This window comes from Rhopalosiphum maidis, chromosome 2, assembly GCF_003676215.2.
Source record: "Rhopalosiphum maidis isolate BTI-1 chromosome 2, ASM367621v3, whole genome shotgun sequence".
In the NCBI taxonomy this organism is placed as follows: domain Eukaryota; kingdom Metazoa; phylum Arthropoda; class Insecta; order Hemiptera; family Aphididae; genus Rhopalosiphum; species Rhopalosiphum maidis.
This window is the reverse complement of record NC_040878.1, coordinates 70,326,961-70,449,649: the sequence shown is the minus strand read 5'-3', so window position 1 is coordinate 70,449,649 and position 122,689 is coordinate 70,326,961. Positions and strand designations below refer to the sequence as shown.

The window sequence follows — 122,689 nt, the reverse complement described above, 5'->3', positions numbered from 1 at the left end:
TATATTTTTAACTCGTATAATAAGTGATGTCAATATCTGACATATTTTAGCGGGATTATGAATTTCATCACATTCATCACAGATTATTATAGGTGATTCTGTGCTATCACCTTTTATTATCAACAATATAATATCATATATATTTATTAATATACAAATTATATTTTGTGGTTTATAATACTCTAAATCCAACATATATGGCAACAAATTATGGATTAATTAATTTCAATAATATGCATACTACAGTTGGAAATCTAGGCATTTTTATATTAAGCTAATATATCAATGGATTGGCTCAGGTGCCCTGCGCGGCGGAAACGATAAAAATAATTTAATTTTAGTGAATGGAATCGAATAGAATAAAAACGAATGTAGTGGATTCACGATTAGTGGTGGCAATTAACAACCCTCATCGTCTCTGTCAAGTGATTTTATCTGCCATTATAATAGTCTTTAATCATTTTAACATAATATTATTATTTAATGTACGGGTGTATATTATTGTGCAGCGTGCTAGAAATTAGCAGAGTGAATTTACCTTTGCCTTTATCTTACAGGTTATACATTCATATATTACCAGAATCTGCATAATAATAATATGTCCTAATACTACTACACACTGTCGCAAAGTAAGAGTGGGACAGTATTTAATATTACTACAGTTCATTGCACCGCGCATATAATAATAATATAACCGACTAGAATATTTCGCAAAACTATAATATGTAAATAAACTCTATATTTTACAATAATTTATTAATATTATAATAATATTACATATCTTAACTCGAATTTTTTTTTACCAAAACGTTACGAGACGCGCAAAAACATTATATATTTACATTTATAATATATAGGTGAAACATATATTATAATATTTAGGTGAAAATATACAACCGGAAACGATTACTTGTCGTGACAGCACTGCAGGCTCGTACACGAAATGATTATTACCTATACATGCGAATACGTAACTCAAATTTTACGTAAGATGCGTTTCGAGGCTGCGAGTCAAACAGTTATACTATTATACTAAATATATTATACGAATTGATACATAATATTATAGTCATATTAAAAAACGTGAAGTATATAGTTGAACGATCGCTTAAATTTATATAATATTATACTATGTTATGCAAGCCAATAGCTGAGCACGATTTAAACAAATTTTGGACTATGAATATATTTTCTCAAATTCCAAAAATATTAAACAAAAAAAAGTTAAATACATTTAAATACGTTTAAAATTTTAAACACAAATGAGATTATGTACTCGTATAGTGTTATCCAATGTATTTTCAAAATACAATATATCATAATATACGACTTTGGCGTTTTATAAAAATAAATAACAAACCAATACAAATTATATCGTTTCACAATAAATTAATTTAATTATTAACTCAAACAAATTATAGAATAATATTGTTTAATAAGTATTTATCACATATAACATTAAAACAACTGTAACACTAATATATTCCTGTAAATTTAATCTTTGTTTGTTATCAAATTTGTTCATTGTAATTTATTTGTTTGTACAACTTGTACATTTTCTTTTTTTAAAAAAAAAAAAAAACTTATATAATGTCGATGTTGCATTTTACTGACCTATACAGCAGTGCGATAATATTTACATTTTTCAGCAAATAAACATTAATTAGTAACCTAATTATTAGATTCATGTTATTATATTACGATGTAACTATAATCACCAAATTACCATATGATTACTCCGTACTCGCACCTATATAGTATACTTTTTCAAGTTTTTCGGATAAAAAAACTTCTTCAACATAGCACACAAAATTCATCGGTAAACATTATAGTACCTAGGAGGCAAAATAATGCTGTTAGTTGTAACCACGGGTAGCCAATTTTAGGAGCAATTATTATTTTTTTTATTTTCTTTGTTTTAAATTTTTAATCCTCTCCTAATTCCATTTTATATAGATAGAACCAAACGAAAATAGTTAGCAACAAATCTCGCAAGCCTATTATTCTACTCATTATAATAGAATACATGCAGAAACTTGCAGGAATCTTGCACGTTATTAGAAAGCAAATAAAACCAATACAGTTATACAAAAAAAATTCTATAACTTTAAAATTCGATAAAAAATAAATTTATTGCATAATTATTAATTATTTTAAATGATACACAAGTGTTATTTTGTTTTGACAAATCAGTATTATTTTTTTATTATTCGGTACAATATAGAAAAATGTTGACCACCACATCACCCTATTATATACTGCGTTTAATGACTAGTGGGTACCTATATAATATATATACTGTATGTTATTGTGTAGATCGTTGTTCTATAAAATGAGTTGGCTGTTGAGAATATCGCAGTTTGAAAATAGTCTGTGAAAGAATGTTGATATAATAACGTAACGTTGTAACAAAATTACTCCGTTCTCGCGAACCCATTTTTGCAAAAATCGTTCAACCAAAATAATGATTACATTTTTAACAATTAACCATTATTAAAATAGATTATATCATAGACCTTATCCTAATAAAATTTCACGTAGCCTATTAAGCGTTAAAGTTGCAATGACAACCAAACATAATCATAAACGAATAAATAAATTGGATTTTGCGTTACGTGATAAGCCATATTTTTTTAAAATATTAAAATTTATTTTAAGTTATAAAGTCAAATTAGAACAGCAACTAAAAAAACATAAATAAAAGTATGATTCAATATTTTTTCTGTACAACGGAAAAAATATCAAATGCTTTATTATATCAGTTCTACGTATACGCGTTTTACAGTATATAAACTGTCTAATATCCTGTTGACGATTCTTTTAGAGGTTGTTTGTAATATTATCAAAGTATTTTATATCGGTGTTGTTTATCTCGACCGGAGATAGTCGAAACTCTGGTAGGTCACACACTAAACATTATCATTTTTAAAAGGTCGGTACATAATATATTTTATTCGGCTAGGTCATCATGCGATAAGTCGGTACAGTTATTATTAGTACGTTATAGAATTTTTTTTTTTTATTTATTAAAATTTTGTTTCATACGCGTGCGCGTATTCAAAAACAACCACGAATTACACGAGGAGTAGTCGATCACGTAAGTGTCGTTATATTATTATTACAATAAAATATTTATCGTACATCTTTCGACCACGATGTTTATGCGCATTTATTATTATTATTTTTATTATTACTATTAATGTCACGCGTGTTTACGTGTAAAATTTACCGAACTATCAGTTACATATTATTATGTTTATAATAATAGGAATTATTGCGTAAAGTCTGTTTAGCTATTGAGTTTTTTGCTTTGTACACGGCTTGTGCGTTACGCGTTTTATCTGTAATACGTCATAGACCTTATACCACATTTAGGTACCTTAAGAGTATAAAGTCTATGATGGTGCACATCTCTGTTTTTGATACTTAAGGGAGGGAGGGTTACTTGATAGAAATAAAAACGTTACTTCAACTTATTTAATAATAACGGTGTGTTCACGTTTTAAGATCATCGATTTTATCTATTTATACGAATTTAGTGTAGCGCGCAATGAAATAATTATAAGGAAAAAAAATATTTCGATTGAAAATTATATATTTTTAAAAATATAAAAATATTTTGTTCAACGTCAGTTAAAACAATACTAATTAAAACTTCGATATGACGCGAATGAGTAGGTCTGATAAGAGAAGACTTCAACAGCGATTAAATGCGATAAAAATAATATATGTACGTACAAGTGTATAATTCCAATAAATATTAATATCCCCGCGATGAGTAGTACATCTATTGTCAATTTGATATTTTAAACGACTAAACGAGTTTATCGTATCTATTATAAGTTATACTGCAGGCAGGTACTCATACGATATCTTCAGACAATAATATATGCATATATATATTATAAATAGATACTAAATAGAAGTTTAAGTACTCGATAATAATATATACTCATTACTCAATATATTTAAGTGTACGATATTACATTTTTATCAAATAATGATATGTTACAAGCTACAGGCTGTTTGATTTACCGAACCGAATTCCGGGAGTCCAACACAGACTAAAATTTTATATTAATAGTTTTAACAATGTATATTATATTTTATTATGAATTTAATTTTTTTTTGAGATCTTCCAGTCAGTCAAACCCTCCTCATGGATACCACTGAAAGGTAACACTAATATACTGGATTATGAACAGTGAGAGACTTTTATTAATAGTATACCTGCTGTCATCTGGAGTCCGGACCAAATTAATTCGAGCTGTAATAAATTAAGTAAAAATTATTTAGTGAAAATTATTGATATATGCTTACCATACGGGCCATTTAGGTCATCTCTTAAAAACAGACTTGAAAATCAAAATGTTTATTTAATTTTAAGAATATAATCTTTAACCTTGCATTAATTATTATAAATCAAACTGAACCCAATTCTCCAATATAAGCTTTAACTTATAAAAGAAATGGGCGAATGTAATTTCTTACACGAGACCTGGCAGGTAAAAAAATACATATTATGTTAGTTCCTACACGATAGAATAAGTAACGTATGTATGTTCCTACACAATAAAAATAGGTACATATATGTAAGTTTCTACACTGTGTATATTATTATATATAATTTATAAGTTATCAATATTAGTTATATCCTTATATCATATATGATACTGTCATACATTTTAATATGATGAAAAAAATATATTTTATGTGGTTTATTTCTGAAACTTAAATGTTAAACATAATCGTATTGATTAATTTTTTTGTTGAGTACTCTACTATTTTTTGATTTATAAAATTTTCTTTTTTAGCATGTTTTTGACTAATTTTTGTTTTTGTGTTACTATCATTAGTTCTTATTTTTATGTACTTATATATTAACGTGAAATAATTTTAAAAATGTGTGGATTTTTATGATACAAATTTGAGTTAAAATCTGAATGAAAACGTTCACATGCATTTGTCGTATGTATTCTGTCAAAAGATTGTTATATTATATGTCATATTTTTTTTACAAATGTACCTGTCTTCTGCCGTGTACATTTATCACTATATGTAGGAAATAACATATGTAACTCTTTACATGTTACTCTCGTGTAGGAACTTACGATTCGGTGCATCCGAATTGCATGCAAAAAAAAATAAACATAAATTGAAATGTCCAAATTACATGCCAACTCGCTTAGTGGGGTCCATCCGAATTGCATGCCGTATACCTACAAGTTTATCTTTATTTATCATGCACTTACGTGCACGACTCAAACTTGATTTTTGATTTTTTTTCTATTTAAAAAAAAAACGCTTTAATAGAAACTGATTAGTTTCCTGATTAAAATATTTTTATATTCGAGTAAACATTTTACCAAATTGGAGAAGATTACTCTGCAAATATTAAATAAAACGATTGTAGTTTAAGGTAATTCAGTGAATGTATTTTATATTTTTACATGATATTTCAAATAAATAATAATAATATAATATATTTTAAGAACGACATTCCAATAATATTTTTTCAGATTAATAAAATAATACTTATAAATTGAAATTTGATTAAAAAATTAGAAAAAAATAAAGTTTAAGCTGTGCACATTGAAATGCACAGTAAATGCATCGTACATAATATATAAGCGTGTGGATACACGGCGTGTAATTTGGACATACCCCTCTAAGAGGTGGCATGTAATTCCGATGCAGTCTTACGATGTCCCAAAAAAATACTTGGAAAAAATAACCTTCTACTTACAATTTAAAATATAAATCATCACTTTAAATTGCAATATTTTATATTATACTACGTTAAGATTTAATCCTAATAAGTATATTGCAGTCGTGTTTAACTAATTATTAAATCGTTAACCGTGTGTAATGTGTATAGCCTTAATAATTTAATTTCACATTATAATACATTTTGTAGAACATTTTGTCCGTTTAAGATGTGAAATCGATTCAATCAGGCAATACAAGTAATACAACACATTTACATACATTATTAATATCATGTAATTAGTATTATCGATTAGACGATAGTAGTTAAGCTCAATACGTTATCGTGCAATTTATAATTAATCGCTATTCGTCTGAGCTGCAGTTTTTAGGTTAATAAATAAATTATTTTTTTCAACGTACTTAATTGAGATTGTTTTTATTTTCAATTTTTAAAACAGTTTAAGTGATTTAATAAATTAATATATAAAACTTATAAATAGACGATTTACTTTTTGCCATTTAGCAAGTGAAATCTTGTGTGAGTATACATAAAAAATATTAAACGTGCGTCTTAAACATAATACATAATATTATCATGATCGACATTGCCAGTCGTCACACACGTGATATAATATATTTTAACTATAATATTATTATATTATAGCATTGTCATAATATATTCAGAGCCGTTACGCGTCGAGGAACTTGTTCAACTTGGTGCCGGATGGGTCGTAGATCTTGACGAGTCTTGACCATTCCGTCGGCTTTTTCGTCCTCAGGAAGTTCAGCGACTTCTTGATGGAGGTCATTTGCTTTTCAGTGCATCCGTTACAACCGTTGTTGGCGATCACTGGGATGACTCCTATATAAAAGCACCGGAAAAGAAAAAACAATCAGTCAATAAAATATAACTAGCAAATGAGCATAGGTAAACATAATATCATAATATAAACATAATATTTTACGTGGGTAACGAAAGTTTTTTATATTTTTATTATTACTCCGTAGGGAAACTTTGTCATTTGTATTCATCGATCGTTCTTCGATTGCACGCACTAGGTACATAATTATTAATTTTGCGAGAACCAACGGATAATAACATTAATGTCTAGAATAACAATCTCGCACGTAATTTTCGTACGATAACGCGTTTGCGAAATAATATTAACGTCATTATACTGCATTAATGTATATGTACGGCGACGGTGATTGTTAAATTAATAATACCTACCGCAATAATATTATTATGCTTCGACTGACCGATTGGGCGCAGGGTGATAATATTAAAACGATGTTACGCAATAGGCATATCGTATGTCAATTTCAGAACATAGTTAATTAGCAATGATAATCTATGCGAAAACAAACTATGCATGTGAAGAATGATAATACTTTAACGTAACATTATACACGACTGTACGAGAGTTTAATATAAAGAATATTATGTTGACGATAATACGAACGATACTGATTAATTGTCCATCTGGTAATTATTAATGTTCCTAATAGAATAAAAAATGAATAATTTCTCTTTCAAAGTGATCGAGAACGATCTAAAAAATACGTAGTGAATTGTTCGCTTCTATACGAAAAAAGGAACCGCCGCGTTAAAGTCACTCCTTTTAAAATATCTTGTATAAGTACATATTCAAAAAACACCTCGACGCCACGAAATAGGTAAAGTTTTATTTTAAAGTATCTTTTGGATATTGAAGAAAAGAATAAGATATCGTTCGGAAATATATAGACTTAAAATCGTAAATATATAATCGTAACGAAAAAAAAAATGTGTTTTCGAGTAATTTAAATTGTATACGTTGAATAACAATATAATAATAATGTTTGTTTATGGAATATTGTACGAAAATGTCAGTTTAAACGTTATCCAATACATCGATACATATTATATGATATTGCAGTTTAGCGACTTTGACCTCGACTTAAATAGATACGTTTTATTATTATTATTATTAAGGTAATAGTAGATGTAATTATATTTAGTATAACAAATTATGTCGTTTGGCGCACTCACTCTTCAAGTCTCTGGCTTGTTGGACGCATGGGCCCTCGTTAAGGAAACACTTGAGATGGCTGGCCAAGACGCGGTCGTTGTTCAACACCTGTTCAACGTTGAGCTTTTCGAACCGCTTCATGTAGGCTGGGAAATCTTTGATCTCTTCGTCGGCGGAAGCAGCAGCAGCAGCAGTACCAGCGGGATTAGCCTGCGCGGCGTACACGGCCACGCAGCACAGAGCGATCAAAACTTTGCAGTGCATTGTTACTACGGCGCGGGTGTTGTTACGGGTATTGTCGCGAACGGTGACTTATGTCGGCGATGCGGAGGAGCGTATTGCGTTATTCTTACTGTGTACGCGACTGAATGTGGCGAACAAGTGTTGATGACCACAGTGGACCGGCCGGCTTTATATAGCGACGCTTGGTACGTGCCACGGTCCGGCAGCGGCGGCGGCGTCGGCGGTGGCGGTATAGGTATAGGTATAGGTATACCGCGGTTACCGAGTCCGGTATGGGCAAACGGACGAAAGCGGTGTTGTTTTCTCCCGTGCACCGGTGCTCCAGTACAGGTAGACAGGTAGGTAGATAGTAGATACATATAATAAAAATAATATTAAATTGTGGTTTATCGTATTACACATGTACACGTATAAACGTATACTATTGTAGCTAAGACCAAAGTCAAGGTCGCCGAGTTTTAAACATCTACCACGGCAAGTGGCAACTACCGGAACGCGATTTTGGTATTATATTAATATTATATATATATATATATACCTACATGATATTATTTAAGATTATATTATACGGATTACCTGAAAAGATATATGCACTGCACGTAATAAAATATTATCTAGTATGATAATATTGTTACATGAGTCTAGTTATTATTATCGATCAAGTATAATATAATAGTCATATTATTGTATAATATTATATTTAATCAACATTATGATATTATATTCCGAAGATAAGTTGTATTGTTCAACATTTGTACGGGGAGAAAAGGGAAATAGTAGCTAGATCTTTTTTTTTTTTAAAAAAACTACAAGAATCATAAACATGTATAATAATTGCATGACCATTTTCAGAATTTGCTCTGCCTTTTTTACGAGTTACTTTCGAAAAGCTATTGGTAGAATGACGTTAAAATTCTAATAATGATCGTGCAATCTCACATTATTTATTTGTATAGTCTTAAAAAAATAAAAATCCAATGAGTTTGGTGGCCGTGGCCCAACTATAACGATATCATTTAAATATTTAATATTTATTCTGTTAACAGGATCCCAGCCCGACCACCAAAAACAGCCTATTTGTATTGTCGATCACAAATTTCACAATTTAAATAATTTTAATACATTTTAAACTTGGTACTTCAACGGTAAGATTAAAAAAAGCAATATAACTCAGGATCTCTTATTACAACTAATATTGGGGTTTCCATTAGGCCTAGTTGTGCTATTGGAAAAGATTCCCAAAATTATAAATTATAATAATATTATTACTTATATACTGTTTAATGTTTATAGATATAAAATATTTATAGTATATTATTTACATATATATCGAAAACATACTTCGTTCGAACTGTGTAATATCATGACGATGCTAAGAATGATATTTTTTTAAGATGGTTTTAAAGTGCTGCCTGACATTAGAAAATTCCTTATTTTTTTTTACAAACACATGGTACTTTCCACGTGATCAGATTACCCCGACGAAAAAAAAATTAATGAAACATGCGTTTCCTTCTAATTACGATATATATACCTAGTAAGTACTGGAGATTAATATGTTAATATGTTATAGGTAAAATAATATGTTTTTTATTTTTATTTTTTATAACCAATTAATATAGGTACATAAGATTATTCAAATCAATAACGAGTTCAAACATTTAATAAACATAATACTAAACATTTAATTCATATAATACAGTTTATAAAATTAAACATATTTATGTGAAATATTTCTAAAAAAAAAATGTATAAGTTAACAGAAAAACTAATTTAGTACCTACACAGATACACAGAATAATAGGTACCTACTACCTATGTATGATCATTTATGATAATTAACTATTTGATGAATTACAATATTTGCATTACAATAAAAAACATTGATATATTTTAGTAAAATTTAAACTTAAAATATTAACATTAAGCTTAATACAAGTTTAAATTCTTATTAGTTAGATATTATTAAAGGATTTATTTACACAAATATGATGTTGCTTTTATATTTTGTCAAATTAATACTAGTGTATATATACTATTGTATATATTTTGTAGAGTAACTACGATTACAACGATTAAGAATATTATGCTTAAACTGATAAAGAAGTAAACATTTTTCTTTTAAAATTTGATAATATCTTAAGTTTTAAGAGTAGGCGTAGCCGCGTAGGTATAATATCGTCGAGATCGTTTCCATCACCCGCACGCCATCAAATTCGAATAATTATTTATTTTAGAAATTGCATCGTTCACCGCGCATAATATAAATCACGGGTACGTGCGCAAATAACTATTATAATATGTGGTGACGCAACAGGTGCGTTTATAAAATATAAATAATATACCATAATATTATACCTACAACCACTATTCGCGAGGCGGGCGACCGTGCGACGAATAATGATTATATTATTAATTCGATAATAATACCAACGTGCACATAGTACCAAATATATACGCACGATTTCTGTCTCGGGTCTCAATTATTTGATGTGGGCATATTATAAGACCTATACGCGCGTAACGCAGTAGCAGCATAATACGCAATTCGTTTTCGATATACACGCGTCATACGCACACAACAATAATAATATTATATTATTTATATTATTGTAATTATTGTATGACTGTTTATTATCATTTTAAAATATGTTACATATCGTAATATATTTATGACTAGCAAAATACAGTCTACAACAATCGCGTTTCTATCGAACAATAATAATAACGATTTTACTATTATTATTACATTTGTCACCTTGACTATATAATATATTACGGCACGCACGCGTTCGTGATTCTTAGCACAAATGTATTAGTGATTTTCGTAACACCTTATTATCTGTATCAAACGACCGTCAGACGAATTTCGTTTATATAATAATATTGTTATAATCGACGATGGATCGCTTCCAGCTTTAGGCGTGAATGTGTGATAACTCGGATTTTCGAACGGTTTTCATGGTTTAGCGTCCTTACGCTGCTCTAGACGCGGAAATACTACCCTATACTCTTAAATCCTGTGTGTGTTGACGTTGTTTTTGATTTTTGAAATTTGGTTGGTGCGATGTTACACCACGACTCACGAGTTATCATTATGTACACGAAATGCATTCTATAATTTTTAAACATAATAATAGTACTCACAACAATAATTTTTTATTATTATTATTATCATTGGCATTAAGCTTTGGTCATCCAAGATATCCTATGATAATTTTTTACTTTTTTATAGTAAAATAATTATAACAAACAATAGTAATCAATAATAAAATGATATGGTCGAACATAATATTTACTGTTATTATATAAATACTTATTTTTTTTTTTTTATGGGTTTTACTGGTTTCACTGTTTTTAGTAATTTTCTTGTTGATCGCCCTAGGATTTATCAATTTGTGGATGTTATATTTTGATTTATGGAAGCCATTGCTTGTTGATATTCAACAACGAGATAATAATGATTATTGATAAAATTGTACTCCACTCGCTGAGCATTGAATCTCGGATCAACACGAGGTAGTTTTGTGTGTGTGTGTGTGTGTTATGCCTTATCTCAGATGCATTAGGACGACAATATTATATTTTTAATTTAAATAAATTACTAATAATAATTATTATTATATTTTTATTATCGTTGTATACATAATACATACAAAAACTTTTATCTTATTTCTAAACCTTAATGATAATGATTACATTATGTGTCTTATCTGCTACAGACTTGCAGTATTTACAGTTTTTTGCAGTAACTGCTGCTGTTATAAGATTACGATTTAAAAATTCTTTAAATTTATTAACGGTTATACTTTCCAGATGAATATAAAGTTTATGTTGTTTAAACACCAGCAAGGCATTAAGGCAACATCTACTCATGTAGGTATATTGTATAATAAATATGCATTATTGTATGCTTGTATAAATTGTTTTATGTAAAATAACAAATTTTTTTTTTATCTATTACCGACCTACTTATTATAGCATTAATTTAACAACAACAATATACTTATGTCTGTATAAATGTATTTCAATAAAAACGAATGGTAATCGACGGAATTATGTCCATTGTAAATGAATTAATTGTCCTGGAAAATCAATTACGACTTAGTAATAATATTATTTTATATATCATAATTAATCAACCATTACAATTTACAATTGATTTAATAATGCCATTCATTTTATCATTAATGACTAAAGAGAAACCTAATGATGCGATTTTATATAAATTCTATATTATTTTAGAATTAAACAATATTATATATTATTAAATTAAGCGGCTCAAATGATAATATGAAATATATAATATATTAACTATATAGATATTATAACATTTTCAATCATTTTAACATGATATAATTTAAACTAAAATAAATTGTATTCGATAGGATTTTAAGTAAATGTTATTATAGTGAAAAATGTTGGATTGCTGTTCATTTATTTTGTATTTTTGCAATCTAACATAATATTATGGTATAATATGATACACATACATTTGAGCATATAACAAGCGTTTTAAATATCTTATACAAAATTAAATAATTGATTTTTTTCTTTAAACTTAATAAGACTTTATTTCTATTATACGTAAATATTGTTTATCTTTCCTTCATAAAATATTAACGTCTTAATTATATATTATGTTATATTATTATATTAATGTGTTTTACTTGCTGTAATTTTTTAGTTACCTTTTGTTTTTGAATTAATTTCTAGATTTTCATGGACAAACAAGTCTTGTTCCTGATAACGAATATCATTTATCTTAATACCTTTTTTAGCTTAGTTACTGATATTTCAATAAAAAAATACTTTTTTTACAAGGTTATCGTTTTGTGTAGATATATATTTATTTAATTAATTATTTTTATATGATTAGCGTCTCTATCAAATATATCTATGCATTTTTAATTTTAAACATAGATATAAAAATAAAAAATCGGTGATTGTGAACTTTTAATTTACAATTAACAATTAGTTCAATTAAAAAAAAAAATAACGTCAACTAGATACCTTTATAATAATATAATTTTTATATACTAACAATTTTCTTATTAAAAAAAAAGCGTTAAAAATAGATTTTTCATTGATAAACAAGCAATTACGTTAAGTAATGGATAATTTAAAATTACTAAAAAAAATGTAGGAAATTCTTAATAGTTTATAGTATTTTATTGTTATAATTTATATTAGGTAATTTAAAAAATAGTGTATAGTTTACTTTCACAATCTCACACGATTTCTATAAAAATAAATTTAGAATTTAAATCTATAATCTTTCGCGGATGATGTTTTAATATGAATTTAACTATGCTTTTAACGTATACAATAATAATATAATATAGGTACTTATATAATAGTGCCTAATGTGATTTCGTGTTCTAGACAAACGCACATTGTGTACGGTAATAACAGTGATTGACCTTCGGGTTTTTAATATCGTCTGGAAATACATTATATTCGGTTCATAGCGTTGACACGCTTTACACACACTTCCGAGGTCTTCTACTCTTCAACGCATCCGATTCCAATGTGTATATTTTACATATAATAAACAAATAAATATGCGTTAAGTATAAGCATATACTTATGTATCTATTAAAGAAGTTCTGATAGATTATCAGATTGCCCAGGAAACTAGGAAGTGGTCGGTTTATAAGGTGTTTTACCTTAGAGATTATTGTATTTTTCTATACCTACCAACGTTAATACGTATATTTATAAGAAACGCGATTGTATATTTAGCAAACATGAAGAGTATTAGATTTAAGTACATTTGTAATTTGTACGATAAACTGTGAACTTATAATATGTATAATATTAAACAGGGTGATTCAATGAGCAAGTTCGACCCTCTTTTCAGAAAATATTGTTGAACATAAAATGAAATTTCAATAAGTAACTTCATCACGGTTAACTTACCATGTTCAAACAAAGTCTTCGGTCATTAATGTGTAACTCACACAAAAAAAATATTGACAGTACAGTGTATATACAGTATTATCATACAATATATTGTTGAAAAATATTCAACCTATGCAAGCTTTTTATTTTTTCAAATCTTTTTATAAAAGCTGATATAATTTTTTCAAGTTATACAGAACCAAAAATTGTGTAAATAATAATTCAAAATTAATTTATAGTATTACACGTGAAACATGTACCAGTATACTGTGTTCGTGCGTAATGAAAATTCCTAGTCAGATTATATCACTACTCAGTAGATATTCACTATTCACTATAATCACTATTCATAAAATGATCGAAATTGAAAACACTTCCAGAGCGTATAATTTCACGCGAGTATTTTTTTCTCGAGCGAGTCAACGTTATCAAATAATTTAGGTTTTTTTTTCAGATCGAACTCGTTTAAGAAATCCAATAATATTTATGTAACCATGCGCTGTGGCAATAGATCACATAAAACATTACATTTGGTGGACTGCATGCTTAATATAATAATATATAACATAGATATATTTTCAGAGTAGAAATCAAAAACCAAATCGATTTAATACGTCAAACCGTATTAAGACGCATTTTTCTTCCGATGAAATTTAATTCAGCAACAGTTCCGGGATCAAAATACTGTATTATTTTCTTTTCGTTAAATGGACTGTCGTGGAGATGACAGATACTACGCACTTGTTTATCGAACGGAAATCCAACACTCCGTAAAATATATATTTGCATAATAATCCACGGTCTAAATAATAAAAATACTAATATTATTTATTATTACTGCATGATAATTTAGTTATTATATTTCCCACAACGAATTATTATATTATTATTAACTTATTCATTATAATATTATAATTACATATTATTTAAAATCGAAAACGGGAGCATGAGTATTTTATATTGACTACCATTTTTATTGCACCCAACAGGTTCATAATATATTATACTCGTTTAATGTAATCACATCATTACTGTTATTTTAAATTGTTTATCTTTCCCGAGAATATAAGTAAGATAAATTTTAATTAATATAATATAATATAATATAGAATTTAAGACGCAAAATGAACCTGATTTCGTTAATCTGGTGAAATCGAAATGAAATGATGTTTATTTACGATTATATACGTCATCCAACTTGAAAGCATTTACCTTGCAATATGACAATATTTAAAAAAAATAATAACTAATCTCTGGATTAGCGTCTTTAATATGTTTATATACTTTTGTGTTTCAGGATTTATATATTTTTAACACAATGCCTATGGCCTAAGTATATGACTGTACGTCTGTACATATCCAAAGCGGAGATATTATTTAAGTGTTTAGGTCCACGGCCGAATTGATAAATAATGTTAAGGCGCGTGAAACTATGTTTTTGACAATTTGCGTTTCCTAGTCAGCCAGAGTTTTTTAGACGTCTAACGATCTGAAAACGTATACAAGTGTAACTATAGAGTAAGTCTTTTATTCTTATTTTATTATTATTACTTCTATTATAATAGCTGCATAGTGTGCGTGTAATTAATGATTGTGCACTTATTTTCTTCAAAAGGTACTAAGTTCTATGTAAACATCTGCACACTTTCATCTCTTGACCGTGAGCAAACTTATATTTTTGTTTCCTATTACATACTCACTGTTCTTATAAACGATTGAATTTATTTATACTTCGGAATCTAACTAGAACGAGGAAGCTGTTCACCGATGTTACGCAATTGTGGTTATTTATTATTATAATTAATATTATTTTTGTTGTTAGACGCTGTGCAAAACTATATTGATGTTTTTAAACTTTCAAATGGAAATCGACACCACAATCGATCGGAAGGGCAACAAACCGGTTATTTTTCGATTTTTCTTGGTTATTTTGATCGAATTCAGAAAATAATAATCTCGATGATTTAATGACAGCCGCACGAAAGAAATATCATACTAAAATCGCACTGATATTTACAAAAACATTTTCAAATAGTAGAATGGGCTAGTATCCTAGTAAAATGGTTGACCGTAATTTATTTATTTGAATACATATTTATAAGTATGAGATATAATAATTATTTAGCATTTTATTTTAATGTTAAGTCAATTTTGTTTTTTCAAAGCAGAGTGATAGCGCAGTATTCCTGTTTTCATCGTATTCAATTTGCAATTTTAATTCGATATACATATTAATATAATTCAAGGTTAATAATGTCACACAGTAAGGTTTTAAATTTTATGAAAATAACATAAACATATTATTTTTAAATTTTTATTATTGAATATTTTTATTCAATATGGTTTATGATAACCTATTTTGTTTTTGCTCATCAAACAAATGTTCCTCCCTCCTAAATGTCAATCACCAGAAACGACTTAAAATTTCGAATGTAACTCACTTGTTTAAAGGCTGGCGACTCCTGCAATAAGCCATTAATGGATCGATGACACATATATGGTACGCACAAGATAATTGAAAACATGGTAGATAAAAATTAGTACATTGCTTTAGAATTTTTTAATTTTTATGAATATTATCGACTGTGTTATAGTGGAGATTTTTAGATGAGTTCTAATACTTATAAATCGCACATCGCTCATGCCATTAGTGTTAATTATTAATAAATGGCTCTATTGGCCCTACATTTATGGTTTTATATACATAACATATATTATATTATTATGTTTAAACATACAACTTTGAATTTTTTATTTACGGTATTAAAAAAAAATACCATACCTTTAATTAATAACATCGTTACAACGTGGTAAGTAAAATTAAAACGTTTTTTATCTCTAATACGGTGGCAGTAACACAATTTATATTTAATTAAAAAATAATAATTAATTTCGACTAGGGTCTGTGGGAATGTGTCGTAATATAAAAATTGTATTATATTAAATGCATTAATGCATTATGCAATATAACTGCAGATGATTCAATTTATAAATATAAGTACAAATAGCAGTCAAAATTAAAATGATATTTTTGAAATAACCAACGTAAATATTTAAAGATTTTCGAATAGATGTCATGCTAAGTTTTGTGATCAAATCGGGATCGTAAAATGTACCAATTTTCGTTTTTCACTAAACGTCCCGTTTTTCAGCAAATTACATTTTCCTTTCCCTCCATAATACTGTTTATTTTATAATAAAATATTGATTACACTGTACTTAAATATATTATTTAATTTAACTACTATATGTTTTATTTAGAGATGTGAGCGCAATAAATTTACCAGTTAAATTTTACCAACTTTTTTACTAGTAAATTTATACAAAATAAATAAAATGTGTGGTCCATCTAATCAAATGCAATCAAAAACGCCTTTACAGAATTGTAAAATGATAATCAACTGATAATAATAAAATAATTATTGTACTAACTACTAGTCATATTTTCTATGTGTAGCTAAACCGTAATAAAAATTTACTGTGATATTATTATTTGTTATATTAATTCAATTACTATAGTCTATATACTTTATTATTATTATTATATATTATTTTAACAAAAATAAAAAATAAAGAAAATGCTGTGTTAATTTTGATAATTTAATTTATTAATTTATTATATTTTGAATAATTAAATACATTTTTTTTATTATACCAATACAGAACAATCTTTAACTTTTATTGTTATTGTAAGAAAAAACTAAAATTGACAAGTATACAAAAATAGAAATGAAAAAACGCACTGACTAATAAAAACAACAACTCTAAGATTTAGCTATTTTATTATTTTTATTACTAAATTGGTAAATTTTTCAATATTTTTTTACGTAAATTCTTCAGTTCTAGTTTTATTATTATATTTATTCCACTATTATATATTATAAAATCAAAACATATTATTATTTTGTTTCGAATAATGCGTCCCCTTGATTAAACTTGTAATGATTTGCCATTGTCAACTCATCAACTATATAATATAGATTGCTGCAAGTACCTATTAAAATAAAAATCCAATTTATTTTGACGATCGGGTGACCTTTATAATGTATAAAATATTTTGTTCGGTTTTCACAGGATTTTTATCAGATTATTATTCGCTATTTATAAATACACACACATATATATATATATATCTGACTTTTATCGAGTGCTGAAACTTATTGACTAATATTTTTCAATATTATCTCTTACCCCGGAATTATCTAGTTTTCATTTTAATAGAAAATGAAGACGCTCAAACGACTTTCCATCAACCGAGCAAGCACACCGAGTTAATGTTTAAAAAATCGTTTATTTCCGTTATTGTAGTGTTCGTGGTATAACTATATACATATCTAAATTAAATTATATTTATACACATGGGACAATAAACACTCGATTATTTAAGCACTACCGCTGCATAGTCAAACAAGGTTAATGATACAACTTTATAATTTATAATATATAATTATTGCGTTTACTTTTACTACACAGTAGATGTATTATAAGTTATAAAAGTTTTCATCATGAAATATTGTTATACATTTATAATAGTTATGATAATACAACGTTTAACGTTTTCATTAAATGTTAATAATACTGCTAATACACTGATATCTGAATATCTAGTAAGACATTTTAAATAATTTATATTGAATTCTATATACGAGTATTTACGTGTTTGCTAAACAACACGACTGATTTAAAAACATTAAGTCGTCTGGGAATTTTTAAAATCTTGTTTAAGGTTACCATTGTTATTTATACCTATCGTATGTATTGAAGCTGCAGTATAGGTATAATAAATATTATTAGCAGAAGGATAACAATATTCTGAAATGTATCAGATACTTACTTATATCTTTATTTTTCATTCTAAAACAAATATTATGTTGTGCAGTTTCTCAATTGATCATGTTATTTTAAATGCAGTTAAATAATTTTCTGGTAGAATTGTTTTTCGAAAAATTATTTTTCAAAAATAATACCATTATATAATATTGTTTATATAAACGCAGCGCGTGCCACAAAAAAATAAGACGCGTACCTACTAATCGTAATGAATTCCGCGCACATGTTGGTATAATCTTAATTCTAATTAAGTATACTTATATACAATAAAATACTTGTTTATAACGTACCTACTAACACTTAAATTATTATGCACGTCGCACGAATATTTTCACTACGAAATTGACCTGTAGATATAATATTAATATTATTATTATTATTATTATTATGCTTACTGTTGGACCACGTTCTATGTGAAGTATAATCTAATAAATTAATAATATATAGTATGGGTAGTATGACTAAAGAATATTTTACAACATAATACGTATATAATTATTTTATTGCCGGACACCTACAATTCCTATCTTAATTAAAACTTAGAAATTAGAAATTTTATATTTTTTTATGATTTATACTATTCATTAATCTCTGGAATCTAGATATATAGTGTTATTTAATACCAGCTGCATAGGTGCAAATAGTAAGACACTAGTGCTACGTTCCCTTGAATGATGTACCTATAGGCTATAACCCAAAAACCCTCAAAAAATAAAGATTCTACACATTTATCTAATCATTTTTTTATGAGTTTTATAATACCAGAAAAGCATCGTAGGAGATTAGTATATATCTAAGCTTCAGCCGCCCTACTAAAAAAATATCTCAAATACTAATTGTATAAACCAAATTCGATCGGAAAAAAAATAAAAATCAATAAATATAAAATACAGCGTGAAATCGGTCTACCTCGCTGTGAACTAATTCAATCGAAATGAGTAATCCACCTGCTACTTGCTTGAATATTAGCAGTTCAAGATACACTTAAAGATATGTTTAAACTACTCTCTAAATATTTCCAATATAGCTAAAAAGAATCTCTGAACTTTCTTCAGAATTGGTAAAGTAGTTTTTGAGTCCATATTATTAGCTACAAACATATCATATTATCATAACATATCATAAATAAACCATTTTTCTAGTCTTTTTTTTGACAAATAGTTGCTTTTTACGAACTTTTCAGATACGAGTAGGTATATATCTATGGGTACGTGATGATGATTCAATCCAAGTGTTATGTCACGTGTATGACGATGTGGTAACGGATTATAAATGTAGGTATACATATAATATATATTATGTATTATTATGTACGGTTTGATGATATGGGAAAATTGATTTCATGACACAAATTTATGTCACAAGCAATCGATTGTATTTGAGTAAATATATTTATGTATAAATATTATAGTTATAATGATATATAATAGCTGGTATGTATAATATTATAAATATAAAGTGTAAACTATTAGGTATAAAAAGTATTTTAAATATATATTCCTGATTAATAACTATGACTAACCGAAGAAAAGGGAGAAGATTAAAAAAAAATAGACTTTCCGATTCGTCGGGTTAAAATCGGCAGTAGTTATTACATAATATTATAGCTAGTAGTCTCGTGGTAGATGTTAATGTTGAAGGGTGTAACGAATGATGGTGATAAGGTAAAACACAGTATAGCATTACATGTATCATTACCTAATGTTTTACAATAGAATAATAATGCAGCCGAATATTATGGGTGAACTATTGGTTCATGAAAGCGAGTATCTCGTTTCTCTTGCCATCCGTGTCGTAAATCTGCATGATTTTATCGAAATCTGCTCGCCTGTACGTGTAAATGTGTCTCAGTACCATCCGGGCCATGTCTTTTTGCCTTGGTGTGCACTTTCCACACACAGTGCGTATGATCTCGGGCAACAAGTACGCTGTAAATCAAACAACGAATATATTATATAATATATATATATGTATGTGTATTAAACTTCGCAAATTAAAATCCGACGCGGTCCGAGAACCATACTGTAGTGTCTGTACTCTAAACAGCGAAGGAAATACTATTTGTGGAGTATGGACATCGGACAATATACATATATTGCGGAGGCTAAAGGTCAAGTATTGGTCTTTTGGTTTACAACACAAATGTGGCCTGTGGGAGTGAAATAGAAAGAATCGAGATACGAGAAGGTGACAAGTTAATTTAGAAGAAATAAAAGTACATGAAATATTAGCTCAAATTCATTATTTTAGCATTTGGTTGTAGAATATTATATTTTATAATATCAATTGTAAAATGACTTGATATTTTATATAAATAAAAATTACCATATTTTAAATTATCAACAACATTATACTTGGAGAATACCATTCAAAACGAAGCTTTTCCTAACTTGTATGAGTTATTATAGTTCATATTTATATTAAAATAATGTCAGCAAGTTTTATAACTCGCGAGTGCAGATTTCCAGCACGTAGTAAAGTAATAAATCAAAAACTACTTAAGGAAGAGTATGTTACAACAATGATTCACTAATTTATCGTTTTTAAATATTTAACTAGATATTACAAATAACTTCAAATTAGTTAGTTTTAGGTAAGTATAGTATAAAAGTAAAAAAAATAAATAAATAATTATCAAAACCTATACATAATGTGTTTACTTTTAATTTGTATTTTTATAAAATACATTATATTATATATTTTAGTATTTATAATACAAGGGAAATATATACACCAAAAAATTACTTATATAAAAAAATATATATATTATAGTTACTTGATTTAATCTCTAATTTAAACATTTATTAAAGGAGCCTGGAAATAAGGACGGATGTCGTTGGCTAAATTTCAGTTGATAAAAATGTTAGCACCCCCTAAAATGTAGGTTTGTTTACGTCCATGATAGGCTATTTTGGCTATAACGTAAAAATGTGTGTGTGCTTACGATAAAAGAATAACCAAACACAAGTCTGTGACCTTGGTGGAATAACTGCATTCGATCGATTATTGTTTACAAACTTTTTTTGTTATTGTTTTTTTTAATATTCCCATAATAATTTATAATAATTATTATTATTAGGTATGTGTATTATCTATATAAACGTACGCAGTTGTCATAAATTCGTATCCTTGTTCGACGATCAAAGACAAAACAGAACAAATCATAATTGAATTGAATACCTAAATTTTATAATATCGTCATAATAAATTGGCACGAAAAATTAATCTCGGCTTGTACGAAAATATTAGTCACAATCAACATCAGATTTCCTACGAACGACCTACGACGTGGTAAGTATGCGCGTTTCGTGTTTTTTTTTTTTTACACAGCTATAATAACTACTTAGTACGAGTATAATATATAGTAATATATTTTCGTATATTAATTCACGTTGACTATTAATCACGTTTGACCTTTTGTTCAATATCGACAACAATTTAAAGGTCGATACATGTTGGTTCACATGTTTATGGAAAAAAATTGACCACTTACGTTTTAAATGTTAGGAACAATAAATAAAGCAAACATCGTGAGTATATTTCAGATTTACGTCAAATTGTTGTATTAATATTTCTTTAAATATTATTTGTATACAATAAAAACATCATAATGGATCATGAGTACAACTGTAAACAATCATTTGCGTGTTAATGTGAGATATTAAACTTAATTGTAATATTTTGATTTTATATTAATATATTATTACTCGTATTCATTATCGAAATCGAAAAACGATTTAACTTTATTAATATATATAGATTTTGTAGTATTAATACCAAAAAACCTCCATTAAAACGGTTAGAAATCAATTAATATAAATACGATAACTACAGTTTCACGACTTATAAAGTTGGTATAAAAGTTAAAATGTAATATAAACCCCCTCATCCAAAACCTCTCTTCCCGAACAATCCCAGGTGACCTTGGCCGACGTTTAAAGCATAGCTAGTGTCGCGACTTACTAGTCGACTAGTCGACTAACCACTCCCACCTTTACCATGGAGATGTAGTATTATTATTGAATAGTTCCTTCAACAAGCCAATCAAGCCTTTCTTTCTTTTTCTTTCATATATATATATATATATATATATGTTACGGTCAAAGTGTATAATTCGGGTATTGTGCACAATGCTCATCATATTTGGGCAAAGCTGAATCTGCTTTTAATTTGGGTACATTGCCTAGCCATTCTTATACAATAGCCGGGAATTGTGTACCGTGCTTAATTGTTTGTGGGCAATGTAAGTTTATCGCGATTTCGCGTCTGCATGTATAGTGTATACCAATAACATCTTCGATATCATTAAGAGAAGCGGCTAGACAATTTTCAAATCTTGGCGGTCAATTATATAACCATAAGCGCAATTTGAGGGGGGCTCAAATTCATAAGCCTCCTCATAATCAATTATAGCCCTCCCAAAAAATGGTTTGTATATTCCTTTCCACCTTTATATATCTCAGGGAATATACACACAGTACATACATGCAAATTATAATAGCTCCCCCAAATTTAAAACTCAAATTGCGCCTATGGGTGTAATTGTAATCAGCAATGCAAGACAAATAAATGTAAGTGTAGGGCTGCAGGTAAACTATGTACTTCTAAATGTCATGATAATTAGATATAAATGTATTATTAGTTGTAAAAATAAATAAAAAAATTTGTTAATATTCATAAAATAAATTGTTGTAAATTATTAAGATAACAAAAATTGTTTTATGTATTTTTAATTAACTAATTGTAATTACCCACTGTGCTCTAGTCATTCTGTACAATGCCTGGGCAAAGTGTATAATTGTCCACATTGTCCAATGAAATTGGGCATTGTATACATTGTCCGGACATTGTACTACAACGCCCGATTATACACTTTGACCGTAACATATAAATAATATAACTATCACCTATTGAGCTTATTATAAAAAATTTTTATACGGATTGTACAAAAATAAAAAAATAAAAATTAACGATAAAAGATGTAATATAATTTCAAAACGACGCATAAATGTATGATTGATCGTTTATTCAAAATTTCATCACATTAGTGAGTTAAATATGTTTTATAACACCTATTTCTCGGTGTCAAGAAAAAAAATAGTAAACATTTTCAAAACACAACTCCCTTAGATTTTAACAACTCATATACATATTAAATTCGTTTAATTTTTATTGGTTTTTTATTTGACGATAAAATAATCAGTATTTTACTTTAAAACAAAAACGTGTATACTAGAATTGTTGTCTGAATTTATAGTCTATTCGATTTAAGTTTACTTCTACCGACCGACAAAAACTTTTTGTGTCTGTGCTTCTCCTCCCGTAAATGTATGTGCTCCACTTTTATCTATAAGTTTTATGTCTTGTGGTGTCGCGATATTCGACACCAACGTATAGTCAGTAAAATTTAAAGGGGAGGGGGGAGTGCGATCGCAACAAATTTTCATCGGTCGACTGGTAGACTCAACTTTAATGGAATATTATTATATCATAATAGAATATATTATTTATCAAAAATTTAAATGAATTTATTATAATGCTTATGATATAATCATAGACCTTATACTCAGTATAAGAGTATAAGGTCTATGGGTATAGTTATATTACAATTAATAATTAAATATTATAGTTTTATATTCTAATAGGTAGTATAATTCATAATATTATAATTAAAGGTATTTTTTTTTTTTTGTAATATAAAACATCAGCTATTTAAAAAAATTGAAAATGAAATATTTTTTTTTATGATTGAAAGTCATAAAAATTCAATTTTTGTACTTGTATCGTTATACAGTAAACTCCGTAGTCTCTAATATGTATTGATATATGTACATATATAACATATATCACAATAACAACAATAATTATGTGTAACGTAGAATTTTAAATCAATAAATTTTGAATTTGTATAAATACATAAGGTGTTTTTTGAAAAATATTTATTAGTAAGTTAAAAAAAACGTCATTCTGTTTAATCCGGATTGATTCCGGTACCATTTAGTCCGGATTATCGAGAATCTACTGTATTTATTTTATTTTTATTTAAGTTTTCCATTATTTTGAACGATAGCATATATTTTTAATTTCATATTCTTAGGCTGAATATTTTGAAATATAAAAACTGAATTCCAAATAAGTAGGGTTTAGTAAATTAAAGTTTAAACGAGCGGAATAATGTATAATGATTTTTCTTGTTACCCAATTCCTCCGATTCTGTTCATATAAACTTTAAATATTTATATAACTCATAGTCATGAGCTACTCGTCAATTTTTAAAAGCCAAAGTTACAATAAACTCTAAAAAATATTATATATGTCATAATTTAAAGGGGTAAAAAAATTATGTTAAAAATGACAAAGGTAAAGAATATTATTATATAGATAAAACGTGAGCTTTTCTAAAAAGTTGATTTTTTTATTGATTAAATTAATAAATAATAAAAGTATTTTCAAAAAATGTTTATAGCTTTTGGAACAACGCATTTAGTACTTTTTAGATTAAAAAATTGATGATGGTTATGCAGTTGATTGCCTTTTTATTTTATTAATGCAATTATTCAAAGCATTATACAAATTATATAATATAATTATTAATTAATATTAATGTATTAACGTATAAATTTTATAAAAAGGTCCAAGTATAATAAACACTAAATTCAATATTGGGTGCATATATCTTATGTTTTTGTAAAAATCATTTTTAAGAGCTATTATTCTTAAAATAAATATTTCAATAACTGAAAAATTAATCGCTCAAAGTTTGAATTAGATACATAACATTTTTCAAAAAAAAATATTCACTAAATAATTTAAAAAATAAAAACTGTGTTTAAAAACATATTTTTGAGTTTCCGCGGTATACTCCAAGAAGTAGAACAAAAAAATGTAATTATTTAATTATTTGATCTTTATAAGTATGTTTAAAATTTTCAAAAATCGGAATTTCGATATATTTGTTATTAAATAATAAATAGGTGAGCATGCTTTATTAACTACACATTGCTATTTTCAATCGAACAATTAAAAATGTAAAGCCTTGTAGATAGAATTTTTATTGCACAAATAATAAATTAAAGATCAGACCCTTGGTGAACGTATATAACGGTAATCGCTATTTCATATGCGAGTTAGATACTGGACTTCATGTACTTAACTAAAAACTACAAAATACCTAGAGTTGAGTACATATATTTCCTTATTTTATTATTTTGTCATTTTATTTTTCAAAAATATCAAACAAAGGTCGTATCAATCATTAATTTCTATTTGAATAAAATTAGGTTACGTAATACTAATACGTAGATTACTAATATTTATCAATTATCTACTATTAAAAAGATTTTGAGTGATTAAACGTTTTTATATGTATTATAAACTATTATTGGTTTTTTTCAAATAAAAACAATTTTAGTTGCATATTTCCAAGCATAATATTTTAATAATTTGAATTTGCGTACTTTAAATATTTCTGTGCAATAAATCCCGAATTCTACTTATTATACTCTGTCGCACGACTCTCGTTTCAACATACCTTTGGCTAATTTGCCGTCAGGCGTGCAAGGTCCCTCGTTGACGAAACATTTGACGTAGCCCGAAACCACCTTGTTGTTTCGCAGCAATCGGCCGACGTCTATATGATCGTACGTGGACACGTAGTAGCCCGATGGCGCGGTGAACTCCATCGTGTGCAGTTGCTTTTGTTGCGGAGATATAATTTCGCCATCGGCGCAGCGGACAGTTGCGGGCTGATGGGCGAGCACGGTTGCAGCGATCGCGACAGCTAGCAACGAAAAGATTCCGCTACGGCTCCTCGGATTGTTCAAATTATTATTCGTCATCGTCGTCGGAATGGAAACGAAATCCCGTATACCTGATTTTATATTAATATAACGTTTAACCAGTGGCGAGAAGATATTATAGACTTTTCTGGCGGTTTCTGTGACTCGAGTGATGTCGTACGCCCGTTTATATTTATAATATATGTATCATACGTATCTGCGGGGACGCGTGTGAAAATGCAATCGGTTTTTCTGTCTTAACAATAACACAAAACACTAAAATACAATATTATACTATTATAACGTATTGTACGCATGCGTCTCGGCAGTCGGCGATTATCTTTTTTTTTTATCGGCACGCGTCTTTTAAGCTTCGTGTCCAATTCACGGCCAAGCCGGAACGCGTATATTATAATGTACAATATGATAATATGTTATATGAGGTGTGTGAGCGATTTAATCGGTGACAAAATAAAAACGAAAAAATGCCACACGTTTCGAGCGAAATGACCGCATAGCACTCGTATTCGTATATACGAAATGGGCATAAAACAATATACCTACTAGGATAAAATAGTTTTAATAATATGTCAGGTATACGCTGCCGAGCAATTAAATATGTGCAGACAACTTCTTACGACTTATAAGGAACCTATTGTATTACATCTTCTAGCTTTTAATATAAACAAAAAAATGTTATCACATATTATATTGTATATGAAAAAGTCGACAATTTCAAATGTCTATAAATAACTTAAATAAAGTGTAAATATTTAGACGATTGCGTTTTGTAACTATACGCGTATAGAAAGTGATAACATAAATTATAGTGGAATGTGTTAAGTTTCTACAGTTATTATTTTTTAATTACAATAAAATAACTAAAATTATTAATTTATGTACGAACAATTTTGTCAACGTTTGTATTTTAATGCTCATCAAAAGAATAAAATCGTGGTAATACTCGTATATTTTAGATTTGGAGTAAAAAAAACTTACTGCTAAGTAAGTTCTCAACCCTTAGGTTATAAAATAGAAATAATTTTGTAATTTAAAAAAATTACTTCAAAAATTATGAACAAAATTTATTTTGCCACCAGAATTTATACCCAAAGTTAAAATTGAAAATCCAATACATTCAGCGCTCCAATCTAAGTCTATAGTATTAAATAATTTCATTGTGTCTAAAATTTGGATTATTATTTTTATTGTACGCTCCTTTAATATTAACTAAATACTATCTATTATCATTTACTATGGTTATGTAATAATTATCCATTTTTTATTTTATTTTTTTATACCTTCAATGTGTAATTTTTACATAATTTTATCAGTTTTAATAAATTATTTAAAAGAAAGTATTTAATTACATTGACGTGGTAAACACCAAACGGTTAACTATGATAATATAAAAATTGACATACATTTTTGGTAGCATAAATTATCATACTAAAATATTTGCATTATATAATTATACTGGCATGATTCCATTATAGTTTTTAGCAAATTCAGTCATTATATGTATGTTTAAAAAATGTTATTATACAGCCAAATTACTAGAATTTTCTTGGTCCATTGTTGTTTTAAGATACATTTTCGGGCACTTTAATCATAAAAAAAGCACTGAGTTAGTGAGTTAGTGTAAATCATTATATCGTAAAAGTTTTAAAAATTCATAAGAAACTATAATTTTATTTGAGTATTCTTATAGTATCCTATTCGCTTTATTTTAAAGTGATGTTCTTTACGCCAAATGTTAATGTTCTTCTATAAGTAGTAACTTTATAAATATATTAATATTATCCAAAGGTTAGAATTTTTGTTTGAAAAACATAAACAACAGTATACAATTTATGTCAAATTTTAAATTTTGAACTTTATCATATTATGTATAATACTCTATTACCCGTTATGTATGGTTTACAATGTTTACATTGTTAAAGTTAGTACTCGCCGTCGCTTTTTATTTGAATTTATTTTCATTAAATATTATTTTTAACTCATAAACTTATATACAGTGTGATCACGATTTAATAAGGTACCTCTAAATATCTCAGCTGGGCGACACTGTATTGAAGTGAATATTTTGTAGAACCTAGGGGTCCTAAATACATGTTTACTTATGATTTTCAAATTGTCAACACTTGGTGTGCACATGTGCAATACGACTTTTTTAAAAATGGAAACACTATCTTTTTCCACATTCGGATAGGTTATTTTTTTTAAACATTATTTGTATAAACAGTTTTTTTCTATTTAAAAAACTGACCAAGTTAGAGAAGTCAACATTTGAGTTAATGCATAATTCGTGTTTAACGAAATTTTCACTTATAACCACTAGAAATAATAAAATAAGTATCAAATAAATATACGACCATCGACCCCTGACCTTAAAACAACACTCTCATTGTGTATGGAAGCATACCCGGAGGCGGTTGTGGTCATGCGTAATGATTTATGTAATATATTTTCAATATAATATTTATTGTATCTTTAAATAATAAAAGTATTCTTTCAAGTATGTCCATTGTATTAGTTTTGTTTTTGATTAATATTAGATTATAAATAAATAAATATTAAACTTATTTCTTCTTCCTTCGTTCATTTAATATATGACAATTCTGCAGTTGAATTAGGTTAATTTAATTTATTATATATACGTAATAATAATATAAGATACTAAACTAGAATGTGTACGTAATGTTTATAAATAATGAATTATAAATGATTAAAACAGGTAAATACATGTATACATATTAGGTTATTATTACAGATCATAGATTATAGTATATACATATACATGGGTATTAGATATAAATACGCCATGTTATTGTATTCTCTAGACTTATATTAAACTACGCTAAAAAAGTATACATTAATAGTATAATTACCAGAGTAGCTAAATGCAATAATTAAGGTATTCTCAGTTCTCACCAGTCACCAATCACCAAAACACAATATGATAAATTTTAGTTATAGTGATTACAATAATAACAATAAAAATATTGAATTCTAAAATTAACATATAGGTATATAGCGGGTTGATAAAATTGTTTTCCTTATCATAAGCCAATAACTGCAACCCCATAAAAGTTGTAAAAATTACGGTAGGTAACTGGTAGACTCTTCTAACTAAGCCTAACTCTGAACATTTTTCCGGTAGAACTTGGTTAATAAATTTTATAAAAGTCAATTAGAATAAGATTAAAAAAAAACACATGACACGATAGACGACCATACAGATTAATTACGCGCCGAAGGAAGACATAGACTCCGGTTAAGTTTAATTTAGTAAATATTGACTTGTATTATAATAAGATTTTAGGACAGGTTGTATGTTTGGCGCTTTTAAATGAATGTATTATTTTATTTCTTTCTTATATCGTGTTATGGAACTATTGTGTCAATTATATAGTTGTTTGTAGATAACGTTTTTTGGTTGACCTACAAACACGGAGTAGTTTTCATAAACGCGTTGACCATGAGATGCAAATTCAAACGCAATCATTATGCGTATTCAACTTTTCTAAAAATGTTAATATACGCAATGAATAAACATTTTTCAATAATATTCCAGGTGAAGGAAGAAGAAATTAGTGATTTCTATACACACACATAAACCGTCACTGATACGTTTATATAATAATGTTTATTAATTACAGTAGTGTTTTTAATAGCACAGCGAGCGCAACGGAAAATACAGTGAGTAATGGGTATATTATAATAATATTATAAATATTATTATAAAACATTTTGTAGTTAACCAAGGCCGAAAGAATGACAAAAGGTTATCTGTTGGTATAGGTGTGGGTGCATTCGATTACAGAACGATTATAGGTCGGTAATTATTAATTATTATAAATTGTATACATCAATAAAAAGTACCATGTCAAATTACAGATAGATAACATAATATAGTACACGAAAAGAAAATAATACACAATTAAGTTTAGAGGACGTCGCACCCGCAAGTGTCGTCTCCGTCTTACACACGTACGACATAGGCAAAACGCGTTAGGCGTCTGGGAATTGGCCACAATTCACTTTTTAAAAAAAGGTATACGGTAATTGGGCTACTAAAATTTTACATTTATAATAGGTAGACCCGGAGATGGGGCCACTATTAAATTTTAAATTTTATAGTTATAATTTCTATATGTCACATCCAAATATATATAATTTGTTAAATGTTTTATTGCAACTTCAATCAGAAGTTTATATTAAAATTAGAACTTAGAAGTGTAGCAACAATTAAAACAAGAAAACGAACTTAAGTTCGGCAAAATTTTGTTCATAATGAAATTAAAAATATGAAGAAGGGGAAATGACCCGATTTGAATATGTACAATCTGTATCATATTATTAAAAAAAAGAACTATATTTTTATGTTTAAGAAAAAAATTTTTTGTTTTATATTAAATTTGTTGACTCTGAATGGAAGTATTTGAAAAAAAATATTTATTATTTGACGAATTGTATTTATATTTGTTAGACAAAAAATAATAATTTATTTTATTTTATTTTATTTATTTATAACAGTATATTTGTGTGCTATACTTTTATAGCCCAACCTCCGAGTATACTTTAAAAATACAGATTTAATTTGTGACCCAATCTCCAAGTAGTAAAATGTAAACAAATATTTTATACGAAGCTGGTAGTTAAAATATAGCCCAATTCCCGAGCGCTAAACGCGTTTATGCAGTCTGAGTTATAACTAGCTCAATTTTGGTTCTAGAGTAAATAAACCTATTATAAAATTAAAAGATAACAATATTTTGGCAAAACGATGAGTTTTTTTAGAAATTTAAAAAGTTAAAGGTCATTTAAACATTTTCAAATTTTCATTAATTCTAAACGGTTATAATGAACGTTATATTAGAAATAATGGAAAAAACTCATCGTCTTGCCCTCTGAAATATTACTATATTTTAATTTTATAATAGGTATATTTACTCTAGAATCAAAATTGAGCGAGCTTTACTCAGACTGCGTAAACGAATTTTACCTATATCATACGTATGTAAAACAGAAACAACACATTCGTCCCCACATAAATACACTTTTGAGAGGTCAACATTGATCATTTCTAGTATATTTCAAAATAATCAGGAAATATAAACAAAAGAAAAATAGGAAAAAGAGAAACTTTTAGGAAAAACTAACCTAAAAGTTAAGTTAGGTTAGGTCTAACTTAATCTAACTCAAAAACAAATAACCCTAGAAAGGTACTTGATATTTTGACAAAATATTTATATTAGCATTTACTGTATTAATAAAAATCTGCTCGATCAAAAAGTTAGAAAATTTAATGGAGAGTTTCTCATTAGTTAAAAAAAAAGTAAGCAAGTATGTACATCTCCGATTGAGATGTCGAGTAGATCACTGTTTTAAACGTGTTAAATTTAAATTCGGCGATCAATTTTTGTATATGTGTACGAAAAACAATTCTGAGTGGAGACGATTTGTCAGTTTACAAAACTTCAAGGTGTTTCAAAGTATTCATTGGATTACAAATTTATATAACTCGGCAGTCGTTAACCGCAGGTAAGCCAAGTTTATTTTAAGTTATTCAGCTGATAAATTTGGCATCGTAATGATTAGTGTACTGGTTGCATTCAAAGATCACACAATTTTGATTTTGACCCTAAAAAAGGTCGATAGACATAAACCGCACAGCTCATCAGACATTTTATAACAAATTACCGCACATTTAGAGTAGGTTAAAACCGCACACTATTTTTAGTGAACATAGTGAAAAGATAAGATTATAAGATAAGCACTATACAATAATCAAGTCTTTATTTCCCACTAAAATTGCCCATTTATTTTTAGGAGCATTCGTTTCAATTTTGGGAAGAATTTTTACGTGACCGAGGTCGTATAAAGTTTTTAATTAACGTCGGCAGTCGGTTTCAGCTAATCAAACTTTGAAAGTTTTAAATATTTTAAAATTAATGTCTTAAATTTTTGAATATATACATTTTTAGTTTTACATTTTCTTAAATTTTTGAATATATAATTTATTTGATGAAATATGAGAATAATGAAAATAAATAATTAATTATACATATACATATGCGTTTTTGTTTATCGACTTTTTTGGTGTCGAAATCATAACTGTGCGGTTTTTGGATACGATAATTTTTAAAATTGTGCGGTTTTAACCTACCAAAATTGTATTTTATCAAAAGTGTGTGGTTTTTGGAGTCAACGAGTGAACTAGCTAGGTACTGTTATATACATTTTTGAAATCGGATGAAGACTTTGACTATCTTATTACTTTTTTGCCTTGTTTTATTGTATAGGCCACGTTAACTGTAAAGCATTAATTAGCAGGAAGAAAAAAAATCACAAAATACATTAGTACAATATGTATTCGTTAAATTACTTTTCCCTTTCCCAGAATAATTGTATTATTATTTTTCCAAAAGCAAAAAATAATTGTAATTTGTATAAGACGTTACAAACTAATGATAATGAATATTAAATAAAATGATTTACAATAACAACTAGACAGTAGACACAGTATGAGTATTTATGGGCATATACATAATTGGTGAATATTAAAAATTTCCTGTTAACGGATTTGTTTTGGTTTATATGCAACAGCTGTGACGATGGTCTACTGAGGATTGACGGCGGCATAACGTACGACATTAACGACCTTGAATAAAACATATGTGGTATGTGTCTCCAACGCGACGGCGACCACTGCGATCGAACGGGGTGTGTGCACTGTGCAGACGGGGTGTCTGCGTTCGACGATGATGATCACCACTGTAATCTCTCACGGAGACAAAGAATGACAACGCCCGAGGCCCGACGGTCCGCTGTACAGCGTTTACGACGATAACGACGCTACTATATGTAGGTATGTGTTTGTATATATGTTCTCGTATTACGAGGCGCGTACGAATACACAAAAAATGTTTTAAGTTTTGAAATTTACACTTATTTAAATTGTAATTATTTGTTAGTTGTTACGACTATTTACTGTATAATTTTTATGCACGTTATAAATGTTATAAATTAATAACAATTATTAATTAAATGCCTAAATGTGTATTTAATAAAATATGCAAACATATTTTTGAAAAAATATAATATAAAATTATTTTAGTAAGGGCAATAAACCCTCCCAGATCTCCCTAATAGGTCTGAATGACTCGGTGGCCAATTAAAAATGTTACTACAGAGCCCCAAATTTTTAAGTTACCATCAGTATATTTATTGTATTGCAAGCATCAGTGCCGGATTAAGAGATTTGACGTCCCTAGACCCATATAACATAGCGTCCTTAAAAAAACATTTTTGCTTATCAACAAGTAACAAGTAAATTTTGCTCTAATATACTTATAAAAAAATTTCTTGTATAATTTGTTTGCAAAATTTATTTTTTTTTAAACATAATTTAGTTAAATTAAAAATTATATAAAATTCAGAAGAACAATTGTAATTAGATATTTAGAATTGTATTTAAAAAAAAAAAAATGATCAATGACTAAAAATTTAAAAAAGTTGTTGGCTTTCTGGACTTCTTGTGAGCAAATTCAGCTATATTATATTAGAATAATCCAAAGTTCAAAGTAGTTCATTTTCTATGTTTAAAAGAGATAATACATTTAATTTGGTTTATGTAGTTGTTGATCTTTAATTGGTTTTTATCTGTTTGTGAGCCAAAAAATAACGTTCTTTTGAACAATTTGTGAGTATTTTAAATAAATAAATCTTCAAAACCATAGTTAGGTTACGAAAAATGTAATAGTCAATTTCGTATTTTTGCCACTTGTACTGGATGTTGTAGATAGCGCCCTTTATATGATTTAAAATAAAGGTGCCCCTAGACCTGGGCCTGCTTGGCCTATGCGTTAATCCACCACTGATTGCAGGATTACAAAAAATATGTCCCATAATATTATAGTTATAGTATTAATTTATACTTCATTACACGAAATATCGGTAATAGATTCTCGACGTTGGTGTAGCTAAATAGCCTATTCGTAACGCCGTCTTTACTGATATAAAAATTACACATAATATTATTAAGGCGTTAGGCTGTTAGAAATAACGTACTTATTTTATGATTTAAATAAATGATAGAATGATAATTATAAATAATGATTATTTAAATCCTGGAAAAATTACACACTTGTTATATATTGCGTAGAACCGTAGACCATTTACGAAAGTTATACTTGATATCAGCCAATAAGTTACAGCAGTTCATTGATCATATATTCATATGAAGATTATAGAAATTACCCATAAACTTTACCTAATTTTAAAAATTCTTCAGAAGCAGAAAACATTATTTGTCTGTCTTTGCTGTCTTGTCTATGTTTTCTTTTCAGTGAATTTGTCAAGTTCATTTAATATACATCAATTTAAATTATCGTGTGCATATTAAAAGTAAGTAGTGCTCATATATTATTATCGGCCTAAAACGATCGTTACATTATTACTAACTTATATTTTATAAACATAATATATACAATAGGTCATAATATATAAAAATATTAATTCTATATCTTATAAGTAGGGTTGTGAATTTAATACACTAAAAAACCTTAAAAATGCATTTAAAGTGTCAAAAAAATGCAATAAAATATGCACTTTAAATGCAAAAATGTATAGTATAAAATGCACTTAAAGTGAATTTTAGTTTAATTTTTTTATTTATATTGATATTAGTTTATTATAAGTATAAAATGTATTTATTTAATAAAAAAAAAAAAAAATTATAAAAAGATTGATTACATTTGAATTTTGAATTTGAATGATTCTTTTAATAATGCTATTCACCATAAAAGGTTTTTAAAAATGTTAATTGACAGAATTCATTAAAAAATATCGAAAAATGAACTAAAAAAGGAAAATATAACTTAAAAAGGCAAAAGAATTCAAAATAAAAGTTTCATAAATTGATTTGTTGTTACATATAATTTATAATGATATATATAATCATTGCTATAATAACATTGTGTTTATTAGGATATCTAATTGATTGTCTCTTAAGAGGACGCTATGTGTTGGTTCTGTCTTATACACGCTAACATAGCTAAACCTTGTTTTGCGCGGAACAACTTTACTCCCTCGATATTTTAATCAAAACAATCAAAATTATAAAACCCATTGGGAAGAACTTTACCTGTGACGTAGCGTTTTAATTTTTTTGGTAACATGAATGCAATTGAAGTTATCGGTTGGAGAACTTTAGGTTATTTCCATTTAATTATTAAAAATTATTGGTTGCCATTATTAAAAAAATTAAAACGCTACGTCACAGGTAAAGTTCTTCCCAATGAGGTTTATAATTTTGGTAATTTTGATATAAATATCGAGGGAGTAAAGTTGTCCCGCGCAAAACAGTTGTTAACTATGTTACGCGTGTATAAGACAGAGACAACACATGCGGGTATAGCGTCCTCTTAATGATGAATACCGGGACGATTACCTGTATCGTGGAGCACACAATTACTACGCGTACATGTTTTAGCGAAGAGCAAAATATAGTGGCTTACTAATTAACAATAATATTATTAATTATAATTATCAAATTATTATCATTACCATTCGATATATATTAGGTTTTGAAGGTAAAATAAATAGTAGTCATGGCCAAAAAAAAACAATCGAAAATTCGATCTTTTTTTCAAAACCTCTCTATTTTCCCTTCCTAATTCTTAAATTAACTCACAATACCTTTATCCTATATATTATTTTATTTTTAACTCATTACAAACCTAATAACTATTGTCTTATTTCCTTAATATTTAATATTGCTAAAATTTTTAAAATGTACATTTATACAAAACTAATTAACTTTTTTTAAATTAAAAGGTGGTAAACTAGAAGTGGTATACTTATACTACTTATTCATATAAATATTCCATAAGTAATAGAAAACTCAAGCCAACAATTTGAAGCTGTTGAAATGAATAATGAATTGATATGCCTCGTAACGATTTAAAAAAAAAAAAGTTTTTAAAAGAATTAAAAGTAACTGATGACGAGAGGATAGAGATTGAACGAAGAACAGTTGGTAAATTAGACAATGAAGATTGGATAATTTATAGAAGATCAAGACTCACTGCATCCAACTTTGGAAGAGTTTGTAAATTAAAACCTACGACTTCCCGTACAAACTTAGTGAAAGAAATATTGTATTATTCATTAACTAAAGGAAACAAACACACAAGTCATGTATAAATGCTGTAATGTGTAATGAGCATACTATACAATATAATATATTGTTCATAAATTTATAATTTAAATGTAGTACCTAACTTGTAATAATATAATAAGCCACTTTAAAAATGAATACCTAAATCAAATTGTATTGAAAAACAGTATTTCACATGAAGAAAAAGCAATATTTATATGTTTATAATGTTTAATGTTTTAAAATATGAAAAATAAACTTAACCAACAAACTCTTAAAATTATTATATTAACTATAATGTGTGACTGTATAGAATTATAATATGGACTCGCAAGTGAGAAACCTGCAAGAAAATCCATTCAAACAAGACTAAAGAAAACGATAAGTTTATCAGGTTTATTTATTCATAGAACCCTACATTATTTGGCTGCTAGTCCAGACGGGTTAATATGTGAAGACTCGATTTTAGAAGTAACATGTCCGTCGAGTATTAAAAAATACACATCGAAGGAAGCGTTTAACCTTGGAAAATTAAGCTATATAGAGGTCGGTGATAAAAGAGGAGAATTTGTTTTAAAATGGAATCATGTATTTTATTACCAAGTACAAGGACAACTTAATAGTTCCGAAAATAAATATTATTATTTTGTTGTTTGGACTCCCAAAGGTAAATAATGTAAAAACCGGTTGAAATTCCGACAGATAAAATATAAAAAAGAAAAAAAATATCGATGAACAAAAGTTTATTATTAATTAAAAATAGTTTGTTATAAAGTAAATATTGATGAATTAAAATTAATGTATAAAATAAATTTAATTAAAAATATAGATGATTTATATACCTACTATATTATATAGATATGCAATTCCACGTAAAAAATCCTAAACAGTTACATATTCACAATTTCAAATAACAAATTTTAATTCATTGGTCACTACTAATTTTTTGTTCCGATTTCAATCGAAGTAAAACCTTATACCTATATAATTTCCTTACTTTTTTTGTTCTTTATGAAGTTCTTGAAGAAGCCAAAAATATAAATAAAAAAATATTAAATATGTGAAACACCAAAATGACATTCCAAGTTAAAATATGCATATTAAATGTCAAATGTTAACTCTTTTACCTTCTCAATATGACACTTGCCTTTAAAATTGTAAATTAATTCCAAGTTTAAACACATGATTAACTGTATACTGTGGTATATTTTCAGTTTCGACCGTTTTTTCTGGCTAATGGCTCCCAAATAAAAGATAGAAAATCCGACCAGATCTTTATTAATACGTGACGTGCTAATTTTATCTTAACCGTTTATTGTACAATACACCTATTTGTATTGTATAAAGTGACTATAGTGAGATACTGAGATAATAATATTGCTTTACAGTTTATATTATTAAAAAAATACAACAAATAATATATTTAATACACTATACACTTCAACATTTGTTTTTTTGACGGTCGATATTTTGACTGTCGGCGTTCCGTATCACAGTCACACTAAAAAATGTATATTTTCTTTTAAAAGTTGAAACAATTTAAAAATGTTGTTGTTGTTACTCATTTTTAACTTGTTTATTATTAAATGATTATGTTATTGGCAGATTTTATAATAGACAAAATACTTAGAAATATATCATTTTGGAACAAAAAAATTAAACCTTTTATTACTAAATTTTACATGAAGTCATTACTCCCAGAAATTATTAATCCAAGATTTAAACGAAATTTACCAATAAATACAGGCATTTCGAATGAAGTAGTTTAATACAATATTATTCATATAATAAACTAAAAAGCTTATTTATGCTTGTATAAATTATAGCTATATACTATTATTATACAGGTATTATTATTATAATTAACCATAATTTATATTTTAAAATATTTAACTATTTTCTTATTCAAAAATAATAGCACACATATTTATAATAATTGTATGCACATAAATATAATATTATTTAATTATTCAGCACTATTTCTTATTTTTATTTAATGTTTTTAACTTTTGGACTGGTAGGCAAATACATATATTGCATATACCATGAATGGTAATGAAAAATAGCTATTATTTTAGCATGTTTTTATATAATTTACAACTATATTGTTCAAAAATAATAGTTTAAGAACTTTAAGACATTTTTATTATAACTGTATACACATAAAAAAAATATATATTTAACATAGTCTGAACTATAATATCATATTCAATATTTTCATTTTTTTGACCGCCAATCAATAAACTCGTCCATATCTGAACCATCAGATTCTTCGGCTTCATCTGATTCATTTTTAATTTCCATGATATTCATATTTTCTGTAGCTAAAGCAATTTTTTCTCTTTTCTTCTCCAGTTCGATAACTCTATAACATAAACAATATAATATAATTAAATTAAATGAAAATACCAATAATTACTTGTTAGTAAATTTAAATAATGAATATGAACAATGTTACAAGGCCAAAGGATAAACACTTCTTATAGTATTAATAAAGGATAACAGCTATCAATGACGCCAATCTATATTTCATGTTATGGGGAAAAATGCTGGTGTTAGACCCACCTGCTAAAAAAATATTTAGTTAGTTACGTTCGAATAGTACTATATTTACATAGATACATACAAAATACTGCATAACAAACTATTTTTAATTAACACCCATCCACCCATAAATAGTTATAGGAAATTTTCCTCAGTTCATACTTGTATTCAGCGCCACTGACAGCTATCGTTATAACCAAAAAATCATTAGTTTTGATCACTATCCTGTTCAAAAGATGCATATTAATAATAATAGACAAAGAAATGCCGTGTATGATCATCTAGTCTGTATAATATACAGAAAAAAAATATATAATATATTATATTTAACTATAGACTGTAGTTTTCAATAACTAAATCTTTTGCTAAAAATATTTTTATAAATTCAAATGTTTAGTACATAGGTACTTTTAAAAATACTAATTTAAAACTAACCAACTACATATTAGGAATTTATACTACACATTATGTAGATCAAATATCCATAGCTAACTTATTGCCCATATTTTTAAACTTTAACCAATATACTTTTAAAACATGAAATATCCTAAAATATTATCACAATTGTGACTATAATAATTTATAGTTTATACAATTTAATTATTTATACATTTTCAATATTAACTATCGTGTTAAGGGGATTCGATACCGTGATTTTCTGTTTTTGTCTAATGCACGCGCGACATATGATTTTAGATGGATCCTTTGCCAATCATACTAATTGATCCAATGAATCGATAAGAATTCTGAAAACAGATTTGAATTTGTCATCAAATCTATTTGAAAATGACTTTCTCACAGCTTTGATATTTTCCACCAAATTCCTAAAAAAATTATGTTAAAAAAAATTAAAAATTACGTATTTCAATTTTTGGAGAAGTTAAAATCAAAAAGTCAAAAATCTGGGAAAGTCAATTTCAAGTAGACACAACAACAAATTCAAATCTGTTTTAAGAATTCTTATCGCTTCATTGATACAAATGGTATGATTGGCAAATGATCCGTCTAAAATCCTACGTCATGCGTGCATTAGACAAAAACAGAAAATCACAGTATTGAATCCCTTTAATAATTAGAATTAAACACACTTTGACCAATGTTTGATTTGTTCATCAATTTCTTCTACTTGTCGCCCATAAGTAGTTTCATCTTCATTATCTGCCATTATTTGTTCAGATAACATGTTCTCTTCTTTAATTTCTTTTTGAAATTTTATAAATTCTTCATCAATTGAGCTGACATACTCCTCATTTCGAATCTAATTAAACATAAAAAACAACATCACGTTTACCAATGATTTAGGTAATAAAATTATTAATTAACCAATGTAGACCCACCTTAGCATCTAACATAGGATCATCAAAAAATCCTTTTGGAAGTTCACCTTTATCAAGATTTATATCATCAATATTCTCTGTTTGTTCATCCATTTTTTCGTCAGTTTCTTGATTAACATTTCTATTTTCTGATGAAGTTGGAGTTGGGCTTTGGAAGAAATCATTAGGAACTCTTTCTGGTGGAGCTTTATAATTTTTTAAAATACCTAAGCAAATGTATTAAAAAAATATATTGTTTATTTGAAATTAAATGCCTATTAATATACCTAGATAAGGAACTTTAATTTACCTTTTAATTTTTTTGGTGGAACAAAACTTTCTTGTTTAGGTAGAGTACGTTTTAAACTTTCCGTAGTCACTGCTAACCTTTCAGTCATTTTTGATGACTCTGGTTTACGTTTGGAAATGTTTTCCTTGTGAACCTTGGAAGAGATATGAACACTCCATAAAGAATCATCTTTTATGTTTAATTTGCACACAATACAAGACAGTTGACCATTTATGCTATATGTTTATACTAATAATTAAGGATTTTAATTCAACATTATATAATCCTACACTATTAACTATAACATTGATTATAAATACCAGTATTCATTTTTTTTTTTTATCAATGATTTTAATAAATTAGGTATATAAAAATTAAATTAATATTGATAAACTATTATACCTATAACTAATATCTTTACTTTTAAATAAAATGTACTAGTTATTTAGCTCATTGTAAAAGTAAAAAAAATAAAATGTTAATTCATAATTCATATCTTGAGAAACAACTAATTGAGTGATTATGAAAAGTACTTTTACTTATTTAATTCTATTTCATTATTTTACTAAGCTTAGAAATTGTTTTTTTTTGCTATAAGAAAGAAATGGGTTGATCTGTTGTTTTTTTATATAATTATTATAAATTTAAACATCAATAAGAATAAATTCATTAAATTATCAATAAACAGTTCAATAATCCCTATTTCTTTCTCAAAAAAAATTTCTAAGTTTAGTAAAATAATGAAATAAAATAAAATAAGTAATAAATTAATAATTTTATTCTACATTAAACATTGATTTGTAAAATGTAATATAGTATCTATATAATTTCACATACTTAATTATTATATAAATAAAGAATGAGCACAAGATAATATTTCTAATTTTGTAATAAATGGGCAGACTACACATTCATTAAAATAAAATTTGAAACTGCAACAATGTACTGTATTTAAAAATTACATTTTAATATTCCTGTACAATTAGTAATATGGTAGGAAGTTAACATAAAAGACAATCAGATGATAATATTTGATTACACAATTAAAAGGATATTTTGCCAATGGTGACTCGATTTTCTTTTTCACCCTTTGAGTCTGAAGTTTTTGCTTGAGCATTAATAAACGCAGCTCATTTTGAGACACTTGTTTCTTTTTCGCAGCACTCATTGATGCCATACTTTGCACAATTTATGAAAAACTCACGAATCAATTAACGACAACAATACGAAAAAACTATCGTTGTATATTTAAACTTAACATACGGAAGGTAACTCATACACGAAATAAACATAGCATACTTGTCTATGGATATTATATTACAATAATATTATTATTATAACTAAACAGTAAACAGTAAAAATTCAAGTTTTAACAACAGAAATACAAGATATAAAGTTTAATCAAAATGGAATGAGATAAGGAAATTCATGACCACGGCCAGGCAGTTAGCAAATAGTACAGCCCACGGTATTGTATCTTGAACCATGGTAACTGTTATTTTGTCTACAACGTGGTAAGATTGTTTTATGGATATACAATATAATATATATATCATGATATATATATTGTCATAACCTTGTAGTCATAGACTTATAATATATAATATATATATGTTTATAGGTCTATGCTTGTGGTACAACATCAAAGAGCACTCCCAATTGCTATATTTTCTATAATAATGATTTTCTTTTTGGCGGTATTTTAATATCAAATATTGATAGCATCAAATATTAAAACTGTAAAGTCGCATTTATAGTTTGTACTAAAGTTTACAAGCAAACTAGATAGTTTGCTTGTCAACTATCGTGACTAAATTTAAAATCTAAAAAATTCTTCAACAAAATAGGTTTATATCGTCACAGGATACTCAAGTAGTCTAATAAGGTATAGAAAATCTGTTTTTAAAAATGTTAAATTATATATTGTATTATTTAGAAAATATTTTAAATACTGTCTGGAACAGTATGCTTTTCTATGTTAAAGTAAAATAACATTTTATATCTTTTATCTTAATATAGCACTGAGTACAACATTAAACACTATAATCATCACTAGGATTTTTGTTACAACATACTGGGTAGGTACTTATTGAATAGGAGTATAGCCGTATTATAGGACAGCAATATCAAGTTCATCATTAACATGATTTTCAACATGTTCTTGTCATAACTTAAAATAATGATGGACGATGGTATAGTGTCTGGTTTAAGCCAGTTAATCTGTTATTTTCTTAATATGCTATTTAATTATTTAACATAATTTAAAAGTGATAAATGAGCACTGACAATCCAAACTTCACATCTTTAAAATTAAAATAATAACAGGTATAAATAATGAAAAATCTGTTATAACTTAATATATTAATTAACTATATACATTGATTATAAATAGTATTTATTATTTTTAATTCTATACATTGTGTAATTGTGAATTTATTAATAAAAAAAAAGAAAAATCTTTTGGAAAAGGAAAATTATATAATGAAAAAATCTCCGTTTTTTATGCAGCAATTCGCCATTCTGCGATCTTAATTTACAAAATCCATAATGAATGAGTAACTTATTATGGTCAAAACAAAAAAAAAATGTAACTAACAAATTCGGAATTTCAAAAAAATAATAAAGAATAAAACGACTCGTTTAGTCTTGAGTGTGGTCGTTTGGACCACGATTAAAGAATTTTAGCTTTATCGTGGTGTAACTTTAGGCGATGATAAAAACCATGAATTAAAATTAATTTAGTGATATTAGGTAGCGCTCGTGCGCAGTTTAGAGCACAGCTTTTTAAAATTATTAATTTTTCATTTATCCACACATGTAGGTACCTAATTATTTCTATTTAACTTTGCACTCGTGGCAGATTTGGATTATTCACACAGTCACCCTCCACTCCACCAATTCATTACATTATACTCCCTTCAAACTGTGGCCGTTTCTGTGTCGTGTCACTATATAATATAGTTCATTCCATTGATAATAATATTATATTAGTCCCGCCGTGATATCACAGTCCAATATTAATGTTAATCACAATATCATGATAATATATTGTAATGTTTCATACTAAAACATTTTAATATCAATGATAAATACTAAATAGTAATAGAAAAGTTCAACTACCTATGATTGTATATTAGTAAAAGTGAATTTCGTTTTATAATTTTAATGTTTGTGAGTTAATAGAAAAATGTCTAGCATTTACGCCGAAAAGAAACCAAGTGATCGGTCCAGGTAAATTAGTCTATCGATTCGGCCTGTTTCTGTAGATTGACACTATTAACCGATGTTGTTTTCATAATTATGCAGGTGGATATGCATATACCCAGCGTATTTGAATAATAAAAAAACGTTGGCCGAGGGACGTATCGTACCGAAAAAATTTGCAGTGGAAAATCCTACTTACCAAGAAATTCTCGAAGTGGTTAAGGCATCTGGTTTCAACGCTGAAGTTGAAAACAAGCAGTATTCCCGTGAATGTAGCAAGGAATGGCACTTTCGTGGTCGGATACGTGTGCAACTTAAAAATGATGACGGAACACCTTTCAACCAAATGTTTCCTTCGAGTGAGTTTGAAAAAATTTATAAAAATGTAAATACTAATTTCAAAAACAATACCAGAATTTCAAGTAATCTCTTTTAAATCCATAATTTATTAAAGTATACAATCATTCACAATGTAAGTATTAAAGTATATCAATATATGTAGGGTATACAATAATAGTAAATCATAATAAAATTAACTATATAGTGCGACCAAATTAAGACGATGACCTGATCTTAACTTGGTTGTGCTGTAATCACATTATTGATATTTTTAATCATTTCAATAATATGGTTTGGTTTTTGTTTGAAAACCATTCAATGATTTCATTGTTGTTCATAGTCTTTGTTAGTTGACTCAGTATTTAATAAGAAGAGTATGTTAAATTGTTAATACTGAAATATTAAAGTTCTTAACCAGTTACTACGCACTTCAAAGCTGATAAGCTCCATTTACATGTAGCAGAGATTAAAGGAAGAGTTAAGGTCACTTGTATTCATTTATATAAATTCGAATAGACAGTTTTTGAAATGTAAAATTTCAAGTCTTTTTGTGCAATTTTAGTTTTACTTCTAATACCAGCTAATTGTATACCTATAGTTCTTTTCAATAGACAGTGCTGATACCAAAAACATATAAGTAATAACCAATCCAAAATAATTTTTAATAGAAATATATAACATTAATGATGATAATACCTAATGTATTTGGGGCTAAGCTCCCACAGTCATCCCCCACTGATCTACCCATGTACAATTAGTTTTATTTATAAAATTTAAATATAATATTAGATATGTATATACAATAGAATCCGCTTATTTGGGACACCACATAAAGGGGACAACCACTTAATAGGACAGATTGCATAGTCCCGAACGAATGTATTGGTTTATTAGTTATTGGGTTAATCGGGACAGTCGGATAATGGGGACAAATAGGTCCCAATTAATTAGATTCTACTGTATTATTAAAAAATATAGGTTTATTTCTTATTTTTATAATAAATTATTTATAAAGTAATAAAGACCCTTTTCATATAAATTATAGTGATTCAATTTCAATATACATTTCTGTATACTAACTTTAAACTGAATTCAATATGATATTTATAATCTTTTAATTTACCTTTCTCCTCAAAGTTTAGAGATGTTTTGTAATTAGTCATAGGACTCTCCCAATAGCAATAATATACATGATACTTTTCATTATTGATATCACATTTATTATTTAGTTTATCCTTATATTACGTAGTTGAATTAATAATTCGCCTCGTGATTTACCATTAGACAATAATTTATGTATACTTTAAACCATTTTAGGAGAGAGTTTGATGAAACATTGTGGTGTACAAATACCAAAACTAAAAAGTCGTGTTATGAAAGTAGCTGGCCCTGAACAACATCAAAACAAAAATGAACCAAGTGGAAGCAAAAAGAAAAAAGGTCGTAAATAAAATGCTGCTGAGAAAATGGTTTTATTTAAGCTCTTTTATATTATATTTTTTGTCGTCTTTTTGTTATGAATCAAGTTGTGAAAATTGATTATAATAAATAAATACAATATTAAAATTGATGTTTTATTTTTATTTATTTTTTTTTTTATAATCTATAAATGTATTTAATTATAACATGGACATTTAGGTAAATGTAAAAAAAAAATTTCATTTAAACAATAAAAGTGTTTTTAGAGTTTAATATTTTACTAACAAAGGTTTACGTTAAAATTAAACACTAATTTACAAATTATCCAAGTAAGGTGTAGTTGCTACATTACCATAACCAGCCAATGATAACTTGCTACCTGCTACTTTGCCGGCTGCTTTCTTCACATCCTCAACAGTAACTGCTTCAATGGTAGCGATTAACTTTTCAAATGGTATTACTTGTCCAGTGGTAACAGCTTGGTGAGTAATATTTTCTAGAACTCCAGCACTAGACTCTGATGCTGATACAAGAGAGTGAATCAATTGTTTCTTGGCTCTGTTTACTTCGGTTTCAGTAACTGTAGGACTCCTTAAACTATTTACCGCAGCCTTTAGCACACTACTGACATCTTTACCATTGTATGCTAACAAGAAACCAAAGAGACCAGAATCTGAATAATTATAGTTTATGGCGGATACAGCAAAATTATCCGAACTGTTTGCTTTTAGGATATTTTGTTCCAAGACTCCTTGTCCGACTCCCCATTTCACCGATGATCCTTTGCCGAGTAAATATTGAAGAACAGCATATGAGGCACTCTGAGAATCTTTATAGCTTACCCCTTCACCGACAACGGCCAAGTATGTAGAGTCCAATGCCTTAGACTTTCTCACGTCACCACCAAAATATTTGGCTTTTGGCGCACGGTTAGCATCTCCATTGGGTAAATTCAAGTCTTCTGAAATGTGCACCAATGTGTCTACATCAACGCCAACACTAGATATAATAGTATTCTGATTATTGAAGTTTTTCTTGACATAGTATAAGAGATGTTCCGATCCCAATTTCTTGATGTTGTATTTGGGCAAAAACACTGTGTTACCAAGAGCGTTTCTGTACGCAGCTTTATGAGCCAAATCCAAAACCCTGAGTTCGGGCGATATTGTCAGCAGATCGTATTGTACGCGTTTCAAATTGTCAGAGAGTTCCCAGGGCTTGAACGTCTGGTTCGAAATGGATTCAATGTAATATTTCAAACTGCTGACAAGATTGTCCTTGTGAGCTTCGATGGTGTACGTAATCGTCTCGCGATCGGAAGTCACATAGTAATTGGTGCCCAAGTGACCTAAGTTTCGTATGATCGAAAACGTGGACGACGATTCGGTGCTGAGTCCGGCAGAGCTGCGAACGAGATGAGCGATACCTGCGTTTTCAGGGTCTTCGTACCGGGATCCGGCTAAAAAAGTCACCGACACCCGTCCGATCTTGGTCGGGTAATCGGGGACGGCTACGACCAGAGAGTTATTGGGCAATTGTTTCGTTTGCACCTGTGGACCTTTGATGGATAACGCCGCAGCCTTGCTGGCGTAACAGCGTTTGGCGATGTTGTTCATCACGGGAGTCTTCAACGTTGACATCGACATTTTATACGAATTTGTTGGTGAAACGATTAATTTTGATCTTGAGCACAAATGCGCGATTCAGAATTAGAAAAAAATCGCGTTAGGGCAAACTAGTAGAGAACGAAAACCAATGATTGAAAAACAGCTGAATTGATAACAAGACACCCATTTGTTTACACTCTTTGGAATAATTTTATTAAAATTCGTAATTATAAAAAAAAGCAATAATAATGGATTATAAATTCTCACGAAAAATACAAAAAATTAATTATTTATTTCCATTTCCATTATTCTATGCCATAATAATACAAAAGTTGTAGTTTCTCTGTGGTTTCTCTATACCTGACCGGAGTATAGTAAGTTAGTAAAAATTGAACTATCTGTATTATCTTTGTTATTTAAGGTTAGGTTATCATCACAAACAACGAATTTACGACAATGATAGTAAAATTAAACCTAAGCCGCTTTTGCAAGTCATACGATTGAATTTTCCATAATAGTGTAGTGAAATTTTGTATTTAAATTACATTAGTGTTAAAAAAATTCTATTTGTTTATTTAAATTTCAGAAATTTTCTCAAACTCATAATCATGTTTTTAACACGTTCTGAATATGACAGAGGAGTAAACACATTCTCTCCAGAAGGCAGACTCTTTCAGGTACAAATTTAATTATTTTTTATTTAATATTCTTGAGTTAAATAATGTTGAATAAAATATTATCTTGTTTTCTAAATTATCTTTATTATTCAAATTTATTAGGTGGAATATGCAATCGAAGCAATGAAATTGGGTTCTACAGCCATTGGCATTTGTACATCTGAAGGTGTAGTATTAGGTGTAGAGAAACGAATCACTTCACCACTAATGATTACTAGCAAGATAGAAAAAATCTTTGAAGTTGATAAGCACATTGGTATGTAGAAAACTAAAAGAATTACTTACAGATTCTTTAACTATAATACAAATACTGGATAACTTTCAGGTTGCGCATTTAGTGGGCTAATTGCAGACTCTCGTACAATGGTTGAAAGGGCTAGAGCTGAGTCACAAAACCATTGGTTTACATACAATGAACAAATGAGTGTTGAATCTGTGGCACAAGCTGTCTCTAATCTAGCCATACAATTCAGCGGAGATCATGATAGCAAAGAACCTGCGATGGTAAAATATAAATTATCGACATTATTTAAATAAAATTATTATTTTTAAATTTTTATGATTTATTTATTTTTTAGTTATGTTATTATAAATTATACCATTTTATTTTTAGAGTCGTCCATTTGGTGTTGCAATAATATTTGCAGGTATTGACAATAATGGTCCCCAACTGTTTCATTTGGATCCATCAGGCACATATGTTCAGTATAATGCTAAAGCTATTGGGTCGGGTAGTGAAGGTGCCCAACAGATATTGCAAGATAAATATCACAAAGTACATATTATCATGAATTTAAAAAGAAAATAAATTAATGTTATCGTTTATAATTTTTAATCATAGTCTATGGGATTAAATGAAGCAATTAATGTTATTTTGAACATTTTGAAACAAGTTATGGAGGATAAACTCAGTCCTACAAACATCGAAATTGCTACTGTGACACCTGATAAACTTTACCACATGTTGGATAAAGAAGAACTTCAAGAGGTTAGTAGTCAATTATTATAAACAATTTATATTTTTAAATATATTAAATAATTTTATATTTTAGGTGTTTGATAAGCTTGTACCTTTCCCTGAAGAAACTAAGGCTAGTTCATCAACTGCTGTTTCTGGAACTGTCGCCTAAAATACATTTTGATTATAAGACAAAAAATTTAAAAAATAAAATCATATTTCATTGGTGTATGTATGTCACTGGAGAAAAATTATACATTTAATATTTTTCATGATATGTTTTAAAAATTCTTGATTTTTCCTACAAGAGTAACTAAATAATATTAAAATTTACATTTTTCTATATGATAATACTTAATAAGTAATTTTTAGGGTTGATACGTTTAGAAATTAATTTAAAAAAATAGCAGTTATTTTGTCCATCAAAATAACTGTTTATTTATAAAAAAATAATAATAATAATTTTTCAATCAATATTTTTTATTACACGATTAATTAGCTTATATAATACTTAAGTTTACAGAAATTAATTCAAAGAAATTAAATTAGATACTTTTTTATAAGACAAATTTTCTATTTTGGTTATGTAACATGAAATGGAAAAAATTTATAATACTGGATTTTTTTTTTTACTTTATTAATCCTCATTCATAGAAAAACTATTCCTTCATTACATCAATATTTATACTTTATAAGATAGTTACGAGAAATAATTTTTGGAAAATAATACCTGAATTTTGATTACTAGTTTGGATATGGTTTTAAATTACAATTAAATATATATTTATATACTATGTTTATTTCAAACTAGTCAACTAAGTCATATATTTTGTTAACCTTGTATATGATATACCTTTTGGCTTTTTTGGTATAAATGAAAGATTGTAAGATTTATTTATTGGAACTACAATTTATTTGATAATACAAACTTAAGGTAAAATACCATATTTTGTATCTTAAATTCAAATCTTTTAAACCTATACAAATTTTTAATTGGATTTATTCATTGTAAACCTCGAGAATTTCAAAAAATGTATAAATAAGCCATTGGTACAACGACTTATAATTTTTATGAACTGGACTTAAATTTATTTTAACTTTAAGAATCTAGGAAAATAAATTAACAAAAAATATCAACATTTACTAATTAGTAGTTATAAAAATTAATCACTTTATGAGCTGAATTCAGTATGATTATGAAAAAAAAACATACTTGAAATGTACTTACCAAGAGAGGGTCTGATTTATATTAAACTTAGTTTTTTTAAATGTTGAACTAAAGTTTTCATTTGTAATGTGAAAATTATTAATCATTTTCCTATTTTATTGATTAGAAAAGTTTCATATAATATAAGAACTAATCAGAACAACAAAAACAACACATAACTATCATAAGTAATGAGTATAGTATTTTATTTTTTATCTAGTAAAATCAGTTATAATAACATAGTTCACAAATAAAGGTATAAAAGTATAAATATATAATAGTTATAACTGGACGGACTTCATAAGTTATCAAAATAATATTCAATGTTTACTTATTAAGTATTAATTTAAATAACCAAACAAATGAAAATATTGAGATTCATAGTAATACTTAAAAATATTGGATAACTTTAAAAATAAATTGCAAGCAATTTGTTCAAGTAATACTAACAGGTTTTAAATATAAATAAAATAAAAATTCTTTATGTTCAAATAACCCCAAATTTTTTAAAATGATAATGACATTTAAAAAATAATTACATTTATAATACTTTAAAAAAACTATATAATCAATAATGAAAATAATTTCACTTCAACATTCCAATTATAATATTAATTTAATTTAATGGCTAAATCTTTCAAACTAATAATTTAATATACATAAAAATATGTAATAATGATTATACCCTGTCTTATCTTCATTAGCTATTACTAAAAGAAGAAAACTTAAAAAGTATCATAGTTTTCTCTAGAAATTCATTAGAGTTGAAAATTATGAATACTAGATGAAGCATACTCTGGTCTGTACATGGCACCTTTATGAGAGCGACCCGTCCTGTTAGAAAATTCAGAAAATCGATCTTGATCCATCATTGGCTGTGGCATCAACATAACTGGTTGCAAATTCAATGACTTTCTAGAACCAGCCATTGATGCACTACTGTCACCCAAATATCCACTATTGAGCTCACCTAAGGAAAATAAAATGTTTTTTTTAATGTTGTATTTTATTTATGTGTATTATTAAAATATTAATAAATTACCTTTACGCAAAGTAGATGCATATAAGGGCTCCGGTTGAAGTTTTATATGCCTAGTAGCTAAAATAAACGCCAACGCTGATAAAATAAGTGCATCCACACTAGCAATGACTGCTAATAAATATGCCCAACGAAAAGTACAGTCGCCAAGACTATAACTTTTAGCCTCAGGACCACAAGTCTTCTGAATATGTGGTGAATCCCAGCCCATTGGAAAAACAACAATGGACGAAATCAGACATCCAGCTAAGTATAAAATATCATGTCAATATCATAAAAATTAGGTCAGTAATTATTATGAAAAAATTTACATACCAGATAAAACGTGTAGCCATGCACAAATAAGGTACACTGTTGTAGATTGAAAAAAGAAAAACAACAACAACATCAGCACAATAATTATGGAAATGCACACCGATACACTACCAAAAATTGCAGACACTCTTATGGCTACACTAGGTATATTGGATAGATCTTCCAGCTTTCCCTGGCAGTCCTCGACAGCAGCCGAAACACCATTACCAAAGTAACAGCTGCTCCATAGCCCGAAACGAGCAGGATTTTCAGATGTTGTGGTGTCACCAATCCATTCTGGAGTGATGAAGGCCACTGCTACGATTATTGAATAGCAAACTGTGAATATACCCCACAAAACGCCTACCGCTTTGGCATTACGCACATAGTTTGTGGCGTACATTTGCGACGAGTCCACATATTCTATTTTGGAACCCATTTCTCGGATTCCAATCGAATGAAAATCACGCGACGTAATGTACGTAGCGTTACTGAAACCAACACATATTATTGCCAAGTCGGACTCACCGTTATCAAAAACGATTCAAGCAGAAATTTAATGGTCCAGCTGGCGTCTCGATTCGGTGAATTTCAATAATTGTCTCAGTAAGAATGGACAGCGATGTTTGACGCTCAGAGAGGAGACCCACTTATTTTCGCATAATAAACACAATATCGTTACACATTATGACGGTGGGGACGAACATCACGAACTAGCGGAGTATGGTCTAATTGTCTACAGCATTGAGCATACTACAATTCTACTAGAGTTGGGAATTTGATTTGGACGAACTACGAAGACATGGCAAAACATAGATAGTAGTTTTGATAAGAAATTTCATGGAAGAAGCGCTTCAAATATTATTCATATTAAAACGATACATGGAATATATTATAACAATAATTAATAGATAATAATCTATAAATGGCGGAAATATCTCGATGGAAGGAAACCAATCTAGAACTATAACTTAAAATTTAAGTGTAAAAATACGAAATACCTACAACTTTAAACTATATACAAAGGAATCCACAGCGAGTTTCTAGATTCATATACAAAATCATATTGTATTTTTAAGACATATACAAACAAGGTAAATATGTGTTGTATACCTACAATTTTGAATTTTTTGTTTATACTACAGTTTGAAATAGTGTTTTGTTTGTTAATAAATAACAAATATCTGGTTAAATTGTGTACGTGTTATATTATGCGTTAGATATATCATATCCTATCTATGTCTAGCCATATAGGTTGTATGATGGATGATCCAATAATAACGCAAGACACTCATTATTTCAATAACTATTAACGCTTATGTAAACATGTTTTTACATAAGTAATGTTTATTGGTTAAAAATACAACACTTTTAAAAAACAAAATGATCTGTTTTACTATTTTTTACTGTTATAATTATGACAACATGCATTTTTTTTTTCATTCCTTATTCCAAAGCAAAATATGTTTTGTAGATATAGAGGTAATAGACGGAATTTCATTTTGAAATTCCATGTTACATCAAAATCCAAATTGTTTATCACTTAGCTAGAACATTTATTATAACACTGTAATTGGAATTAAGCACTGAAAAATGTTGGCTATTACAGATAGCAATGAAATTTGTATCAGGAACAAAAAATAAATTACCTGACCTACAAATGAATAGTATGATATTTATGCACGATTAAATGGTTTAAGATATCTTAAACCATGTATTTATGTACATTTTTTTTAAAAATGCGTTCACGCCTGGTCGGCAGGCAACATACATGCAGTAGCGACGGCTCGCATGAGTAGAAACGTGTCACAGTCATGAGGAGTAACCATTAACCTCAGACAGACCATAGACGACCGTCTTTTTGCAGTGGTCGTCTAGTTTGTGTAATGAAGCGATGAACCTTAAGACTGTCTTGGCGGTAACTCATCTCGTTGTGGATACACAAACAGAACTTCTCACCGGCGTCATAAGCGTCATCACCAATAAGACTGCAGAACTCACACAAGCTTTCAGGTTATTATTGTTGGACCTTGGATACACCACATGCAGTCTCATCACCTCCATCACTGTCTGTTGCCGCTGTGTCTTCGTAACCTGCTTGGGGAGAACCTTTGCGTCCGGTTGCCGCTACTTCGCCGAGCCTTGTTGTCAAGTCAACCTCGCGAACTGTTTCCGCTGTGGGTGGCTTTGCAACTAGTTAACACATTACTACATCAAGGCCAGTTTTCGATTCGCCTTCTTGGCTTTTTGATGATGCGAGTGACTTGTTGACGCGTTTATCGTACAAGGAACGTTTTTACTGAGACAAAAGGTTATGACAAGCGCAAAAAAATACATAGGTACACATAATTGTTTAAAAATAAAAGCAATACATTATTTATTGCTATCCGGTCAGAAACTAAAAACCTAAATCTTTTTTTTCTTAAACATTTCAAGTGATAAAATCTAATATTTAAGCGAAATATATTATTTGTAGGTAATTGAAACTTGTTACTATTATACGTATACATAATATATTCACATTGATTTACAGTTCATCGGTAATGAATTATATGTTAGTAATAGTTAATACATAATATATTGTATACTTAATAGTTAATATTATATACTTAGGTACTTGTAATATTATGTTATATTAAATATTAATAACAATGTTGTATATTATAAATGTATAAACTATATATACACTATACAGCCATACAGAAATAATAAAAATATACTTATGCTAAAGGATTATTGTTTATTTGTATATGAATATAATATGAGCAAGTACTGTGCAGTCTATAATGTACTTATAACCTATAGTTATATACATTATATATTGATATATATTTATATAATCTGTACGATTCGTAAGTATATTACGTTGATACCTAATGGTGGGAACATTTTGCAGTCCCAAAAACCAATAATATATAAAAAATATTAATATATATAGGAACATATAAGAGTATAGGTATAATAATCATATGGTAAATATAAATATATATAATATTATAAATCATAATATAGGTTATAAGTGTGTAACAATAGTACAAATTATCACACGCAAACGCACCGTAATCATTTCGGTTATGCCGTTTTTGCCGCCGTGTCCTTCCGCCACGCAATAAAAATACTACTTGGGTAAAAGAATATAATGTCTTCCCATTTCTATTTTTTGTTCAATGTTTTTCAACCCTATACATGCAGTACAATTATATGACCGTTATTATTTCATCTGACGGGCTCGAAAAAAAAAATAAAAACAGGGTAAAATTATGTACAAGGGACTAATCCGTGTCCGAATTGTCGCCGCCGCCTATGCCGCCACCGTATTTTATTACGGCAATTATTATTAATTTTTTTTTTAAACATCCATAGGTAATTGTACCCGAATTAAGTACATAACGTGCGCGGTGCACAGAGATCGGGAGACGATCTCGTTAACCCTTTGCCACCGGTTTTTATGACCTATATATACCCATGTATATGTATATGAACCGCTGGCGCTATTGCAGTGACACTGCTGCAAGTACGTATTATATGAATGTACATATATATATATATATATACATACATGTCATATATTATATAATAAAGACTGCGCAGAACCTCGAAATGATCAGGTGTGTGTTTCTCGCATAGAAATCTCTTCTCAACAGTATAATATACTTCTATATGTCTACGGTCTACCCCGTTTATATAGCCCGGAGCAGGACAGTTGTTTAGCCCGTTCATCCCTTATTATCTTTATTGTTGTTATGCGCGCTCACACCCAATTAAAATACCACCGATATTATATACTATATTTATAATATATTATATCAAGTTTATCATTGTGTAGTTGTTGGACGAATTAAATGAATAGTTTGCCACCGAAATAGGGTTGTCAGAACTTGGTGCCGTTTTATACGTAGATGCAATTAATTGTCGAGGTATCTCTACCTATAATATGCATAATGTATCCGATAGAAAGTATGAAAGTCCTTATCTTATTTTATGTATTAAAATAGTATAACAAATACACAGATTTGAGATTTGATTGAATAACGTTTTTTGTCAATATAAAAATGTATCTCTAATTTAACATTTTAAAAAATATGCTGTGAAAAATACGTAACACACCACAACTAAAAATATTACAAAAACCAAATTTTTAGGTCAAATAGAATTCAACATTAGGAATTTCAGATTACACTACCTATTATATAATATCTAATGTCTTACTATAATAATTTCACTATAATTTTTCTTAAATTTATTATCAGGCATAACCCATATTTTTCTTTATGATTCTGATAGAATAATTTTTGAATGTAATTCTCTTTTAACGGTGGGATTTAATGAACATATATATTCATATAAATTGGTGTGAAATATTAAGGTATGCTAATACTGCTAATTTTATTATTTTATTTATAGTTCATATTATATTTATTCAAATCAATAATAAACGACAGTAGTTTACAAATTATTGGTGAAATAAATTACTTATAGGAAAATCGGAGGTGTTAATTTGGAGCCAGAGGGTACTAAGCACATATGATTGGGAGAATCATCCCCTAAGTGCACCTATGATATTTAGTAACTACAACCAAAAATATAATATATTTTGCATAAGTAAGTTGTTTTGTTTGGTTATTTTAACAAATTAATTATGGTTAGCCTAGCCTAGTGTTCTATGTATTTAACATAAGAATCTTGTAATCATACAAAAATAATTAGTTAATTCCAAAACACAAGAAATATTCTCTTAACAATAATGGGAAATAACATTTGCTAGGTTTATAAAAACATTCTTATCTATCCACAAACATTGTAATATTTTCTGTTATGATAACAAAGTGGTATTTTGTTGAGAGTATATAATTTCTGTATGCATTACAATTAAAGTTTAGTTACAACAACAAACAATATTACTATTACAACTAGTAACGGCCAACCAGAATTCATTCGTACGTACAATTAAAATGCTGCTGTCCCTGAGCCAGCTACTTTTAACAATCAAAGCTCGCTGCACACGACGCTTGTTTTTCTGCTGGTTCTCGTATTGGGAGTTGTGATGGCAACAATGATGGTTTCGGTGATTGATAATGACGCATTGCTAGCTCGGTTGCGTGAATCTACACTGAATTTTAATGATAGATTATGCGCTATTTTTCTTGCTTGATAATTTGGTAAATTTGTTCATAAACCAATCAAAAAATAGAATATATCCATATTTTTGTTAGTAGAACTAATTTTTTTTCAGTGTAGGTAATAGGTATACATAATAATAAATATAAGCCGTATATTCAATGAAGTAGTAAAATTCATAATCAAAATTCCACTAAAATTTATCGATCCATTTTACAGTCCTCTCATTCTTAAAAGGGGATCAGAATCCTTTAATTCTTGGACCTACCTAAACTTTCAAGATATGTGGCACCTACGAAAAAAAATTATGAATAAACAATACTATTTGCACATAATTATGAAAAAATTATACATAATATATAATTAATTTAATAAATATTAGTACAAATTAAATCATATAATATGTCTATATCACAATTTACAATTAGGCATCACTGTGGCGAATTTAGTATTCGTTTATCTTTAACACACAATAATCTTTACTATCGCACAAGATTATAACTAAAAATAAAAATAATATTTTTAATCATTAATTAATAAGTAGGTATTAGTTATAATATCTTCAATAAACAGAAAATTATAAAGTTATCTATAGTACACAATATGTAGAGCTCTTAAATTTATTTTCATAATGTTTTTAAGTTGAAAATTTCAAAATTAATTAAAAATAAAAACATATATATTGTATAAATTAATGACTATTAAGGATATAATTATAATATATACTTTTATTAATATAATTTATAGTTGGATTTAAAGGAAGCGCGGTTTAATTGTATATTAATATGAATACGAAACATAGTCTTCATTATGTCAACTATTAATTTTATGTAACGATAAAAAATATGTAAGAAATGTATTTTTTTCATTAATATCTTAAGATACATTTTATTTCAGTGTATTAGTTATTAATTATTAAAGGAGCTGGAGCAATATACTGTTTTTCATGTGTATAGATCAATAAGCGGAAGAAAAATAAACATTTTTCCACCAGTTTGATTAATTTTGTAAATTATGTTTTGTCCATATTCCCTTTTTCTAAGTTTTTTCGGAAATTAATTTAAATTTAAATTGACTGCTTAAAATAAAAGACAAGTATATATACTAATTTATTTTGAGAAAATAATTAAATTACTATAGGTACATTATACTACACTGTCACACTGACTAAAAAAAAAAATAACTAATTCCAAAACAAACCTAGAGTCCTAGACAAATGGCAAACGAATAAATTTATTTTTTTTCTACATAATATTAATCAGATGAAACAATATGAATTTTTCTTCATCTTTTGCTATTAGGTAATGTTTACATTAAATTTGTATTACGTTAAAATATTATAAAGAATTTAAGGAGTAAGGAGTAAGGATCATAAGCAATTATTTTTCTATCCGGTATATTCTTATTGCTAAAATTGTAGTTTATAACGTCATGATACGTATCATATCATTGTACGTATCAACGATACACATTATATATGGACAGGCATTACACAGTTTGCGTGACACATCATGTCATTGGCTCACAATTATTATTATATACAGCCCGTCGGATCACACTGGGAAATTACACGGTCGGCGGGCTGGTCTCTTTGATGACCGACGGTAATAGATTACATCGGACAATTACACATTGCACGCATGCCCCACACGGGCACACGCACATATAATACATACATTTATAAATGTATTTATGTGTGTGTGTGTTAGCTGTACGATCTGTACTTAGACACTCACAAATATAATATGTAATATGTATGCGACAAATTGAATTCCGTGTGTACCGAAAAATTGGACGCTCTTCCTGCCCGACTGGTTTAACCTTTGAAAACTCTTTCGGGACTAATCGTTTACGATCACATGGCGCCGCGGAGTTGGTTTGTAATAATAACTAGGTATAGTTACTTTTGTTGTTGATTTTTTTTTACATTTATTGTTATTGGCGAACCTATTACCAGTTACCATTATAGTATTGTATTGCTTATGCGGTTAGTGATATAAATCTATTTAATATAGATTCAATTTTTAACTTCAGATTTTGTATAAAAAGAAATATTTTCATATTATTATTATTAGAGAACGCACTCAAGTAGTTATATAGATACGATGTATAGAAGAGAAAGTTTACTTTTAGTTTATTTTTAGTAGACACCTATTTAAAAAGTATTAAAAAATAACAAGTTTCAAAAAATGTAGATAACCCACAGCTATAATATATACGCTTATTAACCTACCCGAATTTATATATGAATGAGCGCGGTCAAACATAAATGTTTATCAACATTTTAAATCTCATAGTGAATAATAATTATAATTTAGTCTGTAATTTTTGTCTATTTTTGAGACGATATTTTATTTTTAATAAAATAGTTTTATATTTAATACTATTTAATTAATAATTATTGCAGTTATTTTATAGTTCAAAATATAAAAAATATATAAAGGAACCTGTATCAAAATATTACGGAAATGTTTACTGCAGAGAATTTTTTTCAAAGACGGTTTTGGGTATAATACTTTTCCTGAAATTACATACTACTGTGAAACTAGATAAAAGAGACATATTGTAGAAAAACTTTTTTAAGAAAGGCGGAGCGTAGTGTCATCTCAACTACCCTGTATAAGCCACTGTAAATACGCAGTTCTCTGCTAGTCAAACAAATATTTAAATATTTAAGTATGAGTAATTGGTTTATACACTACGTAGGTACTATAAACGTTAGATATCTAGAGTTATTGTATGTATTTATAATTAATATTTATATAGGTAGGCCCCTAAACAAAATGTATCAAGATTCAAGATGAATTCACTTTTATTTCTATAGCGCCAAAATGAATTTATATAATATTTACAAACACGCTGCACACAAATATATAGTAACTATATTTATGAATAGGTACAACACTGGTTCAATAACAATCATGTATATTATAACTTAAAATAATTTAAAAGATTATTTTTTCGATTTTGTCATAGATATATTATACAATATTAAAATTAAAGTAATAATAAATAATAATAATAAAAGAGAAAAAAAATTAAAAAGAAAAATAAACAAAATAGGTAGGTGTATACAAGTTGTTTCAGTAACGATGTGGTTGACTGCATATAAATTGCTGCTGCTGCAAGTCGACGTAATACGCCGCTGAAACAGAGGCGTTGCCTGCAGTGAGGCCGCACGTGCACACGCCGTCCACGAGTAGGCCACACGGCGATGGTGGCCGTGGCCGCGGGGCCGTGGGTTTCAATATCTCTTCGATGGTGTATGGCGTATGCGGTTTCTTCGGACCTGGCGGGGCTGGATGGCCGTTGGATGGTTCGCCTGCGACGCTCACGGATCCATTTTCGTGAATGTGCTGATGGATTCGTTCGTAGTACAAATCTGTAAATTTAATAGCATACATTATATTATGATAAATATATCATCTATCATAATAGACTTAAACAGTTAGACTTCGGATCTATATGTACCAATATTTGTAGAATTTACACGCGGACCACGTGGTAAAACAATGTGTATTTATTATTTATTCATTTATTATAGTATATATCTAAATATAATTTGCGAAAAAAAAAATTATAACAAATAAATGCAGGAAAAAAATTAACATGATGTTTAAATTATAATTTGGTACAATTATAATCTATTGAATATCTATAGTCTTTATTAAAATTTATGTATTTATTTTTCTATTCTTTATTATACCTCTAAGTTACAAAACAATGAAATATTCCAAAAAAATATTAAATATAACCTTACATTTTTAAAATATATATGCTGTAAAATAATTTAAAACTGTAGTTTCAAAAACAGAACATACCGCGCGTTATTGAGTTAACAACAGAATATTAAAATCAAATGATTGACGTTTTTAGAATATTATAAACTAAATTTAATAAATTACGTATTAATAACTAAATTAAAATAATTTACATGGTTAAATGTTTTACCTAGAGGATGCATCCAAGGGAGATTACGTATCGGAGAAGGTGTAGTTAGAGATCCGGCCATTCTGTTTGATACATCTTGTTTACATCTGGTACTTTTCTTTGAAAAATGTCCTTGTGTAGTCTAAATAATAAAAGGATTTTGATTAATTAGGTAATAATTAACAGTATAATGTATACATTGTTAATAAATTAAATGTTACTTAAATTTTTTGAACATATTTTGTGATGTTAGCTTTAATATTAGAGTAAATTTACCTATGATCAGATTTAAAGCTAAAAATTTTATCTATAGAAAATGTTACATGATTTTATTAGTGATATGATTTAAAAGTGAATTATGATTTATGAAAATTTTAAAGTTGTAGTACTTTAAAACCATATAATATCAATAAAAGCATATAACCATTTTCTAGATGATATTCTTAGCTTTAAATTTTTTAATATGTAATAAGTAAATATATTCTAATATTAAAGCTAACATCACAAAACGTATTCTGCAGAACGCAAATTTGCTATGATGTATGTTAGCAAGACAGACAACACATGCAAGTATAACGTCCTCTTAAGACCGAGGTTCAAAGTTACGTCTCTTATCGTGTATTTATGTATCGTATTGGATCCAAAAGTTGAGCCTAATTCCCAGTAGATTGTGGTTATAGTGAATGATAACAGTATCTATTATAACTATATGGTTTTAAAAATTTTTTTTAAAACAAAATTAAATTAAATACATAAAATTAATGAAATAATTATTAATTTTTGTTTTAAATTCCTTAAAAATACAATTTACAATATAGGTACATAGAATTAGATAATCAAATATATATATATATATAATAATGCAAATTATTGATTTTACAAATTTAAATCTGTTTTTTTCCAATTTCATTAAAAATATGATTATTTTGAATTTAAAGTTTATTTACTGGCTTTTAATGTTCCTACGTTTCTGAATTGTTGCCCAATCACTGGACTGGGTTTACCTGATAAAAATGACAAATTTTCGTAGCCTAATTATAATATTATCGTATAATTTTTTAAAAAAGGATTATTGTGGCCCAATTCTCTGCAGGCACCCAATTACAGTAGTTGTTAGACATAATATGGTAAAAGACACTCACGATATGAACTCTTATAGAGTATACCTGAGTATAGATATTTATCAAAGTCCTTAATTATTAATAAATAAAAACACGTAGTTTTATGGAGACTACGTATGCACCATGATTTAACAAAAAATATTATTTATATTTTGTTTTTATTTAAAATTGATTTTTTAAATTAATTGGAACTATAATATATAATAATATATAACTATATGTATACATATTACTTGGTTATTAATTTGTACGTATACAATTAATCAACTCGATTAACATTTAAAATGTTAATTTAAATTTGATTTTTTAACTATGGTTTTAGTACTGATTATTATAAAAAACTTTGTTTCTACTCTATAAGCCATCTATTACTTATATATACGTAAGTATAGTAGATATAAATCTTTTGTACTCTTAGCTGTTACAATTTACGATGTTTTTAACTAGAACCAATATCACGCAAAACTACGTAACTTAGCTATCGTGTGTATGTAGGTACCTTATTTTTTTGCAATCCAGCACCACCGATGGAGCCTGGCCGTATTGAGCCGGTTTCATAAAATCTAGTTAAGATTTTTGATACGCATCCATGTGAAACCAGAAGTTGTCGAGATATATCACATGGGCGGACACCTAACAGAGCTAGCTGTACTATACGCCTTCTAACATAGTCGGGCAGTGGGCGACCGTTGACAAATACCCCGCCTAATTGGTTAACGCCAGCTTGTCCTGTAATGTGAATCAATAAATGACATCATTATCAAATTATCAATTTAAGGGACTATTTTATAGACTAGGTGAATTTTGAGAAATGCAATTTACCTATTATATATTATAATAATAATTAAAAAATGATTTAACTTTTATCAAAAAATAAAAGTTGCATGCGACAAAATATGTCCTAATCTACTATTTGAATTTATACAATATATATCTGCTAATATGTGTGTAGTATTATAATTTATAAGTACTTGCTACTTGGCCTACTTATAAGTTGCAACTGATACATTTATATAATGTCTACTTTTAGATACTATTGGTTAGGATAGATTTGAAGTATAAAAAATGTAATAAAAAATATGTACGTGTACTTAAATATAATAAAACGATATGGAAAAAAACGATTTTGCAAGGAATAAATTCATAATTAGCTATTATATAATTGCGTGTTTTAATTTTAACAGAATATATAAAACTCAATTATTATAAAATTACTTATCGTTATTCATCATAATAGACTGTAATTTAATTATTCGTATGCAGCTAGCCTAGGTTATCTTATTATATATTATTTGAAATATTATAATATAATAATATACTATATAATAATAATAATAATATTTATTTGATCACCGTGAAAAATACGTTTAATTTATATTATTAAAGGATTAAAGTCAATTTTGTTTTTATTATTTTCTATTAAAAAATAAAAAAAACAATATCTAGTAGCAAAAATAAAATCTATTAAATGCATAAAGTTTGAAATAAAATAATTTCGGATAATATGAATAGGTACTGGGTAGCTATGATGACATTGTAAACGTGTTAAATTTACACAGCGATCAAAAATATAATAAACAGTTAACACGACATGTTATAAGTGGTGATGAATTATTTTGTGCTCAAGACATTTGTGTTAAAAAATAAAAATATTACAATACTTCTTGGTCCTCATTATTTTTGGATATTTTCAGGGAATCAAGAGAATCCTCCAGTAAAATGGAATATAATTTCGGTATATAGCGTGCAATGTGCATAATATATGGTATAATGCATCGAGTCAGGTCGATTGGAAGACCTTCTGGCGGTTTGGGGCGGATCCGAGCCGGTGAAAACGACGTGTCTCTGTAATTTCGTAAAACTACCGCCCATTAACACCTAGGTAGAAGTAAGCAGATGTACCGACTCGGCTCCCGGTATTTATATCATCATTCAATTCTTTGAAAGACGTCTTGCGAGACGTATATATTATATGCAGTGTAAGATGATGTGCACATAATTGATTTATTTGTGCAGACAACTGAACAAAATGTAATACATGTTGCACAACCAGTTTATTTTTTTGTACAACTACGTACACACACAATTATAATTATTTGATATAATTATTATGCGTGCGTATATGTAAGTATTTAAGAATTGTTGCCTTATTAGTGTTGCGTTTAATATTCAGGTGCACGTGCCTCGTTTATTACTTTCAGCATTTAATGCCGCAAGTGGACTGCAGATGACTGCAGGTTGTAAAATAATTAAGTCTAAACATTAAACTGATCACAAAAAATAAAATAAACTATACAATTTTAGCCGAAAACATCGTTTTTAGAAATTTCAAATAATAATATAAATGCGCAATAACTAGCAGTGATGAGTTAATAATACAATTACAAATTAAGTTATTAATATGCTTACATGAGTACATGACTACATGCTTTTACGAAGTTTTATTGGAATAATGAAAAATAGGTAGATATACATCATGAATAACGAGATGTCACCATTATAATTTTTATATTTTATTGGGCAAGACGGGCCAGTGAAGGTAATAATAACTTATATAATAATTTAATTATATTAAATATTTAATTAAAATTAAAATTATATTATAATATGGAACTAATTCTTACCAGTATGTGGCATAATCTTCTTTAGGTAATGACGTACTGGAAATAAATCAGAAAATATATTCAAGCACGTCTCCTTTTAGTTGTTGACGCGACTCTCTTGTTGAATGTTTTATTCTAAAATAACCTCATTCATAGTATTCCAATAATTCATCTAGAAACAAGAGTTTATCCATTTATCGTTACTGGTCACATTTAAAAAATAAATGATAATTAAATAAATAATTCTAATAAAATATTTAAAACTAAAGGTCATTATTTTATGAAATTATTATTATATTTTTATATACTTAGGTATAACTTTAAGCTTTTAGTCAATACATTAAGAAATTGTTTATTTGTATCCTCATAACTTCATACTCCATAAAATATGAATAAACAATAAGCATAATACTTATAGAATTATGTTTTGTGTGTATAGAATATTTTAAACACTATAAATCAGCGCATCTCAAAGTGTGGTCCACGGAAGCTCAATTGGTGATTCCAGCCTGTTCACATAACATGAAATACTTTACAATAAAAAAGGTTTTAGAAAAAAAGTTGATATGGGGAGAGGGGTCTCTTTCTTTCATCGGGGGTTCGTGTTTTACATAAGTTTAAAAACCGCTATTATAAATTATGTCGCATTTATATTATAGTACAATCAAATTTTTCAAGAAATAATTATAAATATTCTTAAATTTAAATCATAAGATGTAATTGTTTTTAGATTCATAGACACATATTCTATCTATTTTGTGTAATAGCAACCATATTTTTATACTTTGTGTAATTTATTTTTTACGTGAAATGGTTATTAGAAAATTCAAAATAGCATTGAATGATTCTAACAAATAAATATACGTACTATTATTAAAATGTCAATGTTATATTTATATGTATAAAAGAATATTACACATAACCGCTAAAGTACATTTATGACATAATTAGCTCAATACTATTTTTAACATTAATAAACTACACACGTTTAAATTGTATTGTTAGTATTATAAAAAAGTAAAAAAAAATATTTTATCATATACCTATTATAATAAATTACATAAGTACTTAACTCATAACTCATAACATATTGATAGTATTATTATTTTATATTAAAGTAATACGCCTAACCTTTTTTTGAAAATTCATCAACAATAACCTGAGTGTCGATTATATTAGCAATGTCTCTTTCTATACATAAAATAGATAAATTATTAAATCTTTCTTGTCCCATACTACTTCTTAACCAATTTTTTATACGCCTCTTTGAGGAAAATGAGCGTTCGCGTGTAGCTGAACTTACAGGTATTGTTACTGCGATTTGTAACAGCTTAAATAAATTTGGATAGATATGGTTTTCAACAACTTTTTTTAAATCATTAAAATCAAAATCATTTTTTGAGACTTTTAAACAATTATGTGCAACTACCACTTCGGACCTTAAACTGTCAATTTCCTATTGGAAATTATAACTAATAAGCTGCAATAGAGATTTTAAATAATATAAACGTCAATAAATATTAAATTACTTTGTTATTTGTATATAAATGGTTTCAATAATTTTAATAAGCTTCAAGTAAAATCGTTTAAAAACTGGAGGGGGGCTATGGATAAAACTTGAGGAGCTAAGCCCCCTCCCCCTAATTGCGCCTATGATTAGGTCATAGTTACAATATTATTATAATACTAACAATATTATGGTATTCGATACAAAAATATATTTGTTGACAATAAATATTAGATATGTGCAGTTGCCATAGTTTATACGCATAAACAAAATTGTAGATTACGTTGCGGCGAGGAAATAAGGGCTCTGAGAGATACATTTTTTTTTTTTAATAACCATTAAAATCGAAATCAATTCCCCGCGGACTTATAAACGCGCGTACACACACACATATATATATATATAAATAATATATCGTAGGTCTCTTTATTGAAGGCGGACATAAATATGTCACATGTTGTACGATACACACGATAAATTATATCATATACACGGCATAGTGTAATGAGCATGTGACGATCTGCCGACAAATCGCACATTCATTCGTATATAATATATATATATATATTGAAGTGTTATACGTATAACACGTTTCCATAGGCGGCGTTAAGTACGCGTGAAGAACGCGCCAGTGCGTCCGCATCGGCGGCCACGGTCCGGTTGACCCGGGAGAATCCCCCGCCGGCGAGCGTGCGGTGCGGTGCGATGCGATGTGCCCCGGACCGTGTCATTGGCGTCCTCCTCCGGGCGGTGCGCGGCGGCCGAGTCTCCCGAGAGAGGCGCCTTTATCACGTCGGTCGGTCGGCGCGTCGACTTTTCGAGATCATCGCGGCGGCACACACGCGCAACCACACACGCGAACGCATACGCATAATAAACGTTTTAATCATAACAGTATAACAATATTATATACAATAGTGCCGCCGCAGTGTTGTTTTATTGTTATAATATTATCGTCGTCGCCGCCGCCGCCGCCGCCGTAATCCCGTGTTAAACGCGCGTCCCGTGCGTCACACACGCGCGTGCGCGGCCCTCGCAGTCGTCCCGTTCGCACGGATGAATTGTTTACAATAATAATACGTATAAACGGTGGCGGTGTCTCCCACAAAAGGACTTGTGCGCGTAATGTGCGCGTGTATGTGTGTGTGTGTGTGTGTGTGTGTCACGTATACTTATCGTCGTTTCGAAGCCGCCAACGTCGTCGTTGCCGTCGTTCGGTGACTTTAATAATTGGTTTTGCCCCGCGTCGCCGACGGTTTATCGACACGGCTATAACGCCTTATGCTTCATAATGTTATCGTTATAATTTATAATACATCCCGTCGTTACCACGTATTACTATAGTCGCGGTACTTCTGTACTATAATATCCATCCACAGACCAGCAACCACCAGTCACCACTACGGCATCGACACCTGAGTTCTGCACCGCCTATTATCGTCCGTCTTCTGGGATACACACGTTATTTAATTTCACAAACTATCGTAACTTCACTAAGCACTCGAGAATCCTATACGAACTGCACGACTCTGCACGGCGTTTCCCGTGACAAATTAAGTGCTTGTACGTTTATCCCGTTGTAAGGTCGTCATTTTACAGTAAAAAAAGTTGATTTTTGCCGTGAACAAGCGTTTTGTATGGCTACAGAATATGCATAAAATAGTTTAAAAAATCTAAGTACTAATGGAATGTGATACTTAAGTAAACTTAACAAAACTATGATATCCAGGGAGCAGCACAGGTTTGAACAATCTTTTTTTTTAATTGTGGTGTATAAATTATTACTTTATTAGTACATGTATTAGAATAAAGATAGTCGTATTATTATTTCATTGAGAAAATGGTAGGCAATAAAAACATAATAATACGTCTTAAATTTAGAAAATATAGAAAAACTATATTTATCACTATAATAACGCAGGTAAAATGTAATTTATATTTTACGGATCTCGATTGATAATTATCCAAAGAGCCGCAGGTTGCATGTTAAAGAGACGCACGCGGCTCCGGAGCCGCAGGTTCCCGACCCCTACTATATACCTATTTTTTTGATCCAGTGCCCGCATATATTTTGATTAAAAGAATTTTAAATTTACTTTTTTAAAACTTTTTAGGGTTCTAATGAATATAATTTTCTGTAGGTTATTTTAACTTATAATTTATTTAGTTCAAACCGAATAGCACATTTTTTTAATCGAACTCAAACCAATTAAAATGTTCAAATATAAATTTAATCCAAAACTAGAATTAACTGGAAAAATTACCAAAATGTTTAAATAAATTTTACATTATTCAAAAATTTGCCTGACTATTATTAATTTATAATAAAATAATCAATTTAATTTCTTTTGTCATTTTTCAACAAACTGTGTTCAAATTTAATTTTATTATGTAAATAATAAAACTTAGTTAGGTTCAAACATTTTCAATTTTTAATTATAAATTGTAGTATATTATTTTTATATTAATTGTAATATTTTTTTTTAAATGTTTTAGGTATATTTTTATACTGCTATTATCTAATTACATTTACTATATCTGCATGAAAATAATTGTTCATTGTTCTTAAATTTTAAAAGAACATAAATTATATTTATATTTTATATTATTAATATTTTCATACTACAATATCTAATATCTATGTATAATTAAATACATTATAAGCACCACCTTGAACTCTCGCGTGCCACATATAGAAGTATATATATTATATAATATACGTATCTATATACAAATAAAATTAGTATCTACATATTAGTTATTAAGTCGAAGTAAATCATTTTCATTTTGTATACTCAACTCATGTTTACGTTAAAAGTCCAACATAACTTCTGTCTACAAATAACACATATATTATAGACACAACATAATATTATCAATTTGGAGTCAACTTTGACAAAAAAACTATAGGTTACACTATATACTGAACAATATTTTATTATTTTATTTATTAAATTCAACTCCTTTCTTAATTTAAAGTCTAAACTAATACAAAAATATTCCTAAAAAAATGCAATCCTTACAAACTTCTTCCTAAAACCTATCTCGACGTATTATTATATCAATAAAATTAAAATTACGCAAAACAAAATATATTGATCAATCATTAATGCACTATTTTATGTCACAACTTAAACTTTATACACGTAAACTTAAAAATGAAGACTATTGTAGAAACAGGAATAAAATCACATACCGGTTTATGGTAGTTTTTAAATGACCACCCAACATCATTATTCATTACAAACAATTTATCTAAACCAATTCCTGGCAAACTCTAAGATGTTGAAAAGAAACTGGTTCATGACCTATTCATCAACGAATCCTTTTAATATAAAACACTTTAAGTGTCGTCAATGGGTGGTTCCTAATAAATGATTTTAATAGAACCTAATAATGAAGAAATTCACAAATGTACATGCAGATTATAATAAGTAAGTATATGTTGTTTTTAGTTATCCTAATATTTGTCTAACGAATGGAATATGCTAATACTTAAAAAATACTGTAAAATACTGTGATAAAGGTTTGATTTAATATAAATAATTTTTTAAAGTGTGTTTTTTGATTGGAAAAAATATTCATTCAATAACTTTTATAAATATCTATAATACAATAAAATGTAATTTAAATAACTATAATATACTTAATCAGAGGTGGCCAGAAAGAAAAAATTTGCGAGCTACGCAATATAATGAAAAATATGTTTAAGAATGTAATGAACTATAATATATATTATGTGGAAGTAAACCAACAAAGGAAAAAAAATATTCTATCTATCGTAAAATACGAAATTATATTGTGCTGCTTAATTGTCCCGATCGCTATTGTTTATACATTATAATAAATAGAAAATGCTAGAAATACATATACTTGTATTAGTAAAAATGTTTTGCGGGTTATGTCTTACGGTAAGACACAATAATCGCATAAGTCTGTGACAAGAGCCGCAGTTTGACCATTCCTGAACTATACCTATAATACTATATAATATTATGTACATAAGTAGTCTGCGTATTAAAATACAAATAATAATACTTTTTAATTTCATAGTAAATGATTAATTACATATTGATAACAATTAAGAATATATAAATTGTTATTTACTATTTTAATTTTAATACATATGTTGAGTAGTACAGGCAGTACAACAAACACAAAAACTTATAGAAATCGCGGACTACATTAGCAATTTTATCTCGAATATAACTTTTATACGTTTTGTACATTATGTGTCCAATCTCCATACCCGAAACTACCTATACGCCGTGAATTATCAACATGAGTTTTGATGACCCTCACATTTTAAGAACTGAGTTTAAGAATGGACTTGACTACTTGAGTATAAGAACCGCTGATGTAATACATTGCATTATTAAGTAGATTGATGTGTGTATAGTAGTTTATACGTCTTGTTATATTAATAGATTGGTGGTACCTTTTTATCGGCAATTCGCATTTCTGTATCCTGTGGGTATTTAATATTTAACCTTTTATACAGTGTATACAACTCTGGAAGTTCATAACTAATTAATAATTATAAATGCACATTATCATCTGTTATAGACAATTCTTACTAATAAAATTTGAAACTATAATTCACTATAATAGGTATACCTAATTTAATACTACACAGACTTTGCATATTTTATTTTTTCTGATGTCAAATTCTAATGATAGATAATCATCAAATACTACTATAATGCATTATTATAATTAAAAACAATATTCATGTTTTGGTAAGTTATTACCATAGAACCAGTATACCACTACTAGTCTACAAATGTATAATTAAAATCCACACAAATTAAATATATAGCTTTGTTATTAAACAATGGTACCCAGATTATATTATTTTAAATAATTTTAAGACAATATTGAAAATTTGATAATCTCTACGCATATATTCATATTTGTATGCACTTACCTATACATTAAAAGAATTTAAAATTAATAAATGGTTTTAACATGAATATTATAATATAGCTGTATTTTAAAATCTAAAAATTCAACAAATGTAGCTACTTATTTTACTTAACGGCATGTGATTATTTTAACTTTTGTTTGAATATGATTATTTTTGTACGGTGACTTTATTACACGTTATATAGATACTGAATATTGAATATAATAATTATAGTAAATATGTCATTAAGTTTATATAAAAATGAAAAAATGTATAAACTATAAAGTTACGATGAATTTAAACCTGATTTATTAATACTTAATAATACATAAAAATTCAGTATGAAGTAACGACAAATGATAATTATGTCTCGGATAGTTTTTTGTTTATTTTTTATTTTTCGATAATTTATAAATGTACTCATTAGTCTTATGAATTTAATTTCAAATTATACTACTTAGGTATATATAGTTTTATAAATAATATAATATCTAATCTGCCTAAGGTACATTATAAATATATTTACAAGTAATATAATAAATTAATATGTATCCAGTATTTACTTACTTGGTTATGTAGTTACCTAATAGTCTTATTAAAATATGAGATGGGATGTTCGGGCACTGCAATACTAAGTTAATCTATGCGTAGCAGCGACTGATCGTGAACCGTAAAGGATAACAGCTGCCTGAACATTCACTACGCTTTCGATGGTTACACGGATACGGTAGCGCCAACCCAAACCCCGCCTACCAAAAGGGGGGTACACGAGCGGCCAATCCGTGTCTAAGCACTTGGCACGCGTCACCTTGACGACCACCGAACAATTTCTGGCGCCCTTTAAACGAAAATTCCGGGTTTATTACATTTATTGCCTTCAAAATTCTCTTTAAATATTATAAATCATTTAGTACAATATAATTATTTTTTTGTATCCAATAAAATGTATACCTATATCAAATACCTATATAAAATAATAAAGTTAATATAGATAAAGATAATTAAATACAATTTTTCGATAATTTTTTGTCTACTTATTTAAATAATATTATGATTAATAAAATGTTAAATGTAATACACACAGTTACACAGTTACAAGCTACATTGTTAATTAACAATAATACATGTTACATAATATTTAGCCAAACTATTTCTAAAAAGTGTAAATTAACAAAAATGTTAATACAATTTAGACTAAAAACTATTTATAAACAAATAGATAGCAAAATTTAATAATTTGATAATCTATAAAATATTTTACTCGTTTTTTTTTAACAACCTACATAACAAATCTCAATTCTATAAAATGTAAAGTAAAATCTAAAAAGTAAATATATTTTGAATTCAATTTTTTTTTTTTTATATTATACATAATTAACTATTAATGTTAATACGTTATATACCACACATAAAATATAAGTAAAGGAGAGAGTTTATATAATATTGTATTGTACAATAACATTAGATAAAATATAATAATTACCTATACAGTAAAATTTACTTTTGAAAATTTAAAAAGGTACAATTATAATAATTAATAGGTTGGTACTTAGTATACATGTTAGCCGCAGTTATGTGTATGTAATATTGGTATTTTATAAAATGTCTAGGAATTTTATATAATAACAAATACAGCCGGTAATCTATACAATTGTTTAAATTACCTAAGCATTAAATTAAATGCCAAATAATGTATTTGAACCCCTCCCTGTAAACGTGCTTGACCTAAGATAATGTTATATGGTTAATAGTTGAGTACCTATTTATTGTTTAAACAGTTCATAGATTAAACTACGGATCAGGCCATGTCAAGCCATTTACAAATTTACAGATTTCTCTTACCGAATTGGGGTTTGCTTAGAAAATATGGATATATTTAATCAATATATACATAAGTAAATAAATTGCAACTTGCAAGATATCGATTAGGAAAATATCAGATGTTAATACATAATACTAAAATTAATTAGGTAAATAATCTATTTTCAGTTACCTAGCACAATTTATAAAAACTGTAGATCAGTCAAATGTAAACAAAAAATGTACATATACGAGTACTTACACATTTTTAACAAAACATATTTGTATTTTTTGTAAGTGTTATTTAATTGTGTTTTTCTATTATTTAATATAGTATGGTTTTTTTCGTGCTTACACGAATTAAGATTTATTATAGTAAAACAATGTTCATATTGCATTAATATTAAATTAAAATATTAATATTAATATTACTCTATTCCTATTTTAACTTTGTTATGATTACAAAAAAAAAAAAATTAATAATATAATAAGTGGAGAAATATACATACATATTGGCCATAGGGTTAAAGTGATGCCCAATCGGTCACGAATAGGTTGTTAGATGACCTGGGCAATTCAATATCTATATCGTGATCGTCACTTATTACCTATACACCCCTTCACACAAGATAAACATCTGTCACATTCTAAATTTTCCCTAGTAATATATATAAATAAACATAATTACTACCTTTCGATGTTGTCCCCTCCTCTCTGAATATATATAAGCATTCATCCACCATTTTTTGTAACTGTTATACCCACCTTTCCCAAAACATTGTTAAAATAATAACACAGAAAACGGCCAAACAATATATAATATAGTATATATATATATACATGTAAATTTTACATACATTACACATGCGTAGTGCACTGTACAGGGTTTTCTGAACAAGGATGTCATAGTGATAATTGCCACTTGTCCACAGTATTATTATATTTGTTTCACTGTATTTATACGATGTGTGTAATAATAATAAAAATAAAATACCATCCCCTTCTTTGGATAATAGTGACTGACACGCGCTATTTTCGTGATGTCCTGCATACTACACCGTCAACACGTGTATGTCATAATTATTATTTCACAAGATGAAACTTCAGATAAATACCACATGTTTAATTTATTATAAAAAAAAAATAATAATAACGAATATTGTATAATCTTACGCATTTTTCTAGTTGTATATTTTCTATTTATTATTTGTAAAAAATAATACCTGAGCAGTACAAACCAGCAATTATATAATATCTATACTAATACATATATATTCTTAAATACAATAAATTATATTGATAATAACACCTAATAGTGCCTATTGGCTATTAAGTAGGTAGTAGTTGTAAAGGTAAAAGTAAAAACTAATTTAAAAAGCGTTGAAATTGTTTATAAAGTTATAATAATATTATTAAATATCCATATCTTATAAGCTTGGCTGAATATAAACAAAATTAAGCAATTAAAATATGTACTTGATAATTTTAAATTTGTCAATTTTTATATATTTTAGTACACTTTTAGGCTTCAACAGTTAATAAGATTATCATACTTTTATGAATCACTTTAACGTAATTTTTTAAAATATAATAATACAATTTGTTAACCAACTCATACTCAATGCATATGGATCAAGTTGCCTTCACTTGGTTATTGTATTATATTACCTATCTTCTTGTTTTCACCAAACGTAACTAATTCGTTTGGTCCGTATATATAATTGTAGTGTTTTTAAATTCCCGCACGAGTCTGAATGAAATATTATAGATGCTATCTACGCCTAAATGATAAAATAAAAAATTGATGGTTATAAGGCTAGATATATAAACCGCATATTATCTACCGCCTATAAATTAATTCTACTTACCGAAGTAAATCTATTGAAATTCAGTAGATACCATAATATTATTATAGTAATATATAATATTCAACAGGTCTATAATTATATTATATACTTACCATTCCATTTAACGTACTTTCAAATATTATACGTATTAGTATATGAATAATATGGTGTTCTAACTTCTAAAAACGGTTAAATTATACACACGTTTAGGTATAAATTACGTGCAAATCGAATGTGATATGATACCTATATGATATTATTATGTTATTCTTATTATGATATCAATCCATGTTATAATAATGTTATAAGTTATATATTAAATATCGGTAGTCTTAAATCATTCAATTATTTAAATGTGTATATTTAATAGGCATACTTATAGTTTGTACTAATTGTTATACATGTTTAAGCTTAAGTATAAAAACCATAATATTATTAGTTATAAAATGAATAAAAAAATATTACATTAATTAACATCATTTTTTATAGCGTTTATAAAAATTGTAAAAATAATTTTTTTATTTTTTCAGAATAACCTCGTATTTAATTTTCAAGTTTTTTAATAAAGCAAAAAAATGTATATTAACTTCTATAAAAAAAAAAATTAAGAAAAATAATAGAAAATTTAACTTTTCTATAATAATAGTTCAAAAAATGATGACAGACATAAAAAACACACACAACATATATCATTGTAAAATCAATACTTTCATCACTCCGTCCAAAAAATAATTTATATAAACATTTTTAAATTATCTGATAATTTGAAAAGTTATCAATATTTAAATATTAATAAAAATAAATCACACTCAAGATATGTATATTGTAATATTTAAGAAAACATTTGAGTTTGACAGCACTAAACATATTTTTTTTAAATATATTTTTTGATTTTATTAGATAGAAGTGCCTAAAAAATTCACAAAAAATAAAAGGAGTAACCGAATTGGTTCCCATTTGAAAAAGATATATTATTAAGTTGAGCCGAATTAGTTCCCGTTTAAAAAATATATTTTACTAGGTTTAGTTGAATTGGTTCCCGTTTGTGTTTGGGCTAGATTTGACAAAAATATTGATAGGACTACAAATTGTTGCGAATCGTTCCATTCAAAGCTGAATAAAGAATTCACAACTGCCCATACTAATATATTTTATTTCATGGAAACTTCAAACAGCAATCAGACATTAAATTATATTAAATTTCGAAGTAATAATATTAGGAAACTTACTAGAAAACAGGAAAGAAATAACAAATACTTAGAAAATTGTACGACTGAGTACATTAATGAGAAGCTTACGCGAATTAAATACTTAAAGAAAGTTTGCTTCAAATTTGCAAATCAACGATTTTAAATAATTGTATTACATTATTACAATTTTATTATTTGTATTTTGTACACCTAAATTAAGTGATGACTAGTTGACTTTCAAATCAACGATTTCAAATTTTATATATTATATCATTTACTTATAATACACATTAACGCACATTTTTAACCAAGTCTACTTTTAAGTTGACAGTCCTGAGCCTGTAAAATCGAGAAGGAAAATGTGTGTAATTAAACGGGAATCAATTCGGCTCAACTTAATAAAATACCTTTTTTAAAGGGGAACCAATTCGGCACGTGGGGTTGGAGCTCGGGAACCAATCAGTACCAGCCAAAATAGAACCATATTGAACATATATTATAATTACAAATAGTAATAAAAATAATCAATGAAAATTTCTTCGACAATCAAAATATATTGGATGAATATTTCCTGTAGAAGCCGGTATGTTGTATAATATATATTCATAGTTTATTACAAGGTTGAGCAATATAGTTTATCTTATTAAAATGTAATTAAATTATATCTTTAATTAAACAATCTATTGTAACAATACTTACATACAATACTTACTTTCCAGTTAATTTGAAAAATAATTGGTAGGTATTTTATCATATTTCTAAATACCTATAGGCTATAACTGTATTTATAACAAAAAAATAAATTATTGTTATTTTTGTTTAATCACTTTATAAAAAATGATTTTAAATAAATACTAATTTTTCTTGATTTAATAATTTAGTTGACACAAACTTGTAGTTGCCTAAACCACTATATAACTATAAAGTGTAATAAAAATAAATAGAGTAGACTAGATGAATTTTGAACAAAATATTTTGTTATTACTTAAAATTTTAAAGTTGCTCAGTCTTTATAAATATGTAATGAATTCGGTAATTATGAAAAATAAATAATTGATTACATATAACTAAATCAAGTTAATACTTTTCTCTAAGTTGCCTTTTAGCGTTTACAGTTAATATGTTTTTTGTTAGCTATATTAACGAACAGAGTTCATAATGGTGACTTAACTAATTAGAGTTCATTTTTTTTATCAACTTGTCCACATTTATATATATTTGCGTATTTCTACAGTATATATGTATATTCTCTATACATACATATAATATTATGTTTAGGTATACATGTATATAAACTCGCCCATATATAATGTATATTTATATATATATAGAAAATAGTCTACATCGACTACAGCACTACATTATATTATTTCGTAATTTATTCTGTCATTGTTTTTGATTTCTTTTCGTGATTTGGCGCTTTAAGCTTTCCTTTACAGTGCATTGCAATGAGCGTTTTATGTTGTACCTTTATATTTACTTTATAGTATATAATATTGTGCTAAACTCGAATAAAGCTTAACTAGAAACTCGGGGAAACGGAGAGCGGTAAAAATATTTAGTTGGTCGGTCCGATTGCGTCAAAAAAGGTGTTGCAGATAACGCATATATATATATATTCACGCCGTAAACGTACTGCGCGTGGAGAGTGCAGCAGGGCGCTCGATTTTGGATTTAACGCACGTAAGTACTGACAAAAGGTTCAGGAGGATAATATATATAATATAAAGGCTTAACCTTCGGTGAGACGGGAGGAAGGTCTACGACACCCACACCCGCCCCGCTTATATATATATATAAATACGCACGCCGACCACTCGCCCGTCTGTTGATTAAATATATATATACGTGTAATATATAATGTATATATGACGTGCATGCAATATACCGGAATAGAGTTATGGTGGGTGGATGGATGATTCGGGCGGTGAGAAGTCCTGCAGGACGCGGGTGATGCGTCGGCGGTGGCGGAGAGGGCGCGTGAACGTCCGATATGGCGCACCGGATCCCCCTGGGGGCGTTGCGCGTTGCGCTGCTCCGGTGTCGATAACACACGGCTCGCTTCGCTTTCAGACTTTAATTGGCAGTTTTGGCAACGCGCACGCCTGTATACATAACCCGACGTGCGCGTTTCACGATAATCGCTATGGGATTGGAAATCCACTCTGCACGGGAACGCGGAGACGAGTCGACGATGACGACGACGACAACGACGTCGACGATAGGCAGCAAGAGAGGGGGCGTCCAAGTTACTGACAAAAGCTGTGCTTTGGTGAATGGGGTGCGAGGAGGTGGGAAACTGTTTGTCTACTGTATACGTATATATATATTATACAGGATGATCACTCCCATTTTTTTGTCCCTTCAAATTTTTATATAACTACAGAATACGCCTATTCCATAAGAACTTATTAGCTAGGTACTTAATAGAAAAAATAATATATATTTTCAAATATTTAGATTTCTCTACCATTTAAGATATTATACATTTATAATGTTTTCTGTAATGATACAATTTTCTTTTTTTTTCAAACGAAAACCGCGTACTTTTATTATAAATAGTTAAAAATGGGTGATTTTTTTTTTGACAATGACACTAATATAATATATATTCTTATGTTACTTATATTTATTATAAATTGAAATTCGAATGAGTATAATTTCTGAATAATTAAACTTTATTTGTACTGTATAATATATATGGATAATATAGTCTATGATACAATAGATTTAAAAATTATATAGGAGACTTAAAAGCTTGATTATTTAAAAATTAAAGCAATATCAGTATTTTAAGAGTATATAATTTGTAACAAAATATATTTTTTCTTGGATATAATGAATTATAGACTAAATTTACATATTTACTACATTATATTTTATATTTTATGTAAAACCATTTTTAATAAGGGCTATAATTCTATAATTTCAGACATTATATCCATTCGAAATTTGATTTAGATCGTGTTTATAAAATTTTACATTCAATAATTTACAGTAAAAAAGAAAGTATCTTAACCTAATCCTTGTTTTCTGCATTTAAAAATAAAATAAAGTGTATACCACTACGTGATACTCCTTAAATAGTTTAAAAATAATTCAAGTAGGTATTTAAAAAATAATCATTTTTTAGTAAATTTAAAAGTCAGAATATTACATTTAATGGATCTTATTAAAGAATTGAAAGACGTAAGAAGTGTGTTCAGTGAATCACTCTGTATATAGTATTCGTATACACGCTCACATATTATAAAGCTGTATTGTATGTACGCAGCTGCGGTAGTTTATCAGTGAAGAGACACTGTATAATATATCATATAAACTAATGGTATTTTGGTATACATAATAGTATCAGACATCTATATATATATGTATATATATTATATAATATTAATAATATATCATAATATTGTATTATATAGGTAGGTTATAGGTAGGTTTATGGATTTTGGTATATCAAATCCTAATTACTCACTTACCGGTCTTACATAAGAACATGTACTTATATATATATATACATATTTTTTTTAAATATATAAAAGGTGATTCAGTGATTCACCAAGTATGCTTACTTTTGTTTATCCTTTGATAATTATTTTAACCAAATTTTAACTTTTGGAATTTTTAGATATATTTGTCAGTTAAAAACAATTATATTTTAGAATATCTTTCTTTTTTTATACTATCTAAGGAGTGTTCTGTATTTGTGTAACTATACAAATTTATTTTTTTCAAATGATGATCAACCTTTTTTATTATAAATATTATGAAGTAAATGATTTTTATAAAAATGTTGATGAATTTAATTCAAAATTTTTCAGGGTTATTTAAATGTATATAATATACGCACTAAGGATAATCTGTAATCCTTAAAAATTGTTTTATAAGACTAATCTCTCATAAAATATTTCAAATCTATTATCCTTAGACTTTAGTACACAACGTTAAATAACTAAAAAAACTACTGATTAAAATTTTGAAAAAAAATATATCAACAGGACAAAATTTTTGATGGCATAAAAAAATTTAACTATTTTAAAATATAATGTTTAGGTTTCCGAGGTAAGTATACTCTGCGAATTACCCTGTAAATTCACGTGGTACTACCGCTGTGTGGAAGTAGAGGAGTATATATAGGTAAGCAGACCCTGCAACATATTATCGCGTCAATCATTAATAAACGAAAAACAATGACGCAAAGGGTTGGTAACTATATATTCTGTAAAAAAATAAATAAAACAATAACGTTAGGATTATGTTTTTGTCGATACAAAATACAATATTATATAATATTTAGGTAGTTGTGTTCATCCAAAAACTAAAAAGTTATACATTATATGTGTATATACGACATCGGATCAACGTTTATAAAAAAGGTGAGCAAGTGAGTACCGTTTTGCTGTATGGAGTGATTTAGAGACATTATTATGAATGTTAGGATGTTGGATCATTTTGCATATTTTTTTGACAAGTCCAATTAGTTAGTCCAGTTAGTTAAGATAGAAATTCGTTTCATTTACTGAAGATATGCTGTTTTTATTTTTCAAATTTTTACAAATTCTAGAGCTTGTGAAAATTACTGCATATTTCATTATTTATATTGTTCACATCATTGAGTTTATTTGCAAAATTCCATTATACTTAAATTTATTTTATATTATTTTTTGTTATTAATTCTAAGTTTTATTTTTTGTAAACGAAAAGATTTTATTTTATTTTTTGGTTATTATCTACTGATTTTTGCGATCACGTTTTATGTTCTGTAAATCTTTTTCATAAATGCATATTTTAATTTTTTTTTTTTTATAACAAATATTGATATATATAACATACTGTGCTAGTGATATAGAGTTTATTTTTATATTTTTGTAGTATATTAACATATTACGTAATTTTTTAAAACATATGTAAATCCTAAACCCAAATGTATTATCCTAATAGGTAATACCTATACAAAAAAGAATTGATACTTAAGCCTAATGATAAGACACAATAACATAATATAAACGTTTTAATTAAAAATGGCTACGTGTATATTATATACAAATATAATACATTTTAATAAAATAATAAGGATCATTTAGACTTTTTGCAGACCACAAGTTGTGTAATACTTTCATTGATGCAGTAATCAATTGTATCCCATATTCCATTATTTGTTTTATAAAGAGTATATTCAACAATAAAATTATTTAATTGACTACCTATGTATTATACGTGTAATGTGTAAAATGTAAATACATTAGCTATAGACCTGATATATTATCAGGTCTATAACATTAGCACTTTAGTATAATTACTAAAGTCATTATCATTATATTATTCATTTTTCTATATATCTATAGTCATTTAAGATTCTAATATTATTTTTAAAATAGTGCTTGATCTGTAATACAAAGTAGACGAAATTGATATTGTAACTTTTAACAAAACAATTTATTGTGACGAGTATACCTTATCTAGTGGTAATTTATTTTACATTTTTTTTATTTAAATATTTATGAATAATTATGTAAATATTTATTTTAAAAATATATTTATTATAAAAGAACGCACATCTGCTCGTGTTGCTCTGTCTTACAAAGGTTCGACAGTAAATTTTATATTTAGTAAAACCGATTTCGTGATGTAGCTTTAAGATTAGAATAAATTAATTTTTTGCAGTAACCTTTTATAAACAATAGAGTGAAATGACCTATTATCGAACTTAAAGATAAGAATATTATCTGTGTTATATGCCCTATTTTAATTTTTAAGCAAGTTATTAAAGCATATACAATTTGTTACGCATAATATTATAATAATAAGTTCATTATAAAGTGTCGGTTATTCGACAAAACAACCTTGAACAAATAAACAGTTTGCAGATCATTTATTTTATATTTGTCTATAAAGTGTGTCGTTTCTTGATTTAACGATATATCGTGTTTATAATAATTTTTAAACATTATTAATCATAGATTGTCTATTTCATTATCTGTCAATTTATTTTTTATATACTGTCTTATAATATTATACACTTACGTATTGCTATAAATTGTATTTACGTTTCTTACTGTATTTCTATATGTATGTTACGATTTACTTTTTACTCAATTTGAATAATCACCTGTGCGTTCACGTATGAGTTGGGAGTCTCCTCACTTCTCAGTGAGACCCAGTATTTTTGTATGAAATCTAATTAAATAAATAATTATTGTAATGTGCGGATTTGAACAAACGACGATTGATTATTTTTTTTTTTTTTAAGAGTACAGTTACGACAAACGCCAATGCAAAACCAACAGGGAATTCTAGTTTGAGGACATATATGTTTTATTACGATTTGTCGTACAACATACGCGATCTAGGAGCATTAGTTGACTGTATGGGTGGTATTTGTTATCGTACGGGAACAGTATTATTGCACCAAGGTAAATTTATAAATCCGCCTTGACTTATACATTGTTTCGGTCATTACAAAACATTGTTGTCATGAAGTTGGTTGTATTCTTATATTTTAATGTTATTATCGTCTGAAACTATGAAGATGATGATTTAGAGTATAATTTTCTAGTTATCAGACATCTGCTGTAAAAATCGATACCTAGCTGAAATGCTTTATTATAAATTATAATATATTAAAATTAATAATATTACTATTAATTAAATAGTATTTACTATTTTAAATTGTTTTACATTTTAATTATATTTTTTGTATCTATATGCCTGTTTACTACAATTTTCTAGGTAGGTGATATATATTTTTTAAATCGATAATAATTTTTTGAAACTCATCTAATTTTAAAACTTTTTGAAAAATAGTATTGTATCCTATATTTCTGTGACAGCCAAAAAATCTATGAACTAAATAATATGATTATTATATTAAAGTTATTATACCTTCAAACTTTCCAAGTAATATTTTACTGAGAATAAAACATATTTCTGCCAGCACTAGGTAAAAAAATAATTTAAAAAAAATAAAATAAGAATAATTGTGTAACTGAGCATTTAATAATGTTAATTTATTTATAAAAAATAATCATTTTTAGGATATTATAAGTAATAGAAAAATTATAATTGTATAACTATAAGCTACATTTTAGGAACCTACAACTTATAATAATTTGCAATTTCAGGCTCTTATTACTCGTAAGAAAATATAAGAAGGTATCATACCCATGTAACTATGTAAGATTCAATAGATATGCACCTATAGGAATTTATTACATAAAATATTATGTATTAATTTATTATAATATATATTATATACAATTAAAGCTTAGACGTCTACTATAAAATAGAGCGATACTCACTTTTCCGCCTACTTAGAATTTTAAGAATAAAATATACTCCTAATAATGAAATGCATATTAAATATGCATAAAAAAATCAAAAAAGAATTAAATCTGATAAAGGTGTATAAACATTGTAATAAATATAACACCAAATTATTTTCAAATACAATTCTTATTATTAAAAATAGTACAGGAAGATGTAATTTTAAACATGTATCAAAATGGTAAGTTACCTAAATTTTTAAAATTGTAAATATTATTTGTTTTAAGTCTAATTGAATATATCCATAAGACTATAATGAATATATAATTTATTGTTAACTGCGTTGCAGTAAAAATAATTAGTTTTTTGTATATAGGTACAAGTATTTATACTCGAAGTTAAAATGGCTAGACAGTTACTCAGATTTTGGTTTAAAATTATACAAATACTTTAGGCTGTTCTTGTAAATAATTTTAATAATGGTATAGCACACAAACAAAATTATCAAACTTAAAATTAATATTGCAGCAATCACGTCTAAAAGAAAGTATTGGTACCACGTTAAATTAAGTGCATGTGATTTCAAGTGTGATGCTCCTTTGTGACGATGTATATACTCAGTCCAATAAACAATCAATTTTTCTGGCGACATCGGTCGATCCTTAAATCGTTCAGATGTGATTTTAGCATTTATAGAGTATCTATAAAATTATATATAATTGTCCATTAAATACATATTACATATATTATTATTTATTATTATATAATTATATAATATTATAATGTATTTATGTAAATCAGATTCGACGATTAATAATTATAATTTATAATATTTACTCTATGTATGTATAGATATAGACGGTATAGTATTTACTTTTCATTGTTAATCAGTTCCAAAATAGAATTTAAAACAATATCTGTAGATACAGATAATAGTTCCATAGAAATCGCCATTCCAGCATCAACTAAATTGGCAATATTTCTGTGTTGATCATAAAATAACGGAAATCCGAGAACTGGAACGCCAGCGTCCACAGTTTCATAAACTCCAGATATACCTCCATGGCTGATAAATAATTTTACTTTAGGGTGCACTAGAAAAAAAAATTAATATTTTTTGAGTTCTTAAGCCGAAATTATACAGAATATTATATAAATATTAATCAAAAATCTTACAAAGTATGTCACGTTGAGGAAACCATTTTTTTATCATCACGTTCGGTGGTACATCTTCCATTTCACCTTCATATTTCCACAAAACTCTTTGAGGGACTTGAGCTAATGCATCTTTAAATGATTTTTGAATATAATCCGGCATTGTTGACATTTTCACGACCGAACCAAAAGTAAAGTAAATTACTCCATTAGATGACTCGTTGATGAATTCTAATATATCCTATAAAAAAAAATGAGTAAATATAGTGATACAATACCATAACTATACTTGTATATATAAAACCTTTTAGACGGACGAATAAAACTTTAATACAATTAATACATGAAACTAGTTTGTGCCGTTTATGGATGAACTTCAATAATTATCAATTATCATAATTTAATGTTGTGGTACATACAAATATACTTTTTAATGTTATTATTTTATAAAACCCATTATAATATAGTTCATGATAAATTCAGAGATATCATGAGATTTTAAAATCAATAATTATTTACTATTCTATAAAGCAACGGACATGATGATACTTAGTTTGTATTTTTGTTTTTGTATCAATATACATGAATATGACTCTAGCATCCTAGAGAAGGGTGTTGATGACCTTAAAAAGCTACTTAAACAAATGAAGAAACTTAATTTAAAAATAATAATTATTATTATAGATGTGGACGCGTGATAATAGATATCAGAGCAAAAAAAAAATAGTTATAAAATGAATAAACAATAATATACATTTATATTTTAAGTTTAATCTACTGTAAAAAATATATATAATTATTAAAAATAAATTATAATTTAGTTAAAATTTTTTTAAAGATACAATTAATTTTCTTTGAATCTAAGATTTGATAAAATGTCTCGTGTATAAACTTCAAACACTATAAAAAAATTAATTTGATATACCTAAAAAAATGACTTTAAAGAACAGAAAAATGCAAAATTAAATTAGTATACTCTAAATAAAAGAAGCATGAAACGAATTTTTAGCTAAGATCATAGCATATTATAGGATCATAGAAAAAAAATGCTTAGATCATCAACATACTATATTTTTAATCATAACTATCAACGTATAAATATTTTATATATAAAACGTTGTACTCGTCGTCTGGAAGGCATCGGGCGAAACCAGAATTTAGTTCATTTGCAATTCAGAGTTCAAACGTCAAACACCACACAAGAGTAAATGGCTGCAGTCTACGGATCAGTCGACATCAATGAAATCGAATACACCGACTCACTGTTATTATTAACGAAATCATCGGTAATCGACCATCGTATATTATCATTATCGCAATACAACGGATTTCGTGGATTGAAGATACAGCAGTTGACGAACCGACGACGTACGTAAAATTGCAGTTCTTAGTTGAAACCGTCGGATAGGACGACAGTGAGTAGGTACCCCCGACAAAGAGGAGGCACGGAGTCTGGCGATAAGTCACCAACGCGCGTTGTCCATTGAGTGACGAGTTCACGGGTGTCGCATGCTCGGTTATGTACGCGTTAGACCCACTGTGCATGGCGGCCAGCCGAACGGCGCCCGCCTTTTACAATCGCGCGGCCCGACGGCTGTATTCTAAGCGGTACCGGAGTGGACAACGGTGCTACCTTATTAACGGCACCAATAACAGTTATAGCAATCGTTACTAGTTTACAAGAGATCGACAATCAACCGTTATGTAACAATGCGACCGATTGCTCGATGGACACGAAACGTCATGGATAACGGTATGGTTAGAGCGAGAATGTACTGCATCGCGCGTAAAGGTATGTAACGACAAGCGGCATAAAAGTTGACGGCCGGCGAAGAAGCCGGACGACGACCATACAAACGTTAAAAACGTACTAAAGCGTCGTACTAACGTCGAGTAGGTTGCCACGAAGCGGTGGCGCACTAGGACGCGTGTCAAAACAAAAACGTCCCGGTGTACGGCGTTTGTCTGTCACGGCACGGCCGACGGAGGCTGACGAACCGCTGAACGCAATCGAAGGCGCATAAAAATGATACGGTGATCGATAAAGCAGCCGATCAAAATCGCAAAAATGGTATTTTGCGATCGTACAAAAATACGATGTCGGTGTCGGAGACGTCTCAACAACATGTTAAGAGTGAAAAAAAAAAACAAATCTCGTGTGCCATAACGGATTGCGGGAAGATACAACCAATGGTCAACATGTCTTTGAATGTAGTGACAATGTCTAATTGCAGTGACACGGCGGTACTGAACGAGATCCACTTATACATAATATCCTCCTGACTGCAGCCGTGATGGTGACGATATATATATTAATTATGTATCAAAATACTGTGGTAACATCGCTGACATCGGGTCACGGACTACACGTGATATTAACGTCAATACTTCATTGATAACAATAATAATAAGCACAACGGAACAATTACGAGGTGACCGGCCGGCGTTTGCATCACCGGCGAAGACGCGCGATTTCGATGTGATGCGTCGTCCGGTATTAGTGAATTTGACGGGCCGTAGGTATTCCTAACGAAGCTGATACGCCGCCAATAACACACGAAGCTGACTCACATATGTATTATATATGTGATGGCAATGCAAATTACATACCAAGACGTTAGACGAATTGTGACTCGTCGGGCGGCCGTACATTTTACGCACCAAAACGATACAATATGGTTTTGAGTATACCAAACACTCGTCACTCGATTTACACTAATTAATTTTTGATCGTATGTATATCATTAATTTTTTTCAATATATATGATAAAACTTTTAAACGATTATAGTCTTCGAAAGACTTAACATTCTTAATGAAGATGTTCTTAACATAATGGCTAAGACTTCGCGAAAATAAGATTTAGTATTGTAATTTTCCTTTATATCAATGTTTATACTAAAAAAAGTAGACATTGTTCTTAGGCAAGTATAGCTAGTTTTCATAAAAAAATTTCGTATGTTTATTAAAAAAAAGTTCTACTTTTTCTATAACTGATTTTCAAAAATACCCACCAAAACTTTTTTCTGCGTACGTGCCTGTGCTGATTATAGATATTAAGTCGTATTAGTGTGGGCTTTGTCCTACATTTATTATTGTAAGGCTACAGCCGAATTTCAATATATAAGAGAACGCCAGTTCTCTGCGATCACCTATCATAAATGCTGACCTGTAGAATTCCGAGACAGCCCCGCATTTGGTAAACTGTGACACTGCGTTTGTAAGTAGGAATAAACTTTTATCTATTGATAATTATTACACCAATCTACACTTATTTGTAAAATTAAAATCCTGAATACCCATCATGATCCCGAATTACGGTTATAAATTTATAATATATTCAAAAGAAACTATAATTTCTTCCCTGAATATTCTATGTTTAACAGGTCATTCCCGAGCTAAGCAATACATACTCATTACACCAATACAATGCTAAAACCTGTACTTTAAACTTCTTGGGGGGGGGGGGTTTAGTTCCCTCAAGCCCACCCGATTTCTGCCTATGTCCTATACGGCTGTACTTTTATAACGCAGCTATACGTCGCTTGTAACGCGCTTTCTGCGGCTACATCACTGATTTCAGTCCCCATAATTTTCAATCCTTTAATTATAATAATACAAACATTTTCCCGGGTCTTAAACGATTTTCGCCATTTTAGATCATATAAATCTGTATGATGTATTTTGTATTATATTTCTATTGAGTAAATATATTTATACTCGTATTAGCATCGGATATAGACAGTATAAATTATAATGTATTATTTACCTGATTATATTTTGTCGAATTTCAAATTTTTTTGTTGCGATACGTACATTTTATATAATGAGCTATTTATTACAGGCATAACACGAGCTACTGACATTTTATTATTGATTTTATGGAACACGACACGGTGCATTGGAAATCCTCGTTCTATACTGTCTATAAACAATGGTATATATAAGTTAACGCGCACTGTATCGGTGACGCCCAAAAAAATAAATCTCTATTGGAAAAAATCGGCATTTTAAAAACAAAGTAAAATTATAAAGAATAATATATCGTATAACTAATTAATGATGTTATATATATATATAAAACGATATGTTTCTTTTTAAACGCAGGTAATACGAAATATTTTGCTCCTGAATTCGGATTGAAATGGGGTTTCGGAAATACAGCTAGGAGGGACATGTTATATTAATATGTTAATATTAATTGGACTATAATAAAACGAACTTGATAATCTCAAAACGTTTAACTTTTCTTTAAGTTTTTCTATTTTTTTCAAGAAGGGAGGGGGGGGTAAGACTGAATATTTTTTAGATCACGCATAATGTGTCATGTGTAGGATCACGTACGTGCGGCAAGCTCTTAGGCTTTTCCAAGTGCAGTCCTCCGACGTGCACGAAGTTCGGCGGTGTGGGCCTGGAGGCTTCGGTGGCGAAATGGCTGTTGACGAACACCGCGGACGGGTGGACGGGTGCCAGTACATCGTACGGTCTCGGCGCTGTGGCGGCGTCGCGCTTTTGCGACCACTCAGTGTACCGGACTGCGAACACGCTGTACGCCAACAGGATAGCATTGCCGAACCGTTGAACGAACGATCGGGGCACCGCGTGGTCGGCCATAAAGTGGGACACGACGGCCGGGTTCGGGACGTGTCCCAGGAACGCGCCCTCGAAGTGGCTGATCATCGGCGACGGGACGACGAACACCAGCGGCAGCCCCATAACGGTGGCCGCGTGCGAGACGCACTCCGAACCCATGGGTTCGACGATGACCACGTCGTAGTCGCCGCCGCCGTCCGCGCCGTCGGCGCGCGGTCGCATCGCGGCCTTCATCCGGTCGTCCTGGAATATGGCGTCGCACAGCGACCGGCTGACGGTGACGATCAGCGGCAGTATAGACGACGGCCGGACGAACTTCTCCAGCACCTCGGCCAGGTCCACGTCGAGCTTCATGCGGAACGCCGCGGACGTGTCCACCTCCGTGTAGTTGTCCCGCTCGCCGTCCGGGAACGGCGTGAACACGGTGACCGCGTGCCCGGCGTCCGTGAGCGATCTGAGCACGGCCCGCATGAAGTTCCAGTGGCTCTTGCCCGCGATCGTTTCCACGGCCAACACCCTCACGCCGTCGACTGGCCGCGGCGCCAACGGGCCGGCCACCGACGACAGCAAGCAGCAGACCGCCACGGCGGCGAACGGCCGGCCAGCTGCGGTGCTGTCGTTGCGGTAGCTGCGGACGTTCCACATGTCGCTATGTCGCAATGCGTACAAATGTAATGATTCCGCCGGCGACGCGGTGTATTGCGACGACGTCGGACGTGCTGTAAAACGGTTCGCCCGCGAATCGGCATCGCCGTCAGAAGACTTCTTATGTCGGCCTCGGGACAGTCGTACTTATGTCGTATTTCCCATATATGATTACTTATAATAATTGTTGCTGCTTAATACTGCACACAACGTATTGTGTACGGAGTGGCCGACATTCAGCCGTCGACCTTTTGAAACTATTTAATTATTGTTGTATACCCATGCGTGGCCATATAATAATATTAATAACACGATCGAAGTTTCTTAACGTTTACATAGCTGATTATGTGTTGTATTACAATTACGCGCGTTGAACATTGTGTAATCGTCGCGTAATTATAATTTAGAAATCGGTCACGGGTGTATAGACGCACGAAGAATAGAATTATATTCGCAAAATATAATATTAATATTATATGTATGTACATAATGGAGGTAATGTAGGTACCTATACGTACCACGTACGATATATAAATAAATTATTATAGCATATAAAGTGTACATAGGTAATGACTTATTAATGACGATGGATCTCGTAAAAAAAAAAAACAAGAACACCGGTTAATTACTTATAATATTATATTATTAATGTTTTTTGTACGCGACGGGGTCACCACATACTCATATGTTTGGAATAAACAGTAAGATTTTTTTACCGAAATATTATACTCATCGATATTCAGAAGTATTGACTTTTTCAAAAAATTTTCGTGATTTTAAATACAAGGAATTTTATATTGTTTTTGTAAATTGCGTCACGTGCAGACTCTATACTAACCATAATATATAGATCTTTTATTTTTTTACATACCTAGCTATGTATAAATACAATTACAAATCAAATTAACATCGACAATGGTTGACAATTTACTGATCGTTCAGATAAATAATTAAATAATTTACAATATTTAAACAGCGCGATTCAGATATAACTGCTATGCTATTCCAAAAATCTATTCTATTGAGAATGAAAACATTGATAGTGCAGTTCCTATTCATTTTTTACAAAGAACTGTCACCCACAGGCAATAGCTAATGGAGTAAAAGTTTATTAACGTACAATAGTACGTTAGTATCTGATACAATTAGCATCACGAAATAGAATAAATAAAACAAATACAATGCAATTAAACCTAAAACACAATCATAGTGGAAACTTGAAAGTATGGGAAATAGAACGACGGATAAACGCTAAAGTTTTGCCGAAACTTGAACGTCTGAGTCAAGGGAGCCCGCAAGGGTGGCAGGGGGAGAACTCCCCCCCAAGCTTTCCTGCTAATTAAAATAATTATATCCAAATTAAATATTCTAAAATCCAAAAAATCATTATTGGTACCAAGGTGTATTGATATTTGATACGATGATTGTAAATTTTATCCTACTTTGAAGAGAAGTATTATTTTATATATATATATATGACTATTCCACCAACAACGTGTAGTATGAAAAGGACATTCAGCGCATTACGTCGTGTTAAAACCTGGTTGCGTTCAACAATGTATGAGAATCATTTATCCGGATTATGTAGGTCAGTGGCGGCTCGTGCTATAGGGCACACGGGCACGTGCCCCACCTAAGAAATTGAGAAGAAAGAAGAAAAATGTATATTCAATTATTAAAATTAATATTGAATAAGTATTTCTTCCATCATGATATAAGTTGGTACTTGGTAGTTTGAATATTATCGAAAACAATGTTTTATCAAATACGGGTGCTCCTAGATACGGTACGTGTATACTATATATACATAATAATAATATAAAATAATATAATAATAATATAATATAATATAATATCGCATTGATAATCCGATCAACAGTACTAGATTTCCCCCACTTTTCGACACGAATTAATACGGCATTGCCGGGCACAATCCGATTGTGCCCGAATTCTATTTTTATTACAATTTATAATATTTTGTCGGTTCTATTGCCTTCGTATTGTTATTGTCGACCGTCGCCGGTTTTGAAAACATGATAAGATAACAATTAATTATTATTTGTTCATTCTAATAATTCTGTTAAGTGTGTTTTGTTTATTTTATTAAACGTTTAGTACTTTTGTACTGTCATTTATTTGCAAGATACTTTATAAGAGTATAAGGTTTAAAATTTTTATTTCATTTAAAAAATCAACAGGAATTGATGGTAAGTTCAAAGTTCTCATAGTGGAAAAAGAAGGAAATATTTGTGCCCCACCTTCAACGAACCCCACGAGCCGCCACTGATGTAGGTTAAGTTTAAATAGAAAAAAATCGAAGAACTCAATTTATCTGAAAAAGTTATAAATTCGGAAAAATAAAATCAATTTTATAATTCGTGTTCAATTAGTTAACAGTTACTAGATAAGTGTAAACTGTGAAATATAATATTAATTATTATATTACCTTTAATCATTTTTTTAAAACAAACTTAATACATGAATAGAAATTAGAAGTGTTTGATTATTAATAAAAATTAAGACTATCCCCCCCCCCCTTGAGATTTTACCTGCGGGCGCCCTTATTGGTCTGAGTTCTACGGACGTGTAATACGTACACCGTTCTCCAGTCCTGTACCAAAAGTTTTTTTACGGTTTTTCGGTACGCCGCGCGCGATCTAGGAGCGTCAGTCGGCTACACCGGCGGTATTCGACGGCTGTCGAACGGCAACAACATGTTATTAATATTAATTTTTTACGCTGTGGCGGTCGTCACAAGAAATCGTTGTCACGGAGGTGGTAACGTTGACGTTATCATCGTCCGAGACACTGGAGACGATCCATTGGCTATGGTAATGCACTGTAATATCGGTGTTCCAGTCTTCCCACGCAAGCTCCGCGGCTGAATCCGCTGCCGCCTACTCTCAACGCTCGTAACTCGCGACCGTCCGTGCACTCCGCTGGTCCGCTGCCGCCGCAGTCACCGTACACACGTCGCACGCGCACGGCGTTCGTTTTTTTTTTCTCTCTCATCGCCGTGTTATTACTTTCATTGCCGTTGTTACGTTCTTCCGTTGTGTTATTGGCGCGGTGACCGCGACCGGAAAATCGGCCGTCCGACGTCAACCGCCACGCATTAGCCGTACGCGGCGTATCGTCGTCGCAGCGATTTTCACAGCACACGGTTTCGCGTTCAAATAGCATCGCACGCAGACAGTAAGTAACGATGAAAAGGCGTCATTTCGCCCTTTTCCGGATACCGGACGTCCGCCGAACCGCCGGACGGCTGGTCGGACGCCCTGGATCCCGTCGGCGGGTACCGTGTCGGCCAGTTGTTCGCGCCCCCGTGTGTGGGTGTGCGGCGAGTTTTATCACGTCCCCCCCCCTACCCAGTGCCCCGTCGGACCATCTGTCGCGCCTGCTATCCACTGCCCACGCACACAACTGGCCGACCCGTTGCTTTTTTGTTGTCTCACCATGTTTTTCACGTTCGTTTATGTAACCGACGCTCTGTGTTTGTTTCCAGTGTCCAAATGAAGGGTCTCGCAGCTGTTGCGTTTCTGCTGTGTCTGGCGTCCGCACACAAGTCCGGCGACGTCAAACACAAATGGTGGAGCATCCCGGAGCCCGTGGCCACTGTCGGCAAGTTGTTCTACTTCAAAATACCTCATGACTCGGTCATCGACAACACCGGTCCCGTTGACGTAAGTCCGTTTTTACTAGGCCGTAAAATATATATCGAACAAACTCAAACAATATGACTAAATAGTGTGTCCAAAAACCAACCAAATGCAATATGATTCGGTACTTATTTGTCTCTAATTCATTTTTGTGTTTCGACTTATTTATTATGTCGATTTGTTCAAATTAGAAATTAAAAATTATCATCTTTAAATACTAGTTAGTCTTTAAAATAAGACTTATTGGCATGCCCAAACGCAATTTTTGGTGACATAAATCATTAATATATATAAAATATACATGTATATCACTACTGTTTTAAATAAATATGTGTTGTCAACACTTATTATGAACAAATAATAAATTACAAATCATTATTTGCTAGATATTAAAATAATAATAATAAATATTCTAAGAAGTACTCTATACAATAAATAAACCAAATTGTTAAACTGTAATTAAATTACAATTACTTGATTATTATAAAATGAATTTAATTACAAATTAAAATATAATCTCAAATAAGCAATTTTTAATCTTTTTTCAATATAACAACTTTGTATTGCAACACATTCATGTCCAACTGATTTTAATTTGTCTTACTAAAAGTTATCAGTTTTAAGCAACCAATTTTTAGACACCTAAACAAATTCTTAGATTAAAAAATACCTAAATAAATCATTTACAAAGAAATTCTGCATACCTAGTGTTTAATCTGTTTTATTAGTACTTATGTGTATTGAACTAGGCTATCTAATATCTAATAAAAAATAGTTAAATATTTTATTTGCTTGTTACAATATTGTCTTCTCTTCCTGTAATTACAAATTATTGAATTTAGATAATCATTTTTGTTTTTATGATTTTACAATGCTATGTATAGCATTAGTTTACAGACTTAAAAAAGTATTATTTGTTTAAATGTTGATAATATTATGACTCCAAATAATTCTTGATCTGTAATTTACAACATATTATATTCTGAAATAGTTATGTTTTAACGTTTAGTATAATATATTTAATAATTGTATACAAAAACGTTAAGAACAAATTTCAAATTGAATTCTTTATTAAGGAGATGATTTATTTTATGAAATTGTGACATAAATACATTTATATCATACAAATTTCAACATAACATTTTTAAATATTAATTAATATAAAAAAATTGACAAGCCATATTTACATTTTATTATTGAAAATAGTTTCTCCAGTATTTGTCTCATATAGCATATGTAAATCAATCAAATTGTAATAAATAATGTTAATATTTGTTATTCTCAGTGGCGTATCAACTTAATATAAAAAAGAACTGTTATTGTTAATTTTTGATTATGTTTATTTATTATTTTGGGTTTAGCCCCCCCTCCCCCATTTTAAAATCCTGGCTAGCCACTGGTTATTTTCTAGTTGTTTTATATCATATTATTTTATTGATAGTGATAAAACTACTTAATTACAAATCATTTTTTTTTTTTTACCGAAATGTCTGAAATTAATTGTTTATAATATATGAATAACTAATATTATATTTAAAATATAAGTTTAATATTTTTTTTCTTAGTTTGTGGGTCAAGATGGTGGTGGTCTTCCAAGTTGGTTAGTTCAAGGTAAAGGTGAGCTTGAAGGAATACCTGGACCCGAAGATGTCCGTGATCATTTGTTAGTAAGAGCAGGAGATAAAAGTCGCCGAATAGTTTCTGATGTAGCTTCTATCAGAGTTGCGCCTCTAAAATGGAAAAATGTTCGAAATAATGTTAGTATGATTTTATACATTTTACTATGAATTATAAATGATTTGTCAAATAAACACTTGGACCTTTTTATAGAAACGATGTAAAAATTCTGAAGATTCTATTTTGCTATGCCTTGTTATTGGTATGAATTTTAAGAGCATACAACCTTTACAAAGGCTTATCGCACTGAAAAATTTGGCAGGATTTTTAAGTCTTCCTCAAGTAAGAATAATTTTGTTCAACTATTCAATTGTTACTAATACAATATTGTCTTAGGATGCTGTGCTATTAGTGCCTCAAGAAAGTGTATCTTCTTGGTTAATTGACTATTTAGTAACATCTGAACGCCAGTCCCATAAAAAACATCAATTCAATGATACATCTTTTGTCCTTTGGGAGGTAAGAAATTATGCTGTCCAATTTTACATTATACTGTTATAGTATAATAAACTAAGTGCTGAAAATAACACCAATTACTTTTAGGTTGGCTGTGGAGGTGATATTTCGCCAGAACATATTGATCATGTACGTCAAATGCAGAGTAATACTGTTGATGGAACATTATCTGAAGTATTGCAGTTACCAGTTACCAGTTGGAGATTAGTTAACTCATTGAATCCTTTGCGAGGCCGACGTCAAGTAATATTTATATAAACATTTAAATGATATTGAAATTATATTTAATTGTAATTTTTTAGGTGGCAGGTGCGAAACAAGATACAATTTCAGGAAATGTCAAATTAGATGACTATGATGATACCAAAAATGTTAATACTCAATCTTATAATGATGATGATGAAGAAGAAGAAGAAATTATTCCTGATACTAGACAACTCATTATTGAACCATCTCCATCTTATATAAATCATCAATATGATACCGACCATTATCATAGACATCACCGTAGAGATGAATCTGTATTGAACATTCCAAAAGATATTATTAACTCTACACCTGTTCAAGTAATTAATTCTTATATTCATGCTTTATACTGGATTTATTTATTATAAAAAAAAAATATATTTACAATTATAGAACATGAAATTACCTTCAACTCTTGATTTAAGTGGAGCTATTGAATCTTTTGCAATTCAGCCAACACCTTCATTCTACGAATCAAAATCTTCTACTCCTACTACCGAACAATTATCTGTATGTGACATATTCGATTGTTTGAAGATCCGCACACACTGCAGCGGTTGCGGTTGAATTCTATTATTTTTTACCGTGGCATTAAATTGTGTCCAGCTATATTTTAATGCTGTACTGCTGTAGTGTGTGTTGACCTTAATACATTTTTTTCAATCCATCTTTATAATTAATTTTAATTGTAGGAATCTGTGGTTATGGGTGATTCATATGATACAACAATCATACCAGATGAAAGTATGTCTACTGAAACTCCTAATTTAGGAACAGACAAATTAAAGGATCTAGCCAATGAGAATTCTGTTAGTACTTCAACTACTACTACTACTACTACAAATGGAGAAAATCCTAATACGTCACCAATAATTAAACATAAGTTACCCAAACTTGCTATTACAGCTGGAAAACCATTTAAGTAAGAGATTTTTATAAAAATATATAATAAGATATTTTAAATCTTAATTATGATATTAGATATCCAATTCCCAACAATATATTCTATGATGCTGAAGATGGAGATGTAAAACACTTAAAGTTGGCACTATTGAATGCAGATCCAACACTGTTATCATGGGTTGAGTTTGATGCTGAAAAACAAATCTTACTTGCTTTGTATGTTACTAAAAAAATATTTGATATTATTATGTTATTATTTATTTTAATACTTAATAAACTCTTTAATAGACCTTTGGAGGATCATGTATCAAAATGGGAAGTAGTAATTGAAGCAAAAGATTCTGGGAATCTGACTGTTAACAATACATTAGAACTGGTTGTTCAACAGTTACCTCACTTACGTGCTATTAACCATCAATTAACTTTACAATTGCGCTTAAAACAAGACTCATTAGCGTGGACTCATCCAGTTAACTGGAGCTTAGATATCATTGATAGAATCAGTACAATTTACTCAACTAATGTTAAAGACATCACAGTCTTAGATTGGCCAAGAATCTCTGTATTAGCTGCCAATAAAGATAAACATAGCTTTCAGTTTACCTGGACCAACGATACACTGCCACGTGAAGTCTGTCCCAATGAACAAATAACTCAAATTTTAGGAGTATGTTTGTTATGATTAATTTTTAATTGATTATGTTAAAATTATTAATTCATATATTATAGGTCTTAAAACCAGAAAAAGGTAATAAAATGAAATCTGGAAAACAATTTGGCCCTTCAGTTGTTTTGGAAGATTTTAGTTGGCAAGGATTGGGTAATTGTGCCTCAACATCATTTATTTCAAGTCAAAATTATCAACCTGTGTTGCGCAATCCAGTTGATCTCATTAATGCCACTTATGGACAATTATTATCTTATGTCGTACCAGTGGTAAATAATTTCTTTGTTAATACAGTTTTTGTATACATCATGCTTGTATTACTTTACTATAAATATATATATTTTATTTATAAAACAACTAAATTTTTGTTTTTAGGATACATTTTATGATCCTGAAGATGGTTCTTCGCGTAGATTGAAATTATCATTAATGACTATTGATCGTACACAAGTTCCAGAAAATAATTGGTTACAATTTGACACTAAAAATCAAGAATTCTATGGAATTCCATTGTGGGGTGAAAAAATCCTTTCTGAATATCAACTTGTGAGTTTAATTTAATTTTTAGTTTAAATCCAATTGTACTAACTTTACCAAATATTAAAAGTAGAATTTTGAACTTTTTCAATAAATTTGTTTTAAGATAAAAATATTATGTTTGTTTTGTGGTTTAGATTTGTACTGATAGAGAAGGTAGATCAAATCACGATAGTTTAGTAGTATCTATACCCAATACAACTAAGCCTTTGCCATCAGCTGAATTTGATATGATATTCAAAACTCCAGAGTTCAAAGAATTCAATAATTCAGCAAAATTAAAAAAATTATTTGTTGAACGTGTAGCTAATCTTTTTAAAGATAAAGATACAGCCAATATTGTTGTTCTTGGAATCAGCTCAGTAAATGGTATGACAATGGTGACATGGTACAATAAAACATTGGAAATGAATCGGTGTGAAGAAGAAAAAGTTCTACAATTGCGACAAGTAAATTATTTTTACTATACAATAGTGTGGAGTAAATCCTGTAGACCTTCAATTCTTAGTAATTGTTGACTGATGATATCCTTAATATAACTGAAAATTAAAATTTGTTTAATTTATTGTGCTAATTATAGTTTAATTTTTTTTCACATTTAGGTCTTATTAAACGAAGATGAAAAGTTATCTGAAAATGTAACAAAAAATATGAAACCATCATTTAATGTAGTTGGAGCGCATGTTATACCTTCTGGTATATGTGAAGGTGGATTTACCGTAGTTCGCCCACCAAAACCGCCCAACAATGTTACACCTCGTGATGACAATATTTTGCTTTTATTCGATACTTCAGACCAGTATTTTTCGACATTTATTATTCCAGCAATCATAATTTTAGCTATGATGCTGTTTGCTGGATTACTGGCTTGTTTATTGTATCGACGACGACCATCATCAAAGTTAAGAATTGGTGATGATGAAAGACAAAGCTTCCGAAGCCGTGGTATTCCAGTTATATTCCAAGTAAGAATTATCCTCATAATTTTTTTAGATTATGTTATGTAGAATAATATGTGATTAACCATATAATATTTTTCATGTAAAAACTATTTCTTACATTATGTAGAACTGGATTAAGAACTCCGGCACCTTAGACTATTATTATTACTTATGACTTTAATTTCAATCTAATTTGACTTAAATTAATATTTTTGCATTATTTCATATCTATTGGTATAATTTAATGTTGTTAATAATTTTTTTATATAACCAAGAAAGCTAGCATCCTTGTTTTAATTCATTCTTAATATTGTGCACCATGAAATAGTCTAGAAATATACTTTTTATTAAATTTATTTTTTAAATGATACACATTTTTTTTTTTATATATAAAATAGGATGAGTTGGATGAAAGACTTGAGCCTACAAATAAAACACCAATAATCATGAGAGAAGAAAAGCCACCTCTACCACCACCTGAATATCAAAGATCGCCACCAATGGCCACCACAGCTTTACTTGCCGATACAGAGGATTCACCATATCAACCTCCACCACCGCCTTTCTCAAATGTTGGCTCTAATCATAGGTCAAAACCATCATCAACTCCGTCATATCGCAAACCCCCACCCTACGTTCCTCCTTAACAAGTCTGATTCTAAATTAGTTTTTAAATTGGTCTTTTACATCAATTTTTGACTGATCAATTCCTTTTAGTCATTAATTAAAATTTTTTAATACATTATTATTTAAGTATTAATTAACAAACAAAATAGTGTTCACAATAACATTATTATTAATTTTTTATTTATTTTCGTAGTAATCAGTATATTTTTTCTATAATTGTAAGTATTTTATTAAATGGTTTTTTGCAAGTGTTAGAGTAATATAATATTACATGAAGTAGGTATTTATTATTTACTTTACCGTTCATCATTTCTCCAAACCCTCGCTTATTGTTCTATGTATAGACATGAGTTTGTTTAATAATTACTCATAAATAATTAATATTATACAACTGAATATACTACATAGTTAATGTATTATTATTTTTTTACATGTTCACAATGTTTTTTTTTATAATCAAATTTTTTTTTATTCAATTCATTGATTATTATTGATATTTATTACTATTATGACAAATGACATAATCGTTCTGCCTAATTTATCATATTTGTAAATATTAGTTTAATCTTATAATGATTGGACAGGTTAGATAATAAGAATTATAATAAAAATAAATAATTTTGTTAGCTTGAGAAATTTGTTTTCACTAAACCATAACCAAAATTATAATGTATAATAACATTATACCTACCTACTCTATGGGTTAGACTTGTTTATTTTTTTGTTATTCAACTAACATATTGCAAACAACAGTATTGAAGAAAAATTGTTTTACCTAACAGCTTCTAAGTAATATATTAGATAGTGGCTTTGGTGAGTATTAAATGTGTATTTAGTGTACTTAAAACAATTATTTTTGTACAGAGGATTTTACATAATCCAGTTTGTTCGGTTGATTGAAAATTATTTATTTATTTTTTTTTTTTTTATCTATCAGAAAATATTGTAGTAGATAATATTAGTTATCATTATATTGTGTTGTAAATTATAAGCATTATCAATGGTAATATAAATAAATAAGAAAATTTCTTTTACGTGTTAATTTTGGTTAATCAATTAAACCTTACATGGCTGTGTACACAGTTTGACAACTTTACCTCACCTTTATCCATCCATACGGCATGTATGTCTTATAAAGGTCTTGAAATAAAAAGCAAACTACTTAGCATTGATCAATAATAAATTATGATGACCGCAGTAGTTTGGCAGTTCTTTTACCTATCATCCTACAGTAAAACATTAATTTGATGACGATTATAAATAATAGTATATTGTATTGGCTTGACCACAATAATATAATGTATACAATTTCTATATATAGTTCTAATTATTACTATTTGCTATTATCAAACTATTATTTGGGATAAAAAAAAATGTTCTTAAATTTGATTTTGCCAAATTATATATCTAATGCATTTTATATGTTGCAACTCAGTTTCCGACAAATATATACTAATGTGTTGACAACGCCTCAAAATTGTTATGTAAACAATCGTAATAAATGAATAAATACATTTAATCATTCATTATATCTAATATAATATAAAATATCTATTTAATTTGTATGTTTCTACAATTTGGACGGCATTTTAACATAATATATTAAAGGAGTGAAACATAGTTATTTTGAGTTTTGAAATTTGAAACATTTGTAATAATTTAATGTCTTAATGAGTACTTACTAGGAAATGATTTTATTTTGTATAGCTATTTTCTGATATTTATAAATTCTAAATAATATGTACTTGTAATTTGTAGCTAATATTCTCAAGTCACGATACACCTAGAGACTCCAGTTATTCTTTTAACTATTAAGACCGTATTATATAAAATAAAAGATTTCACAAAGTCGCTTAGTTATTAAATGCAATTTTATAAAATAATATCCCTTTAATCTTGGACCCAAATAGTGGTTAACAAGGGTAGTACGGTAGTGGATTACAATTGACATGTTTCAGTATTCAGTAATAAAATATTTTATACCAAACAAGGAATTAATTGATCAGTAATGACATATATTAATTTGTAATAGATATCAAAATTTGACATTTAACATGGTTTTATTACAGTTAGTAGTTATCTTATAACTCGCTCTTTTAAATACTTGTAAATAATAATTTTGTCATAATTATTTAATTTATGGCAGCAAAATAACAGCCATACAGGCATACAGTGTGCTATCTGCCTGAACTAAAAAAAACTTTAAAAATATACAATAGTTATCCTTAAAATGATTTTACAAAAAAATAAAGTAACATCAGTAATTATCAATAATTAATCTATATTTCTAATTGTATATTATTAAGATGAAGACCTTTTGTGTTTATATTTTTTATACTTGCTGTGATTAGATTTATGTTTTCTATGGGGTGATTTAGAATGTTTGCTTTTTTTCGTTTTATGGTGTCTAGATCGATGATCACTGTAAATGTTTTCTTTAGTTATTTTTTCACGATGATGGGTTTGGTCTCCATTGTTGCTTGTCATGGTTATATCATCATGATATTCTTTATATTGTTTTATATTAATCACATTACAATTTTTTTCATATTCACTTTTGGTAACTAATTGAAATAAATTTTCACTTACATTTTCTAATTCGCCAGAACGAGAAATTTTCACGATTACTCTTGAGGATAATTCATCAAAACCACAAACTTGTCCATATTGGCCATTAAGTTTTCCAACTTTAAATTGTACAAAAGATCCTTGTTTGAGTATTAGTTCTTCTTCAGAACTTTGTGTTTTTCGTACAGACTTAATTAATTTATCAGCGCCTAAACCCATTCCTTTGGACCTAATCTCTGGCAAGCTAGCAGAAATTATTTGAGAATTTTTACCAACACCTTCAGTAGGTTTCCAACCCATACCTCGAAGCATGGCCAATCCAAATTTTTCGATGGGTATTTTTTCATAGTCTTCGGCTGTAGGCATTTCCATCCCTTCCTGAGGATCGATAATCAATGGTACTTCAACTATCTTTGTATCTTCTTCTTCGTCTTCTTCACCTTCTTCTCTTTTTTTACAGCCCTTTAATATTGCCTGTACAGCCATTTCTTCCAGTGTTGACGCTCCGTTCTCTTGCGGTTGGTTTGGTATTGAGATTTTCATTTCCTTCGTTAGCAGTCGTTGTTTAGTTGATTTTGGCATAGGTACAACTAATTCTTGTTCAACCTTTTCCACCAATCCAGCAATTTTGATTGATTTCTCTTCGACACATTCAATAAACTGAACTGCGTTCTCTGTTTTTGGAAGTACAGGAATTACCTTAGGTTTAGAAGATACTTGTTTAAACGAAAAAGATATTTTTTTTGTATCTTCTTCCATTGTAACTAATTATTCTTAATCCTATACACCGCAATCGCAAAACTTAACAGTTGATGAGTATCGAGTAACGACTACGATTTGTATTTTGTTTATACGTAAATTAACGAACACAAAGCCGATTGAACTACAGAATAAAAGATAATAGTGATAAGTGATAATACGGCACTGCCGAATTTTTTGATAACACTACCGTAATATCTTTATTGAAGCTTGGACTGCTTGGAGTGTGGAGCAAGTTCCGGTTTCAAGAAGTTTTAAAGTCTGTAATTTTAATAATTCTATTATTATTATTATTATTATTATTGAATTTCTTTTTCTATAGCCCAGATCCCAGGCTACACCACTTGCCACAATTTAAGATATACCTAGCTATATAACCTATTGGCGCCCGTACGTAAAATTTTAGGGGGGGGAATAAAATAATTCTCAACTGCGCTGTCTGTTAGCTAAATAAAAGTTTAATGTTATGTCATTATGTCAACATATGCATAAGTAATTCATGTTTGTATAGTACATTAAATTTGTCATATAATTAATTAAAATACAATTTCAATAAATCCCTAAACAAAAAAATAACTACGCGCCGATTAATGGGGTGCTGTGGTGCTCACTGCTCCAGCACCCCATGGTTGATTTCATAAGACTAAATACATCAAATTTACAAACATTTTCAAATTATTTTTATAGCTAAGAGCAAAGGTTTAAGAGTTTAATATAAAATTCTTCATAATACTATAGTTCATACTGAATCCGAAAATTAAGATTTTTTATATCTACATGATATATCTTTCAAAATATTTGAATTCCTTTTGAGACATTTGACATTTTTGATATAAAAATTTTACTTGGTCAAAAACCTTGAAAATTGAAAACAAAGTTCTTCCTATAACAATATAAGTACTTCATGTCTTCATACGTATAGGTATACCAATATATTTTATAAAGGTACACCATACACGTATACATGTTATAAAAGAAATCTAGTAGGCATTATATCAACATTTAATAATAATAATATTTAATATAAGAATTGAATATCTATTTTATTATAATTATTAAATATTAATAAAATGTATTAAATACAATGTTTTTGGCAAAAAATTATTCAACCTACTGTATTATTTATAGTAAATAAACTATGATAGTAGCAATATAATTTATATATCATAAAATATACTTAGGCCAAGACCGTGACTAGGGGGAGGGTCCAGGGGTCCTGACCCCCTCCCCCCCCCCCGAAATCTTTAAAAGTAGAAATATTTTAGTGATGAATATAGTTTATTGATTATACATTTTCAACGTTTATATAAAAAAACAATTTTAAACCCCCCGAAATTTTTTTTCAGTTACGGCCTTAACAGGCACGGCGCCATGGGGGGGAAGGGGCTCTACAGTTCAGCCCCCTCGCCAGCCTCCCCACTGAAAATATGTATGATATAATAAAGTTGAATTTTTTATTTTATTAATTTTTAATTGAATTTATTATAAATTATAATGATTGAATATTAATGAAGTTTGAACAAATAACATCTTTGGTCTTTTTATTATGGATTAACCTACTAGCATTGTCTAATAAAGAAATAATTTACTACAATTTAAAATAAAAAAAAATCTTTTATTTATTTATTTATTATTACCTTTATAGAGTACTAATTACTGGATGAAAATAAACAAACAAATGCATCCTAAATCATTGCATTAAATTTGAGTCAAACAAGTTCATCTGTTCATTACTAAACACAATTACTTTAATTTATATTTATGAAATGTAAGTAAAAAAAAAAATAAATTCATTCACAAAGGTATGTAATATTAAAGTAATAAAGAAATTATCATTTTGTGCATCATTATTAATATAGTTGTTGAAGGTCTGTGATTAAAAATTTTCTTACATAAGATACATAAAAAATATTTGGCATTCAACTATTCAAAAGTTTGTACTATATAGCTAATAGCTATATTATGTTAAATCTTATGATACAAAAATATTTATATTTTATTTAAATAACCTCATTGATTGTTGAAAAAACCTTAGCCCATATAAAAAAAATATTTGCCCTATTCTGCCCCCCCCCCCCTGGAAAAAAATTCTAGTGCCGTGCTTGGGCCTTGACTTAGACTGACTGCAGACAGTTCTCGATCAGAATTGTTTTTTGTATGCAATCAATTGTTATTGATTTAAAATTTAACATGTAAATTACAGTGACTATAAACAGTTATTTGTACTATAAAAGTAGTGGGATTGACTATATTTTATAGTTGCTATAGGGATAACTATAAGATTAGTCAGATTTACTAAAATATTATAGTTATTCGAACAAATTTTTACTATATTTTTGTAGTGCTGAATGCTTTTTAATTTGGTTTGTTTGAACAATATTTATAGTTATGTTAACCAAGACTCATAGTTATGTTAACCAAAATTCATAGTTATCTTTACTGTAAGCTTAGTGAAAATTATTAGAAATAAATAAGAGTTTACTATTAAAAACAGTTGACTGAACTACAATTTGAAATAACTAAAACTATAAATTGAAGTACTCATTCCTAATTGATATTTTTTTTAATAGTATCTATTTACTATTATTTATAATAACCATTACTATCATTAGGTAATTCCCATTCAAATTAGTTTATTTTTTTTATCTTTATATTTATATTAATTATTATAATATTCAGAACTTAAATCAATTGCAAATCAATTGGAGGATTGAGAACGAGTGAGATACAAAAAATATATTAAAAAAACAGCTTTAATAGACATTTAATTTTTTTTATTGATATAAATTTAAATACATTTTATACATGATAATTGTGTAGATAAGTACCTATATTCAAATTACATAGTTTCATTTAAAAACATTAAGTAGGCATAACATTTAAAATTAAAATAATACATTTATAATACGGGATGTCTAGGTGTGTAATGTAAAAATTTGATACAACGTTTTTTATATAGATATATATAATTACAAGTATACTATTATGATTATAATAACATTTTTATAAATATATTTCCATTAGAAATACTTTTATGGTGAACTGGAAAAAGATTTTCTAATTCATTAATTTTTATATGACTTAATTTTGAAGAAAACTTTACACTAAACGCACCAAAGTGTTCATCATAGTTTATAGTATTAAACAAATTATATATAATAAATAGTTCATCTTTTATAGTACAAATACATTTAATCAAACCAAATAAAGGTAATAAATCATTTTTTTTATCACATACTTTAATAATCCCCCACCTTCCCAAAACATTTTACTCTGGTAATAAAATATAAGAACAAATGATAAACAATGAAATTTGAATGAATATAATTTGAATTGATTCAAAATTCACATTAAACACAATATGGTAGATTATTCACTCCAATACTCCATAAAGTCAAAATTTCTGTATTATAAAATGCTACATCATTAAATGTATAAATAAAATAAATAATAATTAAATTAACAAATCTAGTTTTCTATTTTTTTTTTTTTTTTGCTAGTTAGTCTAAAACTTCTGCTGTAATTAAATATTTCTATATACTGGCATAAGTTTTAGGCCATTTAGCCGTTCTTGTAACAAATACATTTTCTCACATTTTCAACAATCCCGTGAGTGTTTTTTTTTAGATTTCAGATAAATAAACGGATTTATCAAAACGGAATATGCATACATATTATTATATATAAAGTATTGTCTTTATAAATAATAAGATATGCTATATAATAAAGTATAAACATAGTCGTTATTGAACATTTCGACTAAATAAACATTACTTTACTACAAATAAAATAAAATTATAATGGTATTTAGTATTGAGAAAATTTTCATAATTCAATAGCTCGATAGATTATAATATCACAAAATATTGCATTTTAGTGCATATCGCATAATGTAAGCAAAAACAAAAAAAATATAAAAATCCAATGGAGGGATTTGACCTCCACGTCCCCCTTGTATATGTCCCTGTTATATACAGGTAACGACATTAACCTGTTAGCTTAGTTCGTTTAAAATTGTCAAAACTATACCATTTTCTCTGAACAACACGAATGTCGAGAATAGACTATTTAACAACTTAACAATTACTGTAAAGTGTAAACGACTTTAAATGAATAGATTACTACTAGGGAAAATCGTATTTTTCCCTAACAATGTTATGTAATATATATTATACTTTATACTTAATTTTATAGTCTTTTTAACTATTAATATTAGGACTTTATACTTAATTTTATAGTTAATTTAATTATTAACATTAGTAAACTATTTTAACTATATTTGTTAGTTAATTCAAACATTAAAAACCGTGTTAACTATAAAACATAGTAAACATTACCATAACAAACAACTATATTTATATAGTTATAATAAGTAAATAATTTTAGTTATGTAACCTTTACCCATTAAATAGTTAAATTTACTATAATTTGATTAACTATAATATTTTAATAATTTTTTTTTCCGTGATAGGTAGGTACCTTGTACCTACTCAATGATAAAAGTACATTAAACAATTAGGTACTCTACAAGACTACAACAGATAGGTTAACTATTAATACCTATTCATATTTTTCATTTTTATAAAATCATAACACTTTGTTGATTTTAATTATTTAGGTATGATACAAGGTATGTTTTAATATTACCAATGAAATAAACAATACCTAACAGTGTTATTATAAGTTATAACATATGTCACATATAAGTATCGAAATTAAATTATTATAAATTACGTATATTTTCTTATTATTAATCGCCCAGGACATACGATCGTTTTGATATAAGCTATTATAATTTAAATATATATTTTTATTAATATACCATATATTTATATATTTGGATAAGATTATAAAATAGTTTTTATAAAGAAAGTTTTACATAAGAATTTCTTATTAGTTACTACGATATAGTTTGTAAGTAAATCGTTATCATTTAAAAATTATAGAATAATATATTATTATATTTTGTGCTACTAAAGTACTTACTTACTACATGTTACATGTAACATGTGTAGAGAACATGTTGGTCTACAAAACGAATACATCTTATAAAGTTATAACTATTCATTTTTACTATTGTACATAAAATTTATTAAATAACGTAATCTTGCTTTCTCGTGAATTCATGGACCATCATAGTGGGTGATCAATGTTTGTAATAATTTTGTTTCTGTGATAATTCCTGATTTCTTATTTCTGAGATCACGTTGAAAGTTGTTAGCTGCTGTTCTTCCATAATAACGACGATGTGGCTTGTTAACGTTAGCGTAATATTTTTTGGTGAACGTGGTTGGAACAGTTTTAGTTAACACAAACACGTCGTATACATCTTTAATTTTAACAATAGGTCTCTGTTTTATTATATCATCGATCATAACCTGGGCTTTTATTGTCATTTTAATACTAACCGAACCACGTAGACCTCGAAACGCTAACGTCGACGGCACGCCATTTTTCATGAATAATTTAGGTGCTATCTTAACGGTAAATTTTTTCGCAATATCCTTGGACGGTATGGACAACGCTTTTCCAAAAATGCCTCGTTTAAATCTACCGTTTTCACTGGGCGACGACGTAGTGTCTGTAGAAGTTTCGTTGCGTTCGTCCAGTTTGATAAATTCATAATCATCCAAGTCGCAATCGTTGTTACAATATTGGTCGTTAAGTGTCGATAAATTATAAAACAATTCATCATTGTCTATTAAATTGGTCCCGAAAGGTCCTGTATGCACTTCGATACCTTTTAAATGCGAGTATAGATCCAAACGATCTTCGACCCATACAGAGCAAACGATCTGTACTGGCGATGTCGCGAGATCGGCGACCAACGGTAACGCGTACGATACGATCTCGATCGATTTACATGTATTTATCATTATTACATCTTCGGTGTCTAGTGTGTCGGCGATAAACGCGTGTGGGTTGCATTCGATGAGCAAACTAATGACAATACCGGTAACAATGTCGCTACAACTTACGTCAGATAACAATTTTGGTACTTTAGATATTTGGTGGCCGATCGCGTCGATTCCCGTGTTCACGGTGTTGGGTACTTTGGAAAATTCATTACCGATCACGTCGATCCCTGTGTTCACGGTGTTGGATACTTTGGAAAATTTATTACCAATCGCATCGATCCCTGTGTTCACGGTGTTGGGTACTTTGGAAAATTCATTACCAATCGCATCGATCCCCGTGTTCACGGTGTTGGGTACTTTGGAAAATTCATTACCAATCGCATCGATCCCCGTGTTCACGGTGTTGGGTACTTTGGAAAATTCATTACCAATCGCGTCGATCCCTGTGTTTACGGTGTTGGGTACTTTCAAAATTTCGTCACCTATTGCGTTAAATGCTGAAGATATATGGCCAAAAATATCAACACTTACAACTAGTCCAAAAAAATAACAAATTACAAAATACACTAAATACTTCATTTTTAAATTTATTATTTAATGTTCTTTTCCGTTGTCGAGATTGTACGTACACCGGCGCACCGCTTCTGTGTTTATCTACAACTCGATTGTTTTGAATTTTAGCACCTATTCAAACTTTTGTAGTGTAGTATATTTATTCAACAATAAAACAAATTATTATAGCTTATTGCTATTAATGCTATTACAAAAGTACTAATATTGAAATTTGGAGTGATTATATATACTCACGGCGATATGACTGTGACAAAGTCCACGACGAGCAATAATCAGAATAACTGGTTGAATTATCAGTCTAGAGTTTTGACTACCTTCTGATTTACACCAAGCGCTCTACTCATATTTCTTATTTTTTCGTTATTCCATCAATGTCGGGTGGATGCCCGCTAGCTTATCTTAATCGTGTTTTTATGTTAATTATTAAAAACATATTTATTCCACGTTTTGACCTAGGCTTTCCGTATTTTGAGTTTGTATGTGTGTACCATGCGTAGATTATTAATATTTAATTTAATATTATAAATTCTATTATACCTATGTGTAATTTATAATATATACAAATATACTATGCTCGTATTTTTGTAGAAAATGTGTTTGGGCTTACTACACTTTGTTGCGTTTTAATAGTTGGAAAAATAACAAAAATAAATCATCTATTGTCAAAACACTTATTTTAGTAGGACGTTTTTAGGATAACTTTTAACTGTCACACCGGAAATATTGAGATTCTAGCATTAGGAGCAAGTCCAGGTATAATTTGTAATATAACTGAATATTTATAATAGTCACTTATGTAATGATTGAATATTTGAATAATACTTAGAAATTTAATTTAAGACTCACTACCAATAACTGAAGTAACGAGGGAACATTTTTGAATTTTAGCTTATGATTTATCACCAAAGATCAAAAGACAAGGATATAATGATTTAATGAACAATAAAGATAATTTTATATTATTTCCCTTAGGTCAAATGATCATATGATCTAAGTCATTTTCTATCTCCTATAGGGGCTTTCAAATATTATTAAACAATAAAAACAGTTTATCAAACTACGTGTAAAAAACGGCTAAGTAAAAAAAAAAAATCAGATCTTTAAGCATTATAAATATGTAATATCATAAATAAATACTAAGTAAATTTAAAGTACACTTATTTTGTTTTAATATTTTATTTATTTGGCGAGAAATTATTTTGAGTAGAAATATCCATTATACTAATATTTTAAATTATTATGAACTTCTAATGCCTTTTGCAGTTTTGTTTATTTCGTTTGCGTGATTTCATGTGCAAAATCATATAAAGTATATTATTTCTCGCCAAGTAAATAAATTATTGAAACAAAATAAGTGCAATTTAAATCAATCTACTTAGCATTTATTTATGATCACATCTTTATAGTGCTTAAAGATCTGTTTTCTTTTTACACGTTGATTGACGAAGTGTTTTTGTTGTGATATCACCAATTTTTGTTTTAATTTTTTTTTTTCAAGATTATTATATAAACGTCTTTAGTCTTTATCTTTAGATAAATATGAACAATGCGCCACACAACGAAGCTATAGTCGATAACGAAATGAAATGAAGTAAATAAATAATTAATAAATAGTAAATATGTGGTAAATATGCGAATGTGAGATAGCAATGATGAATTAATGTGTCGTAGATAATGAAGAGGGGGAAGAGGGAACCACTCGGCATGACAACGCAACTACGAAAAATGCGGGAGAATAGACCGTTTGGGCGAATCGGTCATTTCACATTTCGGCGGAAATGGTACTCTAAATAGGAAATCTGTTTAGTAAAATGTATGTAGGTATATAAATATATATATTAATATATTTATTTATTTTTATGTTGGCATACAATTTCTTTTTATAGTACAAACTTAAAATAAGAAAACCTCATTTAACATAATAACAAGTAAATTGATTTTATAGGTAAAATAGAAAAATTACTTAAATAATTATAATAAATTAAAATAATTTATCTTTTATTTAACTTCTTAATAATATTACATGACAAAATCTTAAGAACTATTATCTTGGACATTATATTCTCAAACCTATCACAATCAAACAATTTATAAAAAAAAATATATCTTAATTATAACAAATGATAGACATCACCATTGCTTCAATAGCTTTTGTGCAATTAACTTTTAACTTAATATAGCTGCCATGTAAATTCTCAATAAAATATAGAAATATTACCATACATTTAGCTATCTTTCAATATGTATCAAAATATATTTTTGTTAAAATTAACAATAAGCTTTTGTGTTTTTAGTTTTTGGTAATGATTGATCACAATAATTTAATTTTTGGTAAACAATTAGTTCATTAATAAGGAAAAATATGTATGAATATCATTAAATTTAAAAGTAAAAATAATCCATAAATAACATAATATATACATACTATGCACATCATTAAACAAATATTAAATCATGGAGCAATGCTATAATGACTGGAAGGATAACGGTATAAAAATGTTTATATATAGTTTAATTGTTATTAATGTTTATCAATTTTAGGTAACAAAATACGTTGGAACACATATTGAAAGACAACTTAAGTCTCATTAAATAATTATCATCTTGTTCATTCCTAACACAATATTAATGTAACAAAAAATATAACAATTGAGAGACCAAAAAGTTTACTAAAATCAACTTTAAGCTAGTTATGATATAATGTTTTATTATTGCTCTATGTTTAAAATATATATATTCTTTGTAAATACACAGCCAAATGGAAGCAAATTGAAAAACTGACTCAAATAAAGTTAATTTTTGCAACAATTATGATTGGAATGTTGAATTAGGAATGAAATTTGGTAAAAAAAAAATAATAATATATAATTTAAAATAAAATTAGAAGAAAGTAAAATAAAATTGTAAAAATTAGCACTTTTAAGCGCATTCAACCAAGTTAATTAATCCATCATGCAATAAATTTATCTTATAATTATAAATTAAGTACTTAGACTTATTGCTAATTATTCGGAAATCCCACTTTAGGACAATTAAGAAGATTATTCAGCCTTAATATGATCATCAGATGCAGCCACAGAGGCAATTTCACAAAATGACTGTTCTAAACATTGTTTTAATTCTTGATAGCTAACCACTAATATGGTCTTTTCATCACGCGAATACAAACAAATCTGAAAGAAATAATAACAATTTTTAAAATAATCAAATAAAATAAAACTAATAATATTATTATCATGATTAAAATTTACATTATCTGAGGATCCAGAATCAAGTTTATTTAAAGTTTGAACTATATGTGACATGTCTAACCAAGGACGTCCTTCTTCAGTTACTTGATGAAATAGATAGTCCCTAAATAATTTTAACATATACCGGTCACCAGTTTCTGACCATGCAGGATCTAAATTAAATCTAAAAAATAAATTTTTTTTAGACATAAAAACAAATGCAAAATTTTAAATAAAAATTATACTCAGGTCGTTCATTAATTGATCCAAGTTTCACAAGCAATCGAAATAAACGACCATTTTCCATTTCTTTAGATAGTTCATTTTCCAAATTGTCAGAGTGATTCTGTGCAGCATCCAATTGTGTGTAAAATCTCGCTCCTATCATTGGCATTAACTCTGTAATATGCCGTCTTTGACTACTCAGTAAATACCTAAAAGATAATTAAAAATAGTTATCACTTGAAATTGTGTACTTTATTATTTATAGTCAAATTCATGAACCAAACCTTATCAAATTACGAATATCACTACTGTACGAGCGTGCCATTAAGTCAATAGAAGTAGCAAGATTATCTTGATGTACAGCTATCAGAGATCGACAAGCTAGTGCTAGTAAAAGCTTTCCAAAGTCTGTTAAATCTTCTTGCTATAAATGTAAACTCATATTTTAAAATATTCATTATATTTAAATAAACTGAATCTTCTCTCACTTGAAAATGACCAATCATGTTTGAACTAGCCATATCATTTAACAAAATATCAGTTATAGCTACACAGTTGATCCGTAGTCTTGCTCTTGTATTTACATGGCCCGTCACTAAAACTCTATTAAGACAAAGGCCTCGTAATGCCAATCCAGATCCATGTATTGCTCGGAGTGCACCACTAAGTTGAATTGCATAATTCCATAATGTATTTTCAGATAATAACCCATTACTGAAACAATGTTTATCATTGCTATTAATTAAAATTATTTAATAACCAACAGTCCAATTGTAGTTAGCTTAAAGGGAAGTTTTTAAGAGGATACAACGCCAGCATGTGTTGTCTCAGTCTTACACAAGTGCGCAACATTTATACTCAGATCACGTTTAACTCAGTCAGTTTAAAAATTAGAGTGAATCTACTTATTATAAAACTTGATGGTAAGAACATAATTTATGTTTGTATATTAGTTTTTTTATGATTATTCTGTTTTTAGGTGAGTTATGAGCATTTTTAATTTATGCTATATTATACAAGCATAACTTGCTAATATTGAACTATTGTAAAAAAACCAACATATAAACACACATAATGTTCTTACCATCAAATTTCATAATAATAGGTCAATTCACTCTAATTTTTTAACTAAAGGGGATAAACGTGATCTGCTGAATGTAAATTTGCTATGTTACGTACTTGTAAGATGAAGAAAACATGTGGGTGTAATACCATCTTAAATTTGTATAAGGATATGTTCAGCTAATTATAATAATTAATAAAAAATATGTTTATAAAATATAACATTTAGTTAAAAAATGTAAAAATAAATGAAAATTTAGACAAATTACATTTTTATGTTGAAAAGGTATTGACCATATGATTATATTTAATAAACAGTAATTAATAATTTTGAGAACTAAATCTAGGATTTAAACTAAAAAGTCACACTATTGAAAAATAATTTACCTATGTTGATGTCGTAAAATTGCATTTTTAGTGTGACTGTAAGGTCGCGGTGCATTTGGATCAGAACTAAATGGATCATTATAACCATTCAAGGTTTCATTAGAATTGAAATGTCGTGTTTGTAAAGATTCAGAATCCGGATGATAGTTAAAAACAAACATTAGTGCTAAAAATAATAAACAATAATTCAAAACTATCGTAAAATTTTAACATTTACAATACAAGACACTCACAACTATCATTAAAAGCTTTTGTTATAAATACATCCTTTAACTGAACAATATTTGCATGATTGATTTTTTTCCAAGCTTCAATTAACGGAGCATATTTTGTAATTGTCAGTCGAAAACCTATAATATAAAAAAATTTAAATTAACTTCAAAATTGTAATAAGATTGAAATATATATGTAAAATTGTAAATAAAGAAGGTATTGTTCAAACATTTAATATTTATTTATTTATATATAAAAAATATATAGTATAAATAATCACTATTAATGAATACTTTATTAAATTATTACCATGAATTCGTTTTAAACAACATTTCTCTCCAGTCTTTGAATAAGTTGCTCGATAAGTGGATGTGCTATAAGACAATATTTTAGAAGAGTGTCCATATATGTCTAACGGATAAACATCATGATAATCTTCAATATTTTCTGGTAAATCTGAAATATAAATATTAATAAATAATTAAAAATTAAAAATGCATAAAGAAAAACCTCTTATTTTATTATTTTTATTTTATTATTTTATTTTATTATTTTCTTTTTTCTTTTTTTATTTTATATACCTGGCCATCGGTCTGAGTCTGGCGAGGCCATTGACAAAGCATTTCTATGTAACAAATCTCTTCTTAAGTCATCTTGGGCATATAATGAAGATGTTGGTGATTCAATAGATGGCATTGGTAAATACCCAGACGGATCATCAAAAATGTTACCATTTGGTTGATTAGTACCATTTGTGTCTGGAGGATAGAAATATGTTGTGCCATTGACATTTTTCTAATAGATACCAAATAATAATGATAGTTAATAAATATTTATAAGATATTTAAAAATATTTACAGATAATATTAAGTCATACTGTCTACCTGATATGCTTGTATAGGCTGAGATTTGTCTTTAGTGTACATTGAGGAACCATCAGGATTATTTAATGAACTAACTAGATTTCTAGGTACGAAATCAACAGTTGGTATAGATGCCTGAAAATTATCAACTGCCTATCATGACATGTGCATAAAAATTGCAAACTTTATTGTATTATTCTAAGTGTCTAAAATATAATTAACATTGTGCTTTAAATGTTTCTTATGATTACACCTATTTAAATGTAAGTGTATTTTAAAGTAAATAATAGACAGTAGTGATGTGATCAATCGACAGTGAGAAGTAGTTGAATAATTGACCAAAATTATTCTTGCTTCTGAGGATCAATATATATATATCAATATCATATAATAATTACTTAACCATACACCTACTAAAAATTACCATGTTTACTAAAGTGATAAACCTCAAAACATTAGAATTTTTATTTTGTATGTATAGGTATTAAGAATGTTTTTATTTCATGATATAGAATTGATATATTATAATTTATAATGCATGACCAAATAATAATAATAATAATAATAATAATTATTATTATTATTATTATATTGTTATATTATATTATGGTATAGAATTTAAGAATTTTAAATACTCACCAAGAATATTAATGTGCATTGAGTAATTTATATGCATTTCTTTATCTCAAAATAAATGTTAATTATACTTGAAAAACTATATTAACCCTAGATTACACGCTATAAAAATAATCACAAGATTCTACGCACACAATTTTTTTGACTGTGTATTGAAATGTATCAATTAAAACTCGATAAATTAAAATAATCATTATTTTATTGCTTTTAAATAAATAAAAATTGCCAAATACTTTTGTTGATACTTAATATAAATAAATTAAACTTTCATATAAATGTTATTACATATAAGGTTATATCACAGTATACTACATAGTCTTTTAAATAGTTTTTTTTAATAGATAATGAACTTTGAACCCTTCTATAGTACAGGCATTAAATTGTATACAATAGGGAGTTGTACCTAATTTTAGTTTATCATCTAATTAGAAGATACTTAGATTGGGTTAGATTAATATTTCGTATTTTTGAAGTAATGAACAAAATTCTAAGAAGTCTTTTTTGACCGTGAAGCGTGTGCCCTAGGGTTAACTTTTTAATGTGTATTAAAATGTTTTTAAAATATTATGATACACATAGATTGACTATTTTTCAAATTAGGTTAATGCACATTGAGATAATTAAAATGGTTAGACTTTATTTTTCTACTCAACATGTTGTATGTCTACTTTGTTACATAATTAAAAATTGACTAGCTATTACATTCTTACGTAACTCTTAAGTATTAACGGAGTAATTAATTTACTATAAAAATATATTTGGTATAAAATCTAGCAATATAATATAATATTTGTATCTTATTATTTAATTACCTTTTTCATTGATAGAGGTGACTGGTTTATATCTAAATTAGAATAATTTTTTGATAATGTTGAGTACAATGTTGATTGAGGTGAAACATTATTTTGACGTTTCTATAAAAAATAATTACTTATTAGAATAATAAAATTATAATATATAAAATTATTTTAAAATTAAAATTATGTAACATGTACATATTTTTTTATTCATTATGATATATTAATATAATATTTCATGTTACTCATAACAAAAAATACTCAAAATAAAAAAATAAAATACTAAATAGTATAGATGTGTTATTAATTTATTGAATATTATGAATTTTAAAAATGAATAATTACTTTGAAGTAACTTTTAGTTAAACAATAAAAACCTTATTTTTATTTTAGTATTTTTTCATTCAATAATATTAATTATCGATCAATTGGTACTTTCTCTGTGACCTTAGGTTATTGAGGTCAACTTTGTTTGTCCCAAAATAAAAGTAACTAAAATAATAATATATAGGTAATGACTCAAAAACACAATAAATAAAAATAAAATGTGTATAAACATACCATATAAGTAGCAAGTTTTGATTCTTCTGGAGGACCATTTTGCAATAAATTATATTGTGTTACTAGTGCCATTGGATCCATTTTTGATCTTTGGTCTTCTTGCTTAACAAAAGAAAAGAAAAACAATTAATGAAATTAAACCATTAGGCAATATCCAAAATTATGAATAAGTGAAGTTAAATTTGAAACAAATTGGAAATAGAAAAATATATCAAAACATTTCTAACAACTAATGCAGGAATCAACAATAGCTGGTGTAAGTGTAAGCTGAGTATCATAAGTAACCATATTTTAATAATGTATTTATAATACCTACAGTAGGTAACCTACTGTGCCAATTAAATTTTGTTTAAATAAACTCGCGGAACATGTCAATGCGCACCAAATTATTAACGAACACAATCGTAAGAGGAACAGGGACAACAAGAGAACCTTGAACGAACACAAATCACTCACTTGAGACGACGTTATATGCCTGAAGTCAAGTCCAAAAAGCGTCGTTTAATTGAGTGCCGCTGTCAGCGCATTACTATTATTGTTCCGAGTGCAAAAGTGAATTGGAATGTATCTGCATGAAAAGATTTAAAACCTAGCCGTGGAACGTCGAGTAATGGTAATGATGGTTGCCACAGACGATGTCACAGCGGTTAATCATATTTAGACTGCGATCGAATTATTTGTTCTATAATAGTTTAAATTCTTTCTGATTTTTAAGTACGATGCGATTAATATTATTAGTATTGTCCGTCACGAGTTGATTACACGAACGGACGAATGTCAACTGTTGAGTACCTAATGTACGCACATCAACTCTGCAACTGACTACCGACTACTGACCAATGACTCTTCGCAGATTGCGCCTCCCAATCTGTGTCGTCGCGGTTACTGAGTGATTTGTTATTATTTTATCGTTCGTTTTTTCCTTTCTTGGAACGCGCACTTTGTACACATATAAATTATAGAAGTAAAAAATAGTTATAATAATTATTCTATTCACCTCCGTGGCCGTGCAGTCAGCTGCACATCAACGATCAACATAGTGATTGTGAATTGTGATTTGTGATTTATGTTGTAGTTTAGGCATTACTTTGTTATTGTTTTCTCTGCATTTGGAACTTATCTCATGGAAGATAAACTCTGATAATATCATGGAACACGAACGCAATAATTTAAATTTAAAATACTAAAATACATAGTTTAAATTATTGATGAAGTTTAACATCAAAATATATCGTTTTGGACTCCGAAATTGTACACGAATTGTCAGTAGTGTCGTCGAAACAATTTACTAGTGAAACAACGAGGAATTTTTGGACATATTTTTGCCATATATGCTTACAAAAAATAAATTAAAAACTACAATCTATACTTACAAAAAAATGAAATGAATAATATAGATATGTATTAATAAAATAAATTGTGCATATATTAGCTATATTATTTTTAAATTGTTATATACCAGTATACAACATATGAAATATCTTTTATTACATTTAAAGCTTATTTTTCCGAATTGATAGATATTTGTATCAACATTTATAGAACAAAAATAAAATCAAATTTCAAATTTCAAATGTCTATAAATATTTTAAAAAGGATCAAAATGTTTTGAAAATTACACCAGGCATGTCTAAATGTCTAATTGTCTAATTGAAGAAGCTATAAATATTTTATGAACATTTATTTAGGCCACAGAACAAAATATATACTAATGCCTTATATTTTAATAATTGTTTTCGTTGAAAACTGTAGGTGTTGCGTAAAACATTTCTGTTTTCTTTTTAGTTTTTTCTAATTGTTTATACTTATTTCATGTTGACTATTGAATGAATAGTCCTGAAATAATGGAGGTATCATAATTCTGGGTTTTAATAAGATTCACAGGGACAAGAATTACAAATATTTCATGTTTTAATTTATTTTAATGTTTTGGTAAAAAAGTTAGAAAATAATTTTTTTTTAATATTTTTCAAAAAAATTGAAGATAGCCATTTCGTATAGATAATTTTTCTGAAAATATTGACGTTTCAATATTTTAATTTCATTAATCTCTTGGTTTTTAATATTTTTTCTAGTTTCGAAAAAAACTACGAATTATTTAATACGATAGTGATATTATCATTGTATCAAACACGTGACCGGCGTGTTCGTAGTGTTTTTTTTTACTATGTTTTAATTTTTAATAAATAATTTAAAAATGTATTTGCATAATATTTTCGGGAAAATAATTAAATAAATGTATTATTTTGTATTATTGCTTTCCCACTTTAACCTAGTGGTCGGTTGTAACAAGAAAAATTGAAACCTTGTGCTGGAAGACCGCGTATCAGTTAGCTTTTCTTGGCTTGGAAAATTAATGAATAAACAAAATTCATACTGGCGACGAAACCATAGGTTTTATAATATAAAATTAGTGTTATGGCGAAAGCTGGTGATCGTTATGGGAGGTTCTTCACGCATTCGTTGAAAAGTCCAAAATAGTGGCACAGTAGATGGCGCTGCCGTTATCGTTCTATTTCATTGATGGGATACTTTGAACGTACATACTGCCTCATCACGGTTAAACAGTTAAACGACTATAGACTACAGTACCCAAATCCTTATGAATAGGCTTGTGTTAGATGAACCATTTTATTTGGTTTATTTACTGTGCATATTTATAAAAAAAAAAAAAAATAATAATAATAATTATAATTATATTAATCTATGATAAACTACTCGTATATGAAAATGGCTGATAAAAAAAATATTAATCCTGGAAAATAATATAAATATTTTTAAATATGTACCTATTAAGTATAGTTAGAGTGTAAAAATTGTTCGTTTTCAATTATTCAATTGTTTTTCATTATTTATGTATACATCCGTATGGAATAAGATTATTAACAGCTCCATATGTAATATATTTTTGTTAGTGTGTTATAGTTACTTATTATAATATAGTATATTATACTATACACATTAATTGTTTAATGATTATGATATTCTTACAGTACTGGAGCATGAAAGTAAATCTTTTTTGTTGCCAACCTAATACTAAAAATTATAATATATAGTTAACATAATATAACGATGACAAACCATATGTTTTCATTTATTCTACAAGTGTGAACATTCGTCAGCATTTCAACACGTTTAAATAGTCATTTTTCATCTTGTTGTTTATATTTATAGACATTATACTTACTATTTAGCGTATTATATTCTTATAATATAGGTATCTAGAAATGAAGACAATAAACAAGTTATTGTTTGTTTTATTATTTTAAAACTGTATTGCGTGTAATGCGCACTACACGATTATAGTTAAATAATCAGAATTAGTCACCTCTCAACACAATATGTTTTCTAGTTTTAGGGGCATTTATAATATAATATAATATAATAATATAATAATCCTTTTCAAAAAGGTTAAAAATGTTCAAGATAATATTAAAACGAGTATTTTCTATTAAAGAGATCACGCTGTTGCTGTATAATAAAATAATTAAATTCTCCATTAATTATAGTTTAATTTAAGAAATAAGATTAGGTATACAAACTGCCGATAAGTTAAAACCCCGTAATATTTAGCCTGTAGGTGGTGTAGGTACCTATTGCCTATTTGCACGGTCTGTATTAAGCTCGTAGAATATTAACTTAATCAATACGACTATTTAATCATATCAGCAATTTCTATATGCCAGTCCCTCACCATTTGGTAGTTATCTGCGTGACTGCGTCTGTTTGACCCAATCAATCAATTGTAATAATACAATATAATGACGTAGGCCGTACCTAGGCACTGACTATAGTAGTATATTAGCCGTGTATACTTCTATAGTACTATATATATATGTAAACGCAGACAATAATATTTAGTCGGTACATAATATATTAATATGTTATATGCTATATGACCATAATTCCATGATAATGACAATATGTATTGAATATAATTGAACGATAACTATGTACAGAATAAGCTCAGTTTAGTTGTATAATGTTAGTATACGTGCATTTAAGGATATCATATCAAACATTCGTATTTGTTCTTCAAGAAATTTTAACCGTTAGACATTGTATAAAGCATTGACGTCTACTACAATCACCTAATTGTCAATATGGTTGCCGGTTTAGAACATTTTAACGATTAATAATATTCATTACTTATTACTCTATTTTTATCAAAGATTAAAAAACACAATTTTTATAAGTATTAATTTACTTAAATATTAATATTATTAAATTTAATAGGATTTTTTAAAACTTTTTTTTGTAGTTTCATACCATTCTACAACAACTGTTTTAAGTAGCCAATAGATACCTAGTATTAGCACATACATTAGTTTGACTATTATAAACTAATAAAATAATACCTACTTTCTATATAAATTATAAATACTTTATACATACTAATACAAATAAATTTTAACTTTGAAGGTTAATGATATACTACATTTTAATTTAATTTATTTTTATTTCTATTAAAATCAGAATAAATGTAGTTTATTTAATTACTTATATTTTAGAATAATTAGGTATACATTAATTATTTAATACCATATCTAATACTAAATACTATAATTACTAATACCTGGATGTATGAACAATCACTAAATATTTAATGAATCAATAATGAATTAATAGTCTCTTAAGAGGCCGCAACACCCACATGTGTTGTCTCTGTCTTACAAGTACGTAACATAGCAAATTTATGCTCGCAGCAGATCACGTTTAGCTCCGTCAGTTTAAAAATTAGAGTGATTCGACCTATTATGAAACTTGATGGTAAGAAAATTATCTGTATTTGTATGTCGGTTTTTTACGATTATTAAGTTTTTAAGTGAGTTATGAGCATTTTTAATTTACGCTATGTTATGAACGCATAAATTGCTAAAAAATTGAACTATCGTAAAAAATGAATATATAAACACAGATAATTTTCTTACCATCAAGTTTCATAATAGGTCGATTCACTCTAATTTTTAAACTGACGGAGCTAAACGTGATCTGCTGCGAGCATAAATTTTCTATGTTACGTACTTGTAAGACAGAGACAACACAGCGGGTGTGACGCCCTCTTAAACACGATTTAATGGCTCGTGGTTGGTCCAATGCAATTAATTGAACCATTAAATTAATTAATTATTCACGCAGCCCGGCATTACAGGTACCTACTATAATTTTCTTAAATCTAATAATAATATTGAAATAATTAGTAAATAGTGAAAATAATTTTTTAAAGTATTTTGAGTATTATTTTGAATAATAATAATTATTTATTATGTCTATCAAGTATATAGGATCTAGGTATTATCCTGACAGCCAATTTATCCTTTATTGAACATATAAATAAAATATATGAGAAAAATCTTCGTGTTTTAGGATTTATTAAATGTACTGTTGTGATTTTAATGATCTTTTATGTTTGAAAGTATTGTATTGTTCATTAGTAAGATTATATAACTTACAGAATTCGGTACACTATAATGGAATCCTAATCAATTACATTTAATCAATAAACTAGAAAAGATCCAGAGAAGTATCCTACGCTGTTATGCCTACAAAACCAAGATATTTAATCAAAACATGGGTGTGATTGCAAACCTTGAGGGTTTATAGCCACTAAAGACCAGATGGTTAGGTTTTGATGTAACTTTTGTCTACAAAACCTTGAATGGAGATATCGACTGCCTTAAACATGGTCTCAAAGTACCCTCTTTTAATTCTAGAAATAATCCTTTTTTTGCTAACCATAGCGGCTTAGGTCTAATAAAAAATATTTTATCAATAGTCCGGTGTATTGCAGCCTACCTGCAAAGATAAATAATTTCGATTATTGTAGCGTATTTATAATTAAAATTCCCAAAATTCTAATCAAATAATTAATAGCTTTATACTTATTCTACATGTATAGTACCTATTTAATTTAGTTGAAAAGTTTGTTTACTCTGTAATCTTTTGTACTTTCAATAGTCATTATTTATCTATACCAGTGATTATCAATTAGCATTGAGCCACGGACCCCTAGCTAAATTTAAATTGGACGGGG

General features: G+C 28.3%; 12 protein-coding genes across 15 annotated transcripts; 3 read left to right on the top strand and 9 right to left on the bottom strand.

Annotated features, from left to right (window-relative positions):
* Positions 1 to 6,126: 6,126 nt before the first annotated feature.
* On the bottom strand, positions 6,127 to 8,122 carry LOC113552314 (putative odorant-binding protein A10). Its single transcript, XM_026955134.1, has 2 exons — positions 7,742 to 8,122; positions 6,127 to 6,571 (listed from the first exon to the last, which is right to left on the bottom strand). The coding sequence occupies exons 1-2, from the start codon at positions 7,983 to 7,985 to the stop codon at positions 6,399 to 6,401; spliced, it is 417 nt and encodes a 138-aa protein (XP_026810935.1). The 5' UTR covers positions 7,986 to 8,122; the 3' UTR covers positions 6,127 to 6,398.
* An 11,931-nt stretch (positions 8,123 to 20,053) lies between these two features.
* Positions 20,054 to 26,717, bottom strand: LOC113552313 (putative odorant-binding protein A10). Its single transcript, XM_026955133.1, has 2 exons — positions 26,230 to 26,717; positions 20,054 to 20,626 (listed from the first exon to the last, which is right to left on the bottom strand). The coding sequence occupies exons 1-2, from the start codon at positions 26,534 to 26,536 to the stop codon at positions 20,445 to 20,447; spliced, it is 489 nt and encodes a 162-aa protein (XP_026810934.1). The 5' UTR covers positions 26,537 to 26,717; the 3' UTR covers positions 20,054 to 20,444.
* A 12,051-nt stretch (positions 26,718 to 38,768) lies between these two features.
* On the bottom strand, positions 38,769 to 42,172 carry LOC113553056 (zinc finger protein 830). Its single transcript, XM_026956181.1, has 5 exons — positions 41,846 to 42,172; positions 40,812 to 41,032; positions 40,523 to 40,728; positions 40,274 to 40,443; positions 38,769 to 39,006 (listed from the first exon to the last, which is right to left on the bottom strand). The coding sequence occupies exons 1-5, from the start codon at positions 41,965 to 41,967 to the stop codon at positions 38,859 to 38,861; spliced, it is 867 nt and encodes a 288-aa protein (XP_026811982.1). The 5' UTR covers positions 41,968 to 42,172; the 3' UTR covers positions 38,769 to 38,858.
* Positions 42,173 to 43,618: 1,446 nt separating this feature from the next.
* Positions 43,619 to 45,899, top strand: LOC113550904 (signal recognition particle 19 kDa protein). The gene is made up of 3 exons (XM_026952859.1): positions 43,619 to 44,021; positions 44,097 to 44,353; positions 45,651 to 45,899. Exons 1-3 carry the CDS (start codon positions 43,978 to 43,980, stop codon positions 45,782 to 45,784), a joined length of 435 nt encoding a protein of 144 aa, XP_026808660.1. The 5' UTR covers positions 43,619 to 43,977; the 3' UTR covers positions 45,785 to 45,899.
* Positions 45,900 to 45,904: 5 nt separating this feature from the next.
* Positions 45,905 to 47,515, bottom strand: LOC113550902 (cytochrome b-c1 complex subunit 2, mitochondrial). Its single transcript, XM_026952857.1, has one exon. It carries the CDS (start codon positions 47,396 to 47,398, stop codon positions 46,067 to 46,069), a length of 1,332 nt encoding a protein of 443 aa, XP_026808658.1. The 5' UTR covers positions 47,399 to 47,515; the 3' UTR covers positions 45,905 to 46,066.
* A 313-nt stretch (positions 47,516 to 47,828) lies between these two features.
* LOC113550903 (proteasome subunit alpha type-5) lies at positions 47,829 to 49,269 on the top strand. The gene is made up of 6 exons (XM_026952858.1): positions 47,829 to 48,036; positions 48,139 to 48,292; positions 48,362 to 48,540; positions 48,650 to 48,811; positions 48,878 to 49,024; positions 49,089 to 49,269. The coding sequence occupies exons 1-6, from the start codon at positions 47,968 to 47,970 to the stop codon at positions 49,164 to 49,166; spliced, it is 789 nt and encodes a 262-aa protein (XP_026808659.1). The 5' UTR covers positions 47,829 to 47,967; the 3' UTR covers positions 49,167 to 49,269.
* A 1,527-nt stretch (positions 49,270 to 50,796) lies between these two features.
* On the bottom strand, positions 50,797 to 52,317 carry LOC113553368 (LHFPL tetraspan subfamily member 3 protein). Its single transcript, XM_026956675.1, has 3 exons — positions 51,556 to 52,317; positions 51,244 to 51,486; positions 50,797 to 51,171 (listed from the first exon to the last, which is right to left on the bottom strand). The coding sequence occupies exons 1-3, from the start codon at positions 51,971 to 51,973 to the stop codon at positions 50,960 to 50,962; spliced, it is 873 nt and encodes a 290-aa protein (XP_026812476.1). The 5' UTR covers positions 51,974 to 52,317; the 3' UTR covers positions 50,797 to 50,959.
* A 7,291-nt stretch (positions 52,318 to 59,608) lies between these two features.
* On the bottom strand, positions 59,609 to 71,386 carry LOC113554482 (paired box pox-neuro protein-like). The gene is made up of 5 exons (XM_026958362.1): positions 71,287 to 71,386; positions 64,328 to 64,478; positions 62,203 to 62,432; positions 60,604 to 60,724; positions 59,609 to 60,034 (listed from the first exon to the last, which is right to left on the bottom strand). Exons 2-5 carry the CDS (start codon positions 64,338 to 64,340, stop codon positions 59,736 to 59,738), a joined length of 663 nt encoding a protein of 220 aa, XP_026814163.1. The 5' UTR covers positions 64,341 to 64,478; positions 71,287 to 71,386; the 3' UTR covers positions 59,609 to 59,735.
* An 11,847-nt stretch (positions 71,387 to 83,233) lies between these two features.
* Positions 83,234 to 89,210, bottom strand: LOC113552573 (UDP-glucuronosyltransferase 2C1-like). Its single transcript, XM_026955432.1, has 4 exons — positions 88,317 to 89,210; positions 83,996 to 84,215; positions 83,694 to 83,913; positions 83,234 to 83,520 (listed from the first exon to the last, which is right to left on the bottom strand). The coding sequence occupies exons 1-4, from the start codon at positions 89,208 to 89,210 to the stop codon at positions 83,235 to 83,237; spliced, it is 1,620 nt and encodes a 539-aa protein (XP_026811233.1). The 3' UTR covers position 83,234.
* Positions 89,211 to 91,973: 2,763 nt separating this feature from the next.
* Positions 91,974 to 99,888, top strand: LOC113551431 (dystroglycan). 2 transcript variants are annotated; one of them, XM_026953673.1, is made up of 16 exons: positions 91,974 to 92,405; positions 92,716 to 92,893; positions 94,435 to 94,626; positions 94,700 to 94,828; positions 94,883 to 95,005; positions 95,090 to 95,245; positions 95,305 to 95,568; positions 95,642 to 95,758; positions 95,941 to 96,170; positions 96,230 to 96,367; positions 96,440 to 96,818; positions 96,881 to 97,087; positions 97,194 to 97,364; positions 97,493 to 97,804; positions 97,958 to 98,320; positions 98,695 to 98,943. In XM_026953673.1, the coding sequence occupies exons 2-16, from the start codon at positions 92,723 to 92,725 to the stop codon at positions 98,941 to 98,943; spliced, it is 3,201 nt and encodes a 1,066-aa protein (XP_026809474.1). In that variant the 5' UTR covers positions 91,974 to 92,405; positions 92,716 to 92,722. The 2 variants fall into 2 exon arrangements, with proteins under 2 accessions (XP_026809474.1, XP_026809475.1); XM_026953674.1 differs by lacking the exon at positions 91,974 to 92,405 and having other exon boundaries at positions 92,723 to 92,893; positions 98,695 to 99,888.
* A 1,299-nt stretch (positions 99,889 to 101,187) lies between these two features.
* On the bottom strand, positions 101,188 to 102,384 carry LOC113553337 (G-patch domain and KOW motifs-containing protein). The gene has a single exon (XM_026956621.1). The coding sequence runs from the start codon at positions 102,248 to 102,250 to the stop codon at positions 101,225 to 101,227; it is 1,026 nt and encodes a 341-aa protein (XP_026812422.1). The 5' UTR covers positions 102,251 to 102,384; the 3' UTR covers positions 101,188 to 101,224.
* Positions 102,385 to 111,075: 8,691 nt separating this feature from the next.
* Positions 111,076 to 117,684, bottom strand: LOC113554265 (PAN2-PAN3 deadenylation complex subunit PAN3). Of its 3 annotated transcripts, none has more exons than XM_026958026.1 (13): positions 117,112 to 117,646; positions 116,656 to 116,757; positions 116,110 to 116,211; positions 114,683 to 114,796; positions 114,380 to 114,593; positions 114,108 to 114,254; positions 113,819 to 113,935; positions 113,586 to 113,751; positions 112,625 to 112,850; positions 112,421 to 112,560; positions 112,157 to 112,345; positions 111,933 to 112,095; positions 111,076 to 111,854 (listed from the first exon to the last, which is right to left on the bottom strand). In XM_026958026.1, exons 2-13 carry the CDS (start codon positions 116,734 to 116,736, stop codon positions 111,723 to 111,725), a joined length of 1,791 nt encoding a protein of 596 aa, XP_026813827.1. In that variant the 5' UTR covers positions 116,737 to 116,757; positions 117,112 to 117,646; the 3' UTR covers positions 111,076 to 111,722. The 3 variants fall into 3 exon arrangements, with proteins under 3 accessions (XP_026813827.1, XP_026813826.1, XP_026813825.1); XM_026958025.1 differs by lacking the exon at positions 117,112 to 117,646 and adding an exon at positions 117,653 to 117,684 and having other exon boundaries at positions 111,712 to 111,854; XM_026958024.1 differs by having other exon boundaries at positions 111,712 to 111,854; positions 116,656 to 116,753.
* Positions 117,685 to 122,689: the final 5,005 nt, after the last annotated feature.

Coding starts and splice junctions, on each gene's coding strand:
- LOC113552314 (XM_026955134.1), bottom strand. CDS start 7,985: ATGCACTGCAAAGTTTTGATCGCTCTGTGCTGCGTGGCCGTGTACGCC. Junction 6,572..7,741: donor ACAAGCCAGAGACTTGAAGA/GTGAGTGCGCCA, acceptor GCTTTTATATAG/GAGTCATCCCAGTGATCGCC.
- LOC113552313 (XM_026955133.1), bottom strand. CDS start 26,536: ATGACGAATAATAATTTGAACAATCCGAGGAGCCGTAGCGGAATCTTT. Junction 20,627..26,229: donor TGACGGCAAATTAGCCAAAG/GTATGTTGAAAC, acceptor TTTGATTTACAG/CGTACTTGTTGCCCGAGATC.
- LOC113553056 (XM_026956181.1), bottom strand. CDS start 41,967: ATGGCATCAATGAGTGCTGCGAAAAAGAAACAAGTGTCTCAAAATGAG. Junction 40,729..40,811: donor TCCACCAAAAAAATTAAAAG/GTAAATTAAAGT, acceptor ACATTTGCTTAG/GTATTTTAAAAAATTATAAA. Junction 40,444..40,522: donor ATCCTATGTTAGATGCTAAG/GTGGGTCTACAT, acceptor ATGTTTAATTAG/ATTCGAAATGAGGAGTATGT.
- LOC113550904 (XM_026952859.1), top strand. CDS start 43,978: ATGTCTAGCATTTACGCCGAAAAGAAACCAAGTGATCGGTCCAG. Junction 44,022..44,096: donor AAACCAAGTGATCGGTCCAG/GTAAATTAGTCT, acceptor ATAATTATGCAG/GTGGATATGCATATACCCAG. Junction 44,354..45,650: donor CAACCAAATGTTTCCTTCGA/GTGAGTTTGAAA, acceptor AAACCATTTTAG/GAGAGAGTTTGATGAAACAT.
- LOC113550902 (XM_026952857.1), bottom strand. CDS start 47,398: ATGTCGATGTCAACGTTGAAGACTCCCGTGATGAACAACATCGCCAAA.
- LOC113550903 (XM_026952858.1), top strand. CDS start 47,968: ATGTTTTTAACACGTTCTGAATATGACAGAGGAGTAAACACATTCTCT. Junction 48,541..48,649: donor ATAGCAAAGAACCTGCGATG/GTAAAATATAAA, acceptor TTTTATTTTTAG/AGTCGTCCATTTGGTGTTGC. Junction 49,025..49,088: donor ATAAAGAAGAACTTCAAGAG/GTTAGTAGTCAA, acceptor TTTATATTTTAG/GTGTTTGATAAGCTTGTACC.
- LOC113553368 (XM_026956675.1), bottom strand. CDS start 51,973: ATGGGTTCCAAAATAGAATATGTGGACTCGTCGCAAATGTACGCCACA. Junction 51,487..51,555: donor ATGGCTACACGTTTTATCTG/GTATGTAAATTT, acceptor TTTTATACTTAG/CTGGATGTCTGATTTCGTCC. Junction 51,172..51,243: donor TGCATCTACTTTGCGTAAAG/GTAATTTATTAA, acceptor TATTTTCCTTAG/GTGAGCTCAATAGTGGATAT.
- LOC113554482 (XM_026958362.1), bottom strand. Junction 60,725..62,202: donor CTGGATTGCAAAAAAATAAG/GTACCTACATAC, acceptor TTTATTATTTAG/ACTACACAAGGACATTTTTC. Junction 60,035..60,603: donor CCCTTGGATGCATCCTCTAG/GTAAAACATTTA, acceptor TTAAATTTACAG/ATTTGTACTACGAACGAATC.
- LOC113552573 (XM_026955432.1), bottom strand. CDS start 89,210: ATGTGGAACGTCCGCAGCTACCGCAACGACAGCACCGCAGCTGGCCGG. Junction 83,914..83,995: donor TCCTCAACGTGACATACTTT/GTAAGATTTTTG, acceptor TTTTTTTTCTAG/TGCACCCTAAAGTAAAATTA. Junction 83,521..83,693: donor GAACTGATTAACAATGAAAA/GTAAATACTATA, acceptor ATAATTTTATAG/ATACTCTATAAATGCTAAAA.
- LOC113551431 (XM_026953674.1), top strand. CDS start 92,723: ATGAAGGGTCTCGCAGCTGTTGCGTTTCTGCTGTGTCTGGCGTCCGCA. Junction 92,894..94,434: donor ACAACACCGGTCCCGTTGAC/GTAAGTCCGTTT, acceptor TTTTTTTCTTAG/TTTGTGGGTCAAGATGGTGG. Junction 97,365..97,492: donor TCCTTTCTGAATATCAACTT/GTGAGTTTAATT, acceptor TTTGTGGTTTAG/ATTTGTACTGATAGAGAAGG.
- LOC113553337 (XM_026956621.1), bottom strand. CDS start 102,250: ATGGAAGAAGATACAAAAAAAATATCTTTTTCGTTTAAACAAGTATCT.
- LOC113554265 (XM_026958025.1), bottom strand. CDS start 116,736: ATGGATCCAATGGCACTAGTAACACAATATAATTTATTGCAAAATGGT. Junction 112,346..112,420: donor GATATTCGTAATTTGATAAG/GTTTGGTTCATG, acceptor ATTATCTTTTAG/GTATTTACTGAGTAGTCAAA. Junction 111,855..111,932: donor ATTCTGGATCCTCAGATAAT/GTAAATTTTAAT, acceptor TATTTCTTTCAG/ATTTGTTTGTATTCGCGTGA.